Raw genomic sequence first — 140,016 nt, 5'->3', positions numbered from 1 at the left:
TTTTTGCCAAAATTGTGAATACATTTACGAGTGTGTATGGTAATGTTTCTCATAGAATTTCAACCCATTCCTCCACACTCGATAAATACACAAGTACAATTGCAATTTACATAGCCTGAAATGTATGACGAGCACTTGGACCACTCAACTTTGGCACTCCGACTTGTTTTTTTTTCACCCTCGTTATGCGTTTTTTATGTACAAACAGAAAAACAATGTATAACCAAAAGCAAAGTCAACAAATGAGTTAACCGCATGCATTCAGCAAATTGATTTTTAACAATTAATTGTCAGTTGTTAAAAAACAATACAAAATCATGGTGAACAAAACAAAAAAAAAAAAAAACTGCCAGGCTCTGGTTCTCTGTAAAGATTGTAAGCCGTTTTCATTTAATTATTTCATAAGCCTATTATATTTAAAAAGGCAAAACGCAAAAACTACAATACAAAAAAAAAGGATTTTATTTACCTTTTTAATGCGAATTGTTTATGGGAGTTTGTTGCTTTGTCGGCAATTGAATTAAACTTTAGTAGGCATTTACTTCTCACCTCAGAGTTCACCAATCGTCAACTGTTGGCATTTAAAATGGGCTTTAAGTTAATTTTTATTGTTGCTGTGATTTACGCGCTTCATCATCGATGCCAGGCAGAAGAGAATATGTGTGAGTGTGGGCGTATGTCTATGCGTGTGTGTGAGTGTGTGTGAGTGTGTGTGTGTTGTGGGTTGCATTTTTATTTTAATTAAAAAGTCCACGCAATGCGAACGAATTGAATGTGAAGAATCCATTTCTCTGCACTTCGCTCAAGTGGCCATTGGACGATACCAAATGTATTTATGGCTTCATTTTGTTTGCTTTTGTGTTTTTCCCCATTTTTTTCCTCTTTTTTTTTTTGTTTCTGTTCATTTTCTCTTCTGTTTGATTCGTCACTGCCAAGAATTGGCATCGGTGTGGGTTTTTGGCCTACGTAGCATATCAAGTGGCTTTAGTTATATTGCTCTTGTTGATTATCGTCAGATTATTGCTTTAAGATCATTATTTTATTCTTAATTAAATAGACTCTGATTCGGATTGAAATAAATCTTTGATGGCAAGAAAAAAGAAGTTCGAAAAAAAATCAACGAATAATAGTAAATATTATTTTTAGTTGCCTACTTTTTTGGGCGATATGTGGTTAATTTATTGTTGGGAGAACTTGTCTTTAAAACGACTTTAGATTTAAGGGTTACATGGATTTAGTTAGCTAAAGAAATTAGCAACTTGCATTTTTATCAATCTCGACAATTAAAATTTAAACGCTCTTAGTTAAGCAAAAATGACTAACACTAACATTTTTTTTTAACAACTCAATTTGTAATTCACTCTAAGTAAAATGCTCCTGAATTATACACAAAGAGATTGTTCAAATTAAATAGATAATATAGAGCTCTATATTTATTTTCACTCATAAGTAACTCAACAATGCACCAAAATGTTACGAGTGTCCTTTTATACTGATGATATTAAAGAGAAAAATCAAGCCAAATAGAACATGAGCACAAAGCAAGGGTTCATCTCACTCAAGAGCACTTAAATGAGTCGTTTATATCGACTCATAATGTAAAAAACAAAACTCTCTCTTATCAAACCACAATATAAAATCTCTTGAGCTTATCTTCCATCTTCATCAAAGAGAATACAAGCAAAAAACTCAACTCATTCAATGCTCAACTTGGACTCACTCATTTACTCTTGAGTTCCAACTTCGATACACTCGGCAACTAAACTCATTTTTATCTCATGTGGAAAATTCACTTTCAATTCAACTCACTCGATGTTATCCTGCCTTCTTTACTGAATAATTCAAAATTAAACCGGATGCATACATATATTTGGAAAACATTGTTCATATTTTCACACACATGCACACACACACATTCAACTTCACCTGCATTAAAGCAATTTTCTGTGATTTATGATTTTGATAAATTTTCTTCAGGTGACTTTATTATTTTTCCTATGTAATAATGATCTATGACAGAGCAAAAGATGGAAAAAAAAGGATGTATCAAATACATTGTACGTAGCTTAAATCCTTAATTCTTAATGATATAATATAAATATACCTGAGGTTATGAATATACAAAACATGTTTTAAACTACTTTAACTGCAATCCAAATAAATAAATATTTGTATACTCTCAATATAAATTAATTTTTAGCATGTTAAATATAGTTTTCTATACTGTGAAGTGAAGAACTTCTAGCACTGAGAAATTTTATAAATAATTTGAATATATATTGCTATATATATTTAAACAAAATCAATTAAACTTGAACAAATTTTAAAACTTAAGTTTCAACCATTAGTATTTTTGATACATTCAAAATATTTAAAATATATAAATTTATAGACTTGAAGCAGATAAAAGTGTGAGCTAGATAACATAATTTTGTAAAAAAAAAGTTTTGAGTAGTGATTAAGGATTGTATCAAAACTTGTATTACTTGAATTATGTAAATAATTATTAATTATCGTAAGAGAACGGATTACTTTTAAAAACTATTGTATTGCCATTTTTTCTGAATTCTGCATGGTTTTGAAAATGTATCTCAAAAGAATGCCAAATAATATGACAATCCAAAATAACACAAATCAAATTGCTGATAGAATATGGTAAAGATCAAAAATGAATATTCATCTCTTGCTATTAGGAACTGAATGTATTCAAAATTTTATTTTTTATTGAAAATTGTGCCGTATTCCATTTATATGGCTCTCCATTTTTGGAAATTGAAACCAACATTTTGCATATCAATTAATTTGATTTCAATTTGATTTAATTTTGAATGCCATCACAAAGCATTTAATATTCAACAGAAACGATTTAAAGCCTTCATCGTAGTCATAAACTATTTACAATTTTACTAATACCTATATGGACATATATATATAAGCACATATGTACATACACCTATACATACATATGCATTATGGATGACAAGGCCGCGGTTTGAATGCAATTCGTTCACTTTCTCTTCCCAAAACGATTTGTGTGAATTTCACACGTTATATCAACAACAGCAGCAACAATAAATTTTTGTAACAATAATAAATGCATTTTCATGTAATTGCCGAGACACCCCTCTCGGACAGGCTGTCCCCCTTTTCCAGTCTTCAACCTTAACTCATGAAACTCATGCCAAATATTAAAACTTTATTGAGGCAAAACAAAACTAAAACTTTTTTGGCATGTCAGCTAGAAATATTCCAGGCCAAACAAGCAACAACAAAAAAAAAACACAAATGAAAAATGGAAAATAGAAAGTACGGGGTTTGGAGGGGTAGTAAAAAAAGCACATATCTGGCCAGTAAAGCGCATAAATAATAAAACATTTGAACTACGAATGAAATTTGCCTAGTCAGGGCGACAAATTACGGCGAAAATAAAGCAGCAACAAGAACAAAAAAAAAAAACAAACAAACATGGCCAGCAAAAACCGCAGCAAAAAAACAACAATAACAAAAACAAATGCCAAACAAAAACCGTCAAACACCAAAAACCAAGAGCAACAAATTTGATAACAAAAGAGTGGGCGCTTGTTTTGGTTGTAGTGAGGCCAGAGGGAATGGAAGAAGAGCAGCAATATAGAGAGACAACAAAAACACAAAAAAACGGGAAAAAGGGACAACAGGGCCGATAGGAATGCGGGAAAAAGTGAAACCCCTACACATGAAAAATGTTCTAAAATCAAATTCTCGTATTTTAAATCAAATTAACTGCACAACATGAGAGCAAAATGAATTTGCAGCAATTTCAGAACAACAAAAGATGGGAGATTCAGAACAAACAAACGAATAATGTCCTGCTAATAGAATTTACAACCCAACAGTACAGTTTATATAGCCCAATACAAATAACAACAGTCTAATTTATAACAACAACAAAAATTAACCAAAACCTTGATTATATTTTGAAAGCATAGAATTACGAATTCTTCCTATAAGGAACAAAATGAACTGCAAATTTTGTCATATTTCAAAATTAGCGTTAATAAAGATCAAATGCTGATGGGCATTCAACTTTTATTTGGCAATACAGTCGATTCTCGACTAAATCCCAATAATTTGTAACAACTGCTGGTTTCTTAAAAAAACCTCGTTGAAATGGAAAACCCGGTAAATCAAAAACCTCTGTAATTCATAAAAAATTCTGTTCCCTTGCCATTTCGAGTTATCGAGACTCGAGACTGCATATTGGAACATTGTTTTTGTTTCTATTTAGGAAACAATCTATCAGACTTCTTTTAATTCTTCAATTTGTATTACTCTTGAATATTATTTTTCAGATCAAGAAAACCATCTGCGTTTTATTCGTTCCAAAATAATTTGACATACTTATAATAAATATCTTTTAGTTCAGTTCAGAATACAGTAGAGTTTTTATATACATAGCTTAAACGTTGAAGAAAATCTTCGATTTGTTTATTTGACCTAGAATTGAAACTGAACAAAAGAAATGTTTTAAACTTCAACTCAGTCACGATTATAGTTCAAAAACGTTAGCAGAAAAAGTTGAAGATTGAACAATGTGGCCATGGCTTGATGCCAGGAGCAGGACTAAAAAGAACACCCGAAACAGGAACTCGTACTCGAACTGGAAACTCAAAACTGGAAGCTTAATGCTGCTTGGCCACCAGCGACATTTTTCGCATGTCAACATAATTGCCTTGAATTAACTTTTTGTTTGCCAAATAACTAGAAAAATAAACTTTTTTGGCAAACAAAAAAAATATATATGGAACAAAAATTTTAACATGCGCCAAATTATTTGGCGCTGACAAAAGTTTGATCACAATTTTTGTTCTACTCCAAGTTGTCGTTGTTGTTGTTGTTGTTGTTTCCGTGCGTTGATTTATGCTGCACAATTAAATGCCATTGCCGGTTGTCGTAGTCACCAATTTAATTAGCGGCTCCATGTGGTGTGTGTGTTTGTGTGTGCCGGTCCACTGGGTATGCATTTTGTGTGTCGCTCTATCTCTTTCTCTGATTGCCTGAGTTTTACAAATAGTTTGGCATTTTGGTATTTTTGAAACACAAAGACAAAGGCCAACTGCCTGCCGCAGGGCTGGACTCTTCCATGGTTTGTTAGTCTCTGTCCGAATATTTGTCCAACAAACTGCATATCAATGACACAATGACAAAGCAATCGCTGACTAACACACACTCACAGAGAATGACTATTCAACAATTGAATGGCTTAAATTTGTGAATTAAAAATATCAAATTAATTTTAAATAAATATTAAATTTAATGGAAAACTCACCTGTGGTGTGTTTCAATAAATTGATAAATTTAAATTCTCAAATTGATGACAATCAATTTGAAGAAGAAAATCCTCAAGGATTATATGTAGTTGGAATTCCCAATAAAGTTTTGGAATTTAATAGATGGTATGGCTATTATTTTAACAAAGCGTTCTGATAATAAAACTTAGGGGTTCCTATAATGGCTTTATATAAAATCTGCTCACTATTTTTGATACCTATAATTTAAAGCCAAGCCAAGCTCAAACCTTTTATTTTCAAAAAAGAAAACTGCACAAGATTTATAGCTTCTCAATTTAAGAAATTATAACTAAACATATTATATCTTACTAAATATATATGTAAAATATTAATGTCTTTTAAGTTAAAACAATTGCAGAAATTATAATATTTAATTTTTGTTCCTGCAATTAATGGTGGTGGAAGATGTTAATGGTTGTTAATGACAGTGTGTTCACATCCATCGTTCCCCGTAGATGGACCGAGTGAAATTCGGACCAGTCCTGGTTCATCTCTAGTTCGGTATGATTTTATCGACTGATGGTCCATCTCTATCAAAAAATTGTAATCGAGGCATAGTAGGCTGGAGAAGTCATTTGAAAGACTTTACTTGGTTGACTAACAAATACATATGTTTCATTCGTTTGTCTAACCTCACGGTGAGCAGTTCAGCTCCAGTTTATCCCTTTTTATCTTTTTAAATTAAACCGGATAAATGGTTACGACTAATAAAACCATCGGCTTTATTTTTCCTTATTAAACAATTTACTTGTTCAACAAAATCCTCTCCGCTTTAAATACCTTCACCAAAGCGGAGGAAATTTATTCCCATTTACCCGCTTTAGAAGTTTGATATCCTGGTCTAAAATATATTTTCCTTATTTTAAACATCGATGCATCAAATTTGCTTTGGCAATTACCAAAAACCGACAACGAATGAGCTGTTCTATATATTATTTTCCTTAATATTGCACAATTTCAGAAGTATTTACCAAAGCAATAACCAGAAAGCAATCCATCAGTCCCCGGGCTTTTTGTGAATCAGCTCTCCTTTGGTCCTAGATATCGGGAACTTTAATTTATTTTCCTTAATATTCAACAATCTCACTGATATTATCCTACCGAAGATGCTTACTTAAACGTTTTACTCAAGCGATAACCAGAAAGCAGTCCAGAGACGAATATACTTTTATTATTTTCCTTAATTTAAAATCGAATACTTAAACGTTTTACCCAAGCGATAACCAGAAAGCAATCCAGAGACGAATATACTTCTATTATTTTCCTTATTTTAAAATCAAATACTTAAACGTTTTACCCAAGCGATAACCAGAAAGCAGTCCAGAGACGAATATACTTTTATTATTTTCCTTAATTTAAAATCGAATACTTAAACGTTTTGACCAAGCGATAACCAGAAAGCAGTCCAGAGACGAATATACTTTTATTATTTTCCTTAATTTAAAATCGAATACTTAAACGTTTTACCCAAGCGATAACCAGAAAGCAGTCCAGAGACGAATATACTTCTATTATTTTCCTTAATTTAAAATCGAATACTTAAACGTTTTACCCAAGCGATAACCAGAAAGCAGTCCAGAGACGAATATACTTATATTATTTTCCTTATTTTAAAATCGAATACTTAAACGTTTTACCCAAGCGATAACCAGAAAGCAATCCAGAGACGAATATACTTCTATTATTTTCCTTATTTTAAAATCAAATACTTAAACGTTTTACCCAAGCGATAACCAGAAAGCAGTCCAGAGACGAATATACTTTTATTATTTTCCTTATTTTAAAATCGAATATTTAATCGTTTTACCCAAGCGATAACCAGAAAGCAGTCCAGAGACGAATATACTTCTATTATTTTCCTTAATTTAAAATCGAATACTTAAACGTTTTACCCAAGCGATAACCAGAAAGCAGTCCAGAGACGAATATACTTTTATTATTTTCCTTAATTTAAAATCGAATACTTAAACGTTTTACCCAAGCGATAACCAGAAAGCAGTCCAGAGACGAATATACTTCTATTATTTTCCTTAATTTAAAATCGAATACTTAAACGTTTTACCCAAGCGATAACCAGAAAGCAGTCCAGAGACGAATATACTTCTATTATTTTCCTTAATTTAAAATCGAATACTTAAACGTTTTACCCAAGCGATAACCAGAAAGCAGTCCAGAGACGAATATACTTCTATTATTTTCCTTAATTTAAAATCGAATACTTAAACGTTTTACCCAAGCGATAACCAGAAAGCAGTCCAGAGAGGAACTTCTATTATTTTACTTAATTTAAAATCAAATACTTAAACGTTTTACCCAAGCGATAACCAGAAAGCAGTCCAGAGACGAATATACTTATATTATTTTCCTTATTTTAAAATCGAATACTTAAACGTTTTTCCCCAAGCGATAACCAGAAAGCAGTCCAGAGACGAATATACTTCTATTATTTTCCTTATTTTAAAATCAAATACTTAAACGCTTTACCCAAGCGATAACCAGAAAGCAGTCCAGAGAGGAATATACTTCTATTATTTTCCTTAATTTAAAATCGAATACTTAAACTTTTTACCCAAGCGATAACCAGAAAGCAGTCCAGATCAATATACTTATATTATTTTCCTTATTTTAAAATCGAATACTTAAACGTTTTACCCAAGCGATAATCAGAAAGCAGTCCAGAGACGAATATACTTTTATTATTTTCCTTATTTTAAAATCGAATATTTAATCGTTTTACCCGAGCGATAACCGGAAAGCAGTCCAGAGACGAATATACTTTTATTATTTTCCTTAATTTAAAATCGAATACTTAAACGTTTTACCCAAGCGATAACCAGAAAGCAGTCCAGAGAGGAATAAACTTCTATTATTTTCCTTAATTTAAAATCAAATACTTAAACGTTTTATTAATTTTACGTATTTTCCTTAATTTTAAATCGAATACTTAAACGTTTTACCCAAGCGATAACCAGAAAGCAGTCCAGAGACGAATATACTTATATTATTTTCCTTATTTTAAAATCAAATACTTAAACTTTTTACCCAAGCGATAACCAGAAAGCAGTCCAGATCAATATACTTATATTATTTTCCTTATTTTAAAATCGAATACCTAAACGTTTTACCCAAGCGATAACCAGAAAGCAGTCCAGAGACGAATATACTTATATTATTTTCCTTATTTTAAAATCGAATACTTAAACGTTTTGACCAAGCGATAACCAGAAAGCAGTCCAGAGACGAATATACTTTTATTATTTTCCTTAATTTAAAATCGAATACTTAAACGTTTTACCCAAGCGATAACCAGAAAGCAGTCCAGAGACGAATATACTTTTATTATTTTCCTTATTTTAAAATCGAGTACTTAAACGTTTTACCCAAGCGATAACCAGAAAGCAGTCCAGAGACGAATATACTTCTATTATTTTCCTTAATTTAAAATCGAATACTTAAACGTTTTACCCAAGCGATAACCAGAAAGCAGTCCAGAGACGAATATACTTATATTATTTTCCTTATTTTAAAATCGAATACTTAAACGTTTTACCCAAGCGATAACCAGAAAGCAGTCCAGAGACGAATATACTTTTATTATTTTCCTTAATTTAAAATCGAATACTTAAACGTTTTACCCAAGCGAGAACCAGAAAGCAGTCCAGAGACGAATATACTTCTATTATTTTCCTTAATTTAAAATCGAATACTTAAACGTTTTACCCAAGCGATAACCAGAAAGCAGTCCAGAGACGAATATACTTATATTATTTTCCTTATTTTAAAATCGAATACTTAAACGTTTTACCCAAGCGATAACCAGAAAGCAGTCCAGAGACGAATATACTTTTATTATTTTCCTTAATTTAAAATCGAATACTTAAACGTTTTACCCAAGCGAGAACCAGAAAGCAGTCCAGAGACGAATATACTTCTATTATTTTCCTTAATTTAAAATCGAATACTTAAACGTTTTACCCAAGCGATAACCATAAAGCAGTCCAGAGACGAATATACTTATATTATTTTCCTTATTTTAAAATCGAATACTAAAACGTTTTACTCAAGCGATAACCAGAAAGCAGTCAAGAGACGAATATACTTTTATTATTTTCCTTATTTTAAAATCGAATATTTAATCGTTATACCCGAGCGATAACCAGAAAGCAGTCCAGAGACGAATATACTTCTATTATTTTCCTTAATTTAAAATCGAATACTTAAACGTTTTACCCAAGCGATAACCAGAAAGCAGTCCAGAGACGAATATACTTATATTTTCCTTATTTTAAAATCAAATACTTAAACGTTTTACCCAAGCGATAACCAGAAAGCAGTCCAGAGACGAATATACTTTTATTATTTTCCTTAATTTAAAATCGAATACTTAAACGTTTTACCCAAGCGATAACCAGAAAGCAGTCCAGAGACGAATATACTTATATTATTTTCCTTAATTTAAAATCGAATACTTAAACGTTTTACCCAAGCGATAACCAGAAAGCAGTCCAGAGACGAATATACTTTTATTATTTTCCTTAATATAAAATCGAATACTTAAACGTTTTACCCAAGCGATAACCAGAAAGCAGTCCAGAGACGAATATACTTTTATTACTGTCCTTATTTTAAAATCGAATATTTAATCGTTTTACCCAAGCGATAACCAGAAAGCAGTCCAGAGAGGAATATACTTTTATTATTTTCCTTAATCTAAAATCGAATACTTAAACGTTTTACCCAAGCGATATCCAGAAAGCAGTCCAGAGAGGAATATACTTCTATTATTTTCCTTCATTTAAAATCGAATATTTAATCGTTTTACCCGAGCGATAACCAGAAAGCAATCCAGAGACGAATATACTTTTATTATTTTCCTTAATTCAAAATCGAATACTTAAACGTTTTACCCGAGCGATAACCAGAAAGCAGTCCAGAGACGAATATACTTTTATTTTCCTTAATTTAAAATCGAGTACTTAAACGTTTTACCCAAGCGATAACCAGAAAGCAGTCCAGAGACGAATATACTTTTATTACTGTCCTGATTTTAAAATCGAATATTTAATCGTTTTACCCGAGCGATAACCAGAAAGCAGTCCAAAGACGAATATACTTTTATTATTTTCCTTATTTTAAAATCGAATACTTAATCGTTTTACCCAAGCGATAACCAGAAAGCAGTCCAGAGACGAATATACTTTTATTACTGTCCTGATTTTAAAATCGAATATTTAATTGTTATACCCGAGCGATAACCAGAAAGCAGTCCAGAGACGAATATACTTATATTATTTTCCTTATTTTAAAATCGAGTACTTAAACGTTTTACCCAAGCGATAACCAGAAAGCAGTCCAGAGACGAATATACTTTTATTATTTTCCTTATTTTAAAATCGAATACTTAATCGTTTTACCCAAGCGATAACCAGAAAGCAGTCCAGAGACGAATATACTTTTATTATTTTCCTTATTTTAAAATCGAATATTTAATCGTTATACCCGAGCGATAACCAGAAAGCAGTCCAGAGAGGAATATACTTCTATTATTTTCCTTAATTTAAAATCGAATACTTAAACGTTTTACCCAAGCGATAACCAGAAAGCAGTCCAGAGAGGAATATACTTTTATTATTTTCCTTATTTTAAAATCGAATATTTAATCGTTTTACCCAAGCGATAACCAGAAAGCAGTCCAGAGACGAATATACTTTTATTATTTTCCTTATTTTAAAATCGAATACTTAATCGTTTTACCCAAGCGATAACCAGAAAGCAGTCCAGAGACGAATATACTTCTATTATTTTCCTTCATTTAAAATCGAATATTTAATCGTTTTACCCGAGCGATAACCAGAAAGCAATCCAGAGACGAATATACTTTTATTATTTTCCTTAATTCAAAATCGAATACTTAAACGTTTTACCCGAGCGATAACCAGAAAGCAGTCCAGAGACGAATATACTTTTATTTTCCTTAATTTAAAATCGAGTACTTAAACGTTTTACCCAAGCGATAACCAGAAAGCAGTCCAGAGACGAATATACTTTTATTACTGTCCTGATTTTAAAATCGAATATTTAATTGTTACACCCGAGCGATAACCAGAAAGCAGTCCAGAGACGAATATACTTATATTATTTTCCTTATTTTAAAATCGAGTACTTAAACGTTTTACCCAAGCGATAACCAGAAAGCAGTCCAGAGACGAATATACTTTTATTACTGTCCTTATTTTAAAATCGAATATTTAATCGTTTTACCCAAGCGATAACCAGAAAGCAGTCCAGAGACGAATATACTTATATTATTTTCCTTATTTTAAAATCAAATACTTAAACGTTTTACCCAAGCGATAACCAGAAAGCAGTCCAGAGACGAATATACTTTTATTACTGTCCTGATTTTAAAATCGAATATTTAATTGTTATACCCGAGCGATAACCAGAAAGCAGTCCAGAGACGAATATACTTATATTATTTTCCTTATTTTAAAATCGAGTACTTAAACGTTTTACCCAAGCGATAACCAGAAAGCAGTCCAGAGACGAATATACTTTTATTATTTTCCTTATTTTAAAATCGAATACTTAATCGTTTTACCCAAGCGATAACCAGAAAGCAGTCCAGAGACGAATATACTTCTATTATTTTCCTTCATTTAAAATCGAATATTTAATCGTTTTACCCGAGCGATAACCAGAAAGCAATCCAGAGACGAATATACTTTTATTATTTTCCTTAATTCAAAATCGAATACTTAAACGTTTTACCCGAGCGATAACCAGAAAGCAGTCCAGAGACGAATATACTTTTATTTTCCTTAATTTAAAATCGAGTACTTAAACGTTTTACCCAAGCGATAACCAGAAAGCAGTCCAGAGACGAATATACTTTTATTACTGTCCTGATTTTAAAATCGAATATTTAATCGTTTTACCCGAGCGATAACCAGAAAGCAGTCCAAAGACGAATATACTTTTATTATTTTCCTTATTTTAAAATCGAATACTTAATCGTTTTACCCAAGCGATAACCAGAAAGCAGTCCAGAGACGAATATACTTTTATTACTGTCCTGATTTTAAAATCGAATATTTAATTGTTATACCCGAGCGATAACCAGAAAGCAGTCCAGAGACGAATATACTTATATTATTTTCCTTATTTTAAATCGAATACTTAAACGTTTTACCCAAGCGATAACCAGAAAGCAGTCCAGAGACGAATATACTTATATTATTTTCCTTATTTTAAAATCAAATACTTAAACTTTTTACCCAAGCGATAACCAGAAAGCAGTCCAGATCAATATACTTATATTATTTTCCTTATTTTAAAATCGAATACCTAAACGTTTTACCCAAGCGATAACCAGAAAGCAGTCCAGAGACGAATATACTTATATTATTTTCCTTATTTTAAAATCGAATACTTAAACGTTTTACCCAAGCGATAACCAGAAAGCAGTCCAGAGAGGAATATACTTTTATTATTTTCCTTATTTTAAAATCGAATACTTAAACGTTTAACCCAAGCTATCTCAGATTTATCATTTCTTTAACCCCTTGACTTTTGTGGGCTTTAATTTTTAATCGGTCAGACTAGTAAAATTCAGTAAAATGAAAATAAATAAAAAGATCAAACGATAAGTATCATAACTGCAGCGAATTTATCTTTTGAGGCAATTAATCACATGCTTTATTCATTAGTCAATTCAATTTATAAATCACTCGAATACTTTGCAATCTCCGTAAGCCTCTTTCAGTTGAAATATGAACATTTCGCTTGCTGTTCATATAGATGTAGAATACAAGTCTTATATTGTACTTATTATCGATTTTATTTTTCTTTTTCTTCTCAAATTGTATATACATACATATGTGTATTCATTTTAATATTTCTGAATGTATGTGAAAGAAAACCACTTTCAGTTTTATGCAACATAATGAACGAATTTCGGACACTGAGAAATTCATTTATTGGGCATTTTTAATAAAGCTTCATGCATACGCAATGCGTTTATTTATATCCAATATACACACACACACACGCACACTCATAGGCGTATATTATAAAGGTATGTACATACATACATATGTATGCATGTAAAGTATGTCACAGAACCAACCTGTACAACAGAGTCGAATTTAAGCAAATAATGGCAACGGCTCAGCTGCCTCTGGACTCATGGGCTGATTAAAACTGATTTATTGCTTTAAATGGAATTTACATAAAATTAAGCCAAACGCATTGAAGAGATGAACTTTGAGACGAACTGTAGTCAATGTTAATATATAAGTGGTTTTGTTAAGAGGCGTTGAAGTAATTATCATAAGTTTATAGAGTAACATTTGGCAGTAATATTACCAATTTTCTGGCCATATTTCAATAGAGAACATGTTCATGTAGCTGATGCTCTATCCTTCATTTGGGAAGACACTTTTTCGGGATTTTTTAAACTTTTATTGAACATGACATTTATTTTACATTTATGTCATTTATGTAAAACAAAAAAAGTTAGATACTCACAGTTATTCTCATTTTATTCGTTTCTGTTGCAATGGAATGTTCTTCATTCCTATTTGTTATTAATTGTCATTCAATTCATTTAGTTCATTTAGAAACATGGCCGCTCCTTTCTTTGATCTTGGCGTCTTACATCAAATATGTCATTAATTTGAAGTTCAGCATTCAGCATTCAGCTCAGCCAAAGCCGATGTTTCCTTGAAAGCTGCAAAAGATGTAAAGTGCGAATATACGACAATCGCCTTTTTTTTTGATTACGGTACGAATTTCCAAATATATATTTCTATCTTAGTTTCTAAAAGCTGTAAGAATTTCTTTAATTTTGTCCTTTTTTTAAATCATTGTTGAGTTTGACTATTTAAGATTACCAAAAAGGAATCAAAGTCGAAAACCATCCAAGCCATTTATGCATTAATTACATTTAAAAATCTCATATTTAACATATATTTTCATTAGCAAATTCTTTATTATTTGGCAATGATTTTGTTAATTAAATAAATTACTTACATTTCTATTCTTCTTGTCCTTATTTCTACATGGAAAATGCAGGATAAAATTCTTGCCAAAAAAACAAATGCAGGTGACAACCAAAGGTTTTTGCGGTTGGCCGCATATGTGGGCCAACTTAGTGGCAATAAGTTAAATTAGCATAAACTTAATTAGCATAAAAGTGTTGGCTAAGATACGCTCTCTCTCTCTCTCTCTCTCTCTCTTTCTCGTTCACTTTTTCTGCATCGCCCTCTAACATATTCACTACATATTTCATGGAGGAAAATCCGCAGCACATTAAAAGAAAATACGTGGCATAAAAAAAAACAAAACAATGAAAGCAACGAGTACTTTAGAGTCGGGAGATTGAGTCAATGAAGTAACGACCGCACAGTGGAGTTGGTAAGAGGCATTGGGGGTGAGGGGAAGATTGCAAGGCCAGCTAAGTGACTGCTGATGGGATTGCCAGGCGATATACAGATACAATGGAAAGGGGGAAAGATAGTCGTGTTAGAAACTGGCATTTTCATATGAACAAATGTACACGAGTTGCTCTTTCTTACCTGTTCGCTTGATCCCCCAGAGTAAATGCCGGAGCGGCAGCGGAACCTGGGTTAGTAGCTGAGGGGCCGAACTGGAGCTGAAACTGGAGGAGCAGCAGCAGCGCGACAAGATAAAAGCTGCCATACTAAATCTGCTGTGTATGTGCGCCAAGGGGCAGCCAGCCAACCATTCTGGCAATGCATTTGCCTCCTCTACCCGTCTCTCTCTCTCTCTTGTTCCCTCTCACTCTTTTACCCTGTTTTGTTCTGTCTCACCTGGACTTGGATTTGGCAGCGGCCCTCTTACATATGCAAAATACTCGTACAAATTTTTCCACTCGCTGAATTCACTTAGACAAAATACAACAAAAAAAAAAAAAAATAAACACAAACACTCATAAGCCAAGAGCACAGTTTCGATACCCTATGCTTACCTTGATCAGTAATTGTTAAGTTTATACCATAAAATGTTGAAATATTGATGAAATGATTGTTTGAAATTTCAAAATTTGCTTTACAAATTGATAAATCTCAAGGATTATCTTTGAGATCGTTGCATACTTTTGGGCAAAATGAATATACCCCTTTGCCAAGGATATGTATAAATAAAAAGCCTTTCTCTCTCTCTCTCTAGGAATTTGAAAAAAATGTGCAATCTGTGCTAAAGTTACCACACGCATTTTGTTATGCATTTTCTGTTCTCTTCATTCTTTTTATATGATGGGCTTTTCAAATTAGAATTTACGTTGGCCAAAGTATGTGACTTATGCCATATCTATTGGGAAAACAGATTTCATAAAAGCTGAAACTACCAAATATGCTTGATATTATTTATTTGCTTATGTGAGAAATGTAATGTTTGAACATGTTTTTATATTACATAATTGAAAGTCACGACGCCTTTTGGAAATCTATTAAAAATTGATTCCATAAAATGAGTAAAGAAGGATTGCATATAACAATTTGTGATCTAGGATAACCGAAAATTATACAAAAAGAACTATATAATATATTTCTGTAATGAACAAGATGAAAAAAGAAGTTTGTGACGAACTTGAAGAAAATTTGCCTTATAAAATTTATCGATAGCTTTTAATATGTTAATATTTTTAATTTGCATACACGTAAAGGAAATGAAATTAAAGAATTTGTCAACACACGCATGGATTTAATTTTCCATAATCATCACGATGCGGGTTGAGGTCACACACACACACACACACATTGACTGAGAGAAAGGTTAAAGTTTGCTTTAATTTCAAATTTGTGTGTGCATCTACCTTTAGATATAAATATGTTTAAATGTCTGTGTGTAGAAACAAAAGGACAAGTAGACCGTCAACATTATGTTTAACGTTCACGATTTACCCTTTGTGCTGAACTTTACGCATATGCAGGTGGAGAATGAGGGGCGGAGTAGTGGCGAGGTAGGTATAATAATTGTCTTGTGTCAGGCTTTTATTATGACTTTAATTGCCGGTTGACAAACGTCAACGACAAAGAAGAATGCGAGACAGAGACAGAAAGTGAAATAGAGACAGAGACAAAGCATAGTGAGATAGATGGTGGGATTATGTGAGGTGAGTCAAGGTGAGTTGGTGAGAGGCCTTGAGCGACATGCAGTATAAACATTTTATTAGTCTGCTGTTAGTTTTGTTTAATTATGCTGTCATTAACTTTGTCACACACACGCACCAAATTACATACATACAGACATAAGTAGGGAGAAAAAGGAAGAGCGAGTTGTGATAGAAAATTGGGGTAAAGAGGGGGATAGACAGAGTTGTGTTAAACAAAAGCTTACATGTCTAAACGCAATTATTGCATCTCCTGCCTGCCTGTCTGACTCCTCCCGCATGGATGATAGACTCCCAAAAGGGACAATAAGTTGACTGCGACCAGATTGGCTCTCTCTCTCCCTCTCTCTCTCTCTCTCTCGCTTACTCTCTCTGTCTATCTCTTGGCCATTGCCCATCCATGGTCTGTGAAAGACATTTAATTTGCATTTTCCACTAATTGGCTTGCATATTTTTACCACATTCTTTGCTTCGCTTAATTAATTTAATTAGATATTAAAAATATGTTTATTTTGCTAATACAAAAGAAAGACTTTACCTAAAGCCAATGTCTGTTGATAATTGTAGCATTAAGCTCATTTGGCTCATACAGTGGGTCATTCAGAAACCAGTTTTAATAAAATCCATGGAGCCAAATGTATTTCATAATGACATGACAAAAAAAATGTCCAAGCAGAAATACAGAGTTGATTCCGCATTCGCCAGAATATCTGGTCAATTATTACATAAATTGTCTATGAATACGACTCTTTAATGAGTTAGTTAAGTCACTGACATTTAATTATTAATTGTTTATATTTATTTTACTTGCAATATACATTGTGTTTAGACTAAGTAAACTACATTTAAGCGCAACAATAACTTAAAACTTGTATAAATATTACGAAAGATGAGAACACAAAGAAACATCTCATTCTTTTCATGTTAAGATCATTTTTTACAAAATGCTTTTGCAGTTTTCTAATGCATAACTTTTTATAAAAGTTTTTTAATGCTTTTTCTATCTCATTAAATACAAAAAAGTCTTTCAGGTTCCAAGCTAATGAGTTAACTAAATTTCAAGTATAAGGTTTATTTTCATTTACGAAATTTATTAAGAATTAACCCAAAATATGTATCACCCAATCATACAGACCCTTTTTTTTCAATCGATAAATCAATAATTAATGAAATCTGACAATTGTGTGTGGCAATGAAACTATAATTCAAATCTGAAATCTGCATTAAATCTCCTATGTGCAAAGAATTGACTTGAATACCCTGCTTTAGTTAGTCCCTTGATAACCTTTCTTTTATGATTTTTCATTTATCAGTATTTATATGTATGTATATATAATTCTTTTTCATACTTCTGCTGACCTCTGCTCGAAGTGGAGTGCAATGAATGGCAGGCAGGACCCAGCCATGACATGGCAATCGCGACCATTAAGTCATTTTGTATCCTGTAACATTTCCGGGTATCTTTTTAGCATCGTTGCCGATGCCATGAATCGTTGGGAGGGGGCATCGACCAGCACTTGTTGGAGAGAAAAGGAAAAAAAGGAACAGCAGAAATGCTTTTAAAGAACCTACAGCGATGATGGTGGGCGTGAGGTTCATGCTGCTCTTCTGGTCAATTTATTGCTTACCAAATGTGGGGTCAGGCAACTTGAAACACGTAAATGGCGCTGTGAAATTAACAGAGAAAAAAGGAATGCGGAAAATTGTGCAGAAAATATCTCTCATTAGGGGTTTTATTTTTCATAATAAGAACTATTGGAAAAAAAATACTACCACTAATGTAGCAATGCAAAGGCAATTTATACAATATATTTAATTCTAGTACCTATATATGTATATTATAGATATACATATCAGAAATTTAAAAATATAAGAAAATAATTAAAAGTAAGTAAAAAAATTCAATACCATGGTTTACACAAATGTTTTGTGGTCCTATAATTATCAATACATCAAAAGTTTCCATGTTAAAAACGTGATGTAGCGACAGAGATAGAAAGAACTCAGCTATTGTCTAATGTCGTTTGTCTCGCTCACACCCTTTTAAGAAAGTGGAACGTTAAAATTTTTCAAACAAAATAAACCCTCCTAATATAAGAAAACTTGTTTTTTGTGAAAGCGCAACTTTAATTTAGATTTTTCATATAGCATATTTTTTTGGGCACGAGATTTCTTTTCAGCTTAAATAGGATATAAATTTTGTACCTTATGTCATACGAGAAAAATACAAATGAAATTTAACTAAAAACCTATTTAATAATAAAATACTTGCAAGACATGGTCAAATTACCCATAGTAACGTGTCTATGTATTTATATTTGATATAGCTTCTATTTGATTTAAGAAAACTATTTGATTAATTCCCCCACCCTCAGTGCACCCGCATGTAAAGCGCAGTGTTCCACGCGCCAAATGTAAAATACGGCAAAAATTGCTCTCCACCAGTTGTTTAAATAGATTTATTAACCATCAAATAAAAAAATTATATCAATATTGGTAGTTATTTGTATTTTTTATTGGTTTTTACCAACGGGCCCCAACCGACCAGAGTATAAAAGTGCCGGACAATTGTAGAAGCAGTGAAAAGTTTTCTCCTAAAATGCAAGTGACCAAGTCGACTTTTCTGTTGGTAGCTCTGAGCCTCAGTGTCAGCTCTGTGCTAGGCAACCCTAAGCCCTTTTTCGGTTTTGGACTTTTACCGGATTTGGGTTCATTAGTTGGAAATGCTATTCATACTGGTAGCGATTTAGCTGGAAATTTGCTCAATTCAAGTGCTAATTTGGCTGAAAATTTCATCAATAAAAGCGCAAGTTTAGCCGGAGACTTGATTAATACTAAGGCAGGAATAGATGGAAAATTGCTTAATGCAAGTGCTAATTTGGCTGGAAATTTCATCAATAAAAGCGCAAGTGTAGCTGGAGACTTGATTGATGCTAAAGCCGGATTAGATGGAAAATTAATTAATGCAGGTGCTAATTTGGCTGGAAATTTGGTCAACTCAAGTGCAAACTTGGCTGGAAATCTGCTCAATTCAAGTGCTAATTTGGCTGGAAATTTCATCAATAAAAGCGCAAGTGTGGCTGGAGATTTGATTGATGCTAAGGCCGGATTAGATGGAAAATTAATTAATGCAGGTGCTAATTTGGCTGGAAATTTGCTCAACTCAAGTGCTCATTTGGCTGGAAATCTGCTGAATTCAAGTGCTAATTTGGCTGGAAATTTCATCAATAAAAGCGCAAGTGTAGCTGGAGATTTGATTGATGCTAAAGCAGGAATAGATGGACAATTGCTTAATGCAAGTGCCAATTTGGCTGGAAATTTGCTTAATTCTAGTGCTAATTTGGCTGGAAATTTCATCAATAAAAGCGCTAGTTTAGCTGGAGACTTGATTAATGCTAAAATCGGATTAGACGGAAAATTGCTTAATGCAAGCGCAAATTTGGCTGGAAATTTCATCAATAAAAGTGCAAGTTTAGCTGGAAATTTAATACACACTGGTGCTGATTTTGTTGGACACCTTCTAAATTCCAGTAGTGGATTGATTAAAAATGCTGTTGATTCCAAAATTGCGTTAGATAAAAAGGTACTTAATGCCACATCTGCTCTTGGTCAAGATCTAGCTCAACTTGGCTTGAAACTTGCCTTGGGTGTGCATGAAGCTGCAACTCAAGCACTAAAGACTTTTGCTTCTAATCTTGCATCGCTCATTGCCGGAATTTCACACCACAACGGCACAGGTAATGCCACAGATTCACTAACACACGAGGCCTTGGAGAAAGCATTGCAGGTAAATTAAGAAAAATTATTCTCATTGTTCACATTTATCATCTTCAATTACAATTTAAAGGTTCTCAAAAATGTTAGCACTAGTGCTTTACAATTGGAAGCCCAATTGGCTAGTGTAACCGCAAAACTGGAAGCCGCCAAATTGAAATATGGAAGGGAAATTCAAGAGAAAATAGTCGATTGGCTGAGAGAGCAAGTCGACCGTGTGGAAAATCGCACTGAAGAGGCCGAGAAAATTAGTCGAGCGATACAACATCATTATGCCAATTTGATTCAGAATGCTGTCGGCAAGTTTGTAGCTCAACTGGCCCTATTTGAACAGTCAGTCGAACGAACTATCAAAGTCTTTAATAACGCAACTATCAACTTAGCTCATGAAGTAGAAAATGCTTTGAAAAATGGTTTCAATAGTTCAGCTCTTGCCTCTGCCTTGCAGGCGCTTGAAGAAGCACCACTTAAAATACTAGCATTAAATGGAAAAACTGATGAAATTTTAGCCCTTGGTCAAAAGGCCGCTTTAAAAGTATCGGAAATCATTGCCAAATTTGAGGCAGAGAAGATCTCAATTATAGGAAAATTTAATGCCATCATTGCAGAAAATCTGGGAAATTTACTCAAAGCTGGTGATAATTTTATTAACAATTTACTTAATACCAGTAGTTTAATTAGCGAGGGTAATGTCACATCCAATAATAGCCAGAATATAGCCAGTTTGGGTATCCAGATTGCGTTGGGCTTGCATGAAGCTGCAAACGAAGCAGTTTTGAGTTTTGCTTCTAATATCACATCCGCGATTGCTGCCATTCAAAAGGAGCTTAAAAACGCCACAACTCTAGCCAAGCGTAAGACACTTTCTCATGCTTTGGTGGTAAGTACATAAAAAACACATTTCATTGCATCATTTGAATACTTTATCTTTCTTTTAAAAGATCCTGAAAAAGGTTGGTTCTGCCGCTTTACAATTAGAATCGCAATTTCTTAACGCGACTCATAAAATTGAGTCTGCCAAGTTGAAATTCGCCCAGAAAATTCAAAAGGATATACTAGATTGGCTCAAGAATCAAAAGAGCCGCGTAGAGAATGCCACTCATGGAAATGGCACTGAAGCCGCCGATAAAATTATCAATGACGTCCTTAAACGCTATGGCAGCCTAATACACAGTTCCGTAGAGCAGTTTGTAGCCCATTTGGCCCTTTACGAACATGCGATCGTCAAAACCATCAGTCATTTTAATAATGCAACCTTCAGTATTGCTCATGAGTGCCAAAATAGTACATCGACCGCTATTACCTCTGCCCTGAATGTCCTTAAAAGAGCACCCATTAAATTAGTGGCACTGGAAACGCAAACTATCGAAATTTTAAACATTGGGGCATTGACCGGTTTGCATGTAACTGCAATTATTAATGAATTTAATGCCGAAAAACTTATTATTATTGGAAACTTTAGCATTATTATTGCAAATAGTGTCGGCCAATAGCCACAGCATGCATAAGATAATCATTTATTAATAAAAATTATGGGCACATATGGTATGGTTTAATATAAGTAAGGTGGTGGGTAGCAGCAAATCAATAAAAATATATATTTTAATAAACATAAAGCAGACACACAGAAAGAGAGTTAATTTTTTACAATGGATTTGATTTGGTCATTCCGTAAATTCTAAGATTTCAAATAGTAAAAGCTTGTTTCAATCTATTAAATATTAATATTATTAAAACATTCGATTCTTACTTTCACAAATGGAGACACAAATTCATCTTTTACTCTGAAAACCTAACCGTCCATTTTCTGGACCTTCCCATTCCAATGCGTAATGTATTCTATACAATACTTACTTGGAAATTTGAATCACAATTAAAAATGGAAATATGAAGCAATACTAAAAGGTAGTTCCGTCGGCGATAATGGAAACGTAGATAACGAATAATTTTTTCATATTAAATCAATCATTTTTATTTTAATCAAGTCGAGAGGTCAAGTAAGCTTTCTTTATTTTCAAGCCATGAAGACTTATTCAGGCGGGAGTCTTAATTTATTTAATGCAATGCTCAGAGAATCCTTATTCATTTGGAATGAGATTAACTTTATCAAGGTAACAGCACAATTTTTTGTGGTTTCTCTCACAATTCGTTTCCTCGTATACACATATTGTTCGCATACAATTTCATTGCAATTATGATGACCATTTTGGTCTTTTCCATTGCAATTTTCGCACAATTTTTACGCTGACCCAAGCGCAACGTGCCACGCCTATTTAAGTGCACTTGCAGTTGATGTTGGTCGGTCACCTGAAGCATCCAATGGGCAATCGTAACCATTAAGTCATTTTGTTTTCCTGTTAAAATTTTCCGCATCTTTCTTTTTAGCATCGTCGTGTCGTGTTGTTGCAGCTGTTTTGGTTGAATGGCTTTTAGCCTACTGATTCCAATTTATTACCTCACAAATGCATTGCTGGGCTAAGAGCATTTTCATTTATTGCCTTTCAAGTAATCAAAAAATCTTCTTATAAACCATAAAAGAATAATTTAATCGTCATAAAAGTAACACTATAAGTAGTATGTCCTTTATAATTTTTTGTGTACAATTTGAAATTTAAGATATCACTTTTTTAAAATTTTTATTACAAGCAACAAACTTACAGTTTAATAAACTTTTTATGTTATTTCATACATTCACATAATCAGGTGATTCACAGAAATCTCTAGAGATATTAAGGCAGATTGTTTTTGAAATCTACCAAATGAAATGTCGGTGTGACACATCTGATGTACATAAGTTGACTCAAATATTAATTTCAGTAAGCTATAGCATTATATAAGGAAACATTTTATACTCTTTAAGTAGAAGTTAAATTGTAGTGCTTATAGAATAAAATTGTTAGATAAGATAATAGTTCAGTACAGAAAGAAAAACGGAAGCTAAATACATTTAAGTTGACTGAATTTTTAAGATTCGTAATGTTTATGCCAAATTATTTTTAACATAGTCCTACTACTATGTCTGTTAATTGAAGTCACTTTTGGAATTTCATAAAATGTACCAAAATCAGCTATAATAAATGCAAATCACTTTTAAAAAACGGTTTAAATAAGGAATACCTAGTTAAAGAAATGAGCCATGTATTTCTTTATAAACAGATAAAGTGGTTGAATTAAAATTTTTTTTCCGCATTAGATAAGAAATATCAAATAAATGTCGGGCATATTTCGTTTGTCGACATTACGCATACGCACAGTAACCTTATAACACAGATCAATCTTGACACTGGTAAATACCAAACATATGTGACTGTTGTAAAACACACTGGTTACCTTTAACTTTATACTTTTGATTTGATTAGTAAGCGATTACAACTTCATTTGTTCTGACAACAGGCAGCCAAATGGCAAATATTAATATATCTATTACGAGTAGGGCTTTTGTACTATTCTCCACGTGTAATAATTCAATAATCGTGCTACGATCCAGCTGTTTAATTTCTATTTATCATAATATATTAACGTACGCAAAAGAAGAAACAATTGTTTCAATATTTGTCCAAGTCAACAATAGTGCGAAAACATTGCATCCGCATCAGCATACAAAATAATGACGTATAAGAATTGCATATTCAATCTAACCAATGTCAAATGTGTTCCAAAATGAACTCCTGCTTCATTTTCCCCTTTTTTATGTCCAGATGCTATAAAAGATTTCTCCTCTTTTATAGTTTTAATTTCCCAAAATTTATATACGGTAGCATTTAGGATTTTTTTTGTTCCTTAAAAACTACAACCAACACTTGTTTCAAAAATATGGCAAAATACCTGCAAAAGTCCCATTAGATTCAACTGTTATATAGCTGACTGTGAGGTGTTTGAAATATATGAAATTTCCTATACGTATAAATTTCTCAGTATACCAATATCCTTTATATTAAATATTGGTTTCGTGAACCAAAAAGTTGAAAGCTCTATGCTTATGTAAGCTTTTCTTTTAAGTGCTTTTCTAACGTATTTTTGTGCCACAAAATTTGTTATCTTTATATGTTTTTAGCCAACAGTCACTGCATGAACTCAAAATTTCTCCAACTGCATATATGTAGATACAAATTTACTGAAAAAATTTTATGAAATGTTATATAAAAAATAACTATATAGACAAACGTTCATTGACATGGAGCAAAAACCTTTTTAAAATCTTTTCAAACACTCTGCCACATGAGGTCCTCGTTAGGGATTAATCGTAAATTTGGTCGAATAAATATGGGACAAATTAAAATTAATAATAAATCACAAGCCCAATTTTTTGTTAAATGTTTGCCTAAATTTTATTTTCAGATAATTTTATTTGCCAAGTTCGACTAGAACAAAATAAAAATCTAACAATAAACTCCTTTTTTAAAACCTTCGCCAAGTCTTCACTTGTTATACGCAGTAAATTTTATATGTCAACACTCAAATGGATAAAAATTTGTATAATCTGTAATAAATTTAGAACACTTTTTTCGTTAAGTGTATAACATATTTGTGGAATACTTATTCAGGTATAAGACAAAAACTTCAGAATAATGTTCGTCAGTTCTTTTCCATACTGGTTTTCAATTGTATAACAAAATTCTTTACTTTTGTTCAACAAAGTTTTCCTTCATTGTTCAACTGTTATAAAAGAAAAGCTTTTATAATTATTTACTTACTTGGCTTACACATTTATAGGAGAATCTCCATAAAGAGGAGCATAAACGACTTGGCTCTTAGAAAGGCAATTTTCCTAGAGTTTTGCCTGTTCCATAAACCAAAAACGGGATTTCCCCTTCGAAATAAAATTCATTTTCTGTTTCATATTGCTCTTTGGCATATTTTATTCAATTTTGTGTTAGTTGTATTTTATCATACACACATATTAATGTATATGTATGTATATAGCTCGCTTATATCTACTGATCTTCTAGTAAATACTTTTCTTTTGGTATGTTATCAAGAGTCTTAAGCCAAAATCAAAAGTAATTGAAAAAGTCTTACAAACTTTATATTTTAAGCATTTTGGGGGGAAAATTCGTTATGTCATTTCGTTAGCATCTATGTAGACTAAGGGACTAACTAAATTTTTTTTTTTTGGCCTATCATTTATTCAAAGACTCAGAGTCGGAGTTAGTGATACGGTTATATTGGGACGTGCTTAGCTTTGCAAATGAAATGGCTTAATATACATAAATATATAAATATATAACTAACAGTACTTCGGGTTACTTTTTTCTGTTTGTTTTTTTAAATGCTTAAATATCTATGACTAAGCTTAGGCTTAGGATTTTATGTTGTAATATTTTTCGTTTCTTTTGTTTTTAAATATATATACTATACTCATAAATTTTTATATTTTTAGGAATTTTCAGAATTTTGTTGTAGGAATTAATATTTGTTGTTCTTAGGATTACCAAAAAATGTTTGGCCAAAAAGTTCGATAATATTTATTTTAAGTTTCTGATATTGTGCCCAGAAAAATGATGTGTTAAAAAAATGAGACAAAAGTATGGACTACTTTTAGGCATTAATAGGATATATCAATATTATATAATTGTGAGCAAATTATAAAATGCAAGTGCATATATCAAAGTGATATGATACATTGAGCAAACTTACGATAATTTACTATAATTATATAAATACAATACTTTGTAAACAACCGCTCCGAAGCACAACCCAAAAAACTGATTATATTCAATTAAATATCGCCAATCAATTCGCTTACTCATTGATATTCCACTCGAGCCACAGGATCACCAAAATCATTCAATTCAAATACAATTAGTTTACGTTTTTTTCTTACATTGGCCGGCGGGGGCGGCGGTGGTGGTGCTGGTGGTGTTTTCTTTGACGGATTCACTGGACTTGTTGTGGGTGTTGTGGCGCTGGTGGTGGTTGTGGTTGTCGTGGTAGTTGTGGTGCTAGTTGTGCTGCCAAGGGTGCTAACAGTTGCAATAGGGACATTCTTTTTTACCACTGTACGTTTCGTTGTTGTCTTCGACATTGTCGTTGTGTCCATTTTCTTTGTATCCTTTTCATTCAATTCACGCATTTTCTGTAGTAACTTTGGTTTTTCGTTGTTCTGCCTCTCGGTTTGCGCTTGAGAAAGTTTTGGTTTTGGCAATGCCGGCAAAGCCGGAAGATCACAACGTTGTCGAAGATGCCGATAAACAGCATCGACACGTTGGACCAAGCGATTTACATACCTAATACTGTTACGATCCACAACGGACGGAGCCTTTATGCAATCGTTACCGCCGAATTCGCATACCTAAAATGAGAAAACAAATGAAGAACAAATGTTTTATTACAGTTGCCCAGAAGATGGTTACGGAAGAGTTAGGATTTATCTGAACGACTTTACCAAATCAGATTCACTAATGAAATATATAATATAACCGTTGCCGAGTTTTCAACCCCCCAAAACGTTGGTAATGTGTCTCAATACAATAAAATTGTCTACTTACAATTTGTTGGCTAACGGCTGCGCCCTTGCGGAGCCCCAAACTGCTCGCTTTATATGATGCGGCCTTCGGATGATTTCCACCGAGGCGGCTTTGAGGCACTCGCGATTGGCAAGAAATGAGATGACCAGGTTGACTTCAATCGGTTGCTTTATTTTCTTAACCTAAAACTATAGTACAATTGTCGGCGGGCACAGAAGGTGCAACCGCATCGACCGAGATTAATTTCAAGAGTAATTCAAGTACAGCAAACCACGCTGTCTTTTACAAAATTCAAAGTTCTGGAAATTTCCATAGAAGAAATAAGAAAGAAAAGAATTGAAGTAACGGATCTCCAAGTTTGTCACTTCAAAGTAACTTGCGCTGTTCTTGGTCTCTCTCTCTTTCTCTCTTCGTTCGTTTTCTCTTGTTAGCAAAGAGAGTCTGGCTTCAGTTGCAGCTTAAACATTCTCCCCCCTTTGATGATGACGATCTTCATCATCAAATTCACGTCTGGAAGACTCCTGCGAAAGAAAACTGAAACGAGAAAGTAACAATTTAACGCTTAGGTGTAGGGCTGGTGTCATTCTCTATCCAATTCTCCTGAATAGGCAATGGAAAGAGTTTGGATACCGGTCGTTTCATGAGTCCTTTGACTGTCTTCAAAGTCACCACTCTCACTAGTCCATCGGTTCCTGCATGTGTCTCCATAACCCGACCTAGAGGCCATTGATGAGAAGGGAAACGCTCGTCCCTGATGAGCACTATGCATCCAACTGTTAGATTTTCCTTGGTCTGCAGCCATTTTGGTCTCCTTTGTAATCGTGATAAATATTCCGAGTTCCATCTTCTCCAAAACTGTTGTGCATAATATTGACAATTCTTCCATCGATCAATCAGAGTAACTTTAGCCAATTCCGGAGCAGGAGGTGCTAAAGGCGCTTCACCCATCAGAAAGTGACCGGGTGTTAATACCATTAAATCGTCAGGATCATTTGATAGGGGACATAACGGTCTTGAATTTAAGCAAGACTCAATCTGTGCCAACACAGTTGCCATTTCCTCGAATGTTAAAACTTGTTCTCCGAGAGTTCTCTTCAGATGATACTTCATGGACTTCACTCCAGCTTCCCACAATCCACCAAAGTGTGGCGCTGATGGTGGGTTGAAATGCCAGTTGATTCCTTTTCTCAATAATGTTGGCGCAATATGTTTCGTAATGTACGAACAATATGCCAGTTTGTCCACTTGCAATTTTTTGTTGGCTCCAATAAAATTAGTACCGCAGTCACTATAAACGTCTGTGCATAGGCCACGTCTGCCAATGAAACGGTTAAATGCTCCTATAAACGCATCTGAGGTCAGATCTCCAACTGGTTCCAAATGAATGGCCTTTGTCACTAGACATACGAACACAGCAATATATCCCTTCTGGGATACACGTCCTCTTCCTTTGCAGGGCGAAATATTTACGGGTCCAGCGTAGTCCACTCCAACGGATGAGAATGCTCTAGAAGGGCGTACCCGTACTGCTGGTAACATTCCCATTTTCTGACCTGCAAATTGAGGCTTCATCTTAAAACATGTGATACATTTATGAATTCCAAACCGAACTGCATTGCGTCCACTAACAATCCAGAATTTCTTCCTTATAAAATTCAGCGTTAGTGAGGTTCCACCATGCAAGGTGCAAATATGACTGTAAGATATGACCAGATCTGTGAAAGGATGTTTATACGGTAATATATAAGGATATTTTTCATTTATGGGCAACAGGGAATCTCGGAGCCTGCCTCCGAGACGTAAAACACGTTCGTTCGCATCAAAATACGGATTAAGAGACAGTAGTATGCTGTCCTTTGCTATTACCCTTCCTTCCGATAGCGCCTTCCATTCAGAGTTAAAACAATCCTTCTGCACCATCCTAATCAATTCACGTAGGCCCTCTTCTAATTCCACAATTGAGAGTCCTAGTCCTCTTCGTTCTGCCACAGATGTTCGACAATTATATACGAAACGTTTTATATATGATATAATCCAGACGACTCGTGTATACGATGAATACTTGCTGATAAATGCTACACTTGGCATTTCTTCCACTGATATCTTATGGCACGTCACCCTTTTGACTTCAGTGTCAACAACCGACAGCGAATCCTGATCAATAGCATTACAAGGCCATTCGATGTCCGATCCTTGTAACCATGATGGCCCATGCCACCATAATTCACACGATGCCAACTTGGTTGCACTCGTGCCACGGCTTAGATAATCTGCAGGGTTATCTTTCGAGGCGACGTGTCTCCATTGCCTTTCGTCTGAGATTTCCAGGATTTTGTTTATTCGATTGGACACAAATACTTTCCAGTTGGCAGCTCCACCACGGATCCAACTGATGGTTATCATAGAATCTGACCAAAAAATAGTGTTCGAATAATTAATGTTAATTCTTAGATTCTCTTTTAGATACTTATACATTTTGGCTGCTTCAAGCGCAGCACATAACTCTGCCCTAGGTATGGTTAGTTGTTGTTTAGTTGGCGATACTCTCCCCTTTGACAATAGCAACTCTGTGTGATACTTATCCTCTCCAATTGGGAAGCGCAAGTAAGCCGCAGCTCCATATGCTCGTGACGAGGCATCGCAAAACAGGTGCAATTCAGCCACACCACCCGGTAGCCCCCATGTAACATGCCGTGGTATTCGTATATTTACTATGTTTGGTAACTCATTTACGAATTTCTCCCATTCTCTCTTAATAGTGTCCGGTAGTGTGCTATCCCAGCCAATTTTCTCCTTCCACAGTTGCTGCATGAGAATTTTGGCAGTAATCATTATCGGACTAAGCCATCCCATGGGATCAAACAGTCGTGCAATTGCTGATAGTATTGTCCTCTTTGTTGGTGAGCTCATTGGTGGAACGACATGCAAAGCAAAACGGAACTCATCTTCTTTGGGACTCCAGTATAGACCTAACGTGCGAATAGTATCATTACCTTCCATGTGTAACAATCCGCTTGATTCTCGATGCTCAACTGGTATGTTCTCTAATAGCTTTGTGCAATTACTCGCCCACTTCCGTAGTTCGAATGTACCACTACGAAGCATTCCAATCACTTGGTTCTTGACATCCTCCGTTTCTGCAATACTGTCGCCACCAGACAGTATGTCATCTACATACATTTGATGATTTATAACATCCACCGCCAGTGGATACTTCTCGCATTCATCCATAGCTAATTGTTTCATAACTCTCATGGCTAAATAAGGTGCGGAGCTCGTTCCAAACATCACCGTTGTGCAGGCATATTCTTCCACATAATCACTTGTGTCCGGATTCCATAGAATACGCTGGTACTGCGCGTCGTCGGGTGGAATATTAATACATCTGTACATTTTTTCAACATCCGCCATAAATACCCATTTTAGCCCTCGCCAATTGAGAATGATTCCTTGAAGATGTACGTGCAATTTTGGACCTATTGCTAGAATCTCATTAAGCGATTTTCCATTACTCGTCTTGCTCGATCCATCGAAGACAACTCGTACCTTCGTAGTTGATGACGATTCCTTTATGACTGGGTGATGCGGTAGGTAGCAATGATTGACTCCCCCCAATGCAGGATTGCCCGTCTTACTAGCCCGTGACGTTACACGTTCCATTTGACCCAGCTCCAGATACTCATTTATCGTGCCAACATAAGCGTTCTTCAAACTCGCATCGTTACGCAACCGTCTGTCCAGAGAATGTAATCGTTTTAACGCGCTCTTATATGATTCTCCAATTACCATTGATTCGTCCAAGTATGTAAGAAAAGGAAGACGAACAACATATTTCCCAGACGGCATTCGGCTATGTGTCTTAACGAAGAAATCTTCGCACCAGTTATCCTCTACTGACACCCCACGTGGCTCCTCGTCGAATTGTTCTAGCTCCCAAAACTTACATAACAATTGTTCAAGTATCTCATCAGCTTCCTTCCTTCGTACCGTTATGGTGTAGGACGATCTCCTACCAGCTTCTTGATTCGTTTTTCCTGATACAATGTATCCCAAATGCGTATTTTGCGCCAGAGGCATACCACGTATTCCTCGATGCACTTCTCCTAACATCAGCTCATCGTAGACGTCATTTCCCAACAAAATATCAACTCCTTGTGGACTGAAGAAGTTAGGGTCGGCCAACGGTAAGCCCTTCAGATGAGTCCACTCTTCAAACGGCAGTCGTTTGATTGGCATGCGCTTACTCACTAGAGGTATTACTGACGCGAGCAGCTTGTATTTCGCATGTGGGTTGTAGATTGATCTTATGACTAGCTCCACCTCTGCTGCCGCATCTGTAATTTTTGTATCTGCTAATCCAGTAATCGTGATGTGAGCCTGTTTGCGCCGTAAACGTAGCTGCTGAGCTGCATTCTCTGAAATGAACGAAACTTGTGAACCTTGATCCAAAAACGCTCTAAACTGTAAGGGATAGCCTTCTATCGACTCTACCCACACCATTGCTGTTGGTAATAAAACCTCGTCTTTGTGCCTTACCGCAGTTTCTGTTGTACTCTTTCCAATTAAAGCATTCGCAGATGCTGTTGGGATAACTCCCTTCCTTAGTGTGCCAAGCGGCCTCTCGCATCCTGATTTGTCTACATGGAGTAGTGTATGATGCCGTCCTTGACATTTTTCACAATTTACCGCACTGTCACATGCATCTATTCGGTGATTTGGTCTAAGGCATCGAAAACACAGTCGATGCCTCACTACACACGCCTTTCGTTCCGATAGCCTCATCTCCTGGAATATCCTGCATACTCCGATAAGGTGTGCATCCCCTTGACACACAATGCATAGGTCTGTCTCTCGAGTAACAAATGAAGCCTTTGTGTAGTTCTGGTTAACTCGTAACCCATGTACACCTGGCTTTGCATTCCGATGTCTATCCCGTGATAGAGTTCCCTCGATATTACCTGCTGACGCCGTAATCATTGTTCTGTACTGTGTTTCAAGATACTGACTGAGCTCCTCAAAGCTCGGCAGATTCTGCGTTGAAGATATTGACCGCTCCCAATCCACTCTTAATTGATTCGGTAATCTCTTCATCATGTAGTACACTAAAATTTCAGACTGTTGTCGCACATCCACACCAGTCTTCTCCAATGAATTCACACATGAGCGGGAAGTTTGCACAAATCTTCTCAAACTTTCCGCATCTCCATATTTTATTGGTAATTGCTGATCGAATACATCCATGTAATGTAAAAATAACACTCGTTTGTTATCATACAAATTTATCAACATTCTCCAAGCCACTTCATAGTTCGCCGCTATTAGCGTTAGATGTTCAATATCCTTAGCTGCGTCTCCAACCAACGAATCCTTCAAATAATGAAAACGATGTAAGTCCGTCAGCTTGTCGCAGTGGTGTACTCTTGTTAAAAACACCTCTTTAAACGCCGGCCACTCAATAAATTTCCCGCTGAAGGTAGGCAGTTTAACTGTTGGGAGTTTCACTTCCTCCAAACATGGTCCCATTTGTTCATGCACCGTCTGATGCAAACAAGACTCATCAAATGCAGTCGACGCCGGGATTCTCCGATCCTTATGTCTCTGCAACTCATTTCGAATCTCAGCTACTCCCATTATGTAGGTTTCTTCGAAACAGTCTCTGATGTCTTTGTCAAAATATCTGCCCTTTATTTCCGCATTATCTCGTTCTTGAATCAGTTGGTGATGATTGCGCTGAAAATCTGCGTGAAGGTGGGCAATCGAGTCCAATCTGGCTTCCAGATGACTCTCGGTATGTCCAGACTCCTCCGATTTATACCGCGCCAATGACTTCTCCAGCGAAGTGAGCAATGTGATTTGCTCCGTAGCCAACGGTAACAGTTTTTCAGCCATAATGAACACCTACCCAAACACATCAACGTTAAATTGTACTCACCCGAATCAGTCTATCCACTGGCAATCACACTCTAAATCCAATCGCCAAGATCATTCCTCCCGGGTTTCGGCACCAAAATTATGTTGGCTAACGGCTGCGCCCTTGCGGAGCCCCAAACTGCTCGCTTTATATGATGCGGCCTTCGGATGATTTCCACCGAGGCGGCTTTGAGGCACTCGCGATTGGCAAGAAATGAGATGACCAGGTTGACTTCAATCGGTTGCTTTATTTTCTTAACCTAAAACTATAGTACAATTGTCGGCGGGCACAGAAGGTGCAACCGCATCGACCGAGATTAATTTCAAGAGTAATTCAAGTACAGCAAACCACGCTGTCTTTTACAAAATTCAAAGTTCTGGAAATTTCCATAGAAGAAATAAGAAAGAAAAGAATTGAAGTAACGGATCTCCAAGTTTGTCACTTCAAAGTAACTTGCGCTGTTCTTGGTCTCTCTCTCTTTCTCTCTTCGTTCGTTTTCTCTTGTTAGCAAAGAGAGTCTGGCTTCAGTTGCAGCTTAAACACAATTGTCACTCGTTTGACCCCAAGGTTTCCTAACTACTAAATACTTTTATAAATCAAATCAGTTCACATTTTGGATTCACTAAATGAAGATTGGGTCTTATTTCCTTCTCCTTCGACTCCCTATTCAGTAGCCGAAATATATCGGGGAAAAAAGAAAGAGAAAATCTTGGATAATTGCTTTTAATTTTTTTTATCGAACCAACTAGTAACCAACTTCTTCAGCAACAAAACATATCAAAATTTCAGTATTTTTTTTAAATTCTTTGTAGGCGTAGATTCCTTTTAAAGTTTAATTCCAGGGAATTGTTTAAATTCGCCTTAATACGAGGGCAAAAACATAAATCAAGTATTAAACATTTCTTTCTATGAGTGACTCTAACAATAAGAATTAATATTTTTTTTAATTTTTCCTTTCACTTGTCTGAATTAGTAGAAATTTTGAATGAATATCACTTAAACTATCTCTTATTATAAGTAGACAAATTATTTATATAGGTAAACTGTCTTGTTCTCTACTTACCCTGTAATGCTGCAATATGGCTTCCGTAGGTGGCACATTTAAGGATCCTTTACCAGGAGCGAATTCCCACACAAAATGATTGCCGGCCTCAACAACAGACTCTGGTTTGCATATGTATTTTGAACGCTGTTTTTGTGGATGAAGTTTGTAGCGCCTGTTTGGAGAAATAAGAAACATTTATACAAACAATTGGATTAGATTAGAAAAATTAGACAAAAGAATGCGTAATACACGGAATGATTAAGTATATGGTTACAATTGGCACTAAATCTGAACTCTCCAAAGAACTCCATCAGTACGTACCTTCGTGTTTTCCGCTGTGTCACCAGGGATGCTCTTACACTATTCAACTGATCATTCCCTCCGCTTACACCAGAGCTAGCCAAAGCATCATCAGCAAATTGTAGATAGTAGAAAGCATTCTGGAATGAATAAGCTCCAATATTGCGATTGCGAAAACGTTGATTCAATGAACTAGGAAAGGGAATATGAGAATTATTGATTTTAAATAGATTGATTATTTGTATTGGTCTCTCACCTTATTAGTCCATTTAGCGTATCAGTGTAACGTGGCACAATGAATTCATCCAGATCAACCAGAGCCAAATATTTATACCGATACATTGTGCGATATAGGCAATCGTTTAATGCCGCAAATAGTCCCTCAGTGCGTATTTCCTTTTGACTTCGCATCCGTAGATTCCAAGGTAAAATACTAACTGTGGGCAACTGATAGTGATCAGATTTAACTGCCCGTGGAGTGGCATTTTTTGCCACTTCCGATGGAAGTAGTGGCGCAAAGTCATAAGCTGTGAGATTGCCGGGCACCAGACCCTGCTGGTAACTCTGTAGCACACAGGAGGCATGTGGCCCCAGTGTGTGATTGTAAAAGGTGAAATGCGATACACCCAGAAGGGCATAGAATTCCAAATACTCCATCAGATACAAAGCCTGATCGTAATTGAAATGAAATGGTTTCACACAGACAGCTATGCGATCGGGTATATTCTCTTCTCTGGGTGGTGGTTGTGGCTTTCGCTTGCGAGTCCGTCCGCTGCTATTACTACGTACAGGTACTGCAAAGTCTATGTCCTGATCGGTATTACGTAGAGTAAGCAGATTGCCAGGCGGCGCTCGAAGTCGTGAGACAACACTCACATATTGAGGAACAGGAGATGGTGCCCGAACTGGACATAGAATAAAACAAGCGCTGTACTTGAGATTCCAATTTTCGCGTATAATCTGAAAAGTAAGCTATAATTTTAGAAACTGCAACTAATTGTAAATAGTAAATGACTAATACTCTTATATTTTTAGGCATAAGCTTTTTTAAGACCTCAATCAAATAGAGAATCTTCTTATCCCAAAGGGAGTCACACGCTCATTAAAGAAAACTTTTTTTTAAAGAATCTAATTAATCGCTTAGTTATTTATAACATTTATAATCTTGTTTCGGGACCTATCACAAAGTGTAGAAAACATATTTTTCAAAAACTCTCAAAATGTCTTATTTAATAACAAAATGGTTAAGTATTCGAATGTTCTTACATTTGACCACTTTGTTAGTGTAAAAATTCCATTACTAAAACTGTTTGAGACAGATTAAAAGAAATAAAATCCCATAAAGCATCTTACTCTCTTGTTATAGATCAACTTTCCCTCTTATAAGTATAAAGTTGTTCTTAGCCTTAACCATACATTAAACATATTTCATATAAATTTCTTACTAAAGATACCAACCTTAACTCATATATCATATCAATTTCTTACTAAAGATACCAACCTTAACTCTAGCCATGACCGTTGCCGATGTATATTTGCCGCGAGTTGTTGCTGATTCAGTATTATTGCCATTGTTGGGAGCATACCAAAATCTACACCAGACACGCTCTGGTCCACGTGTTTTTGTTGCGCCAACAACACGTACAAGTCGTGCACCATCACGCCGATCAAAATAGGCGGAATAGACAAAGAATTTGAAGCGAGTGCCATTGACAACCTGCCAGGCGCCATCACTGGGCGCCGTGCCAAATGGAAAATGCGGCAATGTCTCCTCCACCTTATCAGGCAGCAACTGGCCCCAGGGTATCAATGGGACATTCACACCAAATGCACCAGCACTACCTCCTCCGCCACCTCCTCCGCCAGCAGCTCCATTGAGCAGCATGCCGGCATAGCGTTGTCCATCAGCACCTGCGGCTTCTGTGGAAATTGCACAGAAATTGCAAAAGGCATCAGCATCATCAGCTTGTTCATCTTTTTTCTTTTATTTGCTTCATCTCTCTTTTGTGCATTACGTTAACTGAATGATTTTGGCCCTGGCCCATTGTTATGGTCTGGGGTTTTTATTTGTGAGTTTGCCACTTACCTTGAATTTTTATTTTATTGTCGTGGAATTGTATAAAACCTAATTTACTATCACTCAAAATGCTGTCATCTAATAGATCGTAATCGTCCTGAAAGCAATAATAGAAAATACGAGCATTTAAGATTTAGAAATTTTACTTCGAATGAAATTATGTGTGGTCTATACGAGTTATAGCCATTCAATTTGGTATCTAAACTAAAGAATTGAATACTAAAGAACTTTAAATCAATTATGTTTTATTATGAGTCCATCACCTGACCATTTAATCTACTCTAGAGCTTTACAAGACATAGAAGGGAATACTCTAAATGTTTCTATTCCATTTGTCTCTTTTCCTTTTCCCTATAGACATGCTTAGCACAACTTGCCAACTACGAAAAGGTCTTATTTTGATAATTATCAAAAGGCACTTGACATCTTAGAAACATATTTAACAAAAAATCTTCCTTTTCTTTTCAATAGAAGCATAATAAACTATGGGCTTCTCATTTTTAATTCTGTTGAAAACTTCAAATATATTTGAATGCGCTACAATCTGGCCAACTAAAGTGCACTTAATCCAAAGCGAAAGTTTTTTTCTCTTGCACTGATCCTTTTTATTATAATATATATTTGCAACCACAAAAAAATATTGTGGCACAACAATGTGCAACCAGCTATACCTACGTAAATGTGTGTGTGTGTATTGTGCATAAATAAATCTGCTTTTTGAAAAGGAATACGTAGGTATATACAATATTAAATATGCAAATCCTTGATACCTATAGAAGCCAAAAAGTATGCAACGAAATATGGCCAAAGCCTTAGCATCTTTTGTTTTCCCACGGCCACATTGCAAAAGGGTTCTCCTCCTGCTAGTTAAGCTCTGCCACACTCACTCACACCCACACACACACACACACACACCCGGCCCCCAACACGCACACACAGAGAGACACCCCCGAAAAAAGAAAATAACAATTTCTGACCATTTTCGCGTCAATTTGCATAACAAAACTTACCTTAACATTATCATAATCCGGCATCGAGTCACCCAGTCGCCCTCCCAGACTAGCTCCACCACCGCCGCCCGCTCGCATGGCCAGCATGCCACCGTGTGTACGCTCGTCGATCATAAAAACCTGCAGGCAAGACAGAAAGAGAGTACAAATTCTTAAATGCGAATGCCTGCAAAAGGTGGAAAAGTGAATAATGCTAACTATGAATAAAATGGCGCAAATATTCCAAGCAACTCTTGATTTGAAATGATAATTTCCCACGCTTTGAAAGAAGAGCGTCTGATGCCTAATTAATTGCCTGGCGAATTTTTAATTTCCCAGTTAATTGCAAGAACAAAAAATTCAAATTTAAAAGAAACATCTTAACTGTCTTTTACAAAAAGTGGTATAGTTAAGGTCCCCAAGAGCGAAAAATCTAACTCTAAGCATAAGGTTAAAGTCCAACCTTTACCAAGTTTGTATATTAAACACAGTTATAATCTTAAGTCTTGCCAAAATGTGTTTGCAAAAGAATGTCATTAAAAGTAACGTATACGCAGGGTATGCAACTGGATTAATGAAATTTACGATGAGACTCATTATAAAATTCTTGCTGATAATAACAGTAATATAAAACAATGAAAACATAATTAAAAATTATCTACTCCAAGAAACAAAAATGTTGTTATCGTAACAATTCGGTTATCGGTTATTCCTCTGGGAGCTGTTTGATAAAACAGTCCGATTTCAAAAAACAAAAAACAAATAAATAATAATATTAATAAAACAGTGCACAAACAACCAAACATTCAAAATTGATTTTGGCACTCATGCTGCTTTTTCTATTGGATCGTTTCTATGACCGCTGTTTGTTTATATTTTTATATATATAGAAATATAATTTCGCTACCTCAAGAAAAGAGGGAAAACCTAAAAACAAAAATTGTATCGCTCTGTCTTTAGGTGAGCGAACCAAGTGACTAGTTTAAAGACTTGCCTCATGAGTTTTTCCATTCCAGTATTCTTTTTATAATTTAATTTAAAAAAATATGTTGGATAGAAAACTAAATTCTTATATATTCTATTTGTTTACTTTGACTATATTGAGCTACTGAGCTTTAGATAAAACACTAAGCCCATTAAAACTAACTACACTTTAAAAGTTGGTATTTAAATTTTGTATAATTATTGTGAATGAATTTTCGTCACAATCTTCTCTTAGAAGATCTTGTATATAATAATTCTATAAATTCGATAACAATATTTTATCAACTAACTTGGATATTGCCCCAATCTTTTAGATTCTGCTTTGTTATTCAAAAGCGAATCAATGTATTTTATTGTCGAGTAAACTAGTTTCATGATAATACTATAGAATGAGATAGAGAAAAAATTGACCACTTCAAATAATATATCAATTATTTCATTAAACCATGAACATCCAAACACTTGGAATTATCGTTTTTCATGCCATTTACAACAGATTTTAAACCAATCTACAACAATTTTGATAGTTTTGACACGCAGTGTGATTAAAATTTGTAAAAAGTCAACGATTTTACAGCTTAAAGCTTTTCGAATAAACGCTTAACTTTTAAAACTTTTTTTAAACGTTTTAAATTAAAGCGAAACGGTTTCTTAATGTCAGTTAATATATTTTTTTTACTTTTCAGCCCACCCTCGTATATTTAACTAATATATAACTTACCTCTGTCAATATGATCAATCCAAAGACGGCAAAAAATGCGATAACTATTAGGAAACTCATGCCGGATCGCTCCCTGGTGCCCCAGTGTTTCTTGCTGCGCTTCATTGTGGGTGTCAGAGATGTGCGACTGCTATGATGCGATGAATGGACCGACTGATGATGCTGCTGCTGTTGCTGCTGCTGTTGCTGATGATGATAACAGGCGTGGGAATGGCCTTGACTCTGATGACCGTATGCTGGCTGATAATGACTCAACAACAAAGGCGATGAGGAACTGCTGCTACTGCTGTTGTTGCAATTGGCATTGACCGAGCTAGCGGAGCCCCCCGTTGCTAGTTTCTTATATTGTGGGGGGCTCCGACTGTTCAGCATGACGCGGTGTGGGGAAGGGGGATTGGATGTAGATTAATATGGCACACTTTTGGAATTAATGGGGCGGATTTTTTGAATTTAATTTGCCGGTTTACGCCTATTTAGTAATAGAAATTGCGTTTACGCATTTTATTGTGTGATATGTTTTTGTTTTTTTTTTCTTATTTTATTAAACGAAACCAATTGATAATTTTTTGCCGATTTGGTTATGAATGTGAATAGCAAAACAAAAATGGCAAAAGCAAGCCGACACTGAGAGAGTGAAGGAGAGCGTGAATGCGCTTGCTCTCTCTCTTTTTTGTGTCTTGGCCAATTGTTAAGGAAAAATCAATAAAATCCTTGTGAAAGCTTTTCCTTCAAATTTGGATTTATCTCTTCATCTATTTATATTCCAAGGTTTCTATTATTTTTTTAGTTATATATTTTGGAACCAATATATGTATATATATATATATTTTATGTGCATATAAATACTTTTTATTCAACACTCTTCACAACGATTTCACGTCAACTTTTTTCACCTTTGTATGGCTTTGAATCACTCACAGTTATTAGGAAACAAAAATATTAACGTTCAATACATTCACTTAAACCTGTTGAGTTTAGTTTCAATTTGCTATTAATATACTTAGTATTTTGCAATAATTCGTTTCAATAATTTTCACTTTTGGCTATGTAAAGGAGAAAAATATTTTCGTAGTCGAGCACCACAACAACAGGAAAAACAAATGCGGCACAGCTGACCTCCTGACAGCAAGCACATGCGCAGGATAATATCAGAAGCAATCAGCTGTTCAGACTAGGATTGCCAATAACACAAAAAGAAAGGAAAAAAAAAAAGCAAAAAGAAGCTATGCGAAGCCAAGAAGGCAACTTGATGATTCTGATCGAAGTTAAATTATAGTTATGTTTGTTTAACCAAATCTTTGCTCAGCTTTGGTTAGAAAGTAACTTATCATCATCTATCTGTAATTAAATAATTTCAAATGTTTTAACAAAAACTTTTAAGAAAATGGCAACGTTTTGACACGAATTTTGAAAGTTTTACAGATGACCTGCGTTCCCAAACATTTTAACTGCCAATTTATTATTTTAAGGTGTCTACATTTTGAAATTATATTTACTTTTTGTTTGAAGGGATGAGAAAATTAGAAAATCGTTGAACAAATTTTACTAAATTGAAAAGGTAACATTGGATTATCTGAAAATTCCAAAATGTAAAAACACAAAAGAAAAGTTTTTTATTTCCACATTTTTGTTTCGTTAAGACCAATACATACAATACTTTAATATCAAATTTTAAAGCGATAAATATGAAAACTATTACTAACACTGTCCAATTCTCAGTTTGCGGGCAAACCTCTACCATCCCATCAAACAAACTGAAAGTGCTTTGTTTCAAGGAGTTTCATATCCGGCAAAACTTTTGCACATACTTACAGACACTCAAATCCCATAGCAGGAACATAAAGTCTTTGCTGGTTTTTAGTATATTCGACATTACTATTGGTATTTGTATGTGAATGTGTTTGGACTACTATCGAACTGGACAAAAGAATTAGCGGAAACAATAAAGTTTTTGCTAAAGTTCCCTCTCTTTTTGTCTGTGTGAAAACCAATAAATTCAAAGTGTTTGGAAATCAATTGGAAACAAATTGCAAATAACAAAAACGAAGAAAATATTTACTTGGCTCCTTCTATTTTCCAACTCTTTTTTACCCAAGCAATTGAAAAGTTTGCCAAACAAATATGCAAAGAAAAAGGTGCTCGAAGGGCATTGGGAATAACAGTATTGTTTGTATACAAAACTTTTGTCATTGCATACTTTGGCAACAATTGGCAAGCTGCAAAGTAGATGAAAAAAATATAGAACCAAAAGCTGAACTAAAACAAGCTAAAAGAATGAAACATTAAATTTTTATTTTACCCAAATTTTTAGTAATTAATTTACTAATGAATCTATAAACTATTCAAGCAAACAGTTTTTGATAAATAAACACAATCAAGTTTTAATTATGCTATATTGTAAATTGCATCAAATAATGTGAATATAAATATTGGAAATTTGTTTTTAGATACCCAATCGACTAAGTGATATCCTAGCATTAATTTCGTACAATCATTAATTGATATAATTATCTAATTTTGAATCATTAAATGCACCGGTTTAGTTCAAAGTACACATAAACAAAAACATAAATTTGTCATTTTAAATTACTAAATCAATTAACGAAAACCTAAATCAAAAAGTTTTCTTTATTTAAAAAGATCTTAAAAACTTACAAATTCAATATTTTATTTTATAAATAGTTTTGAAAATATATTCGGGATAAAATGGATATTAGAATTTCGACATTAAACTGCACATGGATAAAAACAAAAGCGGAAATGAAAAAATTTCTAATACGATAATTTGTTTTAGAAAACATTAAGCTTAAGGACATTGCAATATCGAAAATAAAAAGTTTATGCTCACTTTTTAAAATTATATTGGTATCCTGTAAAAATTAGATACTTACAGTAGAAAAATCCGGCAATTTTTGGATCAAAGTTTATAATCAGTATGTAGAGAAAAAAACCTTTCAATCCTAACCAACTTTTTTTAAAAAACCTTGACTTTAGTATTCAGGAAACTTAAAACTGGTACAAAAATCTAATGATTAAGTATATAACTTATAAACTTGTGCCATCTCCAACCGGCTTATCAATACAAAAACGATAGGTTTAAACAATGATTAAAAGTTTATATACCGGCATATTAAGTATGCTTATTGCAAATAATAAAATTACATTATTAAGTCAATGTAAATCCGTTACAAGACAAGTGCTGTTTTTTTAGAATCCTTTCCTCGTGTCCAACATATCCTTTTACCTTTATATAAACAATTTCTATTTACCATATGTATGTATATTCAAATTTGAAGATAAATTGTTAACCAGCATCTTATTCAAAGCTCATGAAAATGAAAGAAAACCGAAATAGAAATTGAAATACAAGCAAACACTCAAAATCCTTCGTCAAGACAAACAACTCGAATTCTCTGAATTCGTCTTGGTTGCACCTCAAGTGAGATTAAATAAAACATCATGGAAATTGAAATGAAAATTCGGCAAAGCAAACAAAAATTCAAGACAAGCGCATCTATGAGATACAATCTCTTATGCCTTTGCTTATCCCCCCAAAAAAAGTTTTCCACCTGCCATCGACTGTCGAAAATATCTTAGCCAAAAATTCAACCCAAGTTTCGCATTGAGCGCGTAGGTAACTTAACTTTGATGAGTTTGCAAAGTAACGTTTTCCGGAGCCAAAAGTAGTGAGTAAGCGGAAGGCGAAGAAGGGGGCACTAACTATACCTAGAATAAGGAATTTCACTTACCTTACAAGACAGCCTCGTTTAGTCAAGTGCAGTCAAGTGGTTTTGAAATTATGATTAAAATAACGCAAATGATGAAACTTTAAACTTGAAGCAAAACCTACAACAAATGCATACATACTAAATAACTAATTGAAATTATTATTATTATTGAACGATAATCAAAGTTTACTATTAACCCATCACATTTTATTCTTCATTAGGGTCACGCTAAATTGCATATTTCTTGAATAAATCATAGAGCCGGGCCGATGTTTCTATAGCCTTTTTGGTTTTTGTATTATAAACAACCCCTTACCCAAAACGGCATTACCTTCTTTTTTGAACCAATCGTTGCTAAGGCAGCTCTAGAAAGCAGGGTATAATTTATATCTTTGACTTGGTGAATATATTGAAATTGTGCATTGCACATTTGATCTTAAAAATACAATTGTAAGAAACAGAGCGATTTCTAGAATTTAAACAATTTCAGGAAAAGGAATTTATTTAAATATTTACCCATACATTTAAATTTAGAGAATTATAGATCTAAAAATTATAATTGCAGATTTAATATAAATACTATTTTAATGGTTAAAGTAGACCATTGGTTTAAACAAGAATATTAGACGACATTTCCTGTCCTCACATATTATCCTATGGTATAACAGAAAGGTTCAGAAATTGCCATAATTTCTGATCAGATAGGAATTCGTTTTCAAGTAGTTTTTTAATTTACCATCCAGTTCTATAACTAGTTAATTATTATTATGGAAACATATTATAAGCAATACATACATATTTGTTTATAATTTACACATTGTCAGAAACTAAGATCAAGAATGTCTAAAATCTAGTAATTTACTTTAATCAATTTAAATATTTATTTTTAAACGAAATTTTTGAAACTTATTTGTTTATCCTAAGCATCGAATTTAATCATTGTCCACGTCTAGACAGTTATGAACAACAAAAAAAGTCCTTAAAAAAATGTAAATAAAATATTTAGACTTATTTAAAGCCAATGCGATTGTGGATCACATGATATGGATGTTGACAAAATGGGCTCAGTAATTTGTACGTCAATAAAAGTAGCTCTGAGAGATAATCCTCGCCGTCATCAATCGTTCCTACATCTAAAATGAAGATCACAAATTAGTTGATGTAACAATGATGTAGCAAAAATAAATTTATAATTCTTACCCAAAAGTTTTCATTTAATTTAATGTTCAATATTGATCATCTCGATATCCTCGTCCTCATTTATTATCTTGTGGGGCAAGGTATAAATGAGTTTATTCCAGAAATTGGTATCATTCCTTATCAAATAGGTATTCAGTTTCAAGTAGCTGTTTAATTCGCCATCGAGTTCATCAAAGTTCTCCACGCCCGGATAGATAATGACAATGAGTCGCTTGTACAGATCCTTGGAGGTGGCATGAAGGGCCAAACGAAATTCCAGGCGACCCCAGACGGACTTCAGGAAATTCTTTGTCATTAAAATGACAATGCACTTGGAATTCTCGACAGAGTGACAAATGCAGTCTGGAATTGGTTCACCAGCGAGCCAATCTCTTTCGTAGAAGCAGAGACGAAGTCGGTTGCGTCCATGTTCCAATCTTTCCACGTACTCACTTACCAAATGAGAATCCTTGTGGCAGTAGGCCAAAAAGCAGTCGTACTTCGTCTCTGTGCCCTTCTCCAGACGAGTGGTCAGTTTCAGAAACAATCTCTTCTCGTATAGCCACATCACAATGGATTTCCAAAAGCATTGCAGGAAACTCAACAGACAGCTCAGCATTATGAACGATGTGAAGTAGATGACATAACGCGGAATTTTTTCAGGGCATAGATCTATCTCCTCCAAGGAAACAAATAATCTGGAATCGTGGCATTCTGTCTTACACAGGTCCTTGATATTCTCTGCCAGGTTCTTGGTGAATCGAAAGAAACGTATTTCTTTACAATGACAAATCCAATTGTTGCCCGATATGAAGATAGTCAAACTGGACATATTCGATTTTTGTGTTAGAAACTCTCTTACACTTTCATTCAGTATCGTAAGAGAATTGTTTCGAATGTCGAGAAATTGAATATTTTTTGGAAGAACCTCTATTTTTGTAAGATTATTGTACCTCAGGTGAAGTTCTTTCAGTTGATTAAGGCCTATGATTTTGGTGGAGTTGTCCAAAGTCTGTAGGTTGTTATTTTCGAACAGAAGGGTCGCATTCTCAGTTATGGGTAGCTCAGCTGGCATCTCGGGTAATCCCAGATTACTGCAGTTGATAATGAATCTCTGACTCTCATCTTCCTTACAACAGATGCACAGTTCTGGGCAGTATTCCTGTCCACTGCATCGCCTTAAAGCAGCTTGGTATTCTGTAAAATTTACTTTTTTCAGATGGGCAAGAAATTGGATGAACTTACAACTGCATTGCCAGGGGTTTTCCGACAATTGAACTTTGCTTAGTTTTGATATGAACTGTGTCACATCATCATCAAGTCCTGTAAAGTTGTTTTGCCGAATATCCAGGACTCGGAGATTGGATGGGAGTTGGTCCAGATGAATGTGGGTGAGACTGTTGTGCTTTAAGTGCAATTCTCTCAGAGTGGAGTTTCTTAGGGAGGAGGTTGAAAGAGTTTCGATGAGGTTATTGTCCAGTAGAAGTGATGGTTCTCCGAGTATTTTATTCGGCAAAGTGGGAAATGTTTCCAAAGCTTTACTCGTGCAATTGATTATAAATTGATCTTCATATCCATTGACACAGCAGGTGCAGGACTCTGGACAAGGTCCTTTAATATGGTGAAAATTAACACGACTGTTAATTTCATGATACATATAATCATCATAATCCTCCTCTTTTTCCTTCAATTTGAGGTAATTCAAAAGACTTGTATTGTTGCAGTTGCATTTCCAATATATTCCTGATTGTTCCACAGAAATGTTATCCTTTCGCTCCAATAAAAATGAGGCTACATTTGGATCCAAGGACGTTATGTTATTATTTCGGATGTCCAGATATTCTAGATTCTTGGGCAATTGATTAATCTGTATGTTAGTTAGATTATTATTAGCTAGATGAAGTCTCCGTAGATTATTATAGTCCTGTGTCGAAGTATTAGGTAATTGCGTGAGATCATTGCTTTCAAAATATAGATATGTCTCTCCCATCGTTGGAATAGGTAATTCTGGAATCTTTTGTAGTCCTTGTTGATTGCAGCTTATTATAAATTCCCTGCGGTTGGCCAACCCACAAATACATGAGCTTGGACAACGTATGCCATTTACACCGAGATTAAAGTTACATGATTCGTCACTCGTCGAACAAATAATAGCTGTTGTATTTGTTTTGTTCATCTCTTGTGAATAATAGGATTTATCTTCAAGATTTACATAGATAATTTTAAGATTTCTATAATTTGCAACATATCCTAGATCAGTTCTGTTAACCGTGTACAATTCTAGTATTTCCAAATTTTGCTGAAGTGAAGAGGATCTGAAAGGAATTGAATAATTAATTTGTGTGATATTATTAAACCAGGGCAGAAGCTAACTTTGGCCGCGCCGAAGTCGGTATACCCTTGCATTTTGTTTCTCTGTCCTTCTCTAAAGCCGTCAAAGTGAAAAACCGTTTAAATAAAAATCTACAATTTTAGGCTGGAACAATGCAGCGCATGATGCTATTTATCGTATGTGTATATGACAGCTATATAAGCCGATTTTGATCAAATTTGGCACAGTGATTAATAGATATCAAACTGTCAGATATTAATTTTTCGCGATAAAAGTGAAACGTCACTTTAAACGTCACTGTTTTCGACCGATCGTTTCGTTGATAGCTACATATATAATAGTCACGCGATCTTAGAAAAAAACGAAGTTATTGAGAAAAGTCTTTGTTGCCGTTTGTGTGGGAGCTAAATTATATAGTGGTCCAATTTGAATATATTGAAGCTCATGTGCAAAATTTTACCACTGTACCTCTTAAGGTGTGGGAGAAGTTTGCTTCGATCCAGACGGACGGACTAGACTATTTGCAAGGGTATAAAAACTATTTATAGGTCAAAATACCAACCTTAGAAACTCATTGCTGTCCAAAACGCAATCGTCAAATGTTAGATATTTAAGTTGTGTCAAATTTGCAAAAATTCTTGAATTTAGATTTTTTAAAGTTGCGTCCTTAAAGATAATTTTCTCCAACTGCGTATTAAATTGAAAAGTGTCATTGCGAAGAAAAAGTGTTTCGTTACAGAATATGAATAATTCCCGCAAATTGCTTGTTCTCTCAGATAAAAAATTATTCAAAATGGTTGACATATTGAGTTGTTGATCTTCATTTCTATTGGGGCAAGTAAACCATGTTTCCTCCGGACCGCTTAGAGACAAAACCATATGCTCGAACAATATAACTTTATCATTTATATAAAAATTAGCGACAGCAACAAAAAATAAATAAAGCGCTTTCATATATTTAAAAGCTTGAAAATCTATATCTTCTGTAACAGATTTCGTAAATTTAATGTGGAGGTAATTAATCTTTTTATTATTGGAAAATTTATTAAGTTTTTTGAGTAGAGTTAGGTTTACAAGACTTGTTTTCCATGTTATTGATACTTTTTCAACAGACGACAAAATCCTTAGTTCGATTTCATATTTGTCAGTGATAACAGTATCTACAGTTTGCGTACATTTTTTATCGTTTTCATTGGCACTGCCCACTTTACATTCATTAGCACAATAATCATCACAGTAATCATCTCTGATTGAATCTATTTGTTTAAGGTCTTTAATATTAATTTCACCTAAACCGATTGCCAAGAATAGCAAAAATATTTGAAGTATTTTCTGCAACATTTCGAGGTTCACGTAGACGAAAGTTCAAAACTTTACTAATTCAGAACCAAAAAGTAAGGAACAGACGACACATCGTCTTGCTTGCAGAGTCCAAGAACTCTATTAGCTGAGCTATTCCGCAGGGAGATGATGGCAAACCAAGATTTGAGTGTGGAATTCCCTTAAAACATTTGTACATACATAGTATTTTATACCCTTGCAAAAGAGAGTATATTACTTTTGGTCAGAAATGTGAAACGCATAAAAAGAAGCATATCGGACTTTATAAATTACATATATATATATATTCTTGATCACCATAACGAGACGAGTTTAAATAGCCATAACCGTCCGTCCGTCCATCCGACCGTATGAATTGACCCAAAGTCCTCCCAGACCGGAAGATGAACGAAATTGACATTTTGCATGTTTACTTGTATATACTGAACAAGTTGTATATTTCAGATTCAGCCAGATCGGACCACTATATCATATAGCTCCCATACAAACGGCAAAGTCCTGAACAGTGACTTTGCTCAATAACTTCGTTATTTTCTAAACTATTGTCATAAACTTTAATAATAGTGAGTTTATTACACCTATAAACGACTGTGCTAAATTTTATAAAGATCGGGTGACTAAATCATATAGTTTCCATAGGAACGATCAGTCGAAAAGAGTGACTGTCAATAACTTCGCAAATAAAACATTTTTCCACTTTAAACAGCAGTGTCTAGTCATACAATCATTCAAATCAATCAAATTTTTTGAGACCAATTGGTTGATCACAAAAAATGTATTTACAAAAATTTACAAACCTTTTCTTTTCGAGATCTACAGAATAGGGAACATGGCTAGATCGATTCGGATGTTCACTGTTATATTTACAATTTATAATTTATATATTTTATGTTGTCGAAAAAATTTTCCATCTGCCTGCCACATACATTTTGGCAGTTTATTTATTTATCGTACAAGTCCCTAGGGAGCTAATTCTAATGAAATTGAAATTTTTGACTATATAACATTAGTCAGCCAACATGACTGATTGTGTCGTCGAAAAGTCTTAACAAACTAAATTTTTTTTTAATTTCAAAGAAAATTATTATTATTAAACTTGTTCCTATGAAAGCACTTGTTTTGTCTATTAAGTAAATATATTCATTTATTTGTATGCAATCGTTTAAAAGGTCAGATTTCTTTTCATTCAGTAGTCAACAATTTAATGAGATTAGATTTCCACGAAAAACAGAGGTGTCTATTATAATTGCCTTCAATAAATAAAAAATACTATTAACATCAAGTCATATTTTTTCCCACCAAATTATGGATAACGAAAAAGGTTTTTGCACTTAATGATACCTTAATATTCTAACTAGGTGCAACTAATAATTAACTGCCATGCAAACAAATATTTGCCAAATTTAAATAAATGAAATGAATGACATAAATGTCCCTTGAATTAAAATATAAATATACATATCTAATTATACAAAAATTTATTTTTTATAAGAAAATTTTGAGTTCATGATAAACTTAAGTAAATTTGGTTATTAAAAAGATGACATTTCTAAATAATCAGAGAAAAAATGGGTAAACAATAATTATTTAATTAAGTTAATCTGTAATACGCATATATTTAGTTCCTAGGTACTCATTTGAAAAGTTGACATTCGCTCAAATTAAATTTAAGTCGCCGCCTCTGTCACTATTTTATTAAATTGTTTTCAACTAAATAAAAACATCATTACCGCTTTACCGAAATATTTATACTCTACCCAAGTCGAATTGTCTTAATTTTCTATATCTTATTATATTAACGGCTCTTTAGATTATTAGAGATTTAATAGATTTAATAGATTTTAGATCAGCAGTGATAAAGATTCTTAGGCCACAAAAATGATTAGCATTTTAACCCAAAAATATAGGTCTACTTTGGGAAAGGGTATATCAAATTAAGCTCACCCAGTTGAAATTGCATTTTTCTCATGAAACCAGATGCAATTGAATAAAAATTCTAGTAGTTCACCCAAGATGATCAGTTTAAACTACGAAGATTGCTAGAGAAGATGCTCGCTCTACTAGCTAAAGGCATTTTAGTGGGTCTGATGATTTACATCACAAACCATTACTACAATGAACAGAAAAACGAAATCAGTAAGCAGTATTTAGATCCAAAGGATATAACGATAACAAGGATACGGCCAAAGGAAATGCCTAACCAAATGATACAACCAAAAACAACAACAACAACAACAACAACAACTCGAAAGCCATGGCAATCAAGCTATCAGCCCTGTGGTTCCAATATGATTTGTGTTCCATATCAACGATGTCCTAATCGGCAATGGATTAATGAAACGGTGGATTATAATGACACGGAAAAACTCTGCAAGTATATGGAAATCTGTTGCCCAAAAGATTTGATTCTCTCACAGAATACCGAACTAGAGCAGCCGCCTTTAGTCTATGATCCAACAAACTGCAATTTCACTTGGCCTCAGGTATCAGGTATGGCAAAGGACCCAGAATATGTTCAGCAATTTACATTGCCCTGGACTGTATCCCTAATGGAGGATGACTATGGCAGAAGACATTATATTTGCTCTGGAGCATTAATATCTGATCGATTGGCGATCACCGATAGTAGTTGCTTTATGCTCTCGTTCTTCGCATCTATTAAAATTTACGTTATTGCTGGCGAATTTGGTTCGAATCTCCTCTTTCCAAAAACTCAAGAACGTCGTGTCATACAAAGAATAAACAGTCGTGGTGAAGAGAATAACTTTCTTCAAAGTGATCTTACAATGGTTGTGCTTGAGCGACCCTTCAAATTAAATGCCGATATTCAGCCCATTTGCCTACCACCACCACAAGAGGAGAATCAACGAAAATTCTATTATAAACACTGTCTAAGTACTTCCTTTCCTGCCGACAAACATGATTCATTTATGATGCCAAGTCTAAATCACCGTAAATATGAACTTCAGCTGCGTCGCCGTTTCTACGTGAACCCATTAAATGAGACTCATTGTAACACATTTCCCATGCCTATACTTACCCATGATAGTAACAAAAACTTGATGTCAAGTCTCAGGTGTATGGGTCGAGATGAAGGAAAAGATCGTAATACCTGTTTTTCAGAATTGGGAGCACCAATTGTTTGTGAGGTGCAAAATGAGGGAGAGGAAGAGAATAGCTTGACTTATCGCTTGGTAGGCTTGGGACGTAACACTTCTCCATGTAATGGGCTGAGTATGCCAAATATTGTAATGAATGTGGAGCATTATCGAAATTGGATTATACAAAAAATTAAAGAAATTCATGGAATAAATGAGGTGATTTAAAGATTTGTCGATCGATTACAAATTTGATTAAACTGTATCTTTATGTAAATTTATCCATTAAGCCAATTAAAACTGTGTTTGGACTTGATGTTAAATAGTTTCTAAATGTCAGTTCTTAATTTCCAATAAAGGTTCAGATCTCCGCATTTTATGATTCAATAATTTTTTTGATTTATACGCAACTTGCAATAATACATTAAGCGTTATCAGCAATATTTATGGAAAGTTCAATTACAGACTCAAAAAGTACAGCTCCAATGACGCACAGTGGGTCGTTTCGTCATTCATTCTACCGAAATAAGCTTGATTGAAATTTTTCAAATATTTCAATTATACTCGTCTCCCAAAATATTGCCTATATCTTTTTTAAACAACAGAGAAAAAAAACATCAAATTATGAATGGAGTGGAGCCTACTCAGATGAACTGCTTGACAGCGAAAACAAAATGAACTGCTTAACACCCCATATACATACAATCACCGCTTTTTGAATTTTAGCCTTGATATCATCATTGTTTTAAAAGGAAAAACTTTTTTTTTATATTCAAATAGTCATTATAAGCCAATTTGTTATTACTAAGTGCATGTAAAAAGTTCAAGCCGCCACAACTAAGTTTAAATTAACTATATAAATTATTTTTATTAAATTAAAGAAATTGAAGAAGAACTTACGTGACCAACGAAAAATTTCGTCGAAGTTTTTATACCCTAATACCCTAAGTCAGTTAGCAATTTTCTTGGTTATTATGTCATTTTGTAGATAGACCTAATATAATTCTTTAAATGTTTTAAAAATGATATTTACTCATAAGCAACTTGACAAATAGAAAAGTCTATATGCTGTTTTTAAAAAGAGTATAGCTGAGAAATCTCGCCAAGCACTTTTCTCATAAAGCTAGCAGAGCATTGAATATAAATTCTTGCAATTCTCATGCGGACCACATTTGATCAGTTGAAACGAGATAAATTGCCAGAGAAAATGTTCACTCTAATAACCAAAGGTATTTTAGTGAGCCTGATAATTTACTTGGCAGACTACAATAAGCGGCAATCTGAACTGGAACCGGATGACCAGTACACGACTACCACAGAAGCATATAAAGGATTACCGCTCTACCCCACACGGGCAGTATGGAAATCCAGTTATCAAACCTGTGGCACCAATAAGACGTGTGTTCCCTACCAACGTTGTCCTAATCGTCAATGGTTGGATGAACTGGTGGACTATAATGACACGGATAGGCGATGCAAATATATGGAAGTATGTTGTCCGGATAATTGGACTTTATTACAAGATACTGACTTGGAGCAACCGCCTTTGGTCTATGACCCGAGAAACTGCAAGTTTACTTTGCCTTCGATGACACAGAACTTGACATATGTCCAACAGTTGACGTTGCCCTGGACAGTATCTTTGATCTATAATTCCAATGACAAGTGGAAATATTTTTGTTCTGGAGCATTGGTAACTTATCGAATGGTGATCACCGATAGCAGTTGCTTTGCCAGGTCCATATACGGACCTATGGAAATGTACGTTGTTGCTGGCGAATTCGGTACAAATCTGTTGTATCCAAAAACTCAAGAGCGTCGAGTCCTGAATAGGTTTAATAGTTTTGGTGGTGAGCATAGCTTTCCATTTCTTAGCAGTGATATAGCACTGCTTGTGGTCGAAGAATTCAGCTTGAATGAAGATATTCAGCCCATTTGTTTGCCTCCGCCACAAGAAGAGGTTCAACAGAGAAAGTTCTTGTATAGGAACTGTCTGAGCACTGCCTTTCCAGCTGTGAGAAATGCTAAATTGCTCGAAAGTCCAAATAACCGTCACTATGATCTTCAGCTGCGTCGTCGCTTCCGTGTGGACCCATTAAATGAGACTGATTGCAACGCGTTCGGTATGACTAAATATACCCATGGTCAAGATAACAGATTGCTACCCAGTCTTCTGTGTATGGGCCGAGATGAAGGAAGAGATCACAGTGTTTGCTTTGCAGAAATGGGAGCACCAATTGTCTGTGAGGTTGTCAATCAGGAAGAGGAAGAAAATACCATGACCTATCGCCTAGTAGGCTTGGGTCGTCATAGTGTTCCCTGCAAAGGAATTGGTATGCCAAATATTGTGTTAAATGTGGAACATTTTGAAACTTGGATCAGAAAGAAAATTAGAGAAAATTTTATTCCAAAATTCCAAAATATAATTACAAAAGCAACAACTTTTGAATAAACATTTGCTAAAAATATTCGTTATTTTAGTCATTAACAACTATAATATAGTGTAATCTCATCTCTGCCATATGCTTTTTGTTGTATTAGTCGGCGAGTTTGGATTTTATAGAATACCAAATGTTCTGAACGAAGTTATTCTCGATAATGTTTTCAAATCCGAAAATACTATAAACAATAAATGTGGCATGCGTATTAGATTTTGTTAAATATACATTACTTATTCTAAAGAATTGTTTTTTTTTCAAGAAAATTGATATATCGATCAGCAGGTGTTTTTCAAAGTCATAGGATTTTTTTTTAAACCGAAGTAGAAAAACCTATTAAAAGATTTAAAAACCAAACATTATTTAATCAAAACTGAGGCAAGTCATTTAATAAACCAGGCAACTCAACAACCTCACTGAAATGATTTATAAATAAAAAATGTTTGCTTCTGGTGGGATAATTCTCAGAAATGTCACATAATACCTGAACTATTCCAGATACATACATACATATATAGCATTTTGATTCCCATATAAGATCTCTGCATAGTTGATAGGGCCTTCAGTTGCAAACAAAATGCTTAGAGTGTCTGGCTTGTTTATTGTGCTAAGCTTTATATTAATCATCAAGGGACAGCCCTATACTTGGGATGAGGCCTACCAGGACGATTATGTCAATGTGGAAGGATGCGCTCAATGTGAGACAAACTATCGTAACTTTGTCTTTGTACTGGAGCACAAAGAACTTCCGGATGAAGCAGCCACCTCAAATTATACATATGTTGCCTTCTTTATGTGGTTATGTTTGGGCAGTTTGATAGCAGTCCAACGCTATCGCCAAATCAAATACAAGTTGTAAATCTAAGAATTGTGTTCAAATCGATACTTATAAGAAAATCATGTGAAATAAATAAAATAAGCAATATAGACCAAATATCCATTTCGACCTTTGAGAATAAAGAATCGTGATGTTAAGTGCTCTAAGGTTCTATCGTAAATTCGCAAAAATTAACTTGTGATCCCGCTTGTGATGACGCATTTTAAAAATGTCCGAAATTCTGATTATCCTGTTAACTCTGCCTCTCTATCGTTAGTTGATTGTTGCCTGTTGGTGTCGTTTCCTTTATGTCTATTTGTTTGCCACACATTTGTCTCTTGATCCGAATATCTGGCTATGCCACTTCCGTTTGAATTATGGGGACGAACTGTGACTGCTGTTGCTGTGGCTGTTGCCTTTCGCAGTGGCTGTTTTGCATGTCTTTGTGTCAACTGGTCGCTGGCCTAAATTGAAAATTGAAAAATTGCTTATTGCAAAATTTGTAGCCACAATCGCTTGACCATGCACCACCATCCAACTCAGGAAGAGCAGCAAAACGAACATCGCCATCATGCCTCCTGCCCCCACCATGATGGAGAAGAGCCAAAAGAATTGCTTTACATGCTCTTTGCTCTTTTATACGATTTTGATATTTTCTTTTTTTTTTTTTGCTCTCTTTTTTGTTGAACTTCCGTTTGCCATTTTGGCGTAGATGCACGTGCCGTACGGCAAAAGTCCTGTCCAGGTCCTAGTCCCTGGTTCCTGGCCGTTGTCCACCCACCGACTGCTGTTGCTATTGCTGCTGCTGCTGCTGCTGCTTCTGCTATTTCCTGTGCGAGAATTTAGCAATATATTTTTCTTATTTCGTTTGACGTCCTTGCTCTTGTATCTGTGTGGGCAAGTCCTACAGCAGCAGCAGGAGCAGCAGCCGCAGTCGGAAAAGTAAAAGAAAATAGCAAAACTTTTGCATATTTTGTACTTTATGCTTGAAATATTTATGATCTCATGCAATTTGTGGCTTACTTCTCTGGGTCTTGGCCGCATGCATTTGGTTTTGGTTTTGAGCCCCCCATCTACTTGGTTTCCTTTTCTTTTTCGTCTTCGACTGGCAGTGGTTCCCGCCGGTATTGAGGTCTTACGAGATTGTGGGTCTATCAGCTTGAGGAGTGGGGGCCACAGCGACGTGTCTGGCAATCTGTGAAATATGCTGCTAATGCACTTATTGGCCTGGCTATTGAATTTATGTCGAAGACGTCTCCGACTCGTGCATTTTTGTGGCCTCTGCATTTGATAGCCAAGTTCGTTGGGCTCCTATTTTAAACTCAAGTTTTATTTCTACTGTACGGCACTTAGTCTAATTGTCTTTGCAAACGATAACAAAAAATTATAGTGAAAAGAGTTTACTCCAAATTCTTGATCAGCGTGGGAATTTGAGTCGATATAGCAATATCCATACGATCTAGAGGTCTGATCCGATGAATTGTTAAACTCGGATGGACAAAGACCACTATAACATATACGTTATTGCCATAGAATGCAACGATCGTAAAATCGTACACTCATAATCTCAATTATCTCTCTTATATATCTCTATCACACATCATTAGAAATATATGTAGCAAAGTGTTTTTAAAGTAGATATTTCTAATAAAGTAGTGAATTCTATTTTTTTTTTACTTCAGCTCTAATTCTCTAAACTCCTAAGTAACTTAATGAAATAATGGAATTTATGGCCTTTGAAAAGGTGATACGCATGAAAAGAAAGAAATGGAGAATAGAAGAGCAGGTTTGCATGAAATGTCTCTTATTGATAGGCAATAAAAACTATCTAATTAGTATCCGATTTTAATGAAAAATATGCCATTCGACGGTAAATTCAATTTACATTCTTTCGTATTTCAAGAAAAAAAGTACTTTAGTAAAAATTAATGTCGCAAAATGGCCTCGCCCAAAGGACCAAAAATTTCCATACAAAATTCAGATTTTACAGTTGGCTCCACATCGAGAGTTTTAGCTAAATTAAAAATTTTTGGTAAGCAGTTAATCTTAGTTTTGCCAGATCTAAAACTTTTATAAAGAAATTAGACATCTATCTGTAATATTTAAAATTTTAGCAAAAAGTTTTCTGTCTTCAAATGCAGGTTTTTTTTACGGTTCTTCATCTGAATACAATAACCAATAAATTACCGAAAAAATAATTCCATTAAGTTACTTAGGTGCCGAGAAAATCAGAACTAAAGTAAAAAAAAAGTCTTAAATTCGTGGCCACTACTGTTTAGTCAGAAAACTAAACTTGTTAAAAATTTACAATTTATTTACAATTACAATTACAATTATACAATATTATTTTTAATAAAATTGAATAAAATCAAACATCACAAACGTCAAATAAATTCATAAAGAAATTTCAAATAAATTACCAAAAAAAATAATATAATGTTCATAAGTACCTTACCTTAACAAAAAATAATTTAAACAGTTTTACAGCAAATCGAATTTCAATCTATGGTGCACACGTTCTTAGCACTTGACTTAGTATCTTTAAATACGAAAGCCATTGGCCAACGTGCCCCGGACTCAAGGCAGATTAATTGCCATGGCCTTTGGTTGGATAGTAGTCCCTACCATGCACCCCCTTATGGTTCGGGTTTGACTCGGTTTTGGTGGCAAAGTCATGGCAACTGTCGGCGACATGGCTAAGCCAAATACCAGAAAGCAAAACAACAAAAAAAAGAATTCAACACAAAAATCAGTTTGTTTAATTTATTACCCACTAAATGAAAATGCGCAAAAAAGAAAAATAATATACTAGCCCCCAATGCACATTTTAAGTTCATTGCAAAAAATTTCCAGACCAGAAGTGTCCTGGCGAGGCGTTAACACACAGACTATCGAGTGTCTGCTGCGGCGATGCTGAAGGTATCTTTTCGTTCCTTTTGATTTGTTTCACATTTGCTTAGCAGACATTTCGAATCAATTGGAAAAGATTGCGCTTTAAATTTCATACAAATGGCTAGCCGAGTCCAACTCATTCTGACTGGCAGGACGACGCCCGGTCTGGCTGCTTGTCCTGCTACTCCTGCATGCACTTCCGTTAAGGAAATTACCAAACAACGCACGCATCCGGCTGATATGCAGTAAGCGGCGCCTGCGGAGCTGCAAACCATTTCCCATAGACATCACAGCTCGTCCTTATTCTTTGCTAGAAAAATGCAAGAAAAAGAAAAACATAAAGAAGTCAAATTAATGAAATGCCTAGAAGCATGCTAGGGCATTTCAAAGAGAAGTCTCAAGTTTGTGGCTAAGTAAATTAGATCCACTTTTGAATATTAGCAATGGAAAGTATAGTTCCTACTTAATATGTATAAAAGAAAACTCATTCGACCAGGAAGGATTTGCGCTTGTGTCGTCATTATGATTTAGTGTGGTAAATTCAAATCAATTCAATCTCAAAGTAAACATTGTTTAATGCCTCTGTCTAACCCAAAAACAAGTATTAAAATTGTATCAAGATGTGCCTTAATGTTTTTTTTCAAAAGGATATTTAAGTATGTCCTTACAGTTTTACTTATATATTACCATACCTTAAAATATTTGTATTATAATGTAAAAAAAAAAACGATGAAAAATATTATAAAAAAAACATTGTCAAAGTAGGAAGAGCTTATAAAAAATATATTTCTACTTACACCAAAGTCATTTATTAATTTAAATTTAAGATTATGCGAATTCAAGTTCCGACATTGATCATCTTCAATTCCTCGTCGTCTTGTAAAGCAATTTTAACCCAGTTTTATTGAAGGAAATGGTCTCTCGATTGATGACTTAGTAGGTAGAATCTATCCCATTTATTCCCATTTTGATCGAAATTATTGATGTTTAAGCATTTGTGGGCTACCAAATGTTATAACGAAGAGGACGAGCTTTAAAAATTGGGTATATAAAATGTAAAAATAAAATTTAAAATAAAAGAGAGCGAAGTATCTTTTTAATGGTTAATGTTAATATTAATATTTATTGGGATTAAACCACATTAACTCCGATATTTGTAAATTTCTTTCAATAATCATCTGATCTATCCATTGTCTATAAAATGAAATATTTGTATAGATGCCAAGTAGTTGAGGGCCATCACAACGTGCTGATCTGGCTAATACTCCGGCAAGCACAAAACAATCCGCACATCCAGCAACTGGACACATTAATGGAACACCACTTGTGCCCGCTTCATCTCCGCAGACAAAGTCATCCTTGACGCCACGAGCACATATCAATGAATCATTAGTCGGAAAATAACGTCTTCCCAAAATGGCCAAACGTAATTTGGCCCTACACTGATCTTGGGGTAGGACATATAATGTCGCCCGTTTGGGTAAAATCTCTGAATTACCAAAATCCTTTCGTTGCCAACCAGCCACATAGCATTCACTTATATTGTGGATCATCTCGTAAGTTGGCAGGCAAATGGAACGTACATTGGTAGCCATTTGGAAAGCATTGGCCACCAGAAGCATAGCTAAATTATGGGTAGCTGGTGTTTGGGTATAATTCGGATGCAATAATAATTCACTAACTAAACGGATTTGATGTGGACAAGGTTCTCGTTCAGCAGCTGCATCAAATTCTCCCGCCACCACACGTAAATCCTCCATTGGCTCATTGTGTACACAATGGGCTGATGTTAGAATTACCAAGGGCGTGATTAAAACTCCACTACAAAGGTAGTCCTGATGCCCATAGATGGCCACCAACCATGGAAATTCGGCAAATTGAATCCCATCTTGATTGTGAAATAGCGACAGTCGACGGCCACATCCCATTGAGGCAACAGTTGAATCCGGAATCGATGACAAATCAAAGGGCTTAAATTGTAAATCAAAAAATTTAAATTAAGAGTTTTTCATTATATTGGGTGTGATTGGAATGGCATCCTAGACATATGTTGTTATGGGTCTTCTTTGTGACTCCTAATTGTTTGAAAGAAAGCACTGCAAGAGCCCTACCCATCTGCTTTATAGACACATACCTTGCCCTCGTTAAAGGACTTGTCCGTTGTCGTCGATCTGCAAAATGTCACGAGTACCAATGTCAATCCGACAAGGGTCAACCACATGATGCCGTCTTTTCTCGTTCTGTACTTGAGCTTGTCTATGCACTTTCTCATGGGCTTTTATACCTACATATATATATATAGGTCAAGTCGTCAAGGTTTCCGCCTCTTGATTGTGTTATATATATAACTTAAAATGAGAGCTATAAATAGAATATAGCGAATGGTTAAATGGGGAATGGGAGACAAGCCTCCATATTTCCACATTGTTATGCAAATCTTGTCTATTATCTAATTACAGATAGTGTGATTGAAGGGGTGAAAAAGGAATGAGAATCAGCTGCAAATCGCATTCAACTTTTGCGTCATATCTTAATGTGCAATCGTCGCTTAAGTGCACGTAAATTGAATAAAATTTCGACAAGTTTTTAATACACAAGACATGCAAACGACAAAAGCAATGTGAAAGGATGTTTTCTTTTTTAATTTTCCCCATGCAGTTCAATAAACGCACACACATACAGGACAAGAACTTGAAGTGGTTTTTCTTTGCTCTAGAGAGAGATTTCCCCAACAACAGACTTGTCAAGAGAATATTCTGTAGAATAAAGGTAAAGTTTTCCTCTACTCTCCTGTCTGTATACAGTTTTTATTCATAGGAAAGGAAAATAAATAAAATCGATTTCAATTTTCAATTAATATGGAAAATTGTCTCATATACTTACAATCTTTTAAGCGGAAGTTAATTTAATATATCAGATGACCCTTAGAAAAAACAAATGATAAAACAAATTTATAGATTATAAAATTGCATTTTTCAGTAAATTGCAAAAATATATATAAAATGATCCCAATTTTAAATGAAATGAAAAAAAAAACTGCCAAACTGTTGCAATGCAATTAATGCAAATCGAAATTGGCTGCTGATGTGTTAAAATTGCATTCGAGCGAATACATAGCTCAACCTGACATATATGTAAATATTTTTTTACAGATTCATCAAGGGATTATCTATCCCTTAGTTGTCTTTTATTTGAAATAAATATATACTCGTAAAATTAACAAAAAACTTGTAATTATGTACTATCATTTAATATTGAAAATTTTTGACTAGACTCTAGACGAGAACAACTTTGATTTTGACCTTGCGTTTAGGATAACAAATTGCATGGTTAGTTTTGGTAATTCCAATAATAAGTTATATATTGGTTTAACATGTTGGTCAGATTTAGTTTAAGTAAATAAACTATTTCTGGAACTACAATGTGTTGCAAATTATTAGTTGCACTTTATTCAATGACAGCTTTGTTTCTTCTTTAGAAAACTACACCAACATTTACCTACCTACACTCTATAAGGCTATTACCATGTCCAACCCATGGGGGTTAATTTAGTTTTTAAATTAACTGGATTGGGCCACCATAACAAAAGGCAGTTTTAAGAACCATCATTCGAAAGAGACTCTGAGAAAAACCTTTTTGTTTCTTAGGGTTTTGGTTCCAAATTCGCAACCAAAATAAACTGTCAAGTTATGGTTTCTATATCACGGAAAAACGTTCTTTTGAGAAAAAGACCTTTCTTAGAACTAAGGACTCTAGTTTAACTTACCTCTAGTTTAACTTAAATTTGGTTAACTACTGCAGTTGTCAATCTATTTATTAGAGTTATCTTATTGAAAGTCGATCCGAAATCAAACCTTCTAAACGTATTTGAGAGCTTCTATTGTGTCTAAATAATGTTTATCAACGTACAAATTTAATAACTGAAATGAACAATAAATCATTTTTGTAAGATTTTTGTCTTAGCTTATTAGAGTTAGAAATATTGAATGAGGAATTTGGTGATTTGTGATTTTTGTAAAGGTCTTCTAATAATGTAGTTATGTCAATCCCAATTTTAAAAATTTTCGTATGTCTACATTTAAATTTAATTTTACCTAAATATTTTTAAAAACACCATCTATAAGCTATTAAGTCTTCGAGAATTTTAGGAATTTAGTAAGATTTATTTCTCAAAAATAATATACATTGGAAAGTGAAGCGTAATATTAATTTCATTTTGATGTAAAATATTTATTTCGAAGTAGTTAAACAAATCTTAAACAACATATGCATTTTGAGTGTTAAATAGATAAAAACTCCTGAGTTCAACTCCAATCGAGCTATTTTTCGGAACATAAGAGTCTTTTATTATCCGTCTCAAGAGTATTTTTATTGAAACGAGTTGAGTTATCAATTGAGTACAACTTTAAGCTCAAAATGAAGTTACTCTTAAATGCAAATGCACAAAGTGACTCGAGAAGTTACTCTTTAATGCATTTGAGTTTCCCCCATAGTCTGACTCAACTCAATGGAGAGTAAATTGCTGACTCAACTCAATTGCACTCCGAGTGCATTGCTCCTTCGCTCCTTAAATAAAGCCATGTGCTCAACATTTCCCCTTCTCGATATACGACTGCCCTTTAACATGACTCAAGAAATAGTTAAAAATTCATTCTGTATGGCAAATTACATAGTTGTAGTTTATTTCAAAATGTTTGAAAACTATCAGCTTGAACAGAAAAATTACAGCAAAAATATCTATATGTAGGTATGTATGTATATATATATTTATATATTTTAAGAAACATAATTTTTAACTACTAAATTATTAGAACTGCTGCAAAGGTCTTATACGGTAGTCTCAAAAAATAAACCGAAATAAAAGAAAAAATTGCTTCATATTATGGAAAATAGTTATAAATATACATTATATTCAATTGTTTTTCCCCCTATTTTCGACTTTATGCTCTCTTAACTTAACAGAAATGTTCAAACTTATTTTTCTAGACGATATTTAAGAACTTAAGACATAGTGTATTTTTCAATATCATCTGTTAATTAAATTAAAGTTCTAAAAAAGGAGCGTCAATTATGAGACTTTTGTTGTTTTCTTTATAAGACCATTACTTATAACTCATAACTTTTCTAAAAGCTTTATTCTAATTTCAAAAGTATTGAAAGTTATCCATTACTATAGTCCTCCTCGTCCTCATCGTCGTCGCCATGTCTTCCGACCAAACCTAACCATTTTACACAACGTCACAGGGTGTCATTGAAGAGTCGTTTAGCACCTTTATAATTGGGATGTATGGGCCCAGGTAGAACGTGTGGCTTTAATGCACTTTTGCCCGGCACACGATCCGCATCATAGGGCAATTGTGGTGATAATTTCAATTGGCGATAATAATCGCTTTTGGGATAAGCGCTATTACATTTGGTCATTATGCGGACACGTTTCTTTGAGGACGATCCAGTGACGGAAGGTGGTTGAGGAGTAGCAAATTGAAGTGTGCTTTTATTAGGCTTAGGTGTGGATAACTGAAATTTAGTGTTTGCTTCCTTGGTTTGTTCCTTACGCGATGGGATAAAAAATTCCTGTTCGCCTGCTTGAAGAGGATCCTCCCAGCCATTTGATTTGGACTCCTCTTCTTTTTGCTGCACTTGCGTTGTTTTAGCCTTCTTTGATTTCTTTTTAGGAGGTGGATTATCCTCCTGCTCCTCGTCCTGCCGCTGCTTTTGCGTTTCCTGCTGCTCTGTTTGCTCCTGTTGCTCGTCTTCCTTTACTTCTTCTACCAGCCATGACTTTTGCATACTCTTTCTAGCTTTTGCATTGCGTTTGACTTTCTTCTTAAGTTCCGCTGGTAATGCCTGATTAATTATTTCATCATAATTATCCTCGTCAACCTCATCAAAATTAATCGATTGCAGCAATCGCTTACGCTTGGCTTTATTTAATTTTTTTAATTTTCTACCAGTTCCAAAGACTTCCTCTTCCACCTTGTCAGCATCGTGAACCTTTTGCTCTATCAATTCGCTTAAAGTTTGACCATCTGGCTTGGGCATTTCACGTACACCCAAGGGAAATTCTCCAGATTTATAAGTCTCAAAAATTTGAATAATTTTCCGTAATCCCTTACGCCGTTTGGCATTATAGTCCTGTGTACGCAATAGATTTTGAAGCTCGTCCAATACAGCATCAGCATTCAAGGGTAGCTCTGGCATCTGGACATCTACATTGCCAGCCCGAGGATCAAGGGATAGTTGAGATGACTTCTTTTCTTCGTCCTCTTCGTCATCCATTTCCTCGTCGAAACCAGAATCCAGTTTTTCGACATCATCTATCGAGGCAGTGGGAAAGCCCATTTCTTTCCAAGCTGAGTACTTTTCACTATATTCGCGACCCAACTCGCTTTGATATAGCAAATGATAAAGTACACGCGTCCGGCACTGAGCAACAAGCTTGACATCTCTCTGCGTTCCCATGTATGTGACAAATGGGCGTAGAAATAGATTGACCTGGCTGCTGGTTATTTCTCCATTTGCAGCCTTAGCCAGCTCCTCAAAGAATATATCCAAATAGTGCATTGTCATGCCACGGCTTTTAGGCTGATCGGCCAAAACTGATTCCTTCATTTGCCTATTAAAGATGTCAATTAAATCCTTGGACCATTTGCTTTGTTTGAGTACTCTCAGGCAATATCGTAACATGCGACGGACAAGCATTAGAAATTTATCCATCCGCCATTGATCAATGCCAAACCATTCTTGGCACATGACACGCATGAATGCACTGAAATAGGCAAGACTACACGTGGTATTCCCATCAAAGCTATCCACCATTTGAGCCAGCTGTTCGGCCAGATCCTCCTGGACCAGTGGTTTATCCGACATCCACATATTGTAGTACAAACCCTTCCAGATACGCAGAAAATCGTCTTCCGTAAAGGAGAATGATGAGTTGGCCCTCAGTTTAAACCATTTGCGTAGCTTGCGGACTTGACGATTCCTTTTAGTCACATCATTGCACGCCAAAGCGCGTACAATTTTCACCTCCTGAGCTATCACCAGCAAATCCTTTGGCACGTCTCTTTTGGACTCCTCTTCATCCTCCTTTGTCGGCATTGCGGGTTCCGCACGCCGTTTAATTGGTTTCTTTCGTGTCACCATTATGTTTTAATTGAAGAAATCAGCGAATTTGCAAAAAATATCTGATATCTTCAGTCTCTTGGAACACGTGCAAAGCAAATGCCGAAAAGTGTTAAGAGCCAGCCACTAAACAAATCGATTGTTTCCCTTGTTTTTCAACACTAAAGGTTGTTGAATTTATTTCGCATTAAGAGCGTAGCCAGTTCTCAAATTAAGGGGGTCATGCCATATTCGGTACAGCTGCGAAGTCCCTGCGCACATTCCACTACGCCCTTGTTTTGTATATATGTACATATATTTGCGTATACATATGTATCCAAAAAAAAAAAACCGAATTAAATGTTTAATTTTTTTAGTATTTTATGATAGTTTACAAACTATTATTTACGTTTCTTTGATAAAATAACAAAACTGTTGAGTATTTTATAACACTGTTACCGGTCAACAATAGATAAACACTTTAACCCTTGAGCATACTTAAAATATACATTTTTGAAAATAATTTTAACGAATCACGAGTCATGCTTATATCATTACAAATTAAGGATACCGTAACCTATGGGATATTTTTTAACAATTCATATTTAAAATTTGTTCAATTATTTTATTTATCATCATCATTTAAATGTGACTTTAATTCTTGGTTTCAATGGGTTAAAAAAACCAGTGACTCGTTGACCAACACTCTTCTCAGCTGATAGCCTGAAATAACTGCAAAGTCGAAATTGCCTGTAATATTTTAAAATTATAGCATTTTCAATAAAACAAACTCAAAAAAAATGTCCGTGTTAAATGTATCAAGTGCCGAGGAATATGAGAAATATATAAACTCTGAAAAAACAACCGTGGTCCTTTTTGCCGCCGACTGGGCCGAACAGTGTGCTCAGGTTAAAGATGTGCTGGAAGAGCTAACCAAAGTCTTGGGTAGTGAGAAATTGCAATTTATTAGCCTTAATGCCGAACAATATCCTGAGATTTCTATGAAACATCAAGTAAGTGAAATTGTAACATGGAGTTCCTTATTTATATGTAACCGAATTTGAACTTTTCCTTTAGATTGATGCCGTACCCACAGTTATTTTCTTTACTAAAGGTTCGGCTGTAGACCGAGTCGATGGTGTGGACATAGCAGCCATTACAAGCAAGTCCAAGAAATTGGCCGAGAGTGCTAGCAGTGCCGCAGCTACTGGCCAATCTTTGGATGAACGACTGAAGGCTCTGATCAATAAGTCTCCGTTAATGATTTTCATGAAGGGTGACCGTGAGGCACCCCGTTGTGGCTTCTCCAAGCAACTTATAGCTATTGTTAACGACACAAAGTACGTACATGCACCTGTCATCTAGATTTGAACTTTTGTTTTTAACTTATTGCCTTCTATAACAGTTTACCATATGAAACGTTCGATATACTCGGAGATGAGGAAGTACGACAAGGCTTGAAAACCTACTCGGACTGGCCCACATATCCTCAAGTCTATGTAAAGGGCGAATTAATTGGCGGCTTGGATATCATCAAGGAACTTGTTGCCGGCAATGAACTGGAAGCCACCCTCAAGGGCTGAGACTTTGAGAATCTACCACCCCAAATCAGGAACAAAGAAACATAACACATGTCCAATAACTTTTATATAATTTAATAAAAGCAATTTGACCATTAAAAAGTTTTAAATTTTATGTAGTAGTGTTGGCAATCGGCTGAATTCAACCGGCTGCATATTAGACGTTGCTCAACACTGAGATGCAACATTAATGTTCGGTTTGCAATTTATTTCGACAGCTTAGAAAACAAACATACATACCTTTAATTAATTAACACATGGCGGAAGCAACAAACACTGACTCATTGAATGGCGGCGAGGATAAGAAACTGTCTGATATATTTTTAGCTGGCTGGAATCTTTACGATGAACTGGAAGTCACCGAGTTGCCCTTTAATGGTAGCGAATTTCAGGTAATAATCTCTCGGGAGGAGTAAACAAAGGAATCATGTAATTTATTTCTAGAACAAAGTTAAATCCGCAATGAAACAATTCGAGGAGGCCACTGTGATTGTGAATCAAGTGAGCATGTTCAGTGCCAACGAATTGATAGATGAAGTGTCCACCGATTCCTTGCCCTTTATGCTGTTGCCCTATTTCCTTGGCAAATTGACTACCAAAATTAATAATCCGAATAGTACCGAAGTATTGGATTTAGGGGAAATCTATTTCAAAGATCATTTGCAAAGGTGTCAGGAGTACAGTCTATGCGAAGGACCAAAAGTAAAGCCGGCCCAGGATGGAGATAAGGTTGAGAAAAGCGAACAACGCGAACTCATTGAGGCTGCCTACGATCGCAATGATAAAATTGCTCAATACCGCAAAATGAAGGAAATCGATGAATATATGAAAAAAGTGCAGGCTGCTGTCAAAGACAAAACTGCCGATGACGAAGTCAAAAGGGAATTCTTTTTAAAATATTTGGATAAAAGCATAATAGATGCCAAACAAGAGTTGGAAAGTTTACGTATGATGAAAGAGTTGGCCAAAATGCGTTTGGCACGCTTGGCAGGAGGAGAGAACCTACCGAATGCAATTGAATCCTTCGGTGGTGGTCCGTCTACATCTCAAAAACAAGGCCACAGCCAACATCATCACCACCACCATCATCATGGAAAACAATCTACTCAGCCTAAGCCATTGCAGCCTTTTATTATCACTCGCAATGCCCAGCAGAAAGCCGTCTTTGGTCTGGGTTATCCCAGTTTACCCATTATGACAGTGGACGAGTTCTATCAGCAACGCGTCGATGAAGGCATCTTCCCCGATGAGGAGAAGGTGGCCAAAATGAATCAAGCTCAAGCCATCGCTGCGGCTCGTGATCCCAATGAGCAAGAGGATGAGGAAAAAGCTGTTGTCGAACAGCAGGTGGAAGACGATGATCCTGAATATTTGGCCCGCATGCGACGTATGGATGAATACAAAGATGTGGTCCGCCGCGGTGATGGCAATCGTCATAATCGTAGTTAAGATATTCTAGTTCTCTCAGCTTCAAGGTATTTCTACTCGATCAAAATTAAAAAATCAACAAATTTGCAAGCATATTCACTTAGATGGAATAGTGGTTACAATGGGGATCTTTTAAATCTCGGAGGCTTCTTAAACATATTCGGTATTTTAAAATGCTTCCAAAGATACTACCTGGAGATGAGATGATTGACAGCGTGGTCTTTATTTGGGCTTCACTGTTGCCATTTAGACCTTTTTTATCTCTTTCGCACTCAGGCATCGACATGCCGTATTCGAGATGCTTAAGTAAGAAAGAGAGCACAACACAGAACAAATGTTTAGTGTCATACGGTGGTAACTAAAAAAAATATCGATAATACTCTGAATCGCTGACGTTTCCGATAACACAGCGGCATCGGCATTTTTAAGAAATTTAGAATTTGTTTTTATCCAGAAAGAACATGGAACTAATGCAGTTATTTTAGTACAAATACAAATCTAGTTAATTACATAAATCTTCTTAAGTGCAAAGTTATTTGACAATAAACGCAAATGCATATCTCAATGCATAGTCAGTTTGTGTCTCTTCTTCTACCTCTTTTCTGTTTGCTGTCGTCACTTGTTGCGGCAAAAACAAAATCCTCATCATTTATACATGATGACATAGTCGAGTATAAAGATTTCAAGAAGCTCCTGCGTACCAAGAACAATATTCTAGCTCTATATGTGTCCAGTACGAAAGCGGCGGCAGCCGAATTGAAAATCTTTCGTGAGGCCGGCGAATCAATACGAGGAACTGGTACAATGTTGCTTGTGGATTGTGGACTGGATCAGGAGCACAAGAAATTGTGTAAAAAATTAAAAATAACACCCGATCCTTATACATTAAAACACTACAAGGATGGAGATTATCACAAGGACTATGATCGGCAAATGAGTGTTGCTTCGATGGTAACATTTATGCGTGATCCCAGTGGTGATTTACCCTGGGAAGAAGATCCAGCTGGCAAGGATGTTGTACATTTCAGTGATGCTGGCACATTCACCAAACATTTACGCAAGGATATAAGACCCATGCTGGTGATGTTCCATGTGCCCTGGTGTGGTTTCTGTAAGAAAATGAAACCAGACTATGGCATGGCGGCCACAGAATTAAAAACCAAAGGCGGCTATGTGATAGCAGCAATGAATGTAGAGCGTCAAGAGAATGCGCCCATTAGAAAACTCTTCAATATCACAGGTTTAAATAACAGGTTTTTTTTTTAACTAAAACATTTTTTTTAATGATATTTTTCTTTTTGCAGGTTTTCCAACTTTGATATATTTTGAAAATGGCAAACTTCGTTTCACCTATGAGGGCGAGAACACTAAAGATGCTTTGGTCGAGTTCATGTTGAATCCCAATGCCAAGCCAGCACCAAAAGCCAAAAAACCTGAATGGTCAGCCGATACGAATTCGGAAATTGTTCATCTTACGACTCAGGGCTTTGAGGCTGCTGTAAAGGATGAGAAATCCGTTTTGGTTATGTTCTATGCCCCTTGGTGTGGCCATTGTAAGCGAATGAAGCCGGAATATGAAAAGGCAGCATTGCAAATGAAACAACAAAATATTCCTGGAATTTTGGCTGCTTTGGATGCCACCAAAGAGCAGGCAATTGGTGAAAAGTATAAAGTGAAAAGTTATCCCACCGTTAAATACTTTTCCCATGGAGTTCACAAATTTGATGTAAATGTGCGTGAGGCATCGAAAATTGTAGAATTTATGAAAGATCCAAAAGAACCGCCACCACCACCGCCTCCAGAAAAGAACTGGGAGGAGGAGGAAAATGCCCAGGAGGTTATACATTTTCTCAACGATGAGACTTTTTCATCGACTTTAAAACGAAAAAAACATGCCTTGGTCATGTTTTATGCTCCCTGTAAGTTTAATTTATATCTCTGAGCAAACCACATATAGTTCATGATCCTTTTTCCTTTATTGCTAGGGTGTGGACACTGTAAGCACACAAAACCAGAATTTACTGCTGCTGCCATTTCCCTACAAGATGATCCTCGTGTGGCTTTTGTTGCTGTTGATTGTACCAAACATTCCGCACTCTGTGCCAAATACAATGTACGTGGCTATCCAACTATTCTATATTTCTCCTATCTCAAAACAAAAGTGGAATACAATGGTGGACGGACGAGCAAAGATTTTATATCATATATGAACAATCCACCTAACTCAAACGATCGCAGTGAATTGTGATCACATCTGAACTGAACTACCTACTAAACTATCAATCTCTCTTATTTTCTGTGTAATCTCAGTATTTCTGTATAATAATATAAGTATCAAGAAAATATCTTAATTGTTAACTCTTTAAAATCCTTTTCTATAAAATTTTGTTTAATTTCTAATTATTATAACCTCGCAGATGGCATTATAATATTGGACATTTAATTAATATTAAAAACCAAAAAAAAACTACGACTTTAAAAACTTTATACAATATTTAAAATTCAAGTTGACAATAGCCTCTTCAACTGTTTCATAATTTGTAGTACGCCATTTAAATACATGTTTTTTGAAATCGTCTTTGTCTGGACAGGAATTTCAAATGTTAAATGCTGAATTTACATGTGCTCTTAATAAAAGAGAACAATTGTTCTTAATCAGCTGTGTACAGCTTGAATGTACATAAATTTCCAGCTTGTAGGTTACCAGTAAATTCAGTTAACTAAATAATTGCATAACAAACAAAATTCAGTCTCCATACCAAATAATTATAATTTTATTTTATTGCTAGTTGAAGCATTTTCCATAGAATCTCCTTTAATATTTATAGACCATAGAGCAATAGTTTTGAAAAGGTTCGATTACTACGTATATAAAAATGTTATATTACAAAATTCTTGTTTTGGTTTTCCATTTTTGAGTGTATAACTTTTTTTTTTTATTTATTTTCTTACAATTACAATTTCAATAATTTCTATTTCGCTTTTAAAAAGACAATATCTAAATTTAATGTTTTTTTTTTATATATTTTTGTTTTGTATATATATAACCGAACTTTTTCATATATTTTTTTTAAGTGTGGCACACAATTTTTTGATGAGGACAAAATGTTTTCAACAGATTATTGCACGTATTCTACGGTTGTGATTGATTTCGATTGAATTGCATCTGTTTTGGGGCCAAAAATTAAAAAGGATCTTTTATGTGTATGTTGCGTGTGTGTGTGTGTATGTGTTTGTGTGTGGACCTTCAACGTTCTGTTCCATTCTCGCCTCGGCTAAACTTTGCGTGCCCGTTGCGACTGAGCCTTCCTAGCCAACTGCCACGCTGATCATTGGCCGTATACTCATCATTGATTAGGGTAAAGCTATTGAACATATCCTTCATTTTGATCGCCCGCGAGCAGGCATAATTTTTGGTGGCCACATACATTTTAGTTAGGAACTCGGGCATTTGTTTCTGGGTAACCCAGGATTTAATATTCTGTGGTATGGGCACACCAGGATCATCATAGTAGGTAAGTATGAAATGTAGTCCGGGCTCATGAAATCCACGAAACGGTTTGATAACCATCACACTCCAATAGTCGGTTACGCGCACCTTGCCCGATATGGCGGGATATGTCTTATGCTTGGCGCCACGATTGCATATGAGTATGACCTTTTTGTTTTCATCCTTGATATAACGTCGGCAATAGACATAATCACGATTCGCAAATAGACGTGGCCATTGCATTTCCCAATATATCAAATGTGAATTGCTTCCCGGTACAGGATCTTCACTGATAAGCTCCAGTCTCAGGGCCGTATCATCCCATTGACGGCGATAATCCAAGTCGGTTTGCACATGTAGAAAATCATCGGCAGTGATGTCATCAAATCGGGCATATACCTAAAAATCGCAAGGAATGAATTCGGCAAGATTAAAGGAATTTTTGTTTTGGTTATATACCTTATAGGAGTACATAGACGTTCGCTCTTCTCTCCGCCAAATGCTAAACTCGTTTTTACTAAAGTATGGTTCCCATTTCTTTTCATCCTGAGCCTGGATTCGCACTGTACCGGCTGGAGCACCGCGAGCATCTAAATCTAATGGCGTATGACAATTTCGTATGCTCTCCTCCTTGTCAGTCTCGGCTGCAGATGCCGGCATCTTTTTGGACGTAGGCGTTTTGGGCGATGAAGGGGATGAGCTTTGAGGGGAATTTGCGGGAACTGGTGTACCATTTTTACGGCAACGTTGATTGCCCAGCAAACAATAACAATATTTCATTTTTTTAGCCTGGCAGCGTTCGCATAATTGATTCTTAGCCAGGGTATTGATAAACTCAATATCACGATGGCATACATCGAAATTGGCCAGCGCCAGGCGTTCCTTATTCCAATCAAAGCCATCGCTGCCGAGCTGCTTGATATTCAAGCCCACAACACCAACGGCACTGAGCATAATGCCCCGGAGTGGCTGCTGCAATTCACGCCGGTAATAGGCTCGCCATAGTTGCTTCAGACCTTGAGTGCCATAGACCGATTGATAGAAGCACAACAACTGTTGGATGCGACGCGAGCGTTGGGCCAATATCGATTCACATTGATAGCTCCAGGCCCGTAAAGTCTCTCTGGACTGATTTTTGATGGCTAAGATAAATCGATTGAATAGCATGCCGGCTAATTCAATTGTTCCTCTGCTACTGCGAGTGCTGCGACTGCGACTGCTGCTGCTGCTGCTACTTGCATAACAGACGCGCCGCCGGTTCAGTGCGGTGGCGGATGGTGAAAACGAGGCGGGGGGCCAGGGCAAGGCAGTGGACAGTCAATGGCTGATTATTTTGTTGTTTCGTTTCTATTTAATTCCAACACACACACACTTACACACAATAATGTCACATTTGTTCAATTTTGTAAATTTACTTGATAAAATTTTGAATTTAAATGTTTAGCTTATCTTTTTTCTAGTTACTAGTTATTTAGTGTTTGTGTCTCTATGTTAAAATTGATTTGTATTATGAATGTTTGTTCTGGGCTGGCCTGTGGTTATGTTATGAATTCACCCGCTGTCTTATCATTTTCAAAAGAAATCCAAAAACGTGCAAACTGCAAGTGTTGTTTTTGTTTTTTCGTTACAAGATAACAGTGTTGGTCAGTCATTGGGTTGTTAGAGTTGGGTGGCACTGTGTTTGACATACATATTTAAAAATTGAAACTCGATCTAACAAATTTAAGATTACTGGATAGACTATCCACAGCTTTGGCCCTATAATAACTTTTATTGCTAAATCATTTAACAAAAAAAAAAAAAAAACACTTCAACGGTCATTATATTAAATATTTGGTTTTTAAACAATTTTACATTTCTAATACATGCAATAATTTAATCACCTTAAAGTGTACAAACAAAAATATTTCAAATGTACTTGTGGTTACAAATCAACTAAAATATTCATTTAAATGTACATTTATGTTGTAAAACTAGTTTATAGTATTTATTGATATCTTGTACCACAGTACAAAGGTAGACAGGCACTATTTGGACGTTAGCCAACACTTGAGCCGAATTAAACTCGTGGTTTGCGGAACATTATCTTGATGTAATTTATCCAGTTTTGATGTGTGAAAGGAAACGTTAATCTCGTAGCTATCTGATATAAAATATTTATAATGGCTATGCGAAGGCAGCGCATTAAGGCCATGGCCAATCTGGCCAACATAAAGCGCAAGCCACGCAAAGACGAGCCGCCCGTGCAAAAAGAAGAGAGGGAACCGGAGGTGAAGGCGATAGATGAGCAAATCCCTTCTTTTCAGCCAGAAGTAGTAGAAACGGCGGAACCCGATCTAGGCGCAGTCGAGACTCCTTCTGCTGAACTGGCAGCGGAACCATACATTGCGGATGCAAAGGCTTTCAAAATGCCGGCCAGCTCTGCGGGCCAAATGGATGATATTTTCCACTCGGATATTGAAGATAATGTGATACAAATGGACTTGCAAAAGACGACCACAGGATACCCCATGTCGCCGGGCAAGGCTCAGGCCCGGCAGCGTGTTCGTCCGACACCAGTTTTTGGCCAGCGACGAAATAGTTTTGTTGGTTCACCTATGGCCAGTGATTATGATAGTGACTATCAGTCGCCGGCAACGCCTACGCGTCGAGAACGCTACTTAAGTGGTTCCTCTTCAATGGGACAGACTCCTACGGCTATGGCTGGCGCTGGTTCATCGCCAATGCCGCAGTCACCTTATAAATACTTTCCTGCCGTAATGAGTCCTGGCATGGGACGCATACGCACCGAATCCACGTGCTCCGTATATTCGGAGGGTGGCAGCAAGCAGCGTAAAACTGCATCGGATGACAAATGCCAGCCGGGACAACGTGTGAATGCACGCAGGGATTTTGAGACTCGCTTTAATAAGGGCATTCCCGATAAATCTACTTTCAAAATGTTTGACATGATTTTCTATAATCCGGAAAATAATCCAATGGAACAAAAACCATTAGTTACCACAATTAAGGCAGAATCCAATGGCGATAATGGTGAGTCGGCGGTAGAATCGAAGCCAAATGCAGATCACCTTTTGGAGGCCAAACAAGAAGCCACCGCCACAGCCATGCCAGTGCCACAGTTGAAACTGGATGCCAATGGTGAAATGATTATCGATGAGAAAACTTTAGAGATTGAGACTACAGCCGAGGTAGAAGCACGCAAAGTCCTGGCGAATTCATCACTTATTCTTATGGATGAGACTACAGGTGAGTAATTAAAAAACTACTTTCTGTATTTGAGATCTTAATTTATGTCCATTATTTTTATATAAAGGTGACAATGGGTTTTACAAGCGTCATAAGCGTACTCCCTACTGGACTTCCGATGAAACGGTACGTTTTTATCGAAGTCTTCAAATCATTGGCACAGATTTTTCGTTAATGTGCCAAATGTTTCCACAACGCACACGCCGTGATCTCAAGCTAAAGTATAAAAAGGAAGAGCGCATTAATGCCCAACTGATCAATAAGGCTTTACTATACCCCAAGGCCTTTAACATACAAGAGCTGAAAGAACAACTTGAACAGGAGGATCGTGATCGTAAAGAAAAGGATCGTCAATGGCAGGAAATTATTGCCACACAGGCGGAAAACACCAAAAAGGTAATTACCTATTCAATCTTAGATGTTTTGGTGTCCTAATTCAAATATGCTTACCTTTTCAGCGCGCTAAATCCCAGCAAAGTAAGGCCGCTCGTTCCCTAAGCGATGGCGATGTGATCTATGAGAATGAGAATGTAACGAAAAAGAAACTAGCCAAGCATATCTGGGCCAAGCGTTGTAAAGCTCTCGAAACGGATGAGAATGCAAAGGAAGTGGCTACCAAGCCGCCACGCAAACGTCGACGGCAACAGCCATCGGCACAAGTCACCAGCAATGCCGCCGTTATACAGCCGGAATCGAACATTTTGCCCCCGTTCGATACGATCAAACAGGAAACTATTATTAAAACTGAGCAATCATTAGCAATGGCAAAGGGACAAATTCAACAAGAGCTGAACGATCTACTGGCTGAGGATCAAGAAATGGACGGTTTAGAGTCAGAGAGGTTGGACTTTCAATCGGTTCATAATAAAACTATTATGGACCTTGATGATGGCAGTCTAAATTATGTCAGAGATATGGAGAGCATTCTACCGACCCAATCAAGTCCTATAGACTTGGTGGCGCCTACTGATACTTTTAATGTTAGTCCAGCTATTGAACCTGTTAAAACACCTTCCGTAAGCGAAGAGGATATAGAGCAAATTCTTTCCGATCTCGCGGAGGGGTCGTTGGTCTTGGTCTCCTCAGTAGATGCTGAAAATGGAGATCGGGTAATCAACGAGATTTATATGTACGATAAAAGTACTGGCGAACTATGTGAAGAACCGCTGAATATTCCTGAACACATTGTCCAGTGCATATTAAACGTAATGAGTTAGGAATCACATTTTCTTTTATAAAAGTGTTTTGATTAAAGAACTAATTTGTTGATTTTTCAAATTGACCGCATTTGTGATTTTTTAAAATTATTTCGGTGATGCCAGCTTGAAGAATTACAATCGTATGGCAACATTTTTGTGCCCGTTTCAGTGTTAATAACGACCTTAAAAATGTTTAGTTGGCAACTCCGAGTAAATTGTTGTTGTTTCATTTAGACAGATTGCAGAATTAGGCAATTTTCCGAACGACATAAACATGGCCCAAGTTCCCTTGGCTATTGTCTCGCACAAGCGCCAGGTGTGTAGCCTATATAAGCGCGCCCTGCGCAATCTGGAGGCGTGGTACGATCGCCGGTAAGTAAAAATCAAAAAAGCATTTGATATTTCCATGATTATATAATGATGAAGTGCATCCAAAAATTTATATACAATCTAGCAATGTGTATCGCTATCGCGCTGTTCAGCTGCGTGCCCGATTTGACGAGAATCGCAACAAAGATTTGGGCGAAGGTATACGCCTCCTAGCCTGTGGGCAAAAGGAACTTTTCGAAACGAAGCATTTCCAGCCAAAGAACTGTAAGCTACGGCCAATCTTGTAGAGCTTTTCAAAACTGTATACTTATACGTAAATTGCTTTGATTTCAGTTGCCAACAGCGCCGGCGGCTGTGCTTTTGAGCGTGAGGTTATTCCACCCGATTGGCTATTGGATTACTGGCATCCATTGGAAAAGGCACAATATCCCGAATATTTTGCCAAGCGTGAGCAACGTAAAAAGGAATTTGTCGTTTGGTGGGAGAAGCAATATGGCAAGCCAGATCCCAAGGATTTGGGACATCATTAAGTTAGTAGATTTAGTAAAAATCCAGATACATTATTTGTTGTCCTCAGAAAAGTAAAACAAACAAAACGTATTGGAAAAAACTGCTTAAATTTGTTCAAAACGAACTGTCTTATTCTTTTTAAATGGAATTCGTTATGATTAGATTCGATCATTGATTCTCTTGTGTCATGTGTCATAATGGTGAAACTAAGGGATGTTTCTGCAACTTAACGATACTGGACAAGTAAATAAATATATTTTGTTTTGTACTTTCTAGTGTTATTTTTATTTTAAGCATAAATTTGTATTTTTGATGAATGACACCCACCACCCTCATGGGTCCCGCACCTGGCCTTGGATCTAGTTGTTTAGTTCATTGGGATCTAAACGTGGACGCTTTTTGCTGCTGCTGCCACCGTTGGGCGTCGAGCTGTTACCATTGTTGCCTTCATTACCATTGCCGTGCTCACGCTTACGTTGGAGTGTCTTCTTGTCCCATTGTTGAGTGAGATAGCGCAGCAGTACGCAACGCTTGTCCATGACAATTAACTGTTCGGAGGCCACATCCTCGGTGGGCAAGTAGACGGAGGCTCGTCTCTGCGATGTTCGTAGTCCATGCTCGCTGAGATGCGTGAAATTATTGGAATCATGGATGGTGAGACCTTTGATGAAATCGCTGATGGACATGGTGTTACTTCTTGTTGGTGTTGTTAACGGGAATCGGAATTAACGTGGTCGATTAACGAGTTACCCAAAATTGGAAGTCGCCGAGTTTGCTATTTCTATGTACGGAAGTTTAGAGATTTCTTTTGTATCTCCTAAACGTAAAAAACGCAATTATTTGTTGTTGTTCTGACAGGGTTGTCAAAACGATTAATGTTTGAACATATTGCAACATTGCCTTTACGTGGCAGCTCTGCTTACAACACTGCATCAGCTGAAAATCAAATTAAGCAACACTGGCACAAGAATAAATTTTCTGATTAGTCCTAAGCTGACCGAAAGAATTCGAATTAATCATTGCACATATATAGTTTGTGTTTGCACACACCAACGCCTTAAAGATGCCTCTCAAACTGGACATCAAGCGCCGCCTCACATCGCGCTCAGATCGGGTTAAATGTGTCGACCTGCACCCGGCGGAGCCGTGGATGTTGTGTGCCCTGTACAATGGCCACGTACACATCATGAACTATGAGAACCAACAAATGGTTAAAGATTTTGAGGTATGCGATGTTCCAGTGCGTTCCGCTCGATTTGTGGCACGCAAGAATTGGATTATCACCGGATCCGATGATATGCAAATACGGATTTTTAACTACAACACACTGGAGAAGGTGCATTCGTATGAGGCTCATTCGGATTATCTACGATGCATAGCCGTTCATCCCACTCAGCCGCTAGTGCTGACGAGTAGTGGTAAGTAGCCACATATATGATGTTGGTTGGGCCTTACGACTAGATATTTATTTATTTTAACTTTCCTCAGACGATATGCTTATAAAATTATGGAATTGGGAAAAAATGTGGGCATGCCAGCGTGTTTTCGAGGGCCACAGTCACTATGTGATGCAGATTGTTTTCAATCCCAAAGATAATAACACTTTTGCCTCTGCCTCACTGGATCGCACAGTTAAGGTGTGGCAATTGGGCTCCAATTTTGCCAATTTCACTCTTGAAGGCCACGAAAAGGGTGTCAACTGCATCGACTATTATCATGGCGGAGATAAGCCGTATTTGATTTCCGGAGCCGATGATCGTCTGGTGAAAATCTGGGATTATCAGAACAAGACTTGTGTACAAACACTTGAGGGTCATGCACAGAATATATCCGCCGTCTGTTTCCATCCTGAATTACCAATTGTTTTAACCGGCTCCGAAGATGGCACTGTCAGGATTTGGCATTCGGGCACTTATCGTCTAGAGACCTGTTTGAATTATGGCTTCGAACGGGTTTGGACCATTTCCAGCATGCGTGGCACCAATAATGTGGCTCTTGGCTATGATGAAGGCTCTATTATTATTAAAGTCGGTCGGGAGGAGCCCGCCATGTCCATGGACGTTGTTGGTGGCAAAATCGTTTGGGCCAAACACTCGGAAATGCAGCAGGTGAGCGATAAGATGAAATCTATAATTTATACTCTTTGGCTAATCTTGATATTTGCAGGTCAATTTAAAAACCATTGCAGACGGCACTGAGATTAAGGATGGCGAACGTCTTCCTGTTGCCGTTAAGGATATGGGCGCCTGTGAAATCTATCCCCAGACTATTGCCCACAATCCCAATGGCCGTTTCGTTGTGGTCTGTGGTGATGGTGAATACATAATCTACACATCGATGGCACTGCGTAACAAGGCCTTTGGGTCAGCCCAAGAATTCGTGTGGGCTTTGGAAAGCAATGAGTATGCCATACGTGAGAATAATGGAACTGTACGCGTTTTTCGTAATTTTAAGGAGCGCAAGAGTTTCACACCCGAGTATGGCGCAGAAAATATTTATGGAGGTTACTATTTTGGAGCGAAAACCTCATCGGGATTGGCCTTTTATGATTGGGAGACATTGCAACTGGTGCGTCGCATTGAAGTTCAACCTCGTAATGTTTTTTGGAATGAAAGCGGCAGTTTAGTTTGCCTGGCCACTGATGATTCATATTTCATATTGGCCGTCGATACAAATCTGGTTGCCAATGCTGTCGAGACCAAGGAAGGCCTTGAGGATGATGGCGTAGAGAGTGCCTTTAATGTCTTGGGTAAGGCTGTCATTATATTCAAATGAGTCTTAAAGCTTATACATTCCTCTTCTCCATTCCAGGCGAGATTTCTGAATCGGTCAAGACGGGCTTGTGGGTGGGCGATTGCTTCATCTACACGAATTCGGTGAACCGCATCAACTATTATGTGGGCGGTGAGATTGTGACCGTTTCCCATTTAGATCGCACCATGTACTTGCTGGGCTATGTGCCCAAGGAGAATCGCTTGTATCTAGGCGATAAGGAGCTAAATGTCATTAGCTTCTGCTTGCAGCTATCCGTTCTTGAATATCAGACAGCCGTAATGAGACGTGACTTTGAACGAGCCGATCTAGTTTTGCCCACAATACCCAAAGAATATCGGACACGAGTAGCTCATTTTCTGGAGAAACAAGGATTCAAAACACAAGCATTGCAAGTCTCCACCGATGCAGATCATAAATTTGATTTGGCTTTGCAAATTGGTGAGCTGGAGATAGCCTTAAAACTGGCTCGCGAGGCGGAAAACTCACAGAAATGGTCACAATTGGCTGATGTGGCGGCACGTAAAAATAATATGGGCCTGGTCAAGGAGTGCATGCAGAAGGCCAATGATTTTAGTGGTCTACTGCTGCTATCTACTGCATCGGGAGATGCTCAAATGTTAGAGGAAGTAGGCTCAGCTGGTTCGGCTCAAGGTCGTCACAATATTGCCTTTTTGGCCGCATTCCTACGTTCCGATGTGCAACGTTGTCTGGAGATTCTCATTGAGACAAATCGTTTGCCTGAAGCGGCATTCTTTGCCCGTACCTACATGCCTAGCCAAATGTCCAGAGTGGTGGAACTGTGGCGCGAAGAGCTAAGTAAGGTTAACGAAAAGGCTGGTCAATCGCTGGCCGATCCAGCTCAGTATACAAATCTCTTTCCCGGTTTGGGTGATGCCTTGCGCGTAGAGCAACATTTACAAGAGGAACGCTCGAGAAAAGCACCCGCTCGCATAGCCAGTCAGTTGCCTTTGAATAATGAGCGGAATCCATTGCAAGAACTTAATGCAGCGGAGCAACAAAGTGGAATTGGTCAATTGGAGGAAAAGGAGAAGCCAAAGTTTGTTGCTGCTCCCGTGACAGCTGCTGCCGCCGCCGCTGCTGTCAGCAGTGTTACCGCAGCACCCGTGGATGTGGATGTAGATGAGGATGATGATGATTTGGATCTGGAAATTGATGGCATAACGCTTGATGACAATATCGATACCACAGATGTCAATTTGGATGAAGATTTTCTAAGCGATGATTAGGCCTACTCTTTAATTTAAAAATTGCTTGTTGTAATGGGAAATGTTTAATGAACTCCCCGCAATCCCCCGAAGCATTTCAAGCCACACACACACAATTCCATGCATACATTCACAATTTGATTTGAATGGGTGTTTGTTGTTTCCCGTGCATTAACTATATACAAATTTACAATTATATATTATATATCGGATTGTATAAATAATATGTGTACTACCATTATCAAGCAGCAGAAATGCAATAAATATTTTAAAAATATGTCATCTTTTCAAAATAGTAATGACCGTTAAAAATGACGTACGCATATCAATAAGGTGTTGCCAGATAGTTTTGAACTAGAGAAGACCTAAAATTGTACCGCTTATCACAGAGAGTTACCGGTACACGCCGTGTAACAAAAACCAAAGTTCCGGAATCAGTAATACTATATACACAACGGTAATGATATCTTTAAGAAAACTTATTATTATAATTATAATTGGTTAGGAGTAATATTAAATTTAAAGTTGAAAAGTTAGTTTACAAATCTCCGAAAACGTAAATTAAATTTATTCATCCTATCTAGTATAGATGTACATATATTATTAATTTCTTACAATTTGCCAATATTTGCGGAATTCCCTTCTTTGTTTTGTTTTCTGTTCCAAAATCCACTTTGTTAGCCAGTTTGGCGTTGCCACACTGTCAACACAAACACATATAAGTTGGCTTCGTTAAAATTATTTCATTCCGGACAGCTGATGCCTAGTGTATACATAAGGAGATATTAAAAAAAAAATCGTGTGTGCGTCTGGATTTTGCTGTATTTTTTATTTAAGAATGAATTATTAACTAACCATTAATAAATTATTATTAAATAAAAAACAGTTCAAAACCCGTCAATCAAGCGTAAGTGGGGAATTAAAATGGGAGAAAATCATAAGAATGCATTTTTTGGGCATCAACCGCAAACGTTTATTGATTTTTTTGTGTTCTATTAACACACAGATACATACCACAATCTACACAATTACGAGGCAAAGAACGATCGACACGTAGATACTATGGAACAGGAATACTATCACAGTCATAATCTACAGCAGCAGCAACAACAACAGCAATTGCAGCAGATGCAACAGCAGCAGATGCAACAACAACAGCTGCAAGAACAACAACAGCAGCAGCAAATGCAACAACAGCAACAACAACAGCAACAACAGCAACAGCAGCAACAACAACAATTGCAGCAAATGCAACAACAACAGCAACAACATCAGCAGCAGCAGCAGCCGCCGATTCAGACGGGATTTGCACCGCGTCGTCAATATGATAATGCGGTCATATCGTCTGCATGTTTGCCTAATGGAGCTGGAGGAGCAAACTCGGCATCAAAGTCATCCGCCGCCAGCATGCTGTCGCAACGGCCTGGCAAAAGTCGAAAGGAAAAATCTTCGGCAGGCCAACAGCAGCAGCAACAACAACAGCAGCAGCTTCTCCAACCACAACAATTAAGCGAATCATCCAGCAGCATGCCCACAGATGAGGCATTGAGATTTGTTAACGAAACCGATGCCAATGGACTGGCCATGAAAACGCCAGTCAGTATACTCCAGGAGCTGTTGAGTCGACGTGGCATCACACCCGGCTACGAACTGGTGCAAATCGAGGGAGCCATCCATGAGCCGACATTCCGTTTTCGTGTATCCTTTAAGGACAAGGACACTCCATTCACGGCCATGGGAGCAGGACGCTCAAAAAAGGAAGCCAAGCATGCGGCTGCCAGAGCTTTGATAGACAAATTAATTGTTGTCCAGCTCCCGGAAACCATGAACTCTGCTGGTGTTGGTCCTGGCGGTGGAGCTGTTGGCTCATCTGCTGCTGGCAGTGGTGGCGATGGTAATTCGAATGTGGCACCTGGCAGTGCCAGCGAGTAAGTTTTTGAAATTTAAATTTATTATTTTTCATTAGAACAATGAAAAAAAAACCAACAATATTTCTAGTTCTGGTGATAAAATTGTGGGCAATCCAATTGGTTGGCTACAGGAAATGTGTATGCAACGTCGCTGGCCACCACCATCCTATGAAACTGAAACGGAACTGGGCCTGCCACATGAGCGTCTATTCACCATTGCATGCACGATACTAAATTACCGAGAAGTTGGCAAGGGCAAGAGCAAGAAAATTGCCAAACGTTTGGCCGCCCATAAAATGTGGACACGCCTACAAGAGGCACCCATTGATGCGGTCAAGATCAATGATAGCATTTGCAGTGAAATGGAAAACGATGTAAGTACATTCAATCCTTAATCCTTAACATTACGAATCTTGGTCTTTTTTGTACTTACTTTTTGCATATTCTATAATAACCGATCTTCAGGATATTTAAAGTTCCACCTACATTTTCTCCCTATTTCGGTTCCTACGAATCCTTGTATCCAATCTAGGCCTCGTAGGACCCGAAACAGCAGGAAACCGAGTTTTTTTGTATATGTAATTTTTGGTTGTGGGTATCTTTTTTATCATTTATTGAAACCTTATCTAATAAGTTTTGAACAGTTTTCACACTAAAGTTTTTCTTATTTCTTAATCTCAGCTAAGTTGGCTTACTGCTTATACGGTCCTCGTAAACTTGTTTTATTCTCGAAAAAAATTAAAACTGTTTTAAGAAAAGAAATGTAGCTAGTCAAGGTTTCTTACTAAAATTTGTTGTTCTTAGAAGTTATTGATTTAATTGCTTATACAAAACGCTTAGAGGAAACAACTTTATACAGTTTTGTGGTGTTGTGTTTATTAATTTGGCACCCAATGTATTGAAAAATAATTGATTTTCTATGGCCCAGGCAAAAAACTAATAGAAAATCAGATAAAAACATCCAGAAGACAGTCGATTTTCTAGATGTTTCATATTTTTTATAAAAAGACTATTAAGATTATTATCGTTAAAGTGGTGGGGGCTTTATTTTTTTTTTAAATAATAGACATAAATTTTAATTATGTGTAGTCTAGAGTTTACAAATTATGAGGATACCAATAAGTTGGTAAATTCTCTTTCGGTCTTATTTTCATTTGAGTAGATTTGACTAGCATTGGCGAAAATATTGATCTATTCGGTTGATTCCATGTAGACCAAACAATGCCCACGCAATCGATCTGCTTTCCACAATATTTGCCATTCAGAGAGCTGAATAAAAAAATAAATATTTCAATGTCAGTTTCAACCGTTAATTACACGAATATTTTTACCTTTCTCCACAGCTATTAAACCACCAACCAGCACCAAATAATTGTGCACAATGAGAATCACGCCAAGAGGATTTATCATTGTCGTATGTTGAAAATGGCATATTTACATCGCTTGAAAGTGCATCACCAGCTGTTCCCTTATAATTTCCGATCGCTTTTAATCTATAATCTTCCTCTCTGCTGGCTACCACAAAATTGTCATAATGGGCATAACTTTTAAGGCCATCAAAGTCTTCGAGTTCTATTTGAAGCTCGTATGTTTGGTTTCGTGTCAGTGTATGTAATTTTTCCAAGCCAATGAAAAAGCTGTCATTAAATTGGCCAAAACCTCTTCGATATTCTCGCATAGTTCTATTAAAGTTTACCTCATGGCTAATGCGTCTCTGGATAACTATCCAGCCACAGGTGCAGGATACTTTAAACGAGTTCACCCCAGGCAAACTCAATAAATAAATACCATTCGAATTTTGAAATGGTGGACATTGAGTGATTTGATGTTGAGATTTGATTTTAATTCCGTTTGTGTCAAGTTGTTCTTTTAAGGACTCCAATTCTGTGTAGAGATCATGGTTCTCTTGAAGTAAGTCGGCTTTATCATCTTTCAAGTCAACTTGCTGTTTTGCGTTAGTTTGGTTACTTTTCCATAATTCATCTTTTAAATTTTTTATTTGAGATTGATAATTATTTAATTCGATCGTTTTCTCCTCAGACAGTGTTCGCCAGTTATGTATTTCAAGATTCTTATCCTCGATATGTCTAATCAAAACATTATTTAACTCTGTTTTTATATGCTGAATTTCGTTTTGGCACTTTTCTTTCTCTTGAATCCGCAAACTGTTAAAGCTTCTGTAACAATTAGTCCTGACTTCTTCAATTTCTTTAGTCTTCTGTTGAATGATTGTTTCTTCATGTTTTATCAAATCGCTAATAGAATTTTTAGTACTGTCCCTAGCCGTGTTAGTCCTTTGGATTGCATCCTTTAGTTGGGTTTCTGTATTGCCTAAATTACTTGTACATTCATTTAATCGACGTTCACATTTTAATAACAAGTCGTTGATTTTTGTTGCATTGCTTTGATTCGATTTCAATTGAATATCATATATCTCTACTCTCGTTTGACATTCTTTCAAGTGAAGTATGATTGTATTGTGCTTAGTTTCATATTGCTGCTGAATTTCTTTCCCGATTTCTCTCTCCTGTTCTTTAGTTTTCATCATAATTGTATTAAAATGATTTGTTTTTTCCACAATCTCTTTCTTACTCTTCACCAATTGTTGCTCCAAATTGTTTAAATCTTTCTCGAACTTAGTTTTCTGTATTCCATTCATCGTCGTTAAATTTAGAATGGTTTTTGAATTCTCATTCAATTGTGATTGAGAACTCTGCAATTCTCCGGTACTCTTGGTTAATTTATCTTTCAAAATCTTTAGTTCCATGGCCGAATCCCTTTTTATGATTTCGTTAACCTTTGTTAGATTTTTAATGGTTTTTAAATTCTCATTCAATTCTTCTGTACTCTTCGTTAATTGTTCTTTCAAAATCTTCAATTCCATGGCCGACTCCCTTTTTATGATTTCGTTAACCTTTGTAAGATTTTGAATGGTTTTTGAATTCTCATTCAATTGTGATTGAGTACACTGCAATTCTTTGGTACTCTTCGTTAATTGTTCTTTCAAAATCTTCAATTCCATAGCCGAATCTCTTTTTAAGATTTCGTTAACCTTTGTTAAATTTTGAATGGTTTTTGAATTATATTTTAATTGTGATTGAGAACTCTGCAATTCTTCTGTACTCTTCGTTAATTGTTCTTTCACATTTTTCAATTCAATGTCCAACAATTTTTTTACCATTGTTAGATTCTGAATTTTTTTAAAGTCTTCCTCTACTAGTTTATTTTGTATTTGAATAGACCCTTCATTAAATATTAATTGATATTCTAATAGTGAATGTTTGATCTGCAAATTAGTTGTATTTTTCTTTAGGTACTCTACTTGTTTTAATAGATCGTTTACTTCATTATTTTTGTGGCTAATGATAAGATTTAAATCTTTACTCTTACTCTCACAATCACTGGCAAACTGAAGCAAAGGTTTCATATTGTGATAACACTTTTCGGCTTCTGAACAAGGCCCTCCAATGTCTTGTGCCTCCTGCAGCTGAAATATCACTTTAAATTTATATTGAAGTAATCTTTTTTTTAATCCTACCATTTCATTGCCAGCATCAGAAGTTGATAATACACGGGCGATTAACTGGACGAATAACAAAAATAGGTTTAAATCTTTTTGCATTTTACGACCGCAGCTTAAAAAACACAGAAGGAGACTAAATTGAATTTCGGCTATTTATTGCAAAGAATACATTTTTTGTTGTCTGAATTCTGGGAATTTCTTTTACTGATAAGAATTGTCGCAACTCGTAAGCCGAGAATTGTATGCGCTTGCAAAATTTTGTGTTTTATATATATATATATTTAAAAATTTAACATTTCTCTAGCTGATATCAATTGTGTATTTGTTTACAAAAAAGGTTATATTAGTGAAGGTCAGTGTTATAAACAAACGTCAATGTTTATCTGTTCCTTGGTAGAAAATCCCAACAAAAACTATTCCATTTTAAGAGTTATCTTTATTCGGTTTTTTGTAATATCTAAGATGTTGACAAAAAAAAATATTTGATTATTATATTAATAATAACAAAAATACCAATTTCAAAACACTATGCGAACCACAGATTTGTCTACATTTGAAATATGATTGATCACGGGCTATAGACGAACAAACAGTCAGACATGATATGAACGAATCGTTTGTCAATGGTGATCAAAAATGTAGATCTTTTAGATTTTTTAGGGACAACGATTACTTCTGAAGTAGACAAAATACTTAGCATTCATGTTCATTTATAGAACTTATATTCATTTTGAATTTCACTCTTAAATTTAAATATTCATGACTTATGTACGTATTTTAATTAGGAAATCTAATTTAATCTAATCTAATTATTCTTATGTTTCCATTTTTTATTATTGTGTGGTCCCCTGATTATTCTTTCGATTCCAATTTATATAAATGTATTACTTTGTATGTACTTAGAAATAATTCGTCACCACATGCTCGGTTTTTTTTCCACCTCGGCTTTTATACGAGTCATGTTTCTATTATGTTTAAAAATATTTATTTAAGGGAACATAGAAATTTATTTAAGCTCCGGTTCCAATTTTCTTCTTTTGGGTAACATTAACAAGTATTTTTAATTATTCATCATCTTATGAGATATTGGCCATCACAAGACCATTTGATCCCATACGATCAACTAGTCCTCACCCATGTGATTATATCCCTTAAACAGATATACTTCAACTCACCATTAACTTGGGTTTTGGCTTTTAGGAAGTTAAATAATTCAATTTTTGTTTTAAGTCAAATGAATTAATCAATTTAAAATCAAAAAATTACGAAAATGTTGCGCTCTTATTTCCAGCCCCGCAATAACGATAGTTATTATGGTGATTTGAAAGATATCTCTGTGCCAAATTTGACCACGCAGCACAGTAACAAAGTCTCACAATTTCATAAGACCCTGAAAAACGCCACGGGTAAAAAACTGCTTAAATTACAGGTAAATGGTTCGGCTGAGGCACACTACACACACACACACACACACACCAGACAGATACGTCTGTTTAAATGCTCAATTTCATAGATTATAATTCGATATTTTTCTTACAATTGTCTAAAAATTTATTTATATTTTTGTTTTGCAGAAAACTTGTCTAAAAAACTCAAAGATCGATTACATCAAGCTGCTGGGCGAGATAGCCACTGAAAATCAGTTCGAGGTCACCTACGTGGACATTGAGGAGAAGACGTATACGGTTCAATTTCAATGCCTGGTGCAGCTCTCCACGTTGCCCGTAGGCGTTTGCCATGGCACTGGTTCAACGACTGGCGAAGCTCGACGAAATGCGGCACAAAATGCTCTCGAGTATCTGAAGATAATGACGAAAAAATAAACATCACATCATCCATATTTGAAGGCAAACGGATTATGTGTGTTATGTGTGGTGTAGAACCACAAAAACTGCATAGCAAAATCTGAACGCACACCACGATAAACAAAACTGAAACCCCGAATCCTCAAAAAAAAACCCGAAAACCCAGTTACAAAGCGAGGATAAATTACGGATCCATAACATGGACTGATTGAGAGTGGACTGAATTTACTTGATCATCGTCTCTCATACTAGCTGAATAGAAATGTCATTATTGTAATATTTTCTCTTTATAATTCTTATTTTTTCGTATTTTCACATTAGCTAAAACACCAAAAATGACACATTTGATTTCGGCAACAAACAGTCCATCCAATCCTCGAAGTGTATAACAATTAATTAAACAAAAACCAAAAAAAAACTATTCCCAGTTTGAGTTATTTTCTATGCACTCCAATCACTTTAAAAAAAAACTACTACTAATTCCTATTAATCATTTACATTATATGATTTATTCTTTTCCGATTTCTGGTCTTTTTTCTTTTTTTTAAGAATGTTGCGTTATTTTGTATTTGAAAAAGAGAAAAGATGTGTACACGTAGTTATAAATGAATTATACAAAATATATAATAATATATATGCTTTCCCGAGTGTATATATTATATATTTGTAGTCTTGAATTTAATAAAAGTGAAGACAAATTCAATCCTTGTATTTCTTTCGGTTTTACTTATCTAAAAGTTTAATGCTATTTGCTTTTATTTTTGAGTCGTTTTCGAATGTCAATCGACAGCGTTTACAAACGTTTTGATTTGTTTTAGGTTTAAGGTTCGAATTGAAAATGCCTATCATTTAAATATTTTTAGAAAAGTTAAAAAAGTTGAGAGACAGTAACAATTCTGTATATACAGTTGCGGACAAGTCTCTACATACGACCATGTTGTTGAGTTTTTCCGGTAAACGGCATTGAAATTTACAAAAAAAAAAATAGATATGCCATAATTTAGGGAATAAGCAGTTTCAACTATTCGAGAAAAAAATTGAACTATCGAAGTTATGGGCAGAAAACATAAAAATTAACTTAACAAAGGTCTACATACGCCGCAATCCTTCCTTTAAATGAGTTAATAAAGTTAGGAAATTAAGTAAAATTCTGAATTTTTTTTTGACAAACAGCTGTATTTTACATATGAGTAAGTCCCATGAGTTATATAAACCGTAATTAATTTCGGCAATAATCCTTACAAAAGTCTTCAAAGGCCAAAACGAGTACATTAAAAATTATGAAACATGAAACAATAGAGATATATGTTAAGAAGCAATTAACTGCCGCAACCAAGTTAAAGTTAAAATTGTGGATATAGAAAGCCAAGCAAAAATAGTTGCCCGCAAACAAATTTTGCAATCAAGGCCTTCGGCTTAGACGAAAACTACATCCATACACTAGCCTGGGATTCGAACCCGGATACTCTTTGTTGAATTGCCTAAATGACTGGGCCACTTAGACCTTTACCGAAGACTGTTCGATTACCTTATTGTTAGTAAATCTAACAATAATTTATAAGCCTTTAATATGGAAATGATTTACAACATTCTGAGATTAAATATTTATCTCTTTTAATTTTATTTTTAATGCTAAACACTATAATATACATATTTTAGATGATCTTAAATAAAATATTATGATAAGTCGGTTTTGCCGACATGCAGATACCCTGTACTTCATAGGGTAAAACTTATAAGGGTGATCAAATATAATATATTGGTCGATTGTAGCAAAAAAAAAAAAAGAATTATGGAGCATAACAATTGTTGCCCATAAGTCCTTTACTTATCTTGGACCTTCATTAACGAAAGTACATACTTTGACTAAAGTTTTAATGATATTAAAAAGGAATAAAAACTCTATATTCTCTATCTCAAGGTGGTGATAATTTGAGTACTTCCTTGATGTCTAATACCGCGAGTCCAGGAGAATTTTAGTTGTTTCTTTCTTCGATATAACCCTTTTATCCTATGAGTACAGAGTAAAAACATCTGTTTTTATTTCTTTTTACGATCTTGTGTGCATTTGGGACAAAACCATTTGCCCTTGGGTTTTATCGTTAGACCAACGCAGGCAAAATGGAACCATTCAATGGGACACTGTTGAAAAATAAGAAAAATTATGTGTTATAGTAAACTCTTACAAAGTTTATGGTTTTTATACTCACATCGGGATTATCGCAACCAATCATCTCGCCATATGAAACCTGATGACACAGACAATATGTCGGCTCATTGGGATCCACAGGCATATCCATGACATCGCTGGGATGTGTTGCATTTGTATGACATGATTCTTTTTCAGAGTCATCCACATCGACTGCTTTCTATATAGATAAGAGAACAAAAGTTATAAATATGAGAATGTTTGTATATAATTGTTACGGAAATCATGCAGTTTTAGTTGCGAGAAAATTATAATGATTAATGATTAATTTTTAATTGCACATCTACTTTACAAACTAAGGAAAAGTAGAAAATTACAAATAAATCTGCATACAAATAAGAAAAATAATACGAATGTTTAATGAAAATATTAGCAATGGGATGAAGTGTTTTTAATCTTGATGTGAGAGTTTAAAAAAGTTCCAAGATAAACTTTCTCGAAATTTTAAGCCGCATTTAACTTATTACCAAGTTAAATTAATAAGAGTCCTAACTGAACTTGTTATTAAGTGCGGCTTAATTTAAGTGTGTAAGTTCCAATTTTGGTAAGTACGAATATTTGGGATTGGGGATTTCTGTAAGGATTGTAAGCAATAGAGAAACTAAAACAAATTTAATTTAATTGAAAATCAACCAACCAACTAAAGGACTTGTAAAACTTTAAAAAAATGCATTTAGTTGAATGAAAAAATGATGATGATTTACCTTTTGAGCGCCCCCCTTGCGTGTTTCTTTTTCTTGATTTACCTTGGACTTTTTCTTTTTGCTACCTTGTCCACCATTACCTCCGCTAGCATTGCTACTGACATTGAGATTTGTATTGGAAGTGTTCTGATTGCCTGAAGCACGACCTGAAGTTTCTTCGTCGGAGGAAGCAGCAGATTTTTTCTTTTTCCCAGTTGTCTTGCCATCTTTGGTCTTTTTGCGACCCTCTGAAAGAGACAGGCAAACTTTTTATGCAATTATAGAAAAAGGAGAATAATTTTTGGTTTACTTTTGGCCACCGCTTCCTCAGATTTGGCTCTTGTGGATGAGGCCTTCTCCTGAATTTCTCCCTCGAATCGTGCCAGATCATTATCCAAACGACGAATTTGTTTATCAACCAGCTCATATGTTTGTATGGCAAGTTGCACTTTGTCATCGCTGTATTCCTTGGCCTTGCCAAACAAAGCCTTAATATCCTCCAAACGCTCCTTCCGCTCCTCTTCGCTCATGGCCCCGCTTTCAGTTAGTTTTCGCATAAAATCCTTGGCATGGCTATCAATTGATTTCATAGCTGTTTGGGCGCGATCATCCAATTTACGCATTAGCTTGAAATTACGTTCCAGCTCAGTTGGCAGGGATTCCAAGCCTATATAAATGGAAATGCATATATTTTTAGAAAGATACAAATGCATTTAATTATAGTCTTACCATCTAGATAGTTTTCCAAATAAATGGCTGATGACATTTTCACAAGAAATTCAAATATATTTCAATAATTTCTCTTTTTTTTTTTTTGTTTATGCAGACGCCACATTTACTATGTGGTATATATCAACAGCTGTTTTCCATCGCGTGCCGACCGGAGATGCCAGTGTGGTAAAAAACTAAGAACTGTCAATGGCGTAGACAGAGGGGATTGGTTTAAACAATTTAACCAAAATAGAAATAACTGCCTTAAAGTATGCCTACTAATTAAAAACAACATGCTAGCCGATTTATATAGGCACGGCAATATCCCTGTCTTTATTGATTCAATGCATTTCGCAATATTTTTTGACAATGGTTACTCTTGCCAACACTGGTTTTTAAATAAATCATTTTCCGCCACTTTTATCATTAGCCAACACTGCAATCTGAAGAAATCAAAATAAACATTTAGGGAAACTAAGAAATATGTGCGCTCCATCGAGTGGATCTTGGGTTGAGGCCATCTTCGATGAAGTTGCTTTGGAGGGCCTAGAAGGCGTCACATTGCCTTGTGAGTTCGAAATAATTACAAATTTCTCTTATAATTACTTATTTCGTTTTCAGCTCTGTGGTCTTTGCTGGCCATAAGACTGCAGCTAAGTTCTGACCCATTCCCACCATCTCTGCAAGAAGAAATATGGACTCTACTGCTAAAATATTCCCAGGCAAAAGTGGAGTTCTTTGAGTTACCATCACCGCGTCCATTCATTCCGCCATATGATCGCAAAAATGATGTGGATCCGGAAGAGGGAGTGCCTTTGGTGCCAGAGAAATGTCCATTTATGCTTTATCCAGAAGCCATGGTGGAGGATAATGAGATAATGGGCAACTGTGTAGATTATAAGACACGCAAGCCAATTGCCGTGGACGAGTTGAAACAGCAAACGGCCAGTGAGGCCACCGAGAAGTGGGACCAACGTTTGGTGATTGTGGCTAGTCAAGAGCTACGTTTAATTGCTCTCACTCCATCGAATTTGATGCAACCCGATGATTATTCCCTGCAACAATATGTCTTCTGGGAAGCTATAGGACGTTCTCGCTATAATGGCATGACCACAGTGGGACCTTGGTCATTATCCTGCTACTGTCGAGATGCGGGCTTTGTCTTTTACATTAAGAACAAGCTATTGGAGATGCAGGTGAATCTAATACATAATTATTAGTAATAACAACTACATAATAGTTATCTACATTTATTCGCAGCTGATTGATGCTCAACCTTATAATGAACGTCACAAAGGACGCTTTCTCAACTCTGTGCTATTGCATTTGCCGCGTTTTTTCCGCATCTACAAGAATCGGGTTCAGGAATCCATTGAGCAACTTTATTTGACAATTAAAGAAAGTCCTGCACAGCATATACCGATTGTCGAGATTGCTGATCATCTGCGTCACTTGAATAGTTCTCAGGTGAAGAAATTGCTGGTGACCCATCTCTTTCGCTCATATTTTGAGACCATACATGTGCTTTTACCAAGCAGAAAGCCAAATACAAAGAGTGCTAAGCGAAAGGCTGCTGTACTCCAACTACGTAATCCCAACTTGAAATTTGAGGATCTGTATCAGGTGAATCAGGCGAGTGAAGACACAGAACCGGCTGAATTACCCATACCGAATGATGAATCAATTACCACAGAGATTGATGTGTCCATTATGATGAACTCGTTGCTTGAGCCAAGTGAGGCAAATGAATCGTCGTGTGAGGAAAGAAAACCAATTGTTGAGAATGCAGCCAAAGAGCCTTCAAATGAAAACGAGTTTAATGAAGAACTTGATGAAATGCCTATGCCTGACTTCTTGGACCAGAGGCATAGTTACATTGACATGCCGGCTGAGCAGGAGTGTTATGAGGCCATTATGCGTTTTGGCAAACGCGGCATTAGTGCGGCTGAACTCGCACAATATGTAAGCATTAATATGCAGACAGTGCGGGGCTTTGTTAAACATTTACTAAAGGAGGGTCAAATCAAAGACTATACCGAACAAATGGGCAAACAGCGTGCCATACGTTATGTGGCTAGTGTTCAAGGTGCCCATGTGGATCTTAAGAAAGTCGAAATGGAAAAGACAATACAGGAATTGCGTTGCAAAGACGAATTTGTAAGAAATAAACTTAACTATTCTTTCACCACTTGGGATAATTTATTTAATTTACATTCTAGAGCACACCACGAAATTCGGATATTGTCTTAAAGGATCATCCAGAGATTACATCGACTGTGCGTCCCATAACCATTGATATAAAACGATATAAAATGGAAAAGCAAATGGAACGTCAAGTCTATCGCAAGACACTTATTGTACGATTGATCGATGATAATTGCATAATGCAAATGTTTAGTATGATGCGTAATATACAAAAAGAAGAGCAAAATGCAGGTTATACCGACTCGATATGTCGTCGATCCGTTCTGAGATTGCTCCAGCCCATGTCTGAATCGAAGGTGGTGAATGTCTATGAGATTAGCCTTCAATATGGTCAACGTGTGCGTCTCTATCGCTTGGTAACGCATCCAAAAATTACAGCCGATCATGAGCTATTGCATCGTGAGATATTGCGTCTTAAGAATAATTTCCATTTGATGTCTGAAGAGCGACAGCAGCGGGCACCAGAATTAAATCCAAAGGACAATAAAAAGGAGCCACAACGCAAGAAACTCACTAAAGGAACTACACAAATAGAGTCAACTGTTAGCAAGGTTCCAGCACCAAAATTGCTACTGGCCAAGGCATTTCATGAATTCCTTTACTATTTGATAGTCGAACTGGATAGAGAACGTAAACCATTGAAAATGTCCAAAGAGTTGGTCAGTCAATGGCAGAAAACTGAGCCCGCCCTGCAGCCACGTCAATTTCTTGAGGAATGGCAGGCAAAAGAGACATATGCCATGCCCTATAATGATGAGATAAGCTGGAGGACATTCATACCGCCATTGCCACGATATGAGGAAAAGCCGAAGGGTTGGATTTACTTTACTGATGCCATGGAACGGATGCCTCTATCGCTATTTCTTCGCATTTGTCGCATTGAACGCGATGCAATGGATAAATTGCGTAACCAATTAAAGCATCCAGTGCGACAACATTATTTAATCTCTCAACTGGACTCAACGTATTTAATGCCACGTTTGCGCATTCAGCAACTGTATTTGACCACTTTAAGGCTTCTTAATCAAATGGGTCTATTGCAAATCGGTGAAAGAGAAATGGGCTGCGATCTGCTACAACGTTGGGTCTATCTTAATAGGCGTTCCCGCCTCTTGGACACCACGACGAGCAGTGAACATAATTTCAAGCGAGTTAGTGCCGATCACATGTATACGGAGTTGAAATTTGAATTCGAGAATCGTGATCTTGTTGCCAAATATTGGGCTAAATTGCAACATATATGTATCTATACAAAACTAGGATTCCGCAAGCATATGAATCTTATGCCAAAGACGGCCAGAAATCGTTCATCATTGAATTTCCTTGATCCTGTCGGATTTGAGAAAGCCCTCGAACTGGACACTGGCTTTGTGCCAGGCGATCAATTGGGTGCAGGTGGCATAGATTCAAGTATCTATGCCCATCAATTTCGTCATTGGTCTTGGGTACAAAATAAGGGTTTCAAAGCGGAAACGAATTCACCAACAACTGTCGCCACTGGGGCATCAAAATCATCGAATCCGGGCAGAAAACGTATACCAACAATAGCACGTCTGAAGCCTACCCATAAATTGCAAATGCGTAAGAGTCGTCCAGCCCAGTCTGGAAGTAGTGCCCAATCTCCTGCGAAACGTAAAAGTGGTCCACGCGATGATGTGGATCGCGATGCCTTGCGAAATATGCGTACATTGCGTGTTGCCTGGTCCCCTCAAGAGGATCGTCTACTGAAAATGGGACGAGCTGTCTATCTCTTCATCGATGCTCCCATGCCAGCTTTGGCTCTCTGCAATGTGGGCATTGTGTGTCGCGATATAATACGCCGACATTTGGGAATTTGCAATAAAACCACACAGGCCTGTGTAAGGCGTCTTCAGTTTCTGATGCGCATGAAACGGGATTTACCCGAAGTGCCCAATTGGATATATGGCATGCAGACAAGTCCACAGTTTCGTCCCATCTACAATGAGCGTTTCTTGGCTAATCTCAAGCGAGATTATTCATCAAAAACTGAACGCAATGAGGCTTTGGTAATACATTTTGTTCTAATACTAACTAAACTACATGGAATGATTAACAATGCGGTAAGTTTTATATCAAGTTATTTAATTATGAGAGCATTTAATAATATTTTTGATCTTTTTCGAAAACTATTTCTGATTTTAAGAGTCATAACGATTCCTCTAGATTATATTTATGTTTAGGAAACATAAAAATTAGTTTACAACTTTATTTGTTCACCACTTTTTTTTCTTATCATCATTTGAGCAAAGGATAATGTTTGATTATCCCATATTAGTCGATGATTTGTAAGCTGTCCATGATGTCCATGTCCATAATGACGATGATGAATATGTCCTGGCCGACCATTGTGGTGATAATGATTTCCATGTCTACGGAAATGCTGTGAATATTCTGCACCCAAATTGTAGTTTCCGTTTAAACAACTTATAATGAAAAACAATTATTAGTTATAATTATACATCATAAATTTTTTATGGTGATAATAATTTACCTATTGGTACAATTTTGAAACCACCAACCTCCTTTAAATTGTTGCGCACAATTTCCATTTGGCGATTGATCATTATCTCGATCAATTGTTGAAAAATGCATCTTCTCAAGAGATGACAGTGAATCTCCAGCTGTTCCTGTATAATTACCAAGTGATTTCAGTTGATAGGCTTCTTCCTCACTGCCCACAATGAAATTATCATATTTGGCATATGTTGTGACATTATTTTTATCAGTTATTTCTATATATAACTCATAAGTCTGGGTGCTAGTCATTGAATGCAGAAACTCTAATCCAACAAAGAAACTGCTATTGAGATTTCCGAAACCAAATTTATATTCTTGCCAATTTCTATTGAAATCAATTTCATCATTTATACGACGTTGAATCAAAATCCATCCTGATCCGGCATTATTTGATTTACAAATTCCTTTCCAGGAATATCGAACAGGCACATTAATGACTGAATTCTCGTTGGAACAAACTTCAAATTTATCCGCTTGTGTGTCATCCATAGAATTTAGTTGCTCTTCTTGTATTTTATTGATTTTTGTTAAATTTTTAAGTTGTATTAGAGCACTCTGCAAATCTTTCCTACTCTTCTCTAATTCTTGTTTTAAATTCGTCAAAGAATCTTCCGATTCACTCTTAAGATTTAATATAGTTTTTGTTGTCTCTTTTAATGCTGATTGAGAATTCTGCAAATCGTTATTTAGGTGTGAAATGGTTAAATTTAGGTTCTCTACTTTTTTAAACAGATCCTTTAGTTCATGATCTTTTTGGTTAATTGCAAGATTTAAATCTTTGTTTTTGTTATCACAATCACTGGCAAACTGAAGCAAAGGTTTTACATTGTGGTAACACATTTTGGCATCGGAATAAGACTCTCCTAACTCTTGAGCCTTTATATGGGCCTCCTAAAAATGAAATATCACATTTAATTACTCATTAATAAAAGTTATTTTTATTTAATCCTACCGTTTCATTTCGAGAATAGGGAGTTGATTCCACATAAAAGATAAAGTGTGCGAGTAACAAAAATAGGCTTAAATCTCTTCGCATTTTGCGGTGTTTAGCTTAGACAGCTCAAAATAAGACTAAATTGAATTTCTTTTTCTCTATATGCTATTAAAGCTTTAGGTTATTGCCATATCAATATTTCTTATCAGGCTTGAAACTTCTTTGTTCGCCTTGAGGGAAACCCAGAATAAAAAATATATTTTGTAATCTAACTTGGCTGCATCGTGTTTTATATACCCTTCATTTGTTTGATTTTTAAATTTTGTAATTCTCAAAAGATTAAGATCCCATATTTCTTTCTAAGGTTTTTAATATCAAAACCCAAAATTTGTTTCTGATTTATAATTTCATTATTATTACACGACACCAATTTGAAAATTTATTAGAAAATATGTTTAAATGTAGTAAGTTTTAGGGGAAAATGTCCTGGAGTTTTTGTAAAATATTATAATATAATTATAGATATAAATACATATCATTAATAGACCTCGTAACCGTTACGAAAGGAATCGTCCTAAATTGTATATTAAACAAATATTTAAAATTATTTGCTAAAAATTTATGTCACATATTGACTAAACTAATATTTTATATAGATATATAAAGAAAACTTTTCGCAAATCTCCCTTCTTAAGTATTAAAACTTATGCCAATATTTTAAAAAAGATTTAAACATTCTGAAAATAAATTTTTACAATCTTGCAAGCTCTCCCTTTCTGAATCTCCCTTAGGGAACTCATCAATCTTTCGAAACATATCAGTTTTCGAAATTTTACTGATCAGTTCTAAAAATCTCATAGTTTTTTGGGTTTTATTGATATAAAACATTAGTTACGCTCACTTCTTATTATCAGATATGTATACAGAAGTCTTTTATCTTGACAGATGGATTTTGATACTGATCAAGATGTAATAGCTTAAACCAACTATTATATCCTGATCAGCAAAGAAATTTTGATTTTTTCTCCTTTTTTTCCATTTTCGTTTTTTTAAATTATTTTGATTTGCCTTTGAATGTGATCGACTTGTCCCTCTTTGTACCCATCGACTTGTCCCTCTTTGTACCCAGTTCAAAAAAAGCCACTGCCTAAGGGTAATCTTATTGTACCAAGTGCCAACTGTCTTTAATCTTTATACTTTCTACTATTTCTAATTGCAGCATGGCATGATGTGTCGTCAATTTCTGTTGCCGGATGATCTTAACGACTATAAGCTTCAATTCCGGGAATGTTCACCCTTAAATGCCGATCAACAATTGCTCTATCGCAATCCCAGTACAGAATCCGAATTGCAGGTGATGATTGCAGTTCAAGTCCTGCATAGCACCCTGTGCAGTGCCAAGGATAAAACGTTGTTCAATTTGCAAACATTTGAGATCTATAAACATTTCTCCGAAGAAGTATTGAATGCGGCTTTTAACAAAGCACGAGCAGATTCACTTTTGGTGGCTGTGAAAAGGCGGAATATTCAGACCGTAAATCGTTCGCTCTCTGGGCCAGCTCATCTGTTGAGCTCGAAGTACAAATACCGATTGATCTATCTTAAATTGGGCTATGCCGTCTATGATACCTATTATCAATTGAGCCAAAAAATGCAAGAAGAACGCAGCGAAGTGCAATTGCCCTCACCAAATTTTGGACAATTTTTGCTAATGGGTGAATGGTTGGCATTGGGTTCCGTGAGAATAAATCTGCAATTGCCGGCAAATATTCTAACCGTGGACACGACCAGCATGTCCAGGAATACTGGCTCCTCTACCGATCGTATTTTGGATCATTATAGTTGCATTTTCGATAATGCCCCACAGACAGAGTACGCAAAGCGTCTGGAGAGTGAATGCAGTGGACGTCAGGCATCGCGGGTTCGCTTCCATCCAGCGAATCTTAGCTATCGTCTGCCCTACAGTCCGTATAATCATCTCTCCAAGCTGCCGCTACGTGCCATGCATTTCTTTTGCGCCTTGGATGCTTTGGGCGAATCTGTTAGCATTAATAGCTCACGGCTGGAGCAATCGGATTTTTGTCCCTTTGCCCATTGCATAATGCGTAGTGGAAATTATCTTAACGCCGTTGAACGTATTGTCCATGAGCGGCGTCCTTTGCTCCGGGAATTGATGGCCAATTCTTCACAATGGTTGGAATCAAGTACAGAGAATTTTACTTCCTCACCGGTGGTTGTTGGTCAAACAAATCTCTGGGGTTTAGTCCATCATTTGGAAACATTTTGGCGCCAACATCAACAAACACTTGAGTGCAAAGATCTGGGTAAAGTTTTGGCCGACAAAACTTTGCATAAGCTAACCGATTGGCGCTCGATTTGTTTGGCTCTGTTGGACTATGAGCCATCTGTCTGGGAGACCGAACGTACTCAGGAATATGAACCGGCCTTGAATAAGGAAGAACGTGCTCGGGCTCAGGATGTATTTGTCGTACACCTACCAATGATACGCATAGAGTCAATGGAGACAAAACAAAAACTAGAAGAGGCCAAAGAAATGATAAACACGATGCGAAAAGCTATAATTGATAAAGTAACCAGGTAAAGGATCTTAATTTAAGCATTTGCAACTCATTCTTGAATTTCCTCACCTACTTAGATTCACCTACTGGACCTATACGGAGAATACCTTTGAGACGCTACGACCGAACCTCTTGACCAAGAATTATGATGCCACATCGATTGAGCATATGGAGAGCATTCTCAATTATATTGAGAAACATCCATTGGGTGTTCTATGTACAGAGTTGCGTGACACTTTCAAGTTGGGAGCAACATTACTTCAGTTCCTAGGGGAACTCATTGAACATGCCCTGATCAAGCGTGTGGGCGTTGAAAATCATATGTATGTGCATAAAGAACACATACGCAATTGGGTGGTGCATACGTTTCATATTAAACGCTTAGAACGGGAGAAATTACAAAATGAAGTGGCAGCTGCCCCGGCAACACCTCAAGCCGTGGTGGGTCAGAAACGAAAGATGGAAGCCGAGCACGAAGACGATGATGCAGAACCCTGTACGAGCAAGAAAATTAAACTAAAGGATGAAAATAGCACAGAAAATGAAAGTGATGAAGTCACCATGGCTGATGATGATGATGATGCTGTAGTTCCTAAGCGTTTTCGTCGACGTAGTAAACCACGGGAAATTTCACCACCATCGGAGGTTTCACGGGATGTGATTGTTATGAGGCCACAGCCTTGGATACGAGTGAATGCCTCGCTTAATCGTCGTGTCCTCGATCGTTGGTTGGGCGCTGTACTCAGTGAGTGTATTGCTCGCTTTGGCTGCACCGTCTACAGTTTATTCCTGCGTTTCCCTCACTTGGTGCCTGTTGATATTATGCTTCTACTTGAACTGCTTGGCGATATGGGATGCCTTGATTTAATGGAGCTAATACCATCGAAGCATATTCACGTGGAAACACTTGCAACTGACTGGGAGTTGGAGGATGACCAAACCGAACAGCGGGTCACAGAAATCTATGATCCAAAGGATACATATGTCAGGGTACGCGCCGATGCCATACGACACTTGACCAACTTCATAGGCATCAAAAAATATAATGCAGAATTTATTTAAAACTATTTGAACCTTTAAAAAAGTTGACTTTTTAATGTATTTTTCTAATATATTATTAAAATGTGTTTTGTAATATTTTATAGATATTAATTTGGCTTTATTAAGGGTTACTTGGTTTTCATATGTATTCTCTCTTGATTCTCTAAGACCTTTTTGAAGATTGTAGTTGGAATCTCTAAGCGAAAATATTGAAAATGATCCAGATATAATACAATTTAAATAAACAATTGTTTTAATGAAAATTCCAATAACTTGTATAAATAAGAATTTTCCCAAATTATGAAAATCTTTATCAAAAAAATGTAACAATCTTTAACGACAACCAAAATGTGTTAGTTTCGGATGAACAATTCCAAATCGGCTCAACATAATTTTTACTAATTTAAAAACTGGTTCAACCTGTTCATCTTTTGATCAGCTTATTTTTGACACTTTTATAACCATTTATTCTCTTTTCAATCTAATTTGGACTTCCTATTCTTTTCATTTCTTCCTTAGAGATTAAGACAAAAGTCTTATAAAAATAAAAAAACTTAAAACGTAAAGTTCTGACATGATTGGAAGTTAAAATCACCTCAATAATTAAGCCAAGTCACCATAATAAGTAAGCCTCAATACTCTGGTAATAATTTGACTTGCTAAGAATATTCTTTTATCAAAAGGAATTTATTTATTAAAAACCCAGGACTGATCCTATATTTTTCCTTTTAAATCGTTTGAAATATTTATCCCTTGGTTTTATTTTTACACTTCTCAGCATTAATGAAGAAATTCTCTTTTAAGATGCTTTCCTTCAAAAAATTCTCCACAATTTGACTAACAAAAACCTTTTTTAGCAACTTTCTTTTGTAAAATATACTGTAAATTTAATGAACAACTCAGAATTCTGCCGGTATTCCCAATCAGCCCAGAAATTGGATATAAAAAAAAGGAGACGCGTATAAAGGTTTTTTTTTTTGACACCACGAATTTGCATTCGCAGCTTTTGTTTTAATGTTTTTCTTTCACTTTAGTTTTCACCACATAAATATATATGCACTACACTTTAATCGCCGTCAGACCGAACATTTGTTTACCGCTTTCCTCCGACACGGGGAGCAGATTTCTGTGTAACCTTGGCGGCCTTCTGCTTGGGAGCAGACTTCTTGGCGGGAGCTGGAGCGGCTGCCTTTTTGGCGGCCTTGGTGGCACGCTTCTGTTCCTTGGCGACTTTGATGGCCTGGTCACGGAGAGCCTTACGCACCTCGGGCTTCATGTTACGCTTGGCCATAATCTCGGCCAGCGAGGCACCGACAATAGCGCGCTGGAATTTCTGTGTGCGGCGAGTACGCTTCTTGGAGGCCTCCTCCTCGATACCCTTGCGATGCTTGCGACGGTACAGCACAGTCCAGGTGACTTTGCGGGGATTACGCTTCATCAGGTAGGAGCGCTCGCACTTCTTGTCCAGGAAGGTGAAAGACTATATAAAAAAGAAAAATATTTTTGTTTGAAATTAAATTATAATTGATAAAAATTTCATTATTTACCTTGCCATCAACCTTAACCATGGTCTTGCCATGGCCGGGGTAGATTTTGTACCCACTGAATGAACACAAACCGATTCTGCAAAACAATAGAATTTTAGTATAAATTTCAATAGTTTCCATAAAATTTTATAATCAAACATCCATTTATACTATGTATTTGTTTACGACACATAGTAGGTTTGCCTGGGTCCTTGGATGTTTTTGATATTTGCAAATTAGTTTTACTTTAATTTCTACGTACTTCATCTTGCTGGTGTAGAAACGAAAAGAAAAGAAAACGGAAGTTGGCCACAAGCGCTGTCACTGTCACACACAGCTGATATTGACATTTGAAATGTTACAGTGTTGGAAAACAAACTAATGTTAGTCGTCGTGTGACCGTTCTTTTTGTTTAAAACCTAAATGCGAGAGACCGGTAAATTTTAAAACTTCTATTTCTAGATTTAATTGTTTACTTAAAATAAATTTTATTGTTTAAATCGAATTTTATGTACTTTGAATGTTTTCAACAGTTTCTGGTTCAGTCTCGTCATCCTCTTCATCAGCATAATTTGTATGCGGTTCGTTATTGCGTATTAAACGACCTACATATGGGTATTTCTCCTTATATTGCTCGTCCCATTCGAGCAAAGTATTCATTTGTGCCAAGGATAGATCACTCAAATCGTCGAAATCATCTTGACCATGTGTTTCGATAGAGAAATTAATCAAGTTTCTTGATATATCGCGCCCTGCATAGTTTGCATACATTCCATCTAGTCCATAGGAATTTCTGGCCTCGGATACATCATAAACATGAAAATTAATCGCCAACAAAATCCGACCATCCCGACCAGTCCCATCAAATTCCAACAGTTCGCTAACGGTAAAATCTCTTCGGAACGGCAGATATGACATATCCTCAAAACCATTGGTTCGCGGAGGCATCTGTCGTTCTCTCTGAGGAAATCTGTTTCGACGATGACGCGTTATTCTCACAAGCCGAAAGAATACAAAAGCAGATACAATCAGAAGTGGTATATTAATGGGCGCTTGTTTAATTGCATTATACAAACTGTTGTACCAACTAGAATTTCCCTCAATCTGATTTAATTTGCTAGCCATTGTACAGCTGCAGATTTATACAAAATTTTTTGTTGACATTAACGAAAAACAGGCTTTACGGAAAGAATTGTTCTCTTATATAAAGCTTCAAATCTATAAATGTAAGTGACATTTAAAAATGTTTATTCTCGGCCTACTTACTACTCTTTTAAATGTTTTCGCACTTGTTGCTTGGTTTATGTTCTTTTTAGGAGGCTGTAAAATTGTCCATTCCAAAACGATTATTTTCTTCCGTTATCGTTGTGTTATCGAATCTAAGGTTGAGATTTTTTTGTTTTCGCGGCACGCCACACTAAGTTAGAAACGCCGCCGCGCAGTACATTCAACTTTTCGCATTATTTTCAAAGTCAAAACAAACAAATTAAATGTAATGTAAACCATTTCAATACTCCAATAGTATTGTTTTAATTATTTTAATTGCATTTTAAAATGGTACGTATTTATGTAAAGTGATTTTTAACAAATTCGAATCTGCGGTCCGTTTGCAATATGTGGAATAGATACCAAAAATAAAAATATACAATGATTGATCTTTATTTATAAATTACCAATAAAAATTATGTTTTAATTTGTTTTGCAATTGTTTTCAGTTAATTTTAAAACCATGGACTTGCAAGAATTTCTTACATTGGAGCGGCAACAATTGCAAAAAGACCGGGAACGTTTGTTTCCCTCACACACGGAAAAATGCCCAGCCGCTATATTAATGCAAACCAAGGACTACAAGCCAGTGCAATGTCATCGTAATCATCATCACAATCATCATCACTGTAAGGACGAACAGTCCAATGAACTTTCCATCGAGTCGCCGCTGTCTTCCTTAGCAACCGATAACCAAAACGTAAACGAAGAACTTCATTTGGATTTAAGTCAACTGCAAGAGCAGGAAACGGATGAAGAGGAGGAGGACAAGAGGTTACCGAATGTGTTACCCAAATCTGCCAAAGAATTCGTAAATCAACGTGAACTGCTCGTTGGCAGCGCTCGACCGTACAAATCTCCAAATGCGTCTCTGGAGGAACGCAATTTGGAAAGCGGGCGACCGCTAAGCGAGAATCGTTTGCCAATTAGGCGGCGAACCACGGTGAGTAAACTTTTGGATGACTTCCCGCCTACCTCATCCCCGTCAAAAAAACCAAAAAGTTTTCTATTTGTTGCGCTTCATTTGGCAATGCGCCAATTTCGGGCGCCCAACACAATTGCCATAAATGTGCGAAATTCATTTCTATACGCCTCGTTGACGTTGGCGACAATTTTTATTCGCTCTCCAGAAAACCCAAAAACGAAAAATATTTGCAAAATCTTTTCGATTCAGTTTCCTCAAGACTCCCATTGTTAAAGTTGACTTGTGGCACACAAGTTTCGTGAGTTTTTGTTAAACTAAACAGCTTAATTAATAATTCAATAACTGTTACTGAAACCTAAAACTGTTACATCTTATCTGTTTGTTTAATGCAGTTGTTTAGTTCACAAATGTCAAATGATTGACGTAGAACGAACTTTCGTAATAATAAATTTTACCTTTTTCAATCGTCTGATGACTTTCTCGCCAACCTTCATATCAAGAATAGGAATAAAGAAAACCTATTAAGGTCAACTACAAAAACAAAACATGTTAACTATGAATAAAACTTTAAACTTATAGTAAAGTTAATTTAGAGTGACATTTTATTAAAAAAAAACTATTGTAAACTCAATAACATATATTCTAAATCATATTCCAAAAATCTACAATGCAAGGCGGTTCTTGTTTTGAAATCGCTTTTAAACTTAAATTTTTTTCATTTCCAAATTGTTATGGACATACATATATGTATGTACATATGTATAAATTCTCAAAATTAACAAAGAGACCTAAGATTATTAAAACAAAATAAGCAGACAAATTTATTTAGACAGGAATGCTTAAGCGTATATTAATTTAGTTTCGAAATCGATAACAAAACAGTTTGTATAAATTATTTGAAGTTTCATTGAAATCTGTATAAAAACTTCAAATACAACGATATGTATGCAGTTATTAAATTTTATTCTAAAATGTTGGAAAAAGTATGTAAATCTGAAACCACATAATTCTATTCTACAAATGACACCAAAAAAAAAAACAATTAGGAAATTTTCCGAAATTTGCTAGGACAAATAAAATAAACTTTTAAGGAGTATTTTACCACTTTTTACAATTCTTAGAAACATTTTTAAGTTAATTATCGGTTAAGAAGAAAATTGTCTGGGTTTTGTTGATTTCAAGTTTTTCCAAATTATTCATTGTGTTTCTTGTTTTGAAAATACAAGTTTTACAAAAATTTTGATAGTAAACATGGCAAATGATGAAAATAAATGTTTGGAATATGAAGACCAAAGTTGGAACCTTCGATAGAAATGTTAATGAACTTGAACAATATAAAAAACCAAAAGTATGTATGTACACACATTTAAATATTTGTTCTTATGAAAAAGAGAGCTTTATCTCTGCTAAAATAATATGTTTTTTCAAATGAATTTCAAAAAGAACAGACATTAACAGATTTTTAAGATAATTTAAAGTTGACATGAGATTTATAAGCAGCCAAAACTTTAATAAGATTTTGTTGAAAATATTCTTGTTTATTTTTAATCAAGAGGTATCAAATTCGAGAGACAATTTTAATTGCTTTGAAGTGTGTGTTATCTAAGGCAGGGTATCTTTAAGTCGTTGCAGTTGTTACTTCAGTTAAACCAATTTAAATTTTAAAACTAAATTTTTCATTTGGTTGCTTGCGTTTTTTCTGTTGGTCGTGTAAAACCAATTCAAAAGTTCTTGTGGGTGGGTGTTGCACCCTACTTGACAGAGTGTGGGCCATATGCGTTGTACGCTGAAGCCACGAGCCGCCTTAACTGTCATCAGCCAGTCATTTTAATTATTAAATATTTTGTTGTATGGCACTACATTTCTATTTCTAGTGTATATATATGTTTTGCTTGTTTTTTTTTTTTTTGTTTTGGCCTCGTTACTAGTTTCCTCTATCAATGCTGCATGAGACCACCGGGCCCTATTGTTGCTGTTGTAAGCTCATTCCGTGCTCTAGTTGCTCCCGGTTCGTTCGTTTAATGAATTTGCTGGCACCAAACCAACCAAAAACCAGCTCGCTCAGTTGTAATTTGAAGCTCGTTTGTTGCGTTTGCATTGTTTGTTTTTGTGTTTGAGTTTGAACTTGAAATTGTTTTTTTTCCGTTCTTGATTTTTGTTATTTTGAATATATTTTTTTGCAAAGCCAGCATAGGTGAGCGGTTGTGGAGTGAGGAGGCCTTTTGATAGCCGGCTAATTAAAACCTACGTACGGAAGCAACATGAATAAAAGAACAAAACAAAAATGGTAATCCAATCTAATTGCCCCATCATTCCGGTTGCCCCTAACCATTCATGGCAATGTACCCCGTTCAAATTATCATGACGCAAGCACAATGTGGAAAATGGAAATGGAAAATTGAAAGTGTTTCAAAAGAAAAGCATTTACTTTGTGCAAAATATCGGTTGATGTGAAAGTGCTAGCTAAAAAAAGGTTGCACGGCATGGGAACTTTATTGCAGAGTTTTGTTTGTATATGCATGTTTACCCTTTTAAATGATTACATGAATGTATAGGTACATAGATATATTTTTCTTGATTTAATGTTTTTAACTGGACTTTGTAAAGGACAATTGTATATCAAAATTAATGTGTTAGTGTCTCGGTTGAATAATTAAAAATGAAATTAATTCTAATATTAAATGAATTAAGTTTTTCAAAACTATTCTATAAAATCTTAACTTTATTTGGTTACATTTCTTCTTGCTTGTTAGTAATTTTGTATGGATTTAAGATTCGATATTAATCATCTCTATTCCCTCGTCCTCATCTATCATCTTGTGGGGCAGAGTATAAATGAGCTTATTCCAGAAATTGGTATCATTTCTTATCAGATAGGTATTCAGTTTCAAGTAGCTTTTTAGTTCGCCATCCAGTTCATCAAAGTTCTCCACGCCCGGATAAATAATGACAATTAGTCGCTTGTATTGATCCTTGGAGGTGGCATGAACGGCCAAACGAAATTCCAGGCGACCCCAGACCGACTTCAGGAAATTCTTTGTCATTAAAATGACAATGCACTTGGAATTCTCCACAGAGTGACAAATACAGTCAGGAATCGGTTCACCAGCCAACCAATCTCTTTCATAGAAGCAGAGACGAAGTCGGTTGCGTCCATGTTCCAATCTTTTCACGTACTCACTTACCAAATGAGAATCCTTGTGGCAGTAGGCCAAAAAGCAGTCGTATTTCGTCTCTGTGCCCTTCTCCAGACGAGTGGTCAGTTTCAGGAACAATCTTTTCTCGTATAGCCACATCACAATGGACTTCCAGAAGCATTGCAGGAAACTTAATAGACAGCTCAGCATTATGAACGATGTGAAGTAGATGACATATCGAGGAATTTGTTCAGGGCACAGATCTATCTCCTCCAAGGAAACAAACAATCTGGAATCGTGGCATTCTGTCTTACACAGGTCCTTGATATTCTCTGCCAGGTCCTTGGTGAATCGAAAGAAACTTATTTCTTTGCAATGACAAATCCATTTATTGCCCGATATGAAGATAGTCAAACTGGACATATTCGATTTTTGTGTCAGAAAATCTCTTACACTTTCATTCAGTATCGTAAGAGAATTGTTTCGCATATCGAGAAATTGAATATTTTTTGGAAGAACCTCTATTGTTGTAAGGTTATTGTACCTCAGATGAAGTTCTTTCAGTTGATTAAAGCCTTTGATTTTGGTGGAGTTGTCCAAGGATTGTAGGTTGTTATTTTCGAACAGAAGGGTCGCATTCTCAGTTATGGGTAGTTCAGCGGGTAACTCGGGCAATCCCAGATTGTTGCAGTTTATAATGAATCTCCGACTTTCGTCTTCTTTACAACAGGTGCACAGTTCTGGGCAGTATTCCTGTCCACTGCATCGCCTTAAAGCAGCTCGGTATTCTGTAAAATTTACTTTTTTCAGATGGGCAAGAAATTCGGTGAACTTACAACTGCATTGCCAGGGGTTTTCCGACAATTGAACTTTGCTTAGTTTTGATATAAACTGTGTCCCATCATCATCAAGTCCTGTAAAGTTGTTTTGCCGAATATCCAGGACTCGGAGATTGGATGGGAGTTGGTCTAGATGAATGTGGGTGATTCTGTTGTTCTTCAAGTGCAATTCTCTCAGAGTGGAGTTTCTTAGGGAGGAGGTTGAAAGAGTTTCGATGAGGTTATTATCCAGTAGAAGTGATGGTTGTCCGAGTATTTTATTCGGCAAAGTGGGAAATGTTTCCAAAGCTTTACTTGCGCAATTGATTATAAATTGATTGTTAGATCCCTGGATACAGCAGATGCAGGACTCAGGGCAAGGTCCTTGAAGATGGTGGAAATGAACAGTATTATCAAATTCTGTTTTTATCAATTGAAAAGTCTCAAAAATAGACTTTTCCGTATTCAGTTTTTTCGTTTTTCTCAGTAGATTAAGGTAAGTCAAAAGATTTGTATTGTTGCAATTACACTTCCATTTAATTCCAGATTGAAGCATAGTTAATTTATACTTTTGCTCCAATAAATAGCCGGCCACATTTTCATCCAAACTCTTTATATTATTATTTCTTATATCCAGCAATTTAAGATTCTTTGGCAATTGTTTAATCTGTATGTTAGTTAGATTATTGTTAGCTAGATAAAGTCCCTTTAGATTATCATAGCCCTCTAACGAAGTGTTAGGTAATTCTGTTAGAGCATTGTTTTCAAAAATTAGATAAGCTTCTCCCATAAGTGGAATTGGTAATTCTGAAATATTTTGTAGTCCTTGCCGAGTGCAATTTATTAAGAATTTAATTGTTAAGGTATACCAGAGGTTGGTCAACACACAAAAGCATGAGCTTGGACAACGTAAGCCATTTATACCGAGATTAAAGTTACATAAATCGTCATAGTCCGAACAAATAAAAGCTGTTGTATTTGTTTTGTTCATCTCTTGTGAATAATAGGATTTATCTTCAAGATTTACATAGATAATTTTAAGATTTCTATAATTTGCAACATATTCTAGATCAGTTCTGTTAACCGTGTACAATTCTAGGGCTTCCAAATTTTGCTGAAGTGAAGGGGATCTGAAACGAATTGAATAATTAATTTGTGTGTTCTTATTAAACCAGAAGGCCGGGGCTAACTTTGGCCGCGCCGAAGTCTGTATACCCTTGCATTTTGTTTCTCTGTCCTTCACTAAAACCATCAAAGTGGAAAACCGTTTTGTATAAAAATCTACAATTTTAGGCTGAAGCAATGCAGCGCATGATGCTATAGTAATAGTTATCCGATATTGATAAAATTTGGCACAGTCATTAATATATATCAAACTGTCAGATATTAACTTTTTGCGTTAAGACTAAAGATGTTATTGCCAAACGTCACTGTTTTCGACCGATCGTTTCTTAGTAAACTATATAATATAGTCATGCGATCTTAGAAAATAACGAAGTTACTGAGAAAAGACTATGTTGCCGTTTGTGTGGGAGCTAAATTATATAGTGGTTCAATCTGAATATATTGAAGCTCATTTGCAAAATTTTATCACTGTAACTCTTAAGCTGTGGGAGAAGTTTGCTTCGATCCAGACGGACGGACTAGACTATTTTCAAGTGTATAAAAAGTATTTATAGGTCAAAATACCAACCTTAGAAACTCATTGCTGTCCAGAATGCAATTCTCAAATGATAGCCATTTTAGTTGTGTCAAATTTGCAAAAATTCTTGAATTTAGATTTTTTAAAGTTGCGTCCTCAAAGACAATTGTCTCCAACTGCGTGTTAAATTGAAAAGTGTCATTGCGAAGAAAAAGTGTTTCCTTACAGAATATGGATAATTCCCGCAAATTGCTTTTTCTCTCAGATAAGTAATTATTTAAAATGGTTGACATATTGAGTTGTTGATTTTCATTCTGATTGGGGCAATAAAACTTTGTTATCTCCGGACCGCTTGGAGCCAAAACATTTGTCTCGTAAAAAAAACCTCCATCATTTATATAAAATGTTGCCTCACCAACAAAAAATAAATTAAGAGCTTTCATATATTTAAAAGCTTGAAAATCTATATCTTCTGTAACAGATTCCGTAAATTTAATTTCGAGGTATTCTGCCTTTTTATTACTGGAAAATTTATTAAGTTTTTTGAGTAAAGTTAGGTTTACAAGATTGGATTTCCATGTTATTGATACTATTTCATCAAGCTCACGATGATTCACTAGTTCGATTTCATATTTGTCAGTGATAACAGTATCTACAGTTTGCGTACATTTTTTATCGTTTTCATTGGCACTGCCCACTTTACATTCATTAGCACAATAATCTTCACAGTAATCATCTCTGATTAAATCTATTTCTTCTAGGTCTTCAACATTAATTTCACATAAACCGATTGCCAATAATAGCAGAAATATTTGAAGTATTCTCAGCCACATTTTAAGCTTTACTCATACGAAAGTTGAAAACTATACTGAAACAAAATCAAAAAGTTCGACACAGTCTTGCAGAATCCAAGAGCTGTACCAGCAGAGCTATACCCTATGGAATAGGTTATATTATATATTTTTTTTTGGGCTTACCCCTTACAAATAAATATAAATATACTTAAGGGAGGTCTCATTAATTTTGTGAATTCAAGTAAAAGTTGGCTAACATAATGAGTGGACGTTCTTTTATAAGTCAAAGCAAAACTCAAATGGTTGTATATAGTGCTCCAATACTGAATACAGTGTATATCGAAAATATATATAAGTATGCATGAAATTTGAAGTAATCCATAAAACATATTAAGACGAGTCTTGCTGATCAGTATATACTCTTTATTCTTCGGTATATTATTATTATTATTAAAGTGTAGGATATAGTTGTAAACTATCAACCTAACTATATTTTACAAGCACTGGCAACTAAGGCCTTCGGCTTAGACGAAAACTACATGCACACACTAGCCTGGGTTTCGAACCCGGATCCTCGTTGTTCAGTTGACTAAATGACTGAGCCACTTAGACAACTCATCTTCCGAGGACTGCTCTTCGGTATAACATGCACAATTTTAATCAATACCTGAATGCAAATGTATTTAATTATAAAATCGGGTTCAATGTTCTTTGAAATCGCATTGATATAGATTTTCTAAAATTCCAATTGAGTTCAATATTGGGTTTCTATCTTGAATATCCTGGGTATTCTTTATATCGACGAGTTTTTAGTATATAAACCTTCTACGTGGTTGAAATTAGTTTCCGGCAGCTTTCTACTTGCTGAATGTGTCCCATAAATTTATTTTTGATAGTTCAAGTCATGCAATCTCATACTTGTTTTGTCATAGTTGCCACGCCTCCTCATTGAGAATACAAACGGCAGGCGTTGGGATTGTTGAGCGTTTTGTTTGGTTAATTGTCAATGATAGTCATTTGCTTAGCCACATAATAGACAAGTCGAATGCCTGAAGGTTACGACCCGAAAGTGAACAAGGTTACATATTTACACGAAAAATATTTCCAACTTCAGTGTCCTTTAGGGGGCCTGGATGAACATGAACATAGTTAGTTAGTTAGTTGGTTATTCAGTTCGTTAGTCAATGTCAGACATTATCCTTTACACATTTGATTTATGTTGATTTTTAGGGTGGCATTCAAAATAATCATTTGAAAAGCGTGACAGTGAAAGCATTTTGTATGCTTTTTGATATTTCATTGACTGCCCTTGAACTTAGTTAATTGTGGCGTGTGTGTAAATAGTTCAACAGATGCGACGCCAAAACAGGATGCGTCGCGTCATGGCCTGGTTAAGCATTTATACGCATATATTCCGCCAAAAGGAGAAAGCGGAGAGAAGTGTATGAGTTACCACTTCGTTAACCTAATTTGAATACGGCACGCAAAAACCGGAGAAGCTGTCAATCCCATTGAATGGGCAAGAAATGGGAGAGGTTTTGGGTTTTGGGTAACCCAGACATGTCACCTGTTTCACTGGCTGCCATTCACTGGCGTCACCTCTCGGCCCCATGCCACTTGAAGTTACTTGAAAGTTTCTTCTCTCTACTTTTGCCATCAACATTTGAGCTTATTTACCTTGATAATTTCCTTGACCTGAATTATATTTGTAGCATATGCAAATTATTTTGTTATAGTATTATTTCTTTTCTCCTCCATTTGCCCTGCTGTTTATATTCTTGAAGAAATTGCCTTTAATTATGCCATAAGTATGATGAAAATGTTAAAATGAACTTTAATTAACACTGAGGTAGAGACAGCAGGACAAAGTTGCCAGTTGAGACAAGAGTGAGAAATGCAAGCTAATTTAACTGAAGTGCCCAACAAGAAACATCTAGACCTAGACGAGAAAAGGCTCGTCAACGAATAACCAGAGACAGTCGCTCAATGGGGTTGTTGTCGACATGTTTTCAATAAAAACAGTTCTTTTTAAACTAATATGAGTAGATTTTTACAAATTTCAAAATTGGAAATTTTTGTTAGATCATTTACTGACTTTTGAGTTTTTGTAGGAGGTGTTTTGGACCCCAATTAGCCTTGGACATGTCCCTGTTAGATGAGTGAAACAGCTGGATTTTGTTGATAAACTGGCAACAACAACAAATACTAAGGTGAAATGTCTGAACCGACTGTTTCTCTGCTCAGTCAATGATGACGCAGTCGTCCGACGAGGCAACAATGAATATCGTCTCGTGCTTTAACTTATTATTATTTCTGAGCTGAGACTTGGGATATACTCTTTGATACTTAATACCAACAAAATAATAGAACTTGTTTTATTTTTGATTATTGTTATATTATATTATAGGTTGAGTTAAGATTTTAAAACTAAACCAGTATATTCAAGCCTAGAACTGGGTGAGAATTACAACCGAAAAAAGCGAAAAAACTAAGGGCACAACAACAAATTTGTCGTCTTTAAAATTAGTATGTTTTCGATATAAAGTTATTCTTAGTGGATCAAGATTAGCCGCATTGCTTTCTTTAACTTTTAATTAAATTTCTTTATTCCTGTTAAATTTATAATTGGTATAAAATTAGCCTTTTGTTAATTTCGGAAAGAACAGTTTACAAATAGAAAACAAATAAGTTTTTTTTTATGCTAAAACTAGTTGAGAACTACAACTAAATGAAGAAAAAAAAGGTAGACGAACCATAAAAATTATAAAAAATTAGTTCATTTTGTTGTTAACTAAATCGGTTTTTTAAGCGTCATTTAAATTATTTAATTTAGTAAAGCTACAAAGATGTGCCAAAGAAGGAATTACTTTCAAATGAACTGGGGTATTTAGTTAGTCGGCTTTTGTATGAAAAATAAATTGTATACTTCTTTATATACTTATATATAATTTTTGTATGCCATCGTTGCACGCGATTTGCGACGTCGACGGCATAAAAATTATGTGCAGAAATGGCAGAAGCAGTAGGCAATGTGGAGCCTTAGCTCCAGGTTTGCTGCTGCTTTATTTGAAGAGCTCGCTGACCCCAAAACACCCAAAAAATAGAAAAAAGCGGCGTTCGAGTAATTTGCTACCTTCCGCTGCGCGCTTGCCACAATCCAACATGTATACAAGCTTCTTGCTGGTGGTTAGTAGTGTCGCCAACTAGTAAAAAAAAAAAAAAACAGACGACGACTAAAACAAAAGCGCGACAAAAACCTATAAAATGAATATACATTTATATATATGGTATATATCGTTACACGCCCACACATTCATTTCTACTCTTTCTTTCGTTCTATTTCTATTCCTGTGTGTGGCTTCCTCTTTCGCGTGCAGGATGATATGGAGCAATGGGTTACGGACACATTTTATTCGTATTTTCCCGGCTTTAACAATGAAAATCAGAAACGGCAAAATTATTTGCGTGAGCGACAGCGCGAGAACCAGCAGAACTTTCTCAAGCACCAGGTGAGATTATGATGTGTGAATTCTTGTTATGGTAATAAGGTGGCAAATTTATGATTGTTTTCATGATTAATAATAAATATTCTCGTACTGTTGGTATTTTCTGTCTAGATGCTCCATCCACCGGCCACAAAATATCATCGAGAACATCAACAACAGCGTTTAGGACAAGCTAACAAGCAGCAGGGATCACAGCAAGCTTCAACAGCTACCGCTGCGGCGGATGCTGCTGCCACTGAGCCACGTTCCAGCCAATCGACAACTACCAGCACTTCAAATCAAAGCACAACGGATAAGACTGATCTAGAGTTAATTGTAAATAATAATCCAAATTATGTGCCGCCTAAAAATATACGACCAGGCACTACAAGGCACAAACTGATTCAGGATCTGGGGCATGTAGAGCTATCCAATATAGTAACTGGCAATGGCATTATGGAGCGTAATATGCGAAGTGCTGAGTTGGAAACGGCTCGTAAAAAGGATTATCAACGTGATCTAATGCAACAGATTGAGGAGAAGCGTCGCTCAATTGAAATGCTTAGAGAGAAAGAGCGTCGCCAGGAGGAAGCACTCACTAGGTTTGGCATAATGATAATATCCATTGGTGTTACCATTGCTTAAATTCATATTTTATGCCTTTTCAGACGACTCGAAGCTCAACTGAAGAGCATGCAACTCGAAGAGCAGCTGGAAAAGGAACGTGTACGCATCGAAAAGGTGAATAATGTTATAGACGATTATAGATGTTATAGATTAAAAGAAATTCGTAGTCAAAATTAATCAAACAAAGTAGAAGGGAATTTGGAAGGGTTAGGGCTTAGGGCTTCCTAGATTATAGCCCATTTAAATGAAATGTCTATATGACTATATAGATTTGTAGATATAAGGTATACATTTATATATTTCACAGACTAACTCATTTAAATGCATGTTTCGAATATTTGTGACTTTGCCAATTTGTCTGAATCCAAGAATGTATGTATTGTATGCCGTATACTCATACAAGGAAAATTAATAATTTGTAATATTTTAAATAACGACTCATAACGACTGTTTTAAATATTTTCAAGAATCATGAAAACTCCTTATAGATACAAACGCAGATGCAACAGACTTATAAGTTATCGCTCTCGCGAGTATGATATCGACATAAAAAGTAGACAAAAACCAAGCTTGAACCTGACTCCAAAGTGTGTTAAAATTTTAACGCAATCGGTTCACTAGTTTCTGAATGCACAGATATGAATCCATATATAGATAACTTATTAAGGCATTTCATTATGAGATTTTACTTGTCACAAACATTTTCTTTGCATTACTTAAATAAAAATTTAATTTGGCAATGTTTTAAATTTTCTGTATAGTATTCTCTATTAATATATTATTAAAGAACGTTCTTTGAACATAAATTTATCATTTCTAATTTAGCATACTATACTCAAACATTGCCAAATTAATTGCATAGCTTTGAGACCATTAAAGAAAAGAAGAAAATAATTTAATAATACGATTTAAAAAAAAAGTTTTTGGTCTTGCTAAATCTTTTTAAAAATACCAAAGATTTTTGCCAAGAAAAATCAATTTGATTGTTTTTGCTGTCCATATCAACATTTAGATCCCTGATTACTTTTTTTGGATAAAAATCAATTTAATTTAAACGCATATCTACAATCTTTAAGTATCACGTGTAATCTATAACTATGATTTTGCATATTGTATTTTTTTTTTTTTAGACCTGAAGCAATTAAATTCATATAGTGATAATATATTTGATGTTTATTTATGATTAGTTTGTTTGTGCGTAAAAAAGTTCTCATATATTTAACCTGGTTCCAATATAAATATTCATATATTATATGGCTTAATGCTAATAGCCTTTAATTGATTAGAACATTAGAGTTATTCTCATTTCAAGAGCAATTAAATGAAATGAATGTAATTGGTAAATTGTAATCTGATATTGTTTTTTTGCAAGCGTTTCTAATAATAGTTATACACAAAATTTCATTTGGTTCATTTGCGTAATTGAATTTATTAACATTTCTATTTTCTTTGGTAATTCCTGGTTAGGCTCGCATCGAGTCCGAACGCAATCGTTTAATGCGTGAACAACTGTTGTCCAAGCTGGAACAGGATGCTCAATTTCTAAAGGCCAACAACAGTAACAGCAACAGCAACAGCAAAAAGCAGGAGAGTAGCAATAATCTGGCCGACACGTCTTCCAGAAGTAAGGACGAATCCAATACCAATAAGGTGTATAAATACTTTAGCAATTCAGCTCATCACGAATATCGACGTGGCCAACCCTTGCCGCCGGCTGTGGAATTGGATTTTGAGCTGCCACCGCAAATGTCGAAAATAGAACGCGAGTGCTTCCATTTGTGTGACAAAATTTGTCCCATGTGCGATGAGCCGTTAAAGAGCTATGAAAGCTGTTGTCTGCGATGCCAACGTAAATTGGCCTTGACACTGAAGAAAAAGCAAGACAATCAGTCCAATGTTGAATCCAAGGAGAGAAAACCGACAGATGACGACGATGATGATGATGATGATGATGAGAATGATTATGTGAATAACGAAGTGGACGATGCCAATCACAAGTGTCGAAGCAGCAGTTATGCTCTGGTTTGTGTGAAATGCGAACGATTGTATGCCATGTGCACTGAATGTCTGGCTAAAAGTGATGTCTGTCGAGCCTGTCAGCGTGAACGAAATGTCTGCATGAATTGTCGTCGCAATTTGTGCTCATTTTGCCTTGAGGAAATTGCCTGTGGCCGTGATACCGAACGTTCGCATATCAATGAGAAAGATACAGAAGCCGCTGCAACCAATACGGATGATAATGCTTTTCGGGTCCTGGAACTTAATTACTCTGTGCCAGCAGCTAAGGATACTACATCTTCAACTCTTCCAGATCAGTCGAATCCTACAATTTCACCTCCATATTCAATCAACATAGCACGAAATTCTATATTTCATGCAGATTATAAGCCAACTCCCGTAAAACCTTCTTTCGTTGAACATCACCAGCAGCAGCAGCAGCAGCAACAGCAGCAACAACTTTCGACAGTTTCTGGTAGTGTGAATACAAGCCTTGAAGTGGACAGCGCTGATGAACACGCCATGGAACGTATACGCCGTCAGACGGATCAGCGTTTATCGCGTTACCTGAAAAATTATGGTGATTTGGCCTCAAATCAACGAAGTAAGAGTGAGTCACGCCATCGTGGCACACAAACAACTCCCCAGACAATAGGAAGACGAGATGTGGTTCTAAGAGAAGCTGTGGCCCCACATAACCTATCCATGCCCCTCTTGCGTGAAATGCCCAAAATGACACGCAAGGAAACTGGCATGACCCTGACAAGCAATAATCAGCGAAAAATCGATCATCTAAAGAAGCGATGGGAGGTAGGCAAATTATAAAGTTCTTCTCATTGAGTTGAGATCTTTTCTAATTAATTTCTATATTCTCTAACAGGTTCCCGCTGTTCAAAAGTTCACCGTATCCTCAACATCACCGAAAATTCTCACCCAAGTGGGCGCCATACGTAAACAGCTGCAGGCAGCACGATTCTATGACGATGCCGAACCGGATGACCATGATTATTAACGAAGGCCATTAAACTAACAGCCATTTTTCCATAATATTTAAGAAAAAAGGTTATTGTTTAGTTTCTTTTCTTTTTGTAACGATTTCGTTTCTCATCTCACTTTGCTAAAAATAATATTTCCTTTTCTCTATACATATACATAAATATCAATATATAAATAATTCCAAGTGCTTCGGCTGTTTGAATGCAGCAGTTAAAATACTTTTTAAATCATGAAGTTTGTTAATGTTTGTTTTTACACAAATATATTAAATTAACTTTATTTTTATTGAAATTGTTGTAGAAATGTGAAATCTGAAACTATGAAGATATGAATTTGTAAAATTAAAATAAATTTAATACTGGAATTAATATTTATAATACATATATAATATTCATGTTCTATTCGATTCTTTCTTACCTTTTTGTTATTAGTTGGAGTATTGCTAAAAGCCAAGCCAGGAAGATGTAATCAGATCGATTATCTAAAAATATAAAATGTATTTTGCTTTGTTGTAGCCCCAAAGTCCCAATTGAAATTGAAAATACTAATTTTGTTTTTATCTTGTCATATATTTTCTGGATTTTCTTTTATTTATATTCGTCCAAGTTGAAATCGGTGGTCAAATCGTTTATTGGCAACAAGCATTTACCAGCGGAGGGGCTGCTGAGCATAGACGGGAGCGTACTGGGAGTAGGCACCGGCGGATCCGTAGCTAGCTGGAGCTGGAGCGCTGCAGGGAACTGGAGCCAAATTGGGCTGGCAGCTGAACAGATAGTTCTTGGGGCATGGTGGAGCCGGAATCGAGACTGGTGCCGAGTAAGCTGGAGCAGCAGGAGCAGCATAGCTTGGAGCAGCTGGGGCAGCAGCATAGGATGGAGCAGCTGGTGCACCGTAGGCAGAGCCAACCATCTTGTCCTTCTCGTCAGCAGCAACGGCGGTGGCCAACAGGCAAACGGTAGCAATGACAGCGATGAATTTCATGTTGATTGTTGGTTGGTTGGTTGGTTGGTTGCTCTCTTGAAACTTGGAAGCGAACTGATGTGTCTATTGGCCCACTCAGTGGGCTTTATATAGCGGTCGGCAAAAAACGCTATGCCAAGCACTGGCCAAGTTTTCATCTGCCTCCAGTCAGCAATTTTTATTTCTTGGTCAGAAAGTGACGAGCTAAAATATTTCCGTTGCACTTTTTTTGTTTTTTGTGGGCCACTGAACTTGTTGACTTAACAAAATATATTACTAGAAATATATATAATTTTGAGAAATTAATTTAGTTAAAATAACGGAAAGCTAGTTTCAGCGAAAATTATGAAATTTATATATTATAAAATTTGTAAAAGTTCTTTATTGCAAAATATATAGCCTTTCTGTCAATCGTTGGCTTCTACAATTTAGTGGCTATGTTAGTAGATATATAGATTGTTAATTGTTAGGGAGTTTATTTAACTTTTTTTAGCCAATGAGATCTAGAAAAGAAATGCTAAAATCCAATGTGAATTCCCCTAAGACCCATTCGGTTCACATCACATAATGTGGGACGCAACTTTACCTTCTTAACTTAAGCCAATCACAATATTATTATTAAATATCAATAGTAAAATAGCAAAGGAATTGAAACTCACATAGAGTCATTAACTTCACCAGTAAACTAAAATATATACATTTAAGCATAAGACACCACATAAGCCATTTAAGCGAATTAAGTAGAAATAACCTTTTGCACACGAGCAAAAATTTGCAAGCTGTATATGAAATTAAAAAGTATACATTTCATTAAAACGAATATCCATAAGTATCCTTATATTCTTTTATCCTTAAAAGAACGTTAAAGTCAGAAGAAAATATATTTAATTGTATTTTTTTAGCTATAAGTAAACTCAAATATATGTAAAAATCAACTGATGAGAGTTCTTTCATTTTGCCATTTAATTTTACCCAAAAATTAAAAAATAAACAATTTTTTTAAATAGTCCAAAATTTATATAAGAATATCGTCGTTGCAGGATGTGATCATTTACTTAAAATGATTCAAATTGAAAAAAGAATAAGGATAATGTAAAAGATTAAATACAATGCTTTGTTTATAATATTACAGTGAGATAAGTATATTTACATACGTAAACCTTTAACTTTTTAAAAATTCTTTAAACTTTGTGAAACTTAAGCTTTGAAAATGGCTCATCTAGGTCATACCCACTTAACTTTAAACAAGCTTGAAAACATTATTTTGTATAATGATAGATTAAATGATTAAAGGTTCTTTAATCTGATTTGCTACCATTAACTTATTTAAATTAAAATAACAAGTTCATTCGAAATAAAAACTATACAACTAATAGACAAATATTCAAGATCACATATTCTTTCATTCAAAAATTTATTTCACTTTAACTTGTTATTATCTGTACAATCGTGAGTTTAACATTATGTTTTAGGAGTTCTGGCTATATTGCTTCTTCTGCTCAGGTATTATAAATAGTCAAGAAATATGGGTTGTCTACTTATACGGTCTTAATATTAAACTTACAAAATGTCTAGTAAATCTGTATAAGTAAATGAATGAGTGTAGTAACTTTATTGTTAACAAAAAAGTTTTCTCAATACTTGAAGCAATCGACAAATTTAGGCAACATTTGCTTTACATAGCACCATATCAATATTTTCTTTTCGTCTCTATCTTTAAACAATTGACAATGAAATCTGTATTGAAAATATATCCATGGAAATTATTGCAACAGCAGTTAAGGTATTATTCCCATCAGCAGGAAAACTATGGGGAAATGGGTTTAAAGTTAAAAAGGGCGCAAGAAACAATCGAAAGAGCCATGACGCTTTATCAACCAAATGAGATGATGTTGTGTTTCAATGGAGGCAAAGATTGCACAGTGCTTTTGGATTTATTGGCCAAAGAAACTAAGTTGTCGGGTCATTTGCAGGCAGTGTATGTCAAGTCTCATGATCCTTTTGATGAGATTGAACAGTTCATCAGGAGTAGTGCAAAGCATTATCAATTGAAACTATTACGCTACGAGGGACTTCTTAAGTTGGCCATTGAACAAGTTGTAAGCGATCATCCTCAGGTGCGTGCCATGCTCTTGGGTTGCCGTTCATCCGATCCATATTGTTCAAAGTTAACTGCATTCATGCCCTGTGACAACAATTGGCCCAGTAATTTGACGAGAGTATTTCCCATTCTCGATTGGAATTATTCAGATATTTGGAACTATATACGTCTGAATAAGGTGCCATATTGCTGCCTTTACGATCAGGGCTATACATCGTTGGGTGGGGAGCGTGGCAGCACTCGTGTGAATCCCAATCTCTTGGTTTACGATGAAGTCAAAAACAAAATGGTTTTTAAAGCTGCATCTGAGTTGAAGGATTCTCGCCTGGAAAGGGCTAATCGAGATGATCTCGAACAAAGTCATTGTAAGGATTCAAAACAAAACTGATTAACTACTAAAATTGAATTATCCATTTTTCTATATTTAACGCCAAGTATAACAGTTAAATGAAAGCTTTTTGTTTGTGTTCTGTCGAGCTTCACAAGTAAAAGGTGAAAGCTTTATTTAAATATTTTGGGGTGGTTCTTAGTTTTGTTTTGTAGTTTCGCATTGTTTTGATATTCGCATGAGTTGAATATACATAAACAATAATTCAAAAGATATCCAAAGATAAGAGATATGTGCATGATAAGAGTAGGAACAAATTTAAGAAGAAATTGAGGTTTTCTTGGTAACCTTTAAGAGGGGCACAATTAGGATTTCCAGAAAATTATATGATCCCGGTATCGCAGCTTTCCACTTTTCGAATTTTTATGCAACAATTTTAAGAAATTAAAACTATTGACTTTAACCCAAATCTAACATTGACTTATTTTATTTTTATCCGAATTTTTACATCAAGAACTAGTCGCATAGAGCGCCATATAACCGATTGTTTTGCTCCGAATAAAAAATTTCACACATTTTAAATTAGCTACAAAATAGGAATAACAACAAAAAGTCTTAAAAATAGCAGAAAAATAAACACAAGTTTGGCTGAAAACTTCAGTTTTTTATATTAGTTTTAAAAGGTATATTAAAGTCTCCAAAATGATTGTTATATGTTGGTAGAAGAAAGCTTTTTCGCTTTCCCATAAACTTTGTATATATATTCTTGTCGAGTCGTTTAACCATTTGGAAATTTAATACATCATTTGAAGAGACAATAAAAAGAAATACGTACATCAAAATTTTCCAGTGGCCCAAAAATTGGATTTTGTTTAAAAATTTTGAATTTCTCGTAGTTTAGATCTTTTCTTAGTTCTACAAGACATACAACTATTTGTAAGGGTTCATCGCCAATTTTGCCAATTTTGAAACATTTAGCAAATTGTGTCCGCTTTGACTGCCGACACAAAAGTTTTCTATGAAAACAATCGAAAAAAATCTTTAAAATGATTTGGTTAATAGTGTTGTGAGTCGTTCTGCACAGAGTTTTTGATAAACGCTTATCATTATTGAAAACTCTCCAAAGTATTAAGATTTTTTCTTATTTCTATTTATGACACATATGTAATTACATATTAGAAATTTAAATTATTACGTTTTATATTTGTTGGTTTATTCAAGTCCCTTAATAAAATAGACAAAATTGTTAACCATTTTAGTATCAGTTTCAGTGGAATTAAAGATATTTGAAGGTGTTATTTTTACTTTCTCCTCCTGTAGCTGCTCCTGTGGACCAGCTTCGCTGTCACTTAGCAATAACAATGGTTGATTGCTTTCTTTGCTTTGTCTTTGTCGTGGCCGAGATTCATTTTCATTTCCAGATTCAATTTCAATTGTATTTGTATTTTTATTTGCATTGGCTTGCTCTTGTTCTTTTGCCTCATGGGCCAATAGATTTTGATAGACCTTTAGAAGATTTCTTTCCTCAGATTGTTCCAACCAATTGAGTAAATCGGTAATGGTCTTGTCATGCTTGTGAGCCAATTGTTCATTGTAGGGTGGTAATTTTCTAGTTGCAAACTGTGCACGATAGCCACCTCCTGACTTATTGCCAGCAACTTTGGGTGTTAAACTAACCCTATACCAATGCTGATCCTTGGGATCCTGACCAAGTAAAGCATATTCAAAATTTGCTGGCTCAGGCTGTAAGGCGGGAGATGGGGTAGTAGTAGTCGTTGAAATCAATTCTGCTGCTAGATTTGTACTGACATTTGGTCGATGTCTGTAAGACAGCGGGATATAGATACAGATAGAGTGAGAGATATTGACAAAAGCCACTTACCCCAAATGCTTGAAACGTGGTAGCATTTCCACTGGCACAGCATCGTTGAGATCTATTAAGAAATAAATGAAAATCCACAGAAAATGTAACTTGCTCCACATTTTCACAATTTTTTGCTAACTGAAGCAAAATTTTTGAGCTCACCTGGTTTTATGCTGTTTTTCTTTTTGCTTTTTTTTCTACTTTGGTTTCATATTCACTTTGCAAATCGTCATGGAAATGAAGCTATAGCCAGACAACAGGTCTACGAAGATTTCGATTCCGTCAACGGAACTTCTCAGATAACTCAAATACTATCGGTTAGAGGGTCACGTTTGGTCGATTTGTGGCTTGGTTTTGCAATTTGATTTCGTCGCTTATAGATTTCGGTTCATATGTCGGTGTCAGATTAGAATTATGTTAAAAAAAAATAAAACAATAATACGTAATTGAAAACATTTTCATATATTTCTAATGTTCAGCACTCAGTGCCGGATCTAAATGGGTCTTTATTTTGGTGTGGGAATTGGTTTTTGTTATCGAAAATTTAACAACTTAAGTGGTTAAAATTTGATTGTTTATAGGTCAAATTTTGTCGTCTTTCATTTGTGTTCTTTATAAGTCATTTGGATAAAAAGTTTGCTCAGAATTCTCTTGATAATGTCAATCTTGTTAATGGATGGTGTAATCAAAATTATAATGGCATTCCTTCAGATTAGCTTCGTCTTTGAGAGGAAATTTTTCACCCAAGAGTCAAGCAAACAAATAAGAAGGTATCAAGGGGCAATGTTTATTTCTTTCAATGGCAGATAAAAACATAAATATTCAAATTGTGTTATAAATAAATATTTTATCCATAAGTCAAAATTTGGCCAATGCCTAATTCTCGATAAAAATATATTTTAAATTAATGGTCTACGACTCTAAAAACAAAGATAAGTTATTGATATGTGTTTGATATTTTGGAGTTAAAGGAGAAATGTAAATAATTTAATATAATTTTTCAATGATTAAATAAACAAAATAAACAAATGATGATTAAAAATGAGAAATGCTGAATATAAATGAGAGTTTCATATTTTTAAACTTTAAACAAATATGAGTTAAAGTCTAATTCAAAAAGGACAACTACTTAAACATTTTTTACAAATTGTTGGAATGCACACATATGTAGGTTCCATATTTTTAAATATTTAAAATTTCACCGATTGCCTACTTCAATTTTCATCGATGAAAAAATACAGGTCAAACACCTCCAACCAAAAACCAAAAACGAAAAAAAGTTTTTTGGTCTTTCGTAAAGACAAACGGGATTGTTGCTGACCAATAGCGCTTATATTTTTTTAATTAACGCCAAACCAAAGCAATTCAGCCAGAATTGAGTTCAAATTTTGTGACCACAAACTCGGAATTAAGCAGAACTTTGTAAAGCAGAAAATTCAGCATGTGGGAGTTCTGCAACCTTAGCATAAATTTGTATTTATTGAACGGTGGTAAATAAATTGCTGATCAGATTAAAGTGCGAAATAAAGGGGGCCAAGCCCTATCGAAAATATGGGCCTCTAGCTCATGGTCAAAGTAAATTTATTTTAAATTCTAATTAAAATTGTTAGATCTGTGTTGTCAAATGCAAGTAGTTCAGATCGAACTCATCCTGAGTCAGTTAGATACAATAAGACGTGGATTTGTGTAAAAACAAAGAGGATGTGGGAATTAAGGCCTGGTCCAATCAAGTTGAATTGCTCTAGAGTAAAGCTTATGTTGCAAAATAGTTAAATAGTTGTTAGTTGATGGATTTGCTCAAGGAAATGCCACTTACCAAAGCCACTTCCGGTCAGTCCTCGTATTCTCATTCTCTTTCTTTCTTTTTTTCCCTCCTTTGTGGCCCATCACTCTCACTCTCTTAGTGTGACTGTGAGAGAGAGAGAGCATTGCCAACATAAAGTTGGCTATTATCAGTGAGATTGGCGACCTTTCTACTTCGAGTGGGAGGATTTTTTTTTTTCGTTTGGGTGAATGTGGTTTATAAACAAAACTACTTTCACTTTAACACACTGGCTCTCAGCTGCTACTTACTCTTGCTGGAGTATGCGCTCACTCTCTCTCTCTCAGACTCAATCTCTCTCACTTGCTCTAGCTCTCCCTCTATTAAGCAGCTCAGCTGTTATGTTGTCAAAGACATTTTGCGCGCGCATTTCCCAAAAACAAAAAAATTGAAGATAAAACAACAACAGAAAATTGAACTGAAATGAAAATGAACTAACGCATATTACACATACGCACTGTGGCCTCTCTGTCTCTGGCATAAAGGGACTTGGACAAAGTTTTGCAAATTCAGTAGACAATCTTTTCTCATTTCGTTAACACGCATTCCCCCGCCTCACTCCCGCAAATTAAAAATAAAATAGAAATCTTAATAATAATCATAATAATGAGTAAATATATATAAAATTATATTAGCAAACGTTAGCAACAACAAATATAAATTCAAACATTAAAAAATAAATATAATAAAATTAATTTCCAGTGCGAACGTGTCGAAAATAAATTAAACTCAATTTCATATTAATCAAAAAGTTATTACTTTCTTGTGAGTGTCAAGTGCAAAATGCCTGTTCTTATTATTGTTGTTGTTAATATTGTTCATTCTTCCGCTCGTCGCACTTGAAAGTATGTACCAGAACGAAGAGAAAGAAAGAAAAATGTATCTCTTATCAGGTCTATGCGGAATGAAGTAGGGAGCAGGCAATTCAGAGCTGATAAAATGAAATGCCTCCCCTACTTCCCCACCATAGATATTTTCCATTATGGCGCGGACTTGAAGCAATTCTAGCTTTCTAGGCTATCCATTTCGTTTTTCTTTTATTGTTGACTGTTATCCTAGTTTTGTTTCCTATATCTATGTCTCTCTGTGTGTATGTGTGTGTGTGTGTGTGTGTGGAGAGTAATTGTAGTGTTTGTGTTTGTCCTTTGATAACAATCACTTTGCCTCGTATTGCAATGTAATTGCGATAGTGTTATTGATGTGCTCCTGCCGTGTGCCACATAGTTTCATAGACTTTTACACCGTATTGAGTGAGAATTGAGGCAAACTAGTCTAGTCACATTGAAGGCATCTTGAGGCACTTGTTTATTTTATGCCTTTGTTGACCTTGAAACAAACAATGTGCAGATATTTGGTTTGCAATTGGAAACTTAAGGCATTGTTCTCAATAGACTTTAACTTTTATTGTTAGATAGCACACGATCTTGTCTAGGCAAAGTAATTTAGAATGCTTATAAATGTTTCATAGTTTTTAGTCTCACACAATCAAAAAGGTGTATATTAATTTTGATGAGGCGAATGGCAAATATATTAAATAGATGGAAGAGTTCTTTTGTATGTTTTTTCTATATTTCCATTCTTAAAAAAGTAAAAGAAGAATGTAACTAAGAAATCGAGCTTATTTTTAAAAGTTAACAGTTTTAAACCTAAAAGTTTAACAACTAAGGCTCAAAAATTTTGACATAAGAGTGTCTCTTATAATATATCAAAATATCAAAATTCAATGCTCAATACATAAATGATAAAGCAAATATACATATTTTGAAAATGAATAAAAAATACTCTTCTGGATCATGGTCAGATTTGAATGGAACCAGTAAAATAAAAGTGATTCTTACAAAACGAATAGCTTAGGCTTATATATTTATTATTTGTTAGTTTTATTATTTTTTTCCATGAAGAATTAATTTTTCTTCGAACAAGTCATATGCTTTTAATTTTTTTTATAAGGGAACGGACATCAGAATTGTCTCTTAGTATTTATCATCATCCGCTTTAGTGATATGAACAAAGTTGGCTAGGAAGGGTATCGATATATTAGTATTAGTATTTGTTAGTGAGTTGCTAGCTTTGTGGATATTCTTTAAGCCTTTAAGTAGTCCCTAAATTATGGGAACACATCAGAATAGTTTTCATCAAATAAAGTTAATTTTAAATTAAATTTTCAATCGATATACATCGTAAGCAACTAGCGATATAACTTATAACTTTGCTAACTTAATTTTAATTTTCAATATTCCCATTGTCTTTTTGGGGCACAAGTGTGAGCTTTAACATTTTGTGTATTGTTTTTTTTTTTTTTTTTTTTAATTTAATTAAAATGTGTTGCAGCTTGTGTTAGTTGGTTTGTTCGTTTAGTGTTTGCCTGCGTGTTCAAGTGGCGTGTAAAGTAATTTACCGAACCCCACAGAAAAGTTTCGTGGACGTTTAATTTTTAGCGCAGAATAAGTAAATAAACAATAGTGAAAAGAAGAACGGAAAAATAAAAACCAAGGGCCCGAAAGTCCTTCAAAATGAGCTAAGCTCAGTTAAGTTTCAGTTGAGTTAGTTAAGCTAAAAAAAAGTTTCGTCTTTACGTTTTCCTATTCGTTTTATATATGTATGTATATATTTTTGTTGGCTTTTGTTTTTGCTTTTTATGTTTTTTTATTTGGACTTCTATTACTTTTACTTTTACTCTGCTGCCTGCAGTCAAGTACAAGTCAAGTTTGGCACACAGATATATGTATGTACATACATATGTAACATATAGGGTATATATGCCACCTACAAATGTATGTATGTATGGGTATGCATGGTGATTATGTGTGCAACTCAGGTGTGTCTACTCGTGCTTTAACTGTTTTTCTTAAATTTCGATTCAGAACCTTTTAAAATTCATTTTTGATTCACTGAAAAAAAACTGTGAACATCTTAAAATAATAGCAAACGAACATTATTAAGCTTTATATTGCATATTTCTTAGCATACTTTTAGGAACTATAGTAATATATTTCCTTATATAAAAAGTATATCTAATACTGAATGCCCATAAGCTAAACAAATCGCATTTATTAACAATATATAATGAAGTTCCTATCAGCTTTAAATACACGACTAAATATCGCAAATAAATTTACCCTTAATCTCAATAGTTTGGATCTTTCTATGTGCAAATTTTAACCACAACCCCAGTGCGTTTGTTCGAGAAAGAGAAATAGCGATAGCTAGAGGGATAGCAACACAGAGAGAGATTGTAAGAGAAGGACAGAAAGAATGAGAAAGAAAGATTAAGGTGAGTGAAGGTGAAACAGTTGGAACCATAAAAAAAAACTGGACCAGTTCCGTCTGGCATCGTCGTAAATTGTTGATGTTCCTTGTGACTCCTTGTAATGAATATAAAACTGGCTTTTAACTGCTTTTGCTCAAGCTCGTATTTTCTTAGGTATTGCCAATAGCTTTTCCCCCAAATTGTTTTACGATTTAAAGACGGGGGTAGCCTTTAAGGCTACCAAATATGGAAAAATAGTTTCTCATGCCAATTCACAAAAAAAAAATATAAGAAAGAAACTTGTTGAAGCATTGGCAAATGGAATAAAAACCTTTAACTTCTTGGCACGCCATAAACTTGTATATAATTTTGAAGCCTGATTCTTTTGACTACACAAAACGCGCACAGAAAAAATAAGAAAGTATTTTTCGGCATTTTCTTTTCTTTCTCGTTTTTGCTCCAATTCCTGTTTGGCAAAAGTTTTTTTCTCCTCTCGCCAAAAGCAACCAGTGTTTTGTATGAGATAAGCAGCTTCAGCCAGCTTGGTTGAAGGCGTGGTGGGAGGCATTGAGATATGCATACATATATACCAATATATATGTATGTATGTTTGTGAGGTATCTGTGAGAACAAGTCACTGCTTTTCGTTCTCTATCAAGGCTCAAGGCACACAGCAACAGCAGCCAGAAGTAGGAGCAACCGAAGCAAGAGTAGAAGACGCACGTACAAAGCAGCGAGATGATAATTTTCCTGAATACACAAGGCAACAGCTCGTATATACTTATATATGTACATATATATACTGAATGCATTTCAGTTCAGTTTTTGGTTGTAAGTACAAAATTGAGGAGGGGGGCTAACTGATTGGTAGAAGCAAAGTGAATAGTGTTGAGCTGCTAGTATGCAAAACAGATTATAGTTTTTTTTTTCAAAGGCCATCAATTGATATGAGAATAACAAGACAAAATAAAAGTACTTTTTATTTTGAAATAGATTATTAAAGAAATTCTACAAGGCTGACATGATAGGCAATATGATTATGAAATTGTTAGAAAGTTTTCAAAGAAGTTGTATTCTTCAATTGACAACAGAAATTTCTGAAAAAGTCATTATTGACATTTCTGAAAAAGTCATCGATGACATTTCTGAAAAAGTCATCGATGACATTTCTGAAAAAGTCATTTCAATAGACGGATCTATTTAAGCTGAAGTATTACAAATAATTATTTAATTTAAAGAATATAAAATGTTAAAAATAATATGGAATAAAATGAAATTGGCAAATTTCTTTTTTCGTAGCAGCTTTTTAGTATTAACAATCTAAATAAGAAGTATTTTTCAGTTAATTAATATTAACAACACATCAATTATTATAACCTCCCTAAAAAAACTTTAAGAATCAAACAAATTTTAGCTTGTAGATATTTAGATCGCGGTATAAACTTATGACTTTTTTCTTAGTGTATCAATACTAACTGAATTTGCTTACTATTACTTTTATTACAATTGAATTAAACGAAATTTGCACATGTTGAGGAAGGTCTTTTACATTAGACTCAATAATTGACATAAAACCCTCTTTGATACTTAATCATATTACTTAGGTAAAAACATCAACTTGATTGACGGACTTAGCACTAAGTATAAAATTAGCCCAGTAACAAGAAAAGAAACTGAGTTAAACCAAAACAAAAAAAAAAACGCAAAAAACGCAAAACAAAGCCATAACTTTTGGCTTTAATATGAAGATGGCGACCATCAATGCCAGAGCCAAAGGCCAACTTGAATTGAAAGTCGCTTCGTGGGCGTGGTGTGTGTGTGTGTGTATGAATGCCAATAGGAAGGAGTGTGTGCGTCTATGTGTGTGTGTGTATTGTATGACCTAGCCAACGCCTGAATGTCTCAGCATTAAGTAAAATCTTTCAAAAATTCCTTGAAATTCCAGTTAAAAATGGGACCTTGCCAAGTTTTTTTTTCCCATTTTTTTCGTTTTTAAAAAGTTCAAGTAAAGTGCAGTAAGACAACTTCAATTGTTGTTATAAACAAGCCAAGAATTGGCCACATTGCCAACTCACTCAAAATGCTCATGCGCGTGCAAATATAGAGAGCAACAGAGAGCGAGAGCGAGAGAAAGAGATTGAGCGCCGAAAAGAGTGCTAACTTTTCCCACAGGAGCTGCTGCTTCATTATCATCATCGTAACCATCCTTTTGACTTGGCTTCAGTATACAAAACGCCAGCGAGCCATACGCATTGCAAGCGGATAAGAAAACGAAAAACAAATCGTTCTAAACCCGTTTTAAACAGACAAAAAGAAAAAAAAAACTAAAGGAAATCTAAATAGCAAGCCTCAACGAGAGTAGCGCCAAACAATTTGTGCGTGAAATGAAGTGAAAAAGTGAAAGTTCGAACTTGCCCTACGCGGCGCGGCTTCGGTAACATGCGGCGTATGTGTAATATTTCACATTGAGATTTCAATTTAAAGTTACTTGTCCCATGAGCATCTTCAAGTTTTTAATGCTATTCGATAAAGCCATCAAGAGAGATCAAAAGCAACAACAATTATAGCATTTTATGTGGCATAAAAGAAATACGTGCAGAAATATTTATTGTACTTTTTTTTTTGCCTACATTGAAAACAAAAACAACAAAATTTACAGATTTTTTTTTATGAATTTCAATCAAGTATTTTTATAGATCTTTTTTAACTAGCAATTTGGGAATAATCAAATTATCATCATTTGATTTATTAGATTAATTTGAAGCCTAGACTAGGAATGAGTTTTAATATACAATTACAATTTAGTCTACCTTTATTTAGGAAGCATGAGCAAATAAACTTGAATCACTTTATTTCTTTAGAAACTTTACCAATTTACAATTTAAATTTATATTTGATTTTGAATTGGATAGTGCAACTGATTTAGTTAAAAGTTTAAAGTTATTTAAATTAAGTTTTCCAATTAAAATCAATCATTTTTTTTAACTCAGCTAAAATCTCTTATGCTATCTAAAACAATATTTTATTGACCATGTTTTTATTTAAGCCATATATGAAGTTTAAACACATTTTATCCATGTGAATGTAGGTAATTAAAGTTTTAATTCAGTCATCTTAATTGATACAGCATTATTTAGACGTTTCCCATGCCGAAACAAATTTTTCCAGTATCTTTTTTAACAAAAGTAGTTTGAGATATTATGTTCTTTTAGCTGTTCTTTCGACAGTTTTGGGACTTGGGCAATATCTGTCTCGTATTCGAACCAAAAATAGTGCAAGTCGACCTAAAGGTTTTCATATTAGTTATTTATTCATCAAAACTAAAGATGGTCTCTGTGTCTTACGAACTGAAGCTGTTACAAATAAACTAAGGGAATATTCAGGATCAGCAATGTCAAGTTAGTAAACGACATTAGAAAAACTTCATGAAAAAATGTTAAAGTGCGATTTTGTTATCCTGTGCATTAAAATAATAGTGCGATTTATTGTCCTGTTCATGTAGTCGCTGTAGTCTTTCAATTATTGAAAGTTTTGTGGTGTATATAGCTTTCTTTAAAGCATAATACCTGAGTTAACGTATTTAACTCAAAATTTATGGAATGGTTTTTATGCCCACTAGTGTCTATACATATTGAATATAAATATCATTCACTATTAAGCCTTTCACAAAATAAATAACTGTCAATTCTAGAAACAAATGTAATGGGCCAACTTTACTAGTGGCTTAGACAAAACTTAAAGTAATGGACTCTCTCTTTAAAATGTGGGAAGCAAGTCATTTGGAAAACTTTTCAATTGGAATTTTAAGATAAATTAGACAAACTTCTATATACCGCTGACATCTTTTAATAGACATTCGTTTTATTGTTGAAGTGTCCTTGAGAATATTGTTACATGTTGTTAAATTGAGACTACATATTGTAGGCTCCACCTTCTCTTCCTCCTCTTCATGCTTCTTCTTCTTCTTGTTCTTGACCGCTAGCATTCAATTGTCAATGAGTTTCCGTTGATTGTTAGATTTTGTCTTTGAGTTTGAATTGGTACTTTGGTTTTATGTTTATGAAATGGTTTTACGTCTTGGATTTTTGTTAGGAAAAGTTAATAATTTTCGTATGCACGTTTTCGTATTGTGCCTTATGGTAATTTTACGTCCAAACTTTCTTTCAGCCAACTGAAAACTGATGACAGCGATGACTTTGATAACAAAGTGCATTAAAAGAGAGAACAACAACTAAAAAAAACTTAGTAACTGTGTGTGTGTGTCTGTGGGACTGTGAAAAGTGTAATCAAATAAATTTTAGTGGAGCACACACATATGTATGAAGGTCAAGCAAAATGTGCATAAAAAACTGTAATAACATTAAATTTGCCGGCCAGGAGGACGACGAGGACAACAAAGGTATCAAATCAGAGGCGGAAGAGTTACTAGAATTTCAATTGCAATTGCATTACGAATTGCACAAGCAGCAGCAACAAAAAAGGCAGCCAAAGAAGTTATCCAATTTTAAAATTTTCATGTGCTGTTGCTATTTGATCATCATTATGATAATGATTTAAAAAACAAACAAAAACACCGAAATATACATATGCAAATAAAGAAATTTTGAACGAAATAAACAACAAACATCTAAAGAAGGTAAAAATATTGTTGCCTACTTTTAGACATTTTGCATGTTTGATGTGATTAGACTTTATGGCAGAATTTTTAATTACTTGATTGGCATTTAAAACAGTTGCATGTTGATTAAGAAGCAGTATTTTAGCAAAAGTTTAATAATTTTTACACAGTATACTTTTGGGGGTGAACTATGATCAGTTTATTTGCCTAGAACGCACATTAGCATTTTACGGGAATGAGAATTAGCTTTGAGACTGACAGGTCCTTGCATAGGATTAAAAAATCCATGTCAGCTGTTTTATACTAGAAGAAAACAGTGTATAGGTTTTCTTAAAATGAGAGTAAAAAGGATGAGAGTTTCCATTGATATATATAAATGAGTTGAAGGCTTTTTATAGCTATGAAAATGGTATATTAGAATGATGGCTAGTTTCTGCTACACCTCGAAGAAAGTCCTGTTCCTAAAGCAGATAAAGATTTAGGAAGCTAAAGTTCATACGTTTGTGTCACATGCAAAGTCGCCTACAAATTTAAGTATTCCTTTAATTAGATATTTTTTAATGGAAAATTATTGTTAGATAAATATAATAGATTTAATTGTCTACTCACTTAAATATTTATCCAGTTGGCATATTGTTGAGGAAAATTCTTTTTTGATTTAACTATATACATAATATGTATAAGTCGCTGAGAGATTTTACTAGTTTATTGTGATTGAAGATGTATATGTTTTGAAGTCTGGCACAGCCAAAAGAAGTTTTATTCATTTTATAAGCTGCCAATAAACTTAAATTTCTTTAAATTATACTTGATTACGTAAACCAATTAAATGTTGTACAATTTTGTTATATATTAACCAATTCTCTAGGGTTAAATTGACAGGAAATAAACTAAACTTTTCAAACCCTTTTTCCCTTAATCCATTGTGTATATGATTTAATTAAATTGTATATGTATATGTGTATATATTTCGGTCTTTATTGATTATGGCACTTTGTTTTTATTTATGAAATTAGCATTAAATTGATTTATGGCATAATATAATAATGTTAACGCCGTCAAACAAAAAATATGTATAAACAAATTACTTATGTATATCCATATGGGCTTCCTTTTGGCTGTTTGTTTTGGACTTGGTTTGCTGATTACTCATACGACGCGTGGCACATTTAATGAAAATTGATTTTACAGTGCGACAAACCGCCAAATACAAACAACTACATATGTACAAACATGTACATATATGTATGTTTAAGTGTATGTACATACATATATTTTTATTGTGCTTTTCAATTCACATTGCTGACCTAAATTTCCCTTTCATTTTTTCTACTTGTTGTTGTTGCCCGTGTGTGATGTGGGTGTATATGTGTATGTGCTTCATTTTTTTTTTTTTGGTTTTTTGTTTATTTTTTGTCCACCGTTTTATAAAAATTATAGCCGCAGGGCTATAAATTATTTGGCATGCAAATTCGTTTACTGCCAAGAAATTAATTAATCCAAAGAGCCGCAAATTTTTAAATATTTCTTATGAATATTTTAATCTTGGCTCTTTTGTGTTTAAAACTTTTGTTTGTTTTTCCCCCTGGTAAAGCGTTTTCTTTTGGCTCAATTATTAATTTAGGAAAACCAATACCATTTTTTAGAAATGTGTCAAATATTATTTTTACAGTCGGCAGAAGTTGTGGCAAAATATTGCCAGCTGCTGAGAATAAATATAGATTAGGTAATCTTTTCTTACCACTGAATAAATTATAATTTAAGAGTATTCGTCTTTGATCTCGAACCTTATCATTGGAAAGGTTTAAGTAAAAATAGTGATATTTATATATAAAAGTATAAAGTTACATACATATATACGAACCAAATTTTATTCAAGTATATTTTAAATACATAAAATACTTCAATTTTTGGCAAGTCCTCAACAATCTAAACCTATTCGAATAAAAATGATTAGGTACTCATTTCAATAAACATTTTTGAATTCTTTGAACTTTATTTTAAAGATACGACAAAGAATGAATACATCAAATAGCCGAATAGTTCAAAAACATACATATAATACTCTGAGTATATGTCGTACTTACCATATGGGTATTCAGTATTCAAATGCTTTGAATGAATTGCCAAAATATGCAAGAATTGTCGCTTGGTTAAGTATAATTTTTAAATTTTCGTTTTCATAAATACTGAAATCATGATTTTCAGTCGTAATACTTTGACACCATTTTAAGGGGGTGGATCATAAATGCTATAGGGAAAATGTTATTATAGCATTAAATTTATATGTGTAGTATATTATCGAACTTTATGACTGGTTGTAAAAATACGCATTCTCCCATCGGTAGGCATAAAGTTTATGTTTTAAAATCCTCTTTTTCTTTTGTTTGCCCTTTTATGTTTGTACGACATGTCTAATCTACATTTATGCACCTTCTTATATAAGTCCTACCCTTCGACCCGACTCCTATTTGCGTGCATATGCTATAAATCCAACAAAAGGAGAACAAAATTCAGAATAAATTCATTGGATATGTGAAAAACGTGCATTAAATACCCCCCGCACACACATATACACATTCTTACCCATACTCATTCATACCCTCACACATATATATATATGTATATATAAATAAATGTATATAACCACAAGGCCCAGTCGTTGGTCGATGGCCGACATCTGGTCCCTCCAAAAAAAAAAGGACGAAATTGCCTACCCCAATGTGTGTGGGGGGCACTGTGTCTGGATATGGTATGGTCTGGTCCTTTTTTTTTGGGATGTGGGGACGAGGCTTAAAACAACTTTAGAACTTTAAGCCGGAACATTGTTAGTTTGATGAATTCAATTTTGTAATTTTTTTTTTAGTTCTTGAATAAATAATCAAAATGAAAAGACCACATAGAAAAATGTTTGCAAAAATTCTTTTCTTCTGCACAAAAACATTTTTATTAAATGCAAATGAAATTGAATAAATAAAGGTTAAAAAAATAATTCAATTTTCATTTCGTTTTTAGTTTTTATAGACACGAACTATGTGAACTATTAGAAATATATTAAATAATAGTAAAAAAAAACGGTCAAACACTTTTTTTACTTTTGTGTCTGAAAGTAAAATAAATAAGAATAATAATAATATGAAAATTGGTATACTTAGGTATATATCTCTCTGCTTAGCGCATTTAACATGATTTAAGTGAAACTGAAAATTTGAAAATAGAGAAAAATGGTATTAGAAAAGATTAGTTAGTGGCTATCGAAATCTATTTCAGTTACTAAAGATCCAATTTAAAAACGCAAAGAGTTTTTTATTGGAAGCAAAAATTGAAACCTAATAAAATTTCAAGATTTGGAAATTTCATATATGTATATGCAGAATAATGTGATCCGAAGATCAGTATATGTATATCTTAGAATTCTTATTACTTCTTCATTTTGACAACAAAAAGAGGTTAAAGAAAAGTTCCTAATATCCAAACGTGAGGTATATGTAATACATAAAATTCTTAAAGTTTATACCCATTAGGTTTTAACCTTGTTCTCAAAGACGAATCTTAAAAAATTTGCACCCTAATGTATACAATAGGCAGTTAAAAATTTGTTTTCTCTTTGTGGCTTTTCAAAATTTAATTTTGTATGAGCCAAAGGAGTTTTCTCAATTATTAATATGTTCGGGGCATTATAGGCAAAGTTTTCATTGAAATGAAAAACTTAGTCAGTTTGCAACAATTTTATTAAAAGTTTAATTACTTTTCTGTTAAACTTTATATGCATTAAACCTTAAATTGAAATATTTCTACATACTCTAAATTTAGTCAAGTTAAAAAAAAGGACAAAGTTTAGTTTATAATTTGTTTCTTGTTTTTAATTAAAACAATAGAAAACAAAGCATATTTTATATTTATACGTCTTTTGTGTGTGTTAGTTTATTTGCATTTTCTCAAGCTTGTCTTGACCTCAAGTCTGAGGAATTTCAAGTTTTATAAATTTTTTTGTTTTAAATGGAAGCCCATGACAAGTTCACTTTGATTTATTAGTTTTTTTTTTGCCATTGAAGTGATTTCTAATTTTACTTACTTTCCCACGAATTATTTGTCACTGTGCATTGTTCTCGCCTTACATATGTATGTACATAGATAGATATGAAATCGCCTTTCTATGTATAGAGCAAAACCCTTTTATTACCTTTTCGTGGGTCTCACAAAACTGAATGAATAATCCTGTCAATTTGTTGTTTTTTGTTCAGTTTGTTGTAATCGTTGTTGTTGTGGCTTTTGTCTGTGTTATTGTTGTTGTTGTTGGTGCTATTGTCTAGCCATTGTGCAATCAAATTGTTTAGTGGGCGTTTGGTTTCATTTTTCTACCCTCCCCCGGCATTTGGGGTTAGCAACGCTTACGCATGCATTTACAACAAATTACATTGTAAGGAAAGTGAGAAAAGGAACGAAGGAAAGTGGGGGAAAGGGGTTTCACGTAAAAATTACCTTTTTATATTAGTTTTGGCAAGGTCACGTTATGACGGTGCTAAGGTATAATTAGATTTCAAATAAAACTGAAAGATTGAACTGATGTTTTTTTTTTTTTTGATTGAAACTAATTTCTTCTTAATTTTGGGTTTCATTGCAGGTGTCAGAGCTTGATGTCCATCAGAATGATGAAATAAATGTTGTGTGTCTACATATTTTCAGTGCTTGTGTCCGTGTCTATAAATGAAATCGAATATATCTAAAAAGAAAAGTTAATTTAAATCTACTATACAGATAAATAATATATGTATGTATATATATGGAAAATAAAAACGCCAACCGATGTCTGGTGTATGTGTGTGTGTGTGCAAAGTGAAATTTTTTTGGTTTAAGAATTATTTTCAATTTGCGTGTGTGGATGACAGGTCCCAACAGTCCAAGTTGAAAAGCTTTCAACAATGATAATAATTACCTACCTACCACAGATATATATTCGAGTGAAAATGGAAAATTAAAAAATTGAAGGAAAATGGCCTCCGTGTTTATGGTCGAACCGAAACACTCATACAGCAAATGGCGCAATTTATGAAACTAATGCGGACTTAATGTGAGTAATACCAATAACAAACAACCAAACAAATATACACACACAATATACAATACTTATATACGTAGACAGAAAGTATGAACGAGTATATATTGATTTTCAGTTAAAGTTAGTTAAGCTTTCCTTTACATTGGTATATAATTTTCCAAGAACTATAATCATATTAACCATCGATTTGGTTAACAGACGTCCCAGCAATTGCAAGCGTATCTCAAATGGGTGTTTTAATTTTGACTTGAAACGAAAGCAAAAAGTAGAATATACATAGTTGAATACTATATTCCTAGTCCTTGTTATACTGGTATCAAGTTAGTTTCAGCAGATTTTGTGTACTTCATGTTTATAACAAAATAAGAAGACTAGACAAACACTTTCTTTTGATTTTTATTTTTAATGAACTCTTTAGAAACTATCTAGAATCATTATTGAAAGTTTTAATTTCAATAGAAGAACTTAATCTTTATATAAGATATTGTTATTTATTTTGATACCCTATAGATACATTTATTGTATTAGAAAATCAAATTAACAAACCTGTTTTTCTCCTTCTTGATCAATCAGACTTAACAAATTCCTTCAACTTATATTTAGGTCCATAGAATAAAAAGCATTTGTCAAGTATTTTGTTAAAACAATTTATTGAGATACGCTTTGTATTGTTCTGTATGTAGCAATTATTTCATTTCTAAATATTATTAATTAGATTAATAAATTAGATAAATGTACACTTAATAATTTAATAATATTAATATTTAGATGCTCACCCGTATGCTCCATTGTATAAATTTAAAAAATAACAGTGTCCAATTCAACATTTACAATTCATTCACAATAATTTTCCAATAATAAATTTTAGCTTGTTCAACATGGCGTATGCGTTATATGCATCATGCGCACTGTGGGCTATAAGGGTGGTATTTGATATATATCTGGCATATTTAACAAGTATCAATATTTAATGCTAAAAAGCAAAAATTTTGCTCAACATGTTGACAGACAACAACGACAATGGCAAACAAGTCACTCGGATTTGTGTTTGCCCTTTGTCAATAAAGCAGATGGAATGTTCTCCTGGCAAATGTGTTAGGTAATTGTTTTATTGCACTCCAAGGAGTCACAAAAAACAACAACAGCAAAATAACATTTCAAACTTATACATTTTGCTGTTGTTGTCTCTGTGTATTTCTTTTTTTTTTTTTTTTCTGTCATTATAAAGTCGTAAAGAAGCAAAGCGATAAATGGATGGGGAGCAAGACGTTCTCTTTGGCAATTTGGCTTATCTAGAAACCAATAAATAATAAGCCAAAGAGCTCAGCTCAGGCTCCTGTGTGCTCGTCGCCTGTTGGGTACATGAAAAATAGATCAAGATTATGGCTAAAAAAAAAAAAAAACGAGGGACAACAACAACAACTTTTGTTTTTTACTTGTCAGAAAATTTCTAGCTGGCACAACACACATGTGCGAGACATGTTGACAGTTTTTTGTTTTGTTTTTGCTTCTTACCAAATATGTATTTTGGGGGTACATAAAAAATCCATCTAATTGGCAATGTCTGCATATTTGATGATGCTAATGGAGCTGCTTGTCGATTTGTCAGTCAATTCAAGTGGCCAGAGTGAGGCGAAGGAATGGGATATTCACTTTCCCTCCTTCTGCTGTTGACAGTTGCCTGATTAAAATAGTAACCTCAACTCTATTGATTTGAGGCTGATTTTGTACTGTCGTTTCTTGTTGTTGTTGTTGTGGTTGTGTCTGTTGGGTCAAGAGGTCAACAAGGTCGAGGTCTGGAGTAGTGAGTCGTTTGTTTTTTTGTTTTTTTTTTGCAGAAAAGACGTGTCAGCCGTCCTTTGGTCGGCTGGTTTAAATGGCAGTGCGTTAATTAAGTAATTTGCTCGGTCACGCTCACCTTCTTTTGCCTACGTCTTTCGCTGTAGTTTTTTTGTACGTTTTTTGACGCCAACACACCCATGAAAAAAATCGATTTACGGCAAACGAAAATGACTCTTCAAAAAAAAAAGGGTTTTAACTTAAAATCGATGGCAGCATAGTCATTAAGACAATCAAAACGACTTTAAGTCACGTAACTGAGAATGGGAATTCAAGAGAATTTAATTATATTTTAAATTTCATTTTAACATATTTAAATACATAAGTCTAAAAATATTATTGTCTATGAATAACTAAACAATTATTATTAAATATTTATTTCAATCTGCATCATTTATAGAGTGAGCGCCCGCTTTACTTGAAATAATCAATCAATCAATTTCTTTAAGGAGTGGACATTAAAATATTTTGTGTTCAAACAATATCGATTATTCTTTATCATTTTGATTAAACACAACCAGCCTAGATGTAAAAATAAATGATATTTTGACAAATTTAGTCGGATTATGAAAATGAATAATTCGTGTCAAGAATATTTGTTTTTTTAGTCTGATGGTTTTTTTTGTGCTGTGTGTTTTTATAAGAAATACCCATAAAAAAATTGTCGGTAAAAATATGTAGTAAGACTTAAAAAGTATTAATAGTTTTTTTATTTAAGACTGGTGAATCTCTTTGTCTAAGGGGGTTTCGTCATCTCAGAAGCTCTAATAGCTGAAATTACACATTCGTGTTGCAAAATCAAATTACTTTATTTTTCACGGCCTTTTCCATCATTATAATGTTAAACCAATGTAATTTTCTATCAATACTGAAATTATTTTGTTCCGATTCACATAACCAATGTAAATTTAACTTTAGGGTCTTTCAATTTTATTAAAATTGGATACGAGAAAGTGGTTGCTCTAAAGTACTTGTCAGTTAAAAGTAGTTTGATCTATTTTTTGATTAAAGCTCCGAAATAATTTTGAAAAAAGTCCTTAATGACTTAGAAAAGAGACATAAGTCATTCTTTCCGAAAACGAACGCAAAAGCCTCTAAAACATATACGAATTGTATTTTTGAAAAACTTAACAAGAATATGTATAAATATAAAAAATTGACGAAATTCAACATCAAACGAAGAAAAACTCCGAATTGTTTTTTTTTTGTTTTGTTTGTTTTACTTAGTAAAGACCACCAAAAGTCCATGATAAATGTTTTTCACTAAGGAATGGACACAACGAGAGGTTGAAAGCGAACTATGCAAAGTTTTTCCGCTTTTCATTTCAGACAAAAAAAAAAAAAATGTCATCATTAAGTCATGTCTCCGATTCCTTGG

General features: G+C 35.1%; 22 protein-coding genes across 26 annotated transcripts; 11 read left to right on the top strand and 11 right to left on the bottom strand.

The window, feature by feature from the left end:
* The first annotated feature begins 19,031 nt into the window (after positions 1-19,031).
* Positions 19,032-21,851, top strand: LOC26529735. The gene is made up of 3 exons (XM_015178476.2): positions 19,032-20,248; positions 20,309-21,115; positions 21,177-21,851. Exons 1-3 carry the CDS (start codon positions 19,061-19,063, stop codon positions 21,726-21,728), a joined length of 2,547 nt encoding a protein of 848 aa, XP_015033962.1. The 5' UTR covers positions 19,032-19,060; the 3' UTR covers positions 21,729-21,851.
* A 3,775-nt stretch (positions 21,852-25,626) lies between these two features.
* LOC6642540 lies at positions 25,627-39,520 on the bottom strand. Its single transcript, XM_047010746.1, has 8 exons — positions 38,730-39,520; positions 37,046-37,165; positions 36,045-36,132; positions 35,460-35,878; positions 34,215-34,918; positions 33,980-34,150; positions 33,677-33,830; positions 25,627-26,527 (listed from the first exon to the last, which is right to left on the bottom strand). Exons 1-8 carry the CDS (start codon positions 39,099-39,101, stop codon positions 25,982-25,984), a joined length of 2,574 nt encoding a protein of 857 aa, XP_046866702.1. The 5' UTR covers positions 39,102-39,520; the 3' UTR covers positions 25,627-25,981.
* A 4,156-nt stretch (positions 39,521-43,676) lies between these two features.
* Positions 43,677-45,626, bottom strand: LOC6642539 (protein toll). The gene has a single exon (XM_002065095.1). The coding sequence runs from the start codon at positions 45,624-45,626 to the stop codon at positions 43,677-43,679; it is 1,950 nt and encodes a 649-aa protein (XP_002065131.1).
* A 12,017-nt stretch (positions 45,627-57,643) lies between these two features.
* On the bottom strand, positions 57,644-58,801 carry LOC6642537 (phenoloxidase-activating factor 2). Its single transcript, XM_015178384.3, has 2 exons — positions 58,689-58,801; positions 57,644-58,524 (listed from the first exon to the last, which is right to left on the bottom strand). Exons 1-2 carry the CDS (start codon positions 58,773-58,775, stop codon positions 57,670-57,672), a joined length of 942 nt encoding a protein of 313 aa, XP_015033870.2. The 5' UTR covers positions 58,776-58,801; the 3' UTR covers positions 57,644-57,669.
* Positions 58,802-61,205: 2,404 nt separating this feature from the next.
* Positions 61,206-63,811, bottom strand: LOC6642721 (ribosomal RNA processing protein 1 homolog). Its single transcript, XM_002065092.4, has one exon. It carries the CDS (start codon positions 63,698-63,700, stop codon positions 61,793-61,795), a length of 1,908 nt encoding a protein of 635 aa, XP_002065128.1. The 5' UTR covers positions 63,701-63,811; the 3' UTR covers positions 61,206-61,792.
* A 539-nt stretch (positions 63,812-64,350) lies between these two features.
* Positions 64,351-65,340, top strand: LOC6642720 (glutaredoxin 3). The gene is made up of 3 exons (XM_002065091.4): positions 64,351-64,671; positions 64,736-64,998; positions 65,064-65,340. The coding sequence occupies exons 1-3, from the start codon at positions 64,459-64,461 to the stop codon at positions 65,239-65,241; spliced, it is 654 nt and encodes a 217-aa protein (XP_002065127.1). The 5' UTR covers positions 64,351-64,458; the 3' UTR covers positions 65,242-65,340.
* A 62-nt stretch (positions 65,341-65,402) lies between these two features.
* LOC6642719 (immunoglobulin-binding protein 1) lies at positions 65,403-66,761 on the top strand. Its single transcript, XM_002065090.3, has 2 exons — positions 65,403-65,630; positions 65,683-66,761. Exons 1-2 carry the CDS (start codon positions 65,496-65,498, stop codon positions 66,685-66,687), a joined length of 1,140 nt encoding a protein of 379 aa, XP_002065126.1. The 5' UTR covers positions 65,403-65,495; the 3' UTR covers positions 66,688-66,761.
* Positions 66,762-67,030: 269 nt separating this feature from the next.
* Positions 67,031-69,017, top strand: LOC6642718 (protein disulfide-isomerase A5). Its single transcript, XM_002065089.4, has 3 exons — positions 67,031-67,906; positions 67,971-68,585; positions 68,652-69,017. The coding sequence occupies exons 1-3, from the start codon at positions 67,219-67,221 to the stop codon at positions 68,912-68,914; spliced, it is 1,566 nt and encodes a 521-aa protein (XP_002065125.2). The 5' UTR covers positions 67,031-67,218; the 3' UTR covers positions 68,915-69,017.
* Positions 69,018-69,909: 892 nt separating this feature from the next.
* Positions 69,910-71,766, bottom strand: LOC6642717. Its single transcript, XM_002065088.4, has 2 exons — positions 70,616-71,766; positions 69,910-70,555 (listed from the first exon to the last, which is right to left on the bottom strand). Exons 1-2 carry the CDS (start codon positions 71,321-71,323, stop codon positions 69,914-69,916), a joined length of 1,350 nt encoding a protein of 449 aa, XP_002065124.1. The 5' UTR covers positions 71,324-71,766; the 3' UTR covers positions 69,910-69,913.
* Positions 71,767-72,108: 342 nt separating this feature from the next.
* Positions 72,109-74,683, top strand: LOC6642716 (transcription factor TFIIIB component B'' homolog). The gene is made up of 3 exons (XM_002065087.4): positions 72,109-73,405; positions 73,473-73,801; positions 73,864-74,683. The coding sequence occupies exons 1-3, from the start codon at positions 72,319-72,321 to the stop codon at positions 74,620-74,622; spliced, it is 2,175 nt and encodes a 724-aa protein (XP_002065123.1). The 5' UTR covers positions 72,109-72,318; the 3' UTR covers positions 74,623-74,683.
* A 131-nt stretch (positions 74,684-74,814) lies between these two features.
* Positions 74,815-75,553, top strand: LOC6642715 (NADH dehydrogenase [ubiquinone] 1 beta subcomplex subunit 9). Its single transcript, XM_002065086.4, has 3 exons — positions 74,815-74,976; positions 75,059-75,198; positions 75,268-75,553. Exons 1-3 carry the CDS (start codon positions 74,879-74,881, stop codon positions 75,462-75,464), a joined length of 435 nt encoding a protein of 144 aa, XP_002065122.1. The 5' UTR covers positions 74,815-74,878; the 3' UTR covers positions 75,465-75,553.
* A 151-nt stretch (positions 75,554-75,704) lies between these two features.
* On the bottom strand, positions 75,705-76,318 carry LOC6642830 (DET1- and DDB1-associated protein 1). The gene has a single exon (XM_002065085.4). The coding sequence runs from the start codon at positions 76,128-76,130 to the stop codon at positions 75,804-75,806; it is 327 nt and encodes a 108-aa protein (XP_002065121.1). The 5' UTR covers positions 76,131-76,318; the 3' UTR covers positions 75,705-75,803.
* Positions 76,319-76,386: 68 nt separating this feature from the next.
* Positions 76,387-79,722, top strand: LOC6642829 (coatomer subunit beta'). Its single transcript, XM_002065084.4, has 4 exons — positions 76,387-76,862; positions 76,933-77,552; positions 77,611-78,193; positions 78,256-79,722. Exons 1-4 carry the CDS (start codon positions 76,508-76,510, stop codon positions 79,464-79,466), a joined length of 2,769 nt encoding a protein of 922 aa, XP_002065120.1. The 5' UTR covers positions 76,387-76,507; the 3' UTR covers positions 79,467-79,722.
* Positions 79,723-80,685: 963 nt separating this feature from the next.
* LOC6642828 (RISC-loading complex subunit tarbp2) lies at positions 80,686-87,394 on the top strand. Of its 2 annotated transcripts, XM_002065083.4 has the most exons (4): positions 80,686-81,373; positions 81,444-81,729; positions 86,170-86,307; positions 86,453-87,394. In XM_002065083.4, the coding sequence occupies exons 1-4, from the start codon at positions 80,694-80,696 to the stop codon at positions 86,699-86,701; spliced, it is 1,353 nt and encodes a 450-aa protein (XP_002065119.3). In that variant the 5' UTR covers positions 80,686-80,693; the 3' UTR covers positions 86,702-87,394. The 2 variants fall into 2 exon arrangements, with proteins under 2 accessions (XP_002065119.3, XP_023031331.1); XM_023175563.2 differs by lacking the exon at positions 86,170-86,307.
* Positions 87,395-88,334: 940 nt separating this feature from the next.
* Positions 88,335-90,473, bottom strand: LOC6642827 (inhibitor of growth protein 5). Of its 2 annotated transcripts, none has more exons than XM_015178383.3 (5): positions 90,305-90,473; positions 89,886-90,242; positions 89,597-89,823; positions 88,894-89,052; positions 88,335-88,825 (listed from the first exon to the last, which is right to left on the bottom strand). In XM_015178383.3, the coding sequence occupies exons 1-5, from the start codon at positions 90,339-90,341 to the stop codon at positions 88,724-88,726; spliced, it is 882 nt and encodes a 293-aa protein (XP_015033869.1). In that variant the 5' UTR covers positions 90,342-90,473; the 3' UTR covers positions 88,335-88,723. The 2 variants fall into 2 exon arrangements, with proteins under 2 accessions (XP_015033869.1, XP_002065118.1); XM_002065082.4 differs by having other exon boundaries at positions 89,639-89,823.
* Positions 90,474-90,729: 256 nt separating this feature from the next.
* Positions 90,730-99,679, top strand: LOC6642826 (general transcription factor 3C polypeptide 1). Its single transcript, XM_023175573.2, has 6 exons — positions 90,730-90,854; positions 90,908-91,482; positions 91,547-92,443; positions 92,506-94,572; positions 97,183-98,561; positions 98,620-99,679. The coding sequence occupies exons 1-6, from the start codon at positions 90,770-90,772 to the stop codon at positions 99,602-99,604; spliced, it is 5,988 nt and encodes a 1,995-aa protein (XP_023031341.1). The 5' UTR covers positions 90,730-90,769; the 3' UTR covers positions 99,605-99,679.
* On the bottom strand, positions 94,612-96,082 carry LOC124460331 (fibrinogen-like protein 1). Its single transcript, XM_047010889.1, has 3 exons — positions 95,982-96,082; positions 95,004-95,920; positions 94,612-94,935 (listed from the first exon to the last, which is right to left on the bottom strand). The coding sequence occupies exons 1-3, from the start codon at positions 96,063-96,065 to the stop codon at positions 94,710-94,712; spliced, it is 1,227 nt and encodes a 408-aa protein (XP_046866845.1). The 5' UTR covers positions 96,066-96,082; the 3' UTR covers positions 94,612-94,709.
* An 866-nt stretch (positions 99,680-100,545) lies between the features above and the next one.
* On the bottom strand, positions 100,546-101,446 carry LOC6642825 (60S ribosomal protein L24). The gene is made up of 3 exons (XM_002065080.4): positions 101,372-101,446; positions 101,131-101,206; positions 100,546-101,063 (listed from the first exon to the last, which is right to left on the bottom strand). The coding sequence occupies exons 1-3, from the start codon at positions 101,374-101,376 to the stop codon at positions 100,677-100,679; spliced, it is 468 nt and encodes a 155-aa protein (XP_002065116.1). The 5' UTR covers positions 101,377-101,446; the 3' UTR covers positions 100,546-100,676.
* A 1,076-nt stretch (positions 101,447-102,522) lies between these two features.
* On the top strand, positions 102,523-117,030 carry LOC6641954. 3 transcript variants are annotated; one of them, XM_023175630.2, is made up of 7 exons: positions 102,523-102,666; positions 102,825-103,318; positions 113,069-113,200; positions 113,309-113,778; positions 113,845-113,917; positions 115,271-116,611; positions 116,682-117,030. In XM_023175630.2, exons 2-7 carry the CDS (start codon positions 102,839-102,841, stop codon positions 116,811-116,813), a joined length of 2,628 nt encoding a protein of 875 aa, XP_023031398.1. In that variant the 5' UTR covers positions 102,523-102,666; positions 102,825-102,838; the 3' UTR covers positions 116,814-117,030. The 3 variants fall into 3 exon arrangements, with proteins under 3 accessions (XP_023031398.1, XP_046866554.1, XP_023031399.1); XM_047010598.1 differs by lacking the exons at positions 102,523-102,666; positions 102,825-103,318 and adding an exon at positions 104,568-104,648; XM_023175631.2 differs by lacking the exons at positions 102,523-102,666; positions 102,825-103,318 and adding an exon at positions 105,567-105,587.
* Positions 117,031-117,345: 315 nt separating this feature from the next.
* Positions 117,346-117,849, bottom strand: LOC6641953 (vitelline membrane protein Vm34Ca). The gene has a single exon (XM_002065077.3). It carries the CDS (start codon positions 117,776-117,778, stop codon positions 117,443-117,445), a length of 336 nt encoding a protein of 111 aa, XP_002065113.1. The 5' UTR covers positions 117,779-117,849; the 3' UTR covers positions 117,346-117,442.
* A 1,530-nt stretch (positions 117,850-119,379) lies between these two features.
* On the top strand, positions 119,380-120,284 carry LOC6641952 (FAD synthase). The gene has a single exon (XM_002065076.3). The coding sequence runs from the start codon at positions 119,488-119,490 to the stop codon at positions 120,244-120,246; it is 759 nt and encodes a 252-aa protein (XP_002065112.2). The 5' UTR covers positions 119,380-119,487; the 3' UTR covers positions 120,247-120,284.
* Positions 120,285-121,368: 1,084 nt separating this feature from the next.
* On the bottom strand, positions 121,369-122,174 carry LOC26529345. The gene is made up of 2 exons (XM_015178448.3): positions 122,069-122,174; positions 121,369-122,008 (listed from the first exon to the last, which is right to left on the bottom strand). Exons 1-2 carry the CDS (start codon positions 122,167-122,169, stop codon positions 121,399-121,401), a joined length of 711 nt encoding a protein of 236 aa, XP_015033934.3. The 5' UTR covers positions 122,170-122,174; the 3' UTR covers positions 121,369-121,398.
* Between the last annotated feature and the right edge of the window lie 17,842 nt (positions 122,175-140,016).

Source organism: Drosophila willistoni (genome assembly GCF_018902025.1).
Source record: "Drosophila willistoni isolate 14030-0811.24 chromosome 2R unlocalized genomic scaffold, UCI_dwil_1.1 Seg167, whole genome shotgun sequence".
Taxonomy (NCBI): Eukaryota; Metazoa; Arthropoda; class Insecta; order Diptera; family Drosophilidae; genus Drosophila; species Drosophila willistoni.
The sequence above is the reverse complement of the archived record's forward strand: the minus strand, read 5'-3'. Positions and strand labels throughout refer to the sequence as shown.

Bases quoted from the DNA above. Each gene is read 5' to 3' on its own strand.
- LOC26529735 (XM_015178476.2), top strand. From the start codon at position 19,061: ATGCAAGTGACCAAGTCGACTTTTCTGTTGGTAGCTCTGAGCCTCAGT. The intron at 20,249-20,308 runs GTAAATTAAGAA...TACAATTTAAAG, and splicing joins CCTTGGAGAAAGCATTGCAG to GTTCTCAAAAATGTTAGCAC. The intron at 21,116-21,176 runs GTAAGTACATAA...TTCTTTTAAAAG, and splicing joins CACTTTCTCATGCTTTGGTG to ATCCTGAAAAAGGTTGGTTC.
- LOC6642540 (XM_047010746.1), bottom strand. From the start codon at position 39,101: ATGCTGAACAGTCGGAGCCCCCCACAATATAAGAAACTAGCAACGGGG. The intron at 37,166-38,729 runs GTAAGTTATATA...TCTTGCCTGCAG, and splicing joins GATTGATCATATTGACAGAG to GTTTTTATGATCGACGAGCG. The intron at 35,879-36,044 runs GTAAGTGGCAAA...CAATTTCCACAG, and splicing joins CAATAAAATAAAAATTCAAG to AAGCCGCAGGTGCTGATGGA.
- LOC6642539 (XM_002065095.1), bottom strand. From the start codon at position 45,626: ATGGGAGAGACATATCTATATTTTGAAAGCAATGATCTCACGCAATTA.
- LOC6642537 (XM_015178384.3), bottom strand. From the start codon at position 58,775: ATGTGGTTGACCCTTGTCGGATTGACATTGGTACTCGTGACATTTTGC. The intron at 58,525-58,688 runs GTATGTGTCTAT...TTACAATTTAAG, and splicing joins AGTCCTTTAACGAGGGCAAG to CCCTTTGATTTGTCATCGAT.
- LOC6642721 (XM_002065092.4), bottom strand. From the start codon at position 63,700: ATGGTGACACGAAAGAAACCAATTAAACGGCGTGCGGAACCCGCAATG.
- LOC6642720 (XM_002065091.4), top strand. From the start codon at position 64,459: ATGTCCGTGTTAAATGTATCAAGTGCCGAGGAATATGAGAAATATATA. The intron at 64,672-64,735 runs GTAAGTGAAATT...CTTTTCCTTTAG, and splicing joins AGATTTCTATGAAACATCAA to ATTGATGCCGTACCCACAGT. The intron at 64,999-65,063 runs GTACGTACATGC...CTTCTATAACAG, and splicing joins GCTATTGTTAACGACACAAA to TTTACCATATGAAACGTTCG.
- LOC6642719 (XM_002065090.3), top strand. From the start codon at position 65,496: ATGGCGGAAGCAACAAACACTGACTCATTGAATGGCGGCGAGGATAAG. The intron at 65,631-65,682 runs GTAATAATCTCT...ATTTATTTCTAG, and splicing joins TTAATGGTAGCGAATTTCAG to AACAAAGTTAAATCCGCAAT.
- LOC6642718 (XM_002065089.4), top strand. From the start codon at position 67,219: ATGCATATCTCAATGCATAGTCAGTTTGTGTCTCTTCTTCTACCTCTT. The intron at 67,907-67,970 runs GTTTAAATAACA...TTCTTTTTGCAG, and splicing joins AAAACTCTTCAATATCACAG to GTTTTCCAACTTTGATATAT. The intron at 68,586-68,651 runs GTAAGTTTAATT...CTTTATTGCTAG, and splicing joins GGTCATGTTTTATGCTCCCT to GGTGTGGACACTGTAAGCAC.
- LOC6642717 (XM_002065088.4), bottom strand. From the start codon at position 71,323: ATGCTATTCAATCGATTTATCTTAGCCATCAAAAATCAGTCCAGAGAG. The intron at 70,556-70,615 runs GTATATAACCAA...TGCGATTTTTAG, and splicing joins CGTCTATGTACTCCTATAAG to GTATATGCCCGATTTGATGA.
- LOC6642716 (XM_002065087.4), top strand. From the start codon at position 72,319: ATGGCTATGCGAAGGCAGCGCATTAAGGCCATGGCCAATCTGGCCAAC. The intron at 73,406-73,472 runs GTGAGTAATTAA...TTTTATATAAAG, and splicing joins TCTTATGGATGAGACTACAG to GTGACAATGGGTTTTACAAG. The intron at 73,802-73,863 runs GTAATTACCTAT...TTACCTTTTCAG, and splicing joins AGGCGGAAAACACCAAAAAG to CGCGCTAAATCCCAGCAAAG.
- LOC6642715 (XM_002065086.4), top strand. From the start codon at position 74,879: ATGGCCCAAGTTCCCTTGGCTATTGTCTCGCACAAGCGCCAGGTGTGT. The intron at 74,977-75,058 runs GTAAGTAAAAAT...TATACAATCTAG, and splicing joins GAGGCGTGGTACGATCGCCG to CAATGTGTATCGCTATCGCG. The intron at 75,199-75,267 runs GTAAGCTACGGC...CTTTGATTTCAG, and splicing joins GCATTTCCAGCCAAAGAACT to TTGCCAACAGCGCCGGCGGC.
- LOC6642830 (XM_002065085.4), bottom strand. From the start codon at position 76,130: ATGTCCATCAGCGATTTCATCAAAGGTCTCACCATCCATGATTCCAAT.
- LOC6642829 (XM_002065084.4), top strand. From the start codon at position 76,508: ATGCCTCTCAAACTGGACATCAAGCGCCGCCTCACATCGCGCTCAGAT. The intron at 76,863-76,932 runs GTAAGTAGCCAC...AACTTTCCTCAG, and splicing joins GCTAGTGCTGACGAGTAGTG to ACGATATGCTTATAAAATTA. The intron at 78,194-78,255 runs GTAAGGCTGTCA...TCTCCATTCCAG, and splicing joins GAGTGCCTTTAATGTCTTGG to GCGAGATTTCTGAATCGGTC.
- LOC6642828 (XM_002065083.4), top strand. From the start codon at position 80,694: ATGCAACAACAACAGCAACAACATCAGCAGCAGCAGCAGCCGCCGATT. The intron at 81,730-86,169 runs GTAAGTACATTC...TCTTATTTCCAG, and splicing joins GCAGTGAAATGGAAAACGAT to CCCCGCAATAACGATAGTTA. The intron at 86,308-86,452 runs GTAAATGGTTCG...TTTGTTTTGCAG, and splicing joins AAAAACTGCTTAAATTACAG to AAAACTTGTCTAAAAAACTC.
- LOC6642827 (XM_015178383.3), bottom strand. From the start codon at position 90,341: ATGTCATCAGCCATTTATTTGGAAAACTATCTAGATG. The intron at 89,053-89,596 runs GTAAATCATCAT...TTATCTATATAG, and splicing joins GCAAGGGGGGCGCTCAAAAG to AAAGCAGTCGATGTGGATGA. The intron at 88,826-88,893 runs GTGAGTATAAAA...ATTTTTCAACAG, and splicing joins TTGGTTGCGATAATCCCGAT to TGTCCCATTGAATGGTTCCA.
- LOC6642826 (XM_023175573.2), top strand. From the start codon at position 90,770: ATGTGCGCTCCATCGAGTGGATCTTGGGTTGAGGCCATCTTCGATGAA. The intron at 90,855-90,907 runs GTGAGTTCGAAA...TTTCGTTTTCAG, and splicing joins AGAAGGCGTCACATTGCCTT to CTCTGTGGTCTTTGCTGGCC. The intron at 91,483-91,546 runs GTGAATCTAATA...ATTTATTCGCAG, and splicing joins ACAAGCTATTGGAGATGCAG to CTGATTGATGCTCAACCTTA.
- LOC124460331 (XM_047010889.1), bottom strand. From the start codon at position 96,065: ATGCGAAGAGATTTAAGCCTATTTTTGTTACTCGCACACTTTATCTTT. The intron at 95,921-95,981 runs GTAGGATTAAAT...TTTCATTTTTAG, and splicing joins CCTATTCTCGAAATGAAACG to GAGGCCCATATAAAGGCTCA. The intron at 94,936-95,003 runs GTAAATTATTAT...TTTCATTATAAG, and splicing joins TTTCAAAATTGTACCAATAG to TTGTTTAAACGGAAACTACA.
- LOC6642825 (XM_002065080.4), bottom strand. The intron at 101,064-101,130 runs GTAAATAATGAA...TTTTTTATATAG, and splicing joins TGGTTAAGGTTGATGGCAAG to TCTTTCACCTTCCTGGACAA.
- LOC6641954 (XM_023175630.2), top strand. From the start codon at position 102,839: ATGGACTTGCAAGAATTTCTTACATTGGAGCGGCAACAATTGCAAAAA. The intron at 103,319-113,068 runs GTGAGTAAACTT...TTTCGCGTGCAG, and splicing joins CAATTAGGCGGCGAACCACG to GATGATATGGAGCAATGGGT. The intron at 113,779-113,844 runs GTTTGGCATAAT...ATGCCTTTTCAG, and splicing joins CAGGAGGAAGCACTCACTAG to ACGACTCGAAGCTCAACTGA.
- LOC6641953 (XM_002065077.3), bottom strand. From the start codon at position 117,778: ATGAAATTCATCGCTGTCATTGCTACCGTTTGCCTGTTGGCCACCGCC.
- LOC6641952 (XM_002065076.3), top strand. From the start codon at position 119,488: ATGAAATCTGTATTGAAAATATATCCATGGAAATTATTGCAACAGCAG.
- LOC26529345 (XM_015178448.3), bottom strand. From the start codon at position 122,169: ATGTGGAGCAAGTTACATTTTCTGTGGATTTTCATTTATTTCTTAATA. The intron at 122,009-122,068 runs GTAAGTGGCTTT...GCTGTCTTACAG, and splicing joins CCACGTTTCAAGCATTTGGG to ACATCGACCAAATGTCAGTA.